The following is a 122,547-nucleotide window of genomic DNA, read 5'->3' as shown; positions in this document are numbered from 1 at the left end:
GAAACTCCCTCTCTGGGCCCTGTCCCACTTCCTTCCTTGCCCCTCTCTCTAGGATGCCCTTAAGGGACTTTGTCTAAGAAGAAATCCTGCTCCTGGGAGCACCCCATCATGCTAAGGGGTTAATGCTTCTAAGCCAGCAAGTGTACTTGAACAGGGGTCTTCCGGGGAGTCACAGCATCAACCCAACCTCCTGAGTCTAGCTCCTAAATATCCGTCCAATCCTTCCACTTCTTCCCATCGCCTCTGCCACTACCCTGGCTCAAGTCACCATCAGCTTGCTCCCCTCCAGCAACAGCCTCTTACTGATGGCCCTGCACCCACTCTGGGCCCCCAACCGACCCTCTCCCCCCGAGAAAGTTATTCCCCCACAGGGAGAGCAAACTCTTCAGAATGGAAATCCGATCCTTGCTTCTCCCAGCTTTAAAGCCCTCCGACAGCTCTCAGTCCTCCCAGGATGAAAACCCAGCACGGCCACCAGGCCTGCATGGTCTGGCTCTGCCCGCCTTTTGGGTCTCGCCTTGCACTGATACTCTGCTCTCCAGACAGACTCTCTTCCAGGTCCTTCTACACACCTGTTCCTCCCTTACGGCGCTGACAGCACATCTGCCTCCTGAGGGGACCCCAGGTTACACAGCCTCCTAACCTCACCTACTTCTCCTTCATGGACCACTTGTAATTTTATCTTCATTTGTGAGGTTATTTGATTAGTATCTGTCTCCCTCTCAGGCTGTAGGCTCTGAGGGGCAGGAACCATGTTTGCTGCCAGAAGACTCAGTCTGGATTCGGGGACTCAGCATCCTCCTGGCTGCCTGTCCCTGGCCACACGCCGGTACTGAATACTGAGTGCCCCCCTCACTGCTCACCAGTGTATTCCAGCCTCAGCATGTGGTAAGTGCTCTATTGTCTTCTTGGTGGAGCTGTCCTACCTCATCTGGAAATGCTTTTTCCCATCTTCACCCTCTTAGCCCCTCATTTGGCCTGGGGCTCCTGTTTCTGCTTTCTTGTGGGTACACTGTCCTCTATCTTCTCATAGACAGGCAGCCTGTCCAGGGCAGGGATGGAGGCCTCACCCTTACACCTCCCATTCTGCCTGGTGTATGCCTGGACAGGAGGGTGGTCAGTGACGAGGACCAGGAGAGTCAGTGAGGGAGGGAAGAGGAGGAGGAAAAGCCAGGTGTCTGTTGGAACAGTTTCGTTGTTAATGTCTAACCATATGCAGTGGTCAAACGAGTTATAGTTAGAGCTCCAGCATTGGATGGTATGTAGCCATACAAATAATATTTCCAAAATATATTTGATGACATAGGAAAATGCTAATGATTTCATGCTAAGTAAACAAGACTGGAACACCAAATGTCTAAGTAAATAAGACATTATGAAACGTTTAATTCTAGGATCTAATATCCAATTCTTTTATATATGTAAAAAAAGATTGGGAGGGTATATGCATATATTAGCTGTGATTTTTTTCTCGGTGGCAGGGTAACAGAGGATTTAGCATTTTTTCTATAGGCTTGCATTAATTTTCTGCAATGCATGGTTTTTGTAAGTAGCAATGTCAGGAAACACTACTACAAAGAACAGACGTCCCCGTGCTTGGGGTACCTGATGCCTCCTGCTTTGGATGAAGCTGCCTTTTATATGAGATGCTGTAAGGCTAGGCTGGAGCCCACTAATGGGGAGGGGGGTCCCCATGGCTCAGAGCAGCAGGGCCACCTGAGGGCTCTTCCCTGCTAGTTGGCCCTTTGGACCAGAGAACATTGGGCTGAGTCCATGAGGGTGAGTCTGCACTCGGTGACAGCACCCTGATTCTAGAGCTGCCTGTTGGATCATTCCTATCGATCTAGTTTGACTTTCAAGAGGCAAGATGTACTGATGTGTGAGAGGGCCGGCCCAGGTACCTGGACCATCTTAGTGAGTGCATATGTCGGCCAACAGCAGCCTCACTGACGTTAGCACACCACTTTACAGGTTACAGAGTGGTTTCCTTTCTGGTGGTCCCAAGATGAGTGAGACATCATCTCTTTTGATCCTAGAGAAATTCTGTGAAATAGAGAAGTCAAGAAATATTCTCCCTATCTTACTTAAGAGACATCAAACTTGGCGAGGTTGAGGGGCTCACCCGAAGTCATACTCCTGGTAGTGGCAGGGCTCCTAGGACTGTCTGACGCTAAGTCTAGGACACTCCATACTGCACCACACTGACCCTGCAGTCCCTCCAAGCCTTGGGCAAGGCAGCCTCAGTGACCACAACATGCTTGACCCATGCATGGTGGGCAGGGATGACCTCGTTAATAAGGTGAGTTTCAAGTAAAGATTTGAAGGAGATAAGGGAGTTGGTCATGAGGTATCTGTGGGAAGGGTGTTGCCGGCAGAAGAAACAGCCAGTGCAAAGGAACCTTGTGAGCAAACAAACCTGATAAAATCAAGGAAGAACGAAAGGGGCCTCACACTGGAGTGCAGCAAGCAGGGGGGAGATGAGAGCTGTGGGAGATGATGCCATAGAGGTGACAGCGCAGGGTGCTGGGGCAGATCCTGTGGACATGGCGGGCCGTTGTAAGGACTTGCCTTTTCCGCAAGGAAACGCACAGAATGCACAGCTGGGTTGGGTCTCTGCCTTCTTGGCACTCCCCCAGCACAAAGCATTCCCTCAATTAGTCTCACTTGTTCCCACAGGAGTTTTTAAGCTACACAAAGACAAACTCCATTGTCTAAGGCTCCTGTGTATTCATTATGGTGATTACAATTTTGTCTCTATTCGTTGAATGAGAGAAGGAAGGAAGAAATTTCTGTTTGGCTCTATTGCACAGAGGACATGACGGGTAGTGACACCCTCCCCTGCTCCAGGGAGCAATTAGATCTCGCAGCCTTGGGCCCCAGTCGGCTAGCTTCTACCATCTGCCTTTGGGAGGGGCTTTTCCACCCAGGGCCCAGCGTTTCAAGATGATCCAGGAAGTGTTTCTCATATGGCTTTGATGCTGGCAACAGCAATGGCTCTTCTCTGCCCTTATCTCTCAGAAGGGGTTGATTCAGGCTGAAGCACAGAAGGGAGATGGGGCCAACCTCCTGTCTTATAAGGAACCCATTAGTTCAATGAGCATTTATGGGCGCCTCACTTGGTGTCACTCAGTGCTAGGCGTGGGGGTACAGTGCGGCCAGGGCAGTGGCAGAGGCATGGCAAGAAGTGGAAGGATTGGATGGCTATTTAGGAGCTACACTCAAGAGGCTGGATACAACAGGGCGTGATGGGCCAGGGTAAGGTCTTTGGACATGATCCTGAAGTCGAGGGATTAAGAAGGGAGGGTATCATGGCTTTTGTATCTCAGAGAAACTAGAAGGATGCGGGGACAGAATAGGCGGCAAGACCAATAAAGAGATTGTTTCCATTTTACTGACGGTGAGAGGTGATGGAAGTCCATACCCACGGCGGGGAGTGGCTCACCGCATTTCCCAGGTGATGATGGACGGTGGGTATGCGGCATGGTGAAGGGGAAGCGCGGGGGATGTGGAGGCAGGCAGACTCAGGTCAAGTCCTGGCTCTTCTGACACTGGCGTGTGCCTGTAAGAAGTCACTCAAGTCTTCTGAGCTGCAGTTACTTCATCCATGAAATGGAAATAATTTTAATAGCACTGTCCTTATACATGGGGAAGGGGGCCTGCCTTGGACCCCATGCTTTAAAGAGCCCTGCTCTGGGCCTCCTCCAGGTAAGGTGCCCACTCATAGTCTATTCCTTCCCTTCTACTCTGGGCTCTAAGTATCCAGGACTCAGGAAGTTCCTGCCCAAATAGCCCATGTTTGGGCCCATGCAGGCCTCTTTCCTCATCTGTGGAGTGTGCGTGAAGGCTAGACTCTCAAGCTGGGGTGTCTCCTGCTGGCCTCACTCCCCCTGCTCCTCAGTGTTCCAGAAGTCCAAGGATGCGCAATTGGCACTTGCCTTTGAGGTTGTTATAAGGATATATTTGTCAAGGCAAGGGGAAAGAACAAACATTGTCTAACAGTTTGTTAACTTGGTTTATAACTCAGATACTTAGACACATGGCATGTGGGCCTCCATTTATGCATTTGCTTTGGACCTCTCAAATGTTAGGGGTGGGCCTGATTACAGGCCTGGCTTGTGGTTTGTTTAAGATCACTCTCCTCTCCATCCTGGCATCTCAGCATCTCCTGCAGAGTTGGCCCTTTTATCCTGTGGACACTTGTAAGAATCACCATCTAGAAGATGCTGCAGAGAATGTTTCCAGGCCCAGCACCAGCACATCCTAGTGACAACTTGGATGACAACCAGGGCCTCCTCAGGCATGTGTAATATTTGAAGGAAACCAGAAGTGATGCCACTAATGACAGTGGGGCAGCAGCCCTGATGGGCAGGGGAGAGCCTTCTAGATTCTTATATGCCTCATCTCATCCAAGGGGCCTGGCTCCTTTGAACAATGGAAAGAGCCCTGGATAGGTATGAGGAGATCCTGGTTCCAGTCCCGGCTCTGTTACTAATCAGACCTTTGTCAAATCACTTTCCCCCCGTTGGATGTTTTCCTCCCTACTGGAACAAGGGGTTCAAGCTCTGGCATCTTCTGACTCACAATTCCAGGATACTCTGCAGTCACTGAAGAGGATCTATCTTGGCGGGCAGTGGCAGGAGGGAGGACCAGAAACTGCAAAGTGGGAAGTTCTGGCAGATACTACAAGTCTGGGCCAGCAAGAGGTTGACACCAGCTAGATGGAGAGAAAGAGCAGGTGGGCTTTCTCTGAGGCTGGATGAGAGCTGGCAGGTGAGACACTCATGAACAAGGCCACACCCCCAAATTCTGGGGATAGCCTGCTTGTTCTCTGCCCTACTTTAAACTCGGGGGTGGGGGAAGGTGGTCCCAGACTGGAAGGCAGGATGAGGAAGCGTGGGGCCTGCAGTAGAACTCTGTGCCTATGGAAGCAAGGCCAGAGGTGCCCAATTGCTTCATGTACTCAACCGCGCCCCTAGTGGCCAAGCCAACAGCTGCAGCTAAGGAGTTTGTTCTTTTCATTTCCGCCAGCCAATCTCTGATGGTACTGGAGGCCAGAAGCGGGTGTCAGAAGGAGGAGTTGTTCCACACAGAGATAAAGTCGAACTTAATCATTCTATCACTGAGAAAACCCAGACCACAAGCACCAGCCTTGGAGGCAGGATCAAGACCAGGTCCCCAAAGATAATGGAGTGCTTGTCATCTGCCATGCAGTGCACTGGGGACAGATTCTGTGGGAAGCTGGTCTGTGGATCTCCCTATTCAGCTCCTTTCCAGGAATTCCACCCTGAGTATGGAACTCCCTAACTGGGGACAGAATCTCCCTTGTATTTATCTACTCTCCCAAAACCAACTCAAACCAACTGCCCCCCGAGATGTTAAAACGAATGGGATGCACACTTTCTCTCTCACCCCATCCTGCCCACCCAGGTGGGGAACAAGTATATTGTAGTGCACAGTTTGGGCTTCGGGGACCTTGGGTCTGTCACTTGCTGATGGGGTGCTTTGGGCAAATATCTAACCCTTTTGAGCCTCAGTTTCCTCATCTACACATCGAGTTAACAATATCTGCCACTATGGGTGGTTGTGAGGATTGGAATTAATGCCTATAAAATGCCTGACATAAGGTTTGGCACAGAGTAGGCATCCAATGAATGATGTTTCTTATCATGTCTGTGCACCAACTGATTCCTCGATGGTGCCCCACCTGAAAAGGGCCATGCCCGTTGCTCATTCTCGTCTAATGCACAGCATGAACAAATATTAAACAATCAAGCTGGTGAGATTCCTGAACATCTTAGCTGTCCTGTTCATCTTCTTTGAACATGAGGTAGCTCTGTTTGGAATCTGACACCAGGAAAACAGGGTGGAGCATGGAGCAGACAAACATACCCCGCGGTTCAGCCACAGTTTTCAGGCACAGACTCCAAGCACTTCCTGGCAGGGAGGCAGCAAGCCACTTCAGTAAGGTCAGCTGCCATTCTACTGACTAATGTCTTATGACCAGGACTGTTGCTGGTTCACAGAGAGAACTGGCAGCAGGCAGGGAGAGAAAAATAGATGCAGGCACACGGAGATAGACTGACTTACTGTGGTCAAGGAGGAGAGAAATCAAGGGACAGAGGACAGACTGATGAACACACAGAGAAACCACTTCTGGAGGACCCCCTGATGAATCACTTTCAGGTTAATGTTTCATGATCAGATCAAAATGTTCAGCAAAAGGAATCAGCCCTCCTTGGAAATGGTTGTTTGTGATGATGCTTATGAGAAGGAAAGAGAAAGGGAGAGAGAGACAGCGAGAGAAAAGGAGGAGGGAGAGAGAGAGAAAGAGAAAGAAGAAGAAGAGAAGGAGGAAGAGGAGGAGGAGGAAAGAAGGAAAAGAGAAGGGAAGGGAAATTTTCAGAATGGTGCTAAGGTCTGAATGCGTCCCCTCAAAATTCGTCTGTTGAAATCCTAACCCCCAAGGTGGTGGTATTAGGTGGTGGGGCCTTTGGGAGGTAATTAGGTCATGAGAATGGAGCCCTCATGAATGGGATTAGTGCCCTGATGAAGAGAACCCACGGAGCTTCCCCTCGGCTTCTGCCATGTGAGGACCATTGAGAGGGTACCCGCTATGAACCAGGAAGCGGGTTCTCACCAGATACTGAATTGGCCAACACCCTGATCTTGGACTTCCAGCCTCCAGAACTGTGAGAAGCAAATTTCTGTTGTTTATACGCCACTCAACCTGTGGTATTTTGTTAGAGCAGCTCAAAGGGACTAAGGCAGTGGGATACATTTCTTCCTCAGTGGCCTGGAGTCAGGAGCCTGCCTAAATGAACAGGATGCTGCCAGAATGAACTAATGGCCTGACTCTCCCTGGCCCCACTCAGGAAGGCCTTGGTCCCTGCAGGCCTGGGCTGAGAGTTCTGCAGCAGAGCCCTACCCGTGGTGCACCCCCACCTCAGAGCAGCCTCATCATGCCTTCTCTCTGTAAGACCCACTCTGTTCTCCCTGGACCTGAACTCAGCTTTTTGGGCCAGTTTATTTCTGTATCCTTGCAAGTCAGGGCTTATGGCACTGAGGCATAGGATGATCTTTGACATTTTCCAAGGGGGAAAAATGACCTGTTGGCAGTTGGGAGGCAGAGCACCTCAGAATGACTGGATAAAATCCTACCAGCCCGTGCCCACCCCACTCCCCATCGGCTCTTCATGCTCCTGAGTCCAGCCGTGCGAACAGATCAGGCCTGTGGGATCTCAGAGTCTACAAGACATCAGATGGAACCAAAAAGAAATCAGACAGAAGCAAGTTTAAAATAGTTAAGATTCAAACTCTAAAACATCATAGTCCTTCTGAAGTATGTCCTTACAAAAGATTTCTTGCCATCAGAAGAACCATTAGATTTTTAAAACCTGCTCACATACAAACATGCCCATGCAAATACATCCAGTACCCGCAGAATACTAGGCTCTGGGCTGGATACTTATATTTTTGTGATCTGACTTAAGCGTTAGAAGGGAGTAGAGAAATGTTTAGTAAATCTGGTCTGATGTACCTATATGCAGGTCCTAGAATACATGGATTCTCTAAGCTTTCCCTAGATGTATTGATTCTATCCCCCTAACCCGCCCTGCCGCACCCCCGCGCCCCGCTCCTCCCCCACTCCCGCTCCCGCTCCGTATCCACTCCTCTGACTTGAACTGGTGCCCTTCATCTATGCTTCCCTATCACCCAGGCAAACTGCCGCTCCAACAGTTCACCCTGAGGTCACTGATCTCTTGTCCATCTCTCCTAATAGATTCCAAGCCTTCAAGGTCAGGGATGGTGCCTTACTCATTCCATTCCCAGAAGTGTTCCCAGTGCCCAGCACAGGGCTGCAACATGGAGCGCACCTGATCAGTGATGCTCGTGTACGTGAACAAATGAATGAATGGGTGAGCGTGCGTTCTTATAAACCCTTGTGTGTAGTTCCCTCTGCTAAAGAAGGAAGGGGAGGGAAACAAGCTAAGCCAAGTGTGCCAGTGATGCAGGGATGGTGAGCCGAAGAGTCGAAAGAAAGATTTCTTGGACTCTCAAGGTCTGGCAGTGGTGCTCTTTTATTTAGAGAATAGTACGGAATAGCATGGGGACAGGACCCATGGGCAGTAAAGAGCTGCTGCATGGGGACAGGACCCATGGGCAGTCAGAGCTCCTGCTGCTGCTCTGAGTTGAGGGTTAGAGCTAAATTTATAAGGCACGGGTACGTGACTTCTTTTTACTGGAAAAGAGAAAAGATGAGGTAAAAAGTCATTAAATGGTTTCAGTGCAGATAGGGTCTGGTTATTGTGCGGTATAACTTTAGATACGAATCTGGTCATATAGATTGGCATGTAGGTGAGGATGCCCTGGGCTTCTCTCCCTGGGGCAGCCCTAATTCATACCATAAAAATCCACCAGGTCATATAGATCGGCATGTAGGCCAGGTCGCCTTGGGCTTCTCTACCTGGGGCAGCCTTAATCCACATCACCAGGAATGTTCTGGATGGGCAGCTGGCGATGGGGTGAGTGGTATGAGCACTGGGCCATTTGTCCTCTCCCATCCTAGCAACAAGCTCAATGGGCCTCCCTGAGTTCTCCTCACACGTAGTCAGGCCACCACTGGCCTCCCCAGCGCTGACTTACAGAAAGACAGGAAGGGGTCTCTCCCCTGTTTTTAATGGGTCTGTGTGATTTCTCCTCTTCTCTAAGAAGCTAAAAGAGGGTAGCAGATTATTCCATCCTCTTTTTCAGTAAATCAGCAAGGGGCGAATTTTGCTATGTCCTTTCTGCAGATGGAGAGGCTGAGGCTAGAGAGAGCTCACTTCCCAGCGTGCTCCCACAGCTCACATGCGAAGCTGGCTGCTAGCTGGGGACTTGTCACTCCCCTTCAGCCCTGAGCTCAGGAGCAAGACTCATCAAAATGTTTTCCATTCAGTAGTTATCACTTGGGAAAATTCCACAACTTGCCCCACCTTCCCCTAAGGCCCAGGCAGCTGAGGCGTTTGCACCTGGATGTCTGGAATGTGTGTGAGCCCAGCGGGGGCAGAGCTGGGGAAGAAGGGCCTCAGTGCATTTCTAGGCCTTGAATTCATTCCTGTCACGGGTGGTCCCTCCTGGTGGCTGAAGCAAGGGAGGGAGAATTCAGGGCCCCATTGGATTTAGGCCCTGTGTAGACTGGAAACTCTCTCGTGTGTGTTCTATTTGGGAGACTGTTTTGGGCTGGAGTATGGGGGCCAGGGCGGAGGCGAGGCCTGAAAGAAATGGGCCAAGTGGGAGGCTGCTGTGAGGCAAAGCAGTGGCAACCAGCCTCCTGGAGGCCTGAGAGGAGGCCAAGGCAGCCTGGGTCTTCTCACTGCTCACTCTGGGCCTGGCCCTGCCAAACCCCAGCCTATTTGCTCACCATAGAGCCCTTTTCCTGGGGTAGTCCAGAGACAAAGGTTTAGGGGCCTTCAGTTTTAGTTTTGGTCCCCTTTCTCTGCAGAGGTGGGAAATTTGAAGAAGAATAATGAAAAATCAAAAAGTTCAAAAAGAAGAGAAAAGAACATTCATTCATATTCCTTCCACCCATAGTTAACAATTATTAATATTTCAGCATATTAGCTTCTATACGGTATACTATATTATTTTTCCATACTGTATGCTATCTTAAAAAGTATACTAGTTGTAAGGAAAGTGATTCTTCTTTATAAAACATGAGGGCATTACAGGTGAGGCTAAGTCCCTCTGACCAGCCCCTGCCGCCTGCCCCTCCCCTGTACGACTTCTCTTTCCTCCTCCCAGAAAGAATCGTCACTATGAGTTTGGGGGACGTTTTCCTTATTCTTGGCTTTACTTTTATACACACGCGTATATAAAGCGCAAACACAAACACAGTTTCATTTTGTCTGTTTGTATTTTTTCCTAATGGTATAATCCTGTAAGTATTGCTACGCAACTTGCCTTTTTCCTCCTCAATAGGCATTTGATGTTGATACACGTGGATCTGAGCCACTTCACTGACCCACTCCCTTCCCCATGGACGCTTCCATCGTTCCTGTCACAGTGGTGCAGTACCATCCTCGTCTACCTGTGCATCTCCAGTGTACGTTCCTGCAGGTGACATTGTGGGTGACTGGGCCTTTTCCTTTTTGCTGGATAGTGACAGATTTCCCTCCATATTGCAGTATAAACATCTCCATCCCATCCAGTAGGACCGTTTACCCATTAGCCAAGCCAACTCCCGATATTGTCCGACTTTTTATGTGTGTGTGATGGAGGAGAATGATATCTCACAGTTACTTTTCGTTTCTCTGGTTACCACTGAGGATGAGTATATAATTTATTTTTTTCTATATGATTGCCCAAGTACTCCAGTATCATTTATTGATTCATTTATCCTTTTTCCACTGACTTAAAATTTTAACACAGTTTATTTTTGTATATGCACAGATCATTCTATTCAAGTCTATTGATCTAGTTGCCAATTCCTGAATCAATCAATAGCACACTGTTTTAATTACTATAGCTTTATAATATATTGGAACCTGTCTTAGTCATTTTGGGCTGCTGTAACAGAATACCATAGTCTGGGTGGCTCAAACAACAAATACTTATTTCTTACAGTTCTCGGGGCTGGGAGGTCCAAGATCAAAGTGCTCCACATCTGTCTGGTTTGCAGACAACCACCTTCTCGTTGTGTCCTCACGTGGAGGAGGGAGAAATCATCTCTCTGTGTTTCTTATTACAAGGGCACTAATCCCATTTGTGAGGGCTCCACCCTCAGGACTAATCGCCTCCCAAAGGCCCCATCTCCTAATACAATCACTTTGAGGATTAGGTTTCAACATATGAATCTTGGGGGGACACAAACATTTAGCCCATAACAGTGCAAATATAATTTTGCTAATCCTTATAGAAATTCTGTGAGAGTAAGAATTATTGCCTTTTTATACATGAGGAAACTGAAGCCCGGAGAGTTAGAATGATTTGTCCACGGCCTGTTTGACCCAGTACCCAAGGCCTAAAGGGGCTTCAAAGGGGTTCTGCCTGCTCTGGGTTCCCCAGGCCTGGCCCCCCTTTGGCATGACCTTAACCGACCGTGATGCACTGCAGATCACAACAGTGAGCCTCGTCCCCGAGCTCTTGTGAGGAGCGTTGGGGAGGTTGTGTCCTGCATCATGCAGCATCCCCTCTAAGAGGGCCCACCAGACAACTTGAGCACAGGATGTTCTTTTTTGTGACGTCAGCCTCAGAACAGGGCTTCTTGGAGCAGCTGGTTTGTTTTTCTCTTTTGGTTGCTGCCATTCTTGAGCTGTGCTGCTGTGCTCTTCACTCTGGCTTCTAGAAAACTCAGCCAAGTGTGTGTCCTCCTTAGTGAGTGGAGAGGACCTCACAGCAGGCTTTGGGCCTACTATCCTCATCCCCGGCTCCGTCTTACTTTTCTATTCTTATTCTCCCCTTTGACTCATTTTTCCCTATCCACTCTAAAAATGTTTTCTTTTGGTGTATTGTAGTTGTGTATCTTTTTGGTTAGACTGCAGTCCTTTTTGGAACAAGGTAACAAGGTGATCTATAAGTGAAAAGTTAAAGTCAAGTATTTCAGGTAGAGATGGGAGCTCTTCGGGGCCTGATCCCAGTGACTTAGGAGGTTCCAAGGGCTTCTGGGGGCCTTCTCCATCTCGTTGGGGAGAAGTCTCCTGATCCCAACCTCTGCAGCCACTGAGCTTCCTCAGCCGCAGCCCCAGCCCCGGCCTGTCTCTTCATGCTCCTGGGGCTTGGTCTGTGTTCCATTGAATGACCCAGCTGGGTCTCAGCTTCTGCTACTGCCCTGCTTGAGGCCAGGACCCTCCTGGGCACTCAGCCCTGAAAGAGCTTCCGCTGACTCAGCCACGACTCACCAGGCGTGGGCCCCAGCCGGCTGGGGTGGCCCCTCAGGGGACCGGAGGGCAGGGAGCCTAGAGTTGCCAGGCTGCAGACGTTGCTGACCTCTCTTTAAACCACTGAGAAAATCTGATTTGTGGCAGCTCAGCCTTCAGGATTTGAAGCTCCCAGAACATCTGCTCTCAACTCAAACCAGTCATTAGTGGGATTGTGGAATGGAAGTCTGGGAAGAATTTTCTAAGGGGCCAAGTGCTGGAGAGAAGAGAGGACTGGACTGTGGTCAGGAGACCTGGGATCCAGTCCTGGTGTTACTGCTCGCCAGCTTGCAGCCTTGACCAAATCGCCTTCCTTCTCTTAACCCTGTAAGACAGAGACAACAAGATCCAGATAAAGATTCCGTCAATCTTTCAATAACTGTGATGGAGCACCTCCACCTCCGATGTGCTAAGAGCTGTGCAAGGGGCTGGGGTACAGTGATGGACAAGAACAGTAAGGCCCCTTCTTGTGTGGCTTACCTGTGTGCTAGTGAGCGAAGAAGACAGGCCATAACAATGAAATAAACCGGCCAACAAGGTAAGTTCAGCTACTGATAAGTACCTCCAGAAAATAAAGCGAGATGACACAAGGGAGAATACTGGGGAGAGGGGAATTAAAAGCGGCCAGAGAAAGCCGTTGTCGAGGCCAATGATGCCTTGTACTGGGGTGACAGCGATGCAGGTGGAGATAAGTGGGCAGATTCTAGATCATGTTGGAGGTAGAGCTCCTAGGATTTGCTGATTGGGGGAAAGGGACTGAGACAATGACTGCTAGGCATTTTGGATTGAACAACAGAGTCGGTGATGGTGTTGATTCATTGAATCAAGGAAAAAGTGGGTTTGGGAGGGAAAATCAAGAGATTGATTGGTCTTGGACATGTTAATTCTGAGACCCTAAAGTTGACACAAAAGAGGGATGAGATGAAGGCAGTCAGGAACCCCATTTTGGAGCATGGTGCCGAGCTGTAGAGCAGATACGAAGGGCACACACATAGTGAAGGACCCAGAGGTGTAGTTGCAGGTTTCTAGGGCTCTTTACACCTCTCTCACCTGCCCTATCCCCTTTCAAGTGCCCTCACACTGCTCCGCTCCACCACCAGTGCCTCAAGTACCCCAGTGCTGGCCCCAAACTTCCCCTGCAGGTGGCTCTGGAGCTGTTACCACTTCTCAGCATGAAATCCACACCCGTTACATCCTGGGCTCACAGGCCTGGCTCCCAGTTAGCTGACAAATAGGAAATCAACTGAAGACTACCTTTCACTGAGGGATCAGTGACACTGGGCATCTTATTTTCTGACAGGTAGGGTGTTCTTCCCTCTTTTTATGGGAGTTGGGTGTGTAGGTCGTGTAGGGGCAAAGGAACAATGCCCCAATCCAAAGGCTTTATTGATGGAGTTGTTGGGCTGTTCAGATTGGGTCTGGCTTTGAGCAGTTCACAACCCTTTGAGGCCTTGGATCTTGGTGTGAGGAGCTCCCTGGGGCAGAGGCAGCCCTATTTTCCTGAGGGAGCTTTAGAAGACAAAGAGGATGCTGGCTCCTGGGAAACCGGTGCCCAAAGACCCTCATGGCAGCTGTTGCCTTTGCATCAGGAGTGAAAATTATAGGTTTGTGTTCTGGTGATTGCAGCCAGGGTCAGTGAACTCTAGGATAAAGAACCACCTTAGCAATTCTAGAGATGAGCTCCATTGTCTCCAAGTTGTCCTAAAATGATAGGGTCCCCAGTGAGCACCTGCTCCTTGCCCAATATGAGGTCCTTTCCCATATCAGCTCATTGTTAACGCCCACAGTCACTGTCTGGTAAATATTAGTATCTCCATTTGCAATTGAGGGGCAGGATGGCTGGTTATGGAGGGGCCTGGGGCTGTCGGCCAAGTTGGGATCTTTACCTCAGCCCCAGGACAGGACCTGGGATCTTTGCAGCGGACGGGTGTGCTCTGAACTTCCCTAGGGTCCAGCAGAGAACAGCTCATTCTCAGGGACTGAGATGGGACCCAGGGGCCAGCCCCACCCCAGTGCTGCCAAAGGAGGCCAGTTGGGAGTAGAGGATGCTGGTGTTAACCCATGGAGGGCGCGTCTGCTGCCTCGTTCTTTGGGCACTATCACCCCGAGTGACCTGCCTCTTTATCTCAGAGTACAAACAGGCCTCCTCTGTGTGGTGGGTAAAACATCCACCAGCAGCTCCAGCTTAGTGTCCTCAGCAGAAAGCATGGGTGCTGGAGCCAGACTTTCTGGGTATCCATCCTGGCTTAGCCTTTCACTAACCTGGTGACTTTAGACAAGTCACTTAACCTCTCAGGAAACAGCAAAAGAAACCATCTCATGGAGTTGCTTGAGAATTAAAGGAGATAATACCTATGAAGGGCTTAAAACAGGAGGCAGCCATAGTAAGATGCAGTCAAAGTTAGCTGTTGTTACTGTAATCCTTGTGGCAATCCCGGGAGGGGCTCTCGCGGGCCATGCTGACGTCCAAGACCACTCCATGGGCCAATCCCTGTTGTCAGAGAGGTGGGCTATTATGGCTGGTCAGGCCCTGGATCATCGTCCTCCCCTGTGACCAGGGAGCACATCTCTTAACAGAGGAAGGGGGATGGGAAATTTGGAGAGGCAGATAGAAAAAGCCAACAAAATAAAACAAAAACTAAAGCAAAACTAAAAACAACTACTTCCAAAATCTCCCTCAGATTGCCCCCAACTGTTTTGTGTACTGTCTGAGAGAGTGGCATCCTACTTCAATGGGTACCTCAGCAGCACCAAGCCTGTGGCTCTTCATAGTGGAGTGACATGGAACTCTGGACGAGCCTGCTCAGGCTGCCCTAACGAAAGACCACAGACTGGGTAGCTTAAACAACGGACATTTATTTTCTCAAGTTCTGGACGTTGGAAGTTCAAGATCAAGGTGTCAGTGGGGTTGGTTCCTTCTGAGGCCTCTCTTCTTGGTGTGCAGGTGGCTGCCTTCCCCTGTGTCCTCACGTGGCCTTTCTTCTGTGCATGTGCATGTCTCGTGTCCCTTTTGTGTGTCCAAATTTCCACGTCTTATGAGGACACCAGTCATATTGGACTAGGGCCCACCCTGAAAGCCTCACCTTAACTTGTTCCCCTCTTTAAAGACCCTGTCTCCAGTCACATTGTGAGATACGGGGCATTAGGGCTTCAACATATAAAGTTTGGGGGGACATGATTCAGCCACAGAATTCTGAGACGTACAGAACACAGAGACTTTAGGAGGACTTCAGAAGTCACCAGGTCCATTCCCTGCGTTTCGTAGGTGAAGCTGGGAGTCCTGCAGCCACTTTTCCAGAGTCCTAGAGCCGCTTTTCTGGAGTTACAGAATAAGTGAGCGCAGAGCTGTGGTCAGAGTCCCAGGGCTGCCCTGCTCAGCTGTGTGGCTTGGGGCAGTCACCGCCCTCTTCTGTAAGGAGCGGCTGAGGAGTCCTCTTGCACTGGGCTGGCTGTCAAGAAGTCCAAGTATGATCCCGCTCACAAACATGCTTCGTAAACAGCCAAGCCAGCACCCAGGGATGCCTCAGCGTTTGGACAGGCAGGGGAGGGTCGTGATAATAGAGGCTCTTGGTTTCTGAATGCGCTCCTTACTCAGAATGCAGAGAGGGAGTGGGCTTGCTGACTGTGCGCCAGCCCTCGTACAAAGGTTCACATTTATTCCTAACAACAGCTCTACTTCAGTCTAGAGGTTGCTACACTATTTTGCAAAGGAGAAACCTAAGAATCAGAGGACTTGAGTAACTTGCCCAAGGTCACATCTAGTGAGTGGTAGAGCCAACGCTAAGTTTTTCTGACGTAGCCCGTGCTCTTTCTGCTCTCCACCAGGTGGAGGCCAGGGATCTGGGGAAAGGCCTTAGCCAAGAATGGAACCTTTAAAAGCCAACATGCCCTCAGATTCCTGGCTGTATTCAGAAGTACATAGAGAGGTTTCCTGTGACATATGATATTTATCTGGGAGGCACTGGATACGACAAAAATGTGGATGAGGAATTAGGACTTAGGGGTTCCATATTGTGCTGAGTTACCCTGTGTAAACCTCTTTCCCTCTCTGGGCTTGAGTTTTCCTCAGGAGGAGGCTGGACTAGATAAGAAGTGGAAAACACAAAGGTGGCTTGAGTGAGGGAGACAGATCCAGCAAAAGCGATGGCCTCTCTGTCATTCGCTGTCACACTTGTGATAGAAGGATGGGGACAAGACAAATCTTGCCTTTCTGTTAGCCCAACTCTAGCAAATAAAGCAGCAATACAGCACAGGGATAAATGTCAACTGAAAGTCCTCGAGTGGTGGGAGACTGTGGCACGGCTCCAGCTGAGGAGCAGCCACCACCCGGCTCACCTGATCGTGACCCTGTGGGAATGCTGTCCTGAGGACTTTTCGAAATAAGACAGGAATATGGGATTTCAAATACTATCTCCTGGTTTCTAATTGCTGTCAACAAACTTTAAACCTAACATAAATGGGCTAATGCTGGATGGAAAGGGGAAAAAGAGAGACTTCTGTGGGTCTGTGTCCTGGGCTGACAATTGGAGATCTCTGGATTGGGCACATCTAAGGCCTGCTGCCTGAGAGTGTGGATGACCACCATAGAAAGCACCAGAATGGCATGGATTTGGGAATTTGGAAGTACATTTCCGAACACCAATTACAATGTGTGTGGGGTTTTTACCATTCTTTAAACAATTCTCTGAGACAAGCTGGGTGTCCAACAATTTGACTCAATTTTGACACTATCTGCCTGGAGATAGCATGAGATCCCATAGGTTAAGGGCTCGGTCCTACAAGCCTGTGCCCCACCCTCACTTCAGATCACAAGTCCAGGTTGTCACCTGTGCTTCTGACAGATGACCCATAGATCGGAGATTCCCATGACCCCCTCTTTGGGTTCCATTAATTTGCTACAGCAGCTCACAAAACTCAGAGAAACATTTTACTAACTAGACACTGGTTTATTATAAAAGGATATAACTCAGGAACAGCGAGATGGAAGAGAGCGTAGGACAAGGGCAAGGTATGGGGTAAGAGCTGGGAGCTCCCATGCCCTCCCAGGAGCCCCACTCTCCCAAATGTCTATGTGTTCACTGAACCCCATCCTTCTGAGTTTTTATGGAGGCTACATGACATAGGCATGACCAGTTAAATCATTGACTGTTGGTAATTTAACTCATTCTTTATCCCCTCTCCCCTCCCTGAAGTCAAGTGGGACTGAAAGTTTCAACCCTCTAAACACATGGTTGGTTCCCTTGGCAATCAGCCCTCATCCTTGGGTTACCCAGATGCTTTCCAAAAGTCACCTCATTAACACAACAAAAGACACCATTATTGCTCTCAGCACTTAGGAAATTCTAAGTATTTTAGGAGCTCTGTGTCAGAAAACTGGACAAAGACCAAATATATATTTCACAATAAATATCATATGAACATGTGAACATTTACCAGCCATCTTTACCCTGCTCTATTCCCCAAACAATCCCAACATTTAGGCTTGTTTTGTTCATCAATTAGGACCCCTTCTGCTGCATAACTGAAAACCCAACTTGGAAGGGAATTTATAGTTTCCTATAATTGGAAAGTCTAGAAGTAGGGCAGACTTCGGCATTAGTTTAATCCAGCAGGTCAACAACATCCCCAAGGACTAGTTCCTTTCCATTTCTCTGCTCTTCCATCTGCAGTGTTGGCTTCATCCTAAGTCTGCTCCTGTATGATCTTGGTAGCTATGAAGAGCTCCCAGGCCACACTGCAGAAACAGGGGACTTAGAATAGAAGTTTGAATCAAGCCCTCCTGTCTTATAAAATAAGTGAGAGCCATCTTATTTACCCTGGTTGGACCCACTTAGAGCAATTTCTACCCTTGAACCAATGACTACAGTCTCAGGGATGGGATGTGCTGATTGGTTCATGGGAGTAGGGTTGGGCCAGATTGCCTCAAACCACTTGAACTTGAGGGAGAGGAGAGCATCCCCAAAAGAAAATCTGAGTTTTATTAGAAGGAGGAGGGGGAGTGGATTTTAGCTAGGCAACCACAGATCCTATGACATTTTCCAACCCTCTCAGCTGCCCACTCCTGGTGGTCAGGCAAGGGTAGGAGTCCTCATCCCTGTCCCTTGGGTGTGAGGAAGGTACAAGGGCAAACTTTGCTCCAAACCCTTCTCGGTTCTCCCTAGCAAACGTCTTTGATGAGTTTCTTGCATGCACTCCACACCTCGCACACAATTCTTGCCTGAATCTGATGGGGGAGTCGGTCCAGACTACAGTTCAGATCCTAGGACATTCTAAGTGCTCAGAAAATTCTAAACAACCACATTGAGGCTGCTGCCCAACCCTGCCTTTGCATATTACTCCAAATTGGATTCTACCTCGTGTTTAGCTCTCTCCTTGGTAGCAGCGGGGGAGGGGCAGTTGGAGGGTTCCACGGGGACAATGCTAAGAAAATGAGGTACAAGTATGGTGCTGTTCCAAAGGTTTAACACTGACAAGTCAGCATAGTCTCTGGCTGAAAATCACCACTGCAGCTGTGCCAGTGTAGACAGGCCAAATGTTTAGTGCTCCCTACCTTCCCTGGGAGCCTTGGATCCTGCCTCACTGTCACTTGTTTCGTGTCCAGCCGACACGATTACAGTGATGTTGGTAAATGTCTACACGGCATTTGTGAGTCATTACAGTCATGGTGGTAAACTACATGGTATTCATGTGTCATTACAGTGGTGATGGTAAAGGTCTACACTACATTCATGTGTCAGGAACTGTTCTAAATGTCATTGAATCCTCACAAAACCCTGAGAGACAGGTATTATTATCATCCCCACTCTAAGGTAAGGAAACAGACCCCAGCTAGGTTGGGCAACTTGCCCAAGTCCTCAGGGCTGTTCTGCGGCAGGGCTTGACCCAGGCAGTCTTGCTCCAGACTCCAAGGTCTTAACCACTAAACTACTTCAGGGACACATGCGGACTCACTTGTAAGGACCCACATTTTTGGGGCTTCCGCCTTCAACTTAAAAGAAATGGCAATGAACATTTTCTGAGTGCCTTTTGAGAGCCAAGCACTTTACAGACCTGCTGTCTCAAGAATCTGAAGAGCTGGGTTTTGTTATCTTAGTTTTAGAGACAAGGAAGTTGAGGTGATTAGGTAACACAGCCAGAATCTCACAGCCAGTAAGCGGGATTATGAAAGTGGGATTTCAACTCTGAGCTGCGTGGTGGTAAAGCCCGCGCTCTTCCCACTGGTTCCAGCTGCTTCCCAGGCTCGCCACAGTCCCTTTGGGATGCTTCTCACCAGGGTTTTTGGCTCTGTGGGGCTTGATGGCTGAGTGGTAGTGAAAATCAATTTAGTAGGTCAAAACCAGCATTTAAAAAATGAAATAGAACTGAAATGAATAAAGCCCACAGAAGAAAGGAGAAGAGAGAGGGGTAAAACACAACAGAATGTATAAAAGGTGAGGATAGGTATTTTTTGGTGAAACTGTGCGTTAGTTATTCACATGTGTATACTGGGTTGTAATGTAAACTGTGGGTCACAATAAAAAAAATTGGAAGCCACTGCTCTGTGCTTTCCTGTCCTTTGTCTGCAAGCATCTCCTCTAGGGTCCAGGGCTTGTGATATCCACAACCTTAATGATAGGCCCTGTACGCTCTCTAGTTTTGAACTGAGCTATTCTGAGAAAACAAGTCCATTTCCTATTGGAGTTCCCAAGGATTAGAGAAAAGACTGCTAATTTCGTGAACGTTGGGATGGCTGCTAAGAATCACATTTTGTTGCTGCCTCTTCTGTTCAGTGTTCTGAGACTTTTCTCAGGACCACATTCCCAGAATCTCCCTTGGTTTCCGGGCAATATTCCACCTGTGAGTACAGAAGCTCAACTCTCCGTAATCTTGGTCATCTCCTTCTCTCTCTTGATTTTTTTTAAATCTAGTTTAGTGTGTATCAGGGTCATACCTGTATGTGGTTTAGAGACTCACAGAGGCTTGCTATGAAAAAACCGTGGGCTCCTTTGCCCCTGCCAACTACTGTTTTCTGCTCCCCAGAATGCACACTTTCAGCATTTTCAACTGATGATTGTGACATTTACCTCCATTTCACCAAATAACATGCTTAGATTGCCATTTCATGATATTTCAGTTTTAGACATGATCCTTTTACTTCTTACTATGAGATAAATTTAGCTCTTTTTCAGTCTCTCCAACATACTCTTCTTACCTCCCCATCTTTCCAGTATAGCTATATATTAATTTTTATTCGCTAAGTATTCAATGTTTCTGTTATGATTATACAAACTCTACCCACAGCTGAACCATATACTATACTATGCTTATTTTTTTCCAAACACAATATTAAGTTTTTCCTCGATGTAATTGACTTGATTTCTCATTTGCTTAATTATCTATGTGTTGGTCATTAATTCAATCCGCCAAAGTAGTTGTCCTTAGTTTTGTAAATCTCTTCTCAGTACATTCAAACACATCAGGCAATACGGTAATATTGCCTTAATGAAGAAATCCCCCGGGACACTGACCTGCTCCAAAATGTCCCACTTCACAGCTGTTTTCTTGAGATTTCTCTTCACCATCTTCTTGGGGATCTCTTTCACCTCTCTCATATTGGCTGCTCTGTTTCTTGGATCCCAGGTTTTTTTCTTCCTTGGTTTAGTTCTTCATTTTTATAGTGTACATCATTGAGTCTCTTCTTTAGAAAGGGGGCATGGAATCAATGTTTTGAGACTTTGCTTGCCCGAAAATGTCTTTATTGTACTCCCACTCCCAATTAATCGTTAGGCTCAAGATAGAATTCTAAGTTGGAAATAACATCCCCTTAGAATTTTGAAGACATTGTTCCATTATTTTCTGGCTTCCAGGGTTACTTTGAGTAATTCAAAACTATTTTGGTCATTGGTCCTCTGTTCCCTGTTTTCATTCTGGAAGCCTGTGGATATTCTCTTTGCTTCATTGTTCTGAAATCTGATGATGCAGTGCCTTGGGATAGGTTGGTTTTTATCCATTGTGCTAAACATTCAAGGGACCTTTTCAATCTGGAAACTTAACTCTTTCAACTCCAAGAAATTTTCCTAACTAGTGCTTTGATAATTTTGTTCTGTTTTCTCTTTTCTCTCTTTGTGGAATTTTTTGTTATTTAAAAGTTGGACCTTCTCTAATGGTTCTTTAATTATCCCTTCTGTTTCTGTCTGCTTTCTCTTTTTCTCTATTTCTTTGAGATTTCTTCCTTTTTATCTTTCAACCTTTCCATTTTTCTATTAATCCCTGAGGCTCCTTGTTCTTGTCGTTTCTGAATGTTTCTTCTTTTTTAAGCATCCTGTTTTTCTTGTTTCCTGGTTCAATATTATCTACTAACTCTGTAAGAATACCAATAATAGTCTTTGTGAAGCTGTCCTTTCCCTGCGCAGACTCTGTTTCCTCCGAACTTTTCCTTTTTCCTCCTGTGTGTTTTGTCTCTATCTGACATATCAGATGCTAAATGCTTACTTATTCTTGACTGGTCGTTCGTATTTCAGAGTGGTGCACTCAAAAGATTGTTTGACATTCTGAGCCCATGGGTGAGGATTGTCAACTGTTCTCACTGTAGGGTGATATGGCTTGGGCTGTGTCCATGGAAACGCTTAGCATTTTTAGACTCTGGGCTGGTCAGAGTCCCCAAAGTAGACTTTCCTACCCTCCTGCTTGAAGGCCTAAGGCCGGATGCCTATGTTTTGGATGCGTATTGGGGAGGAAGGCTGCGGTTGGCAGTTCTCAATCTTCAGTAGGCAAATTTTCACTTATTCCCTCTGACTTCAGGATGGGGGCTGTGTCCTCAATTGTGCCTGGAGTCTCCCAGTTCAGAGTCCCTCTGTTGTAACCTCAATAGACTCAACAGAGAACAAATCTCCAGTCTTCTGCTGGGGTGTGGAGGGGCAAAGGGCAAGGTGTGCTGAGTAGGGAGGAAAAGCAAGGGGGTGGAGTCTGACTGCTTCCTAAGTAAGCTTTCATCAATCATTTTGTTTTTAACACACCTTTTCCCTCATTTCTAATTCCTGAACCTTCAGGAGATTCTGTGATGAAAATGGGGTCTTCTCTTGTCCTTACTGAAATTGAGTCTTTATCGATTGGTCTAGCTAGAGGTTCATCAAACCATCTTTTGGTTTCATTGATTATCTCTTTTATTTGTTTGTTTGCCTTCTGTTTCATTGATTCCTATTCTGATCTTTACTATTTCCTCCCTTCTGCTTGTATTAGATTTGATTTGCTCTTCTGTTTCATTGATTTTACATATTTCTTTTCTTGTTTTCTAATCTTGGTATTTAAAACTATAAATTCCCCTCCAAGTACTACTTTTGCTGTTACCATACAATTTAATATGCTTTTTTAAATTTTGATTTACGTCAAGATATTTCCTAATTTCCCTTCTAACTCCTCATCTTTGAGGTTGTTTAGAGGTGTGTCGTTTAATTTCCACATATTTGGAGATTTATCAGATTTATTTCTATTATTGATTTCTAATGTAATATTCATCGTGGTTGGAGAATATACTTTGTGTGATTTTGTTCCTTTCACAGTAATCGAGACTTGTTTTACGGCCTAAGATAGGGTCTATCCTGGTCAATGTTCCATGCAGACTTGAAAAGAACGGGTATTCTGATGTTGCTACGTGGAGTGTTTATACACGTCAGTTAAATCAAATTAATTGACAGCATTCTTCAGTTCTTTATCCTTCCCGATTTTCTTTCTGCTTGTTCTATCAATTCCAGAGAGAGGAGTGTCAAAATCTTCAACTGTAATTGTTGGATTATAAATTTCACCTTTTAATTTCATCAATTTTTCTTCATATGTTTCAAGTTTTTTTCTTTTAGGTACATACACATTTATAATTTTTTCCATCTTCTAGCTTTATTGACCCTTTTGTTACTATGAAATCACCTTCTTTTCTCAGTAATATTTCCTGTCTTAAAGTCTATTTTGTCTGATGTTAATGTTGGCACTCCAGTTATATTTGTACCGTATGTATCATATATATTTTTCCTATCTTTTGCTTTCAACCTATTTGTTGGTCTAGCGTTAATGTCAATCTGAATTTAAAGTGCATCTTTTCTAGCCAATATAGAGTTGGATCTTGCTTTTTTTTCAGTCTGTCAATCTTTACCTTTTGATTGGAGTGTTTAATCTATTTATATTTATGTAATTATTTACGTTTGGATTTAGATCTACCATTTTACTATTTGTTTTCTACTTGTCTCATCTCTTTTTTGTTCTTCTGTTCCCCTTTATTGCCTGATTTTGTATTAAAAAACTATTTTTAGTATGCCATTTGAATTCCTCTTTACTTCTTTCCCTCAGCTTTATTTAGGTATAATTGACTACCAAAAATTGTATAGAGTTAAGTTGTACAAGTGATGACTTGATACATGTGTACGTTGTGAAATATTGACCACCAACAAGCCAATCAACATTTCCATCACTTCACATGTTTACCATTTCCTTCTTTTTCCCTTTTTGTGGTGAGAACACCCAAGATCTACCCTCTTAGCGAAATTAAAATACACAATATGATATTGTCCACTATAGTCACATTGCTGTACAGCTGTTCTTCAGAACTCATTCTTTTTGCATAACAGAAACTTTGTACCTCTTGACCACTATTTCTCCATTTCCCTCTTCCCCCAGCCCCTGGTACCATCGTTCTACTCTTTGTTCCTACGAATTTGAATATTTTAGATTTCACATATAAATTAGATCACCCAGTATTTGTTTTTCTGTATCTGGCTTGTTTCACTTAATGTAATATCATCCAGGTTCATCCATGTTGTCACAAATGGCAGGACTTTCTTCTTTTTAAACGCTGAATAATATTCTATTTTGTGTGTGTGTATATATACACATGCATATATATGTATAAATGTATACACATATATATTTTCTTTTCTTTATCAATTCATCTGTTTGATAAACACTTAGGTTGTTTCCATGTCATGGCTATTGTGAATCATGATGAAATGAACATGAGGGTGCAGATATCGCTTTGAGATACTGATTTCATTTCCTTTGGCTGTATACCCAGAAATGGGATTATAATGTAGTTTTATTTTTTATTTTTTGAGGAACCTCCAGACCATTTTCCATAATGGCCGTACCAGTTTACATTCTCACCAACAGTGTACAAAGATTCCCTTTTCTCCACATTCTTGCCAATACTTTTTATCTTTCTGATAATAGCCATTTAAAGAGGTATGAAGTGATATTTCATTGCTGTTTTGATTTGCATTTTCCTGATGAATATTGAAGTTGAGCATCTTTTCATATACCTATTGGCCATTTGTATGCCTTCTTTTGTGAAATGTCTATTCAGGTCTTTGCCCATTTTTCAATCGCTTTTCTCTTCTCTTGGTTTTTTTTTTTTTTTTGCGATTGAGTTGTACGAGTTCCTTACATATTTTGGATATTAGCACCTTATCAGACACATGGTTAAATATAAGATATGAAAGCATAAAACTACCAGAAAAAAACCATAGGGGATAAACTTCTGGGGTTTTTTTTGTTTTTTTTTTTGTTTTTGAGGAAGATTAACCCTGAGCTACCATCTGCCGCCAATCCTCCTCTTTTTGCTGAGGAAGACTGGCACTGAGCTGACTTCCATGCCCATCTTCCTCTACTTTATTTGTGGAACACCTGCCACATATAAAGTAGAGGAAAAATATTTTCTCCCATTCTACAGGTTGCTTTTTTGCTCCGTTGACTTTTTTCCTTTGCTGTACATAAGCTTTTTAGTTTGATGCAATCCCTTTTATCTATTTTTGCTTTTGTTACCTGAGCTTTTGGTGTTGTATCCAAAAATTCATTGTACAGATCATTGTCAAGAAGCTTGTCCCTGGGGCCGGCTTGGTGGCGCAGTGGTTAGGTTCACACATTCCGCTTTGGCGGCTTGAGGTTCACCAGTTCAGATCCCGGGTGCAGATCTATGTACCGCTTGTCAAGCCATGCTGTGGCAGGTATCCCACATATAAAATAGAGGAAGATGGGCACGGACATTAGCTCAGGGCCAGTCTTCCTCAGCAAAAAGAGGAGGACTGGTGGCAGAAGTTAGCTCAGGGCTAACCGTCCTCAAAAAAAAAAAAAGAAAAAAAACTTTTCCGTTATGGTTTCTTCTAGTAGTTTTATGCTTTCAGGCCTTACATTTAATTCTTTAATCCATTTTCAGTTGATTATTGTATATGGTATGAGATAAAGGTTCAATTTTGTTCTTCTGCATGTGAATATCCAGTTTTCCCAACACTGTTCTTTGAAAAGACTGTCCTTTCTCATTGCATGTTCTTGACATTCTTATTGAAGATCAGCTGACTGTAGATGCATAGATTTATTTCTGGGCTCTCTATTCTGTTCCATTTGTCTATACGTCTGTTTTTATGCCAATATTATACTGTTTTGATTCCTGTAGCTTTGTAATATATTTTGACATCAGGAAATGTAATGTCTCCTGCTTTGTTCTTCTTTCTCAAGATCGCTTTTGCTATTTGAGGTCTTTTGTGGTTCCATGTTAATTTTAGGATTTTTTTTCTGTTCCTGTAAAGAATGCCGTTGGGATTTTGATAGGGCTTGCATTGAATCTGTAGATCACTTTAGATAGTATGGACATTTTATAATATTAATTTTTCCAATCCATGAACACAGGATGTCTTTTCATTTATTTGTGTCATCTTTAATTTCCTTCGTTAATGTTTGTAATTTTCAGTGTACAAGTCTTTCATTTCTTTGGTTACATCTATCCCTGAGTATTTCATTCTTTTTGTTGCAATTACGGATGGGATTGTTTTCTTAAGTTCCTTTTCAGATAGTTTGTTGTTTGCATATAGAAATGTGGTTGATTTTTCTATGTCGATTTTGTATCCTGCAGCTTTACCGCATTTGTTTATTAGCTCTCACAGTTTTTTGGTGTGGAGTCTTTGGGGTTTTCTATGGATATGATCATGTCATCTGCAAAGATAATTTTACTTCTTTCTTTCCAATTTTATGCCTTTATTTCTTTTTCTTGTCTACTTGCTCTGGCTAGGACTTCCAGTACTATGTTGAAAAGAAGGGGTGAAGCTGAACATCCTTACTTTGTACCAGATCTTAGAGGGAAAGCTTTCAGTTTTCTGCATTGATTATGTCAGCTGTGAGCTTTTCATATCTGGCCTTTCTTGTGTCAAAGTAAGTTCCTATTTTGTTGAGAGCTTTAATCATGAATGGATGTTGAACTTTGTCAAATGCGTTTTCTCTGTCTATTGAGATGATCATGTGGTGTTTTTCTTTCATTTTGTCGATGTGTTGTGTCAATCATTGATTGATTTGCGTATGTTGAACCATCCTTGTATCCCAGGGATAAGTCTCAGGTGTATGATCCTTTTAATGTGCTCTTGAATCCAGTTTGGTGGTATTGTATTGAGGATTTTTATGTCTGTATTCTTCAGGGATATTGGTCTGTAGTTTCTTTTCTTGTAGCGTCTTGTCTGGTGATATCAAGGTAATGTTGGCCTCATAAAATGAGTTTAGAAGTGTTCTCTCTTCTATTTTCTTGAAGCATTTAAGAAAGATTTGTGTTAATTCTTCTTTGAATGTTTGGTAGAATTCACCTGTGAAGCCATCTGGTCCTGGGCTTTTCTTTCTTGGAAAATTACTAATTCGATTTCCTTAGTTAGTGGTAGTCTGTTTAGGCTTTCTCTTTCTTGTTGATTCAGTTTTGGTGATTTGATTGTTTCTAGGAACTTATCCATTTCTTGTAGGTTATCCAGTTTGTTGGTATATAATTGTTCATTGTAGTCTCATGATGTTTTTTCATTTCTGAGGCATCCTTTGTAATGTCTTCTCTTTCATTTCTGGTTTGATTTATTTGAATCTTCTTTTTTCTTAATGTAGCTAGGGATTTGTCAATTCTGTTTGTTGTTTCAGAAAACTAGCTCTTAGTTTTGTTGATTTTTTCTGTTGTTTTTATTTTCTATTTGATTTATTTCTGCTCTAATCTTCATCATTTCCTTCCTTCTGCTAACTTTGAGCATATTTTTCTTTTTCTAATTCCTTGAGATGTAAAGTCAAGTTATTTGAGATCTTTCTTCTTTTTTAATGTAGGCATTTATCATTATAAACTTCCTGCTTAGTACTGCTTTTGCTGTGTCCCATGGGTTTTGATACGTTGTGTGTTCATTTTCACTTGTCTTGAGATACTTTTTAAATTCTCTTTCAGTTTCCTCTTTCACCCAATGTTGTTCAAGAATGCATTGTTTAGTTTTCACTTACTTGTGAATTTTCCAGTTTTCTCACTGTTACTGATTTCTAGTTTCATTCCATTGTGGTCAGAAAAGATGCTTGGATGATCTTCTTAAATTTTTTAAGACTCATTTTGTGATCTATCATGGAAAATGTGTGTGTGTGTTGGAGAAGCTATTGGGTGAAAGTTCCATATATGTCTGTTAGATCCATTTGGTCTATAGTGTTTTTCAAGTCAGCTGTTTCTTTATTGATTTTCTGTCAGGATAGTCTATCCACTTTTGTCAGTGAAGTATTGAAGTCCCTTACTATTACTGTGTTGCTGTCAATTTCTGCCTTCAGATCTGTCAATGTTTGTTTTATGTATTTAAGTGCTCTGATGTTGGTTGCATATGTATATTTATAATTGTTATATCTTCCTGCTGAATTGATCCTTTTATCATTATATGTTATCCTTCTTTGTCTCTAGAGAGAGTTTTAGAATTAAGGTCTATTTTGTCTGATATAAATATAACAACTCCTGCTTTCTTTTGATTACCATTTGCATGAAATATCTTTTCCTATTCCTTCACTTTCAGCCTATGTGTGTCTTTAAATCCAACATATGTCTCTTGTAGGCCACATATCATTGCATTTTGTTTTTTTATCTATCCAGCCACTCTATGCCTTTTAATTGCTGAGTTTAATCTGTTTACTTTTAAGGTAATTATTGATGAGGACTTACTATTGCTATTTTGTTGATTATTTTTTGTCTGTTCTACAGTTGTTTTGTTCCTCTCTTCTTCTCTTACTGTCTTCCTTTGTCATTTGATGATTTTTTGTAGTGATTTGCTTTGTTTCTTTTCTCTTTATTTTTCATATGTATATTATAGATTTTTTTCTTTGTGGTTAGTTCAAGGCTTGCATAAAATATTTGGTAGTTATAACCTTCTATTTTAAGTTGATAACAACTTAACTTCAATTCCATACAAAAACACTACACTTTTACTCCCCTCCCACACACACTTGGTGTTTTTGCAGTCAGAGTTCCCTTCTTTTTATATTGCATATTCATTCATAAATTTTTAACTTTTAACTTTTATATTATGGTTAAAAGTAATTTATGCACCGCCAATGTAGTGTTATGTTAATCTGTATGTGGCTATGTTTTTACCTTCATCAGTAAGATTTATGCTTTCATGTGCTTTCTGTTGCTGTTTAGCGTGTTTTGTTTCGATCTGAAGAACTCCCTTGAGCATTCTTGTGAGGCATGTCTAGTGGCGACGGATTGTTTCAGTTTTTGTTTGTCTGGGAAAAACTTTCTCTTGCCTACAGTTTTGGGGTTTTTTTTAAAGATTTTATTTTTTTTTTTTCCTTTTTCTCCCCAAAGCCCCCTGGTACATAGTTGTATATATTCTTCGTTGTGGGTCCTTCCAGTTGTGGCACGTGGGACGCCACCTCAGCGTGGCCTGATGAGCAGTGCCATGTCCACGCCTAGGATCCAAACCAATGAAACACTGGGCCGCCTGCAGCAGAGTGCGCGAACCCAACCACTCGGCCACGGGGCCAGCCCCTCTTGCCTACCCTTTTAATGAACAATTTTGCTGGTTATAGTATTTCTGGTTGGCAGATTTTTCTTTCAGTATCCTAAACATATTGTCCCACTGTCTTCTGGATGTAAGGTTTCTGCTGTGAAATTCACTGATAGCTTTATTCACTGATATGTCTTTATATATGATGCTTATTTTTCTCTTTCTGCTTTCAAAATTCTGTTTGCCCTTGACTCTTGACAATTTGATTATAACATGTCTTGATGTCAACTTTTTTAGGGACATTTGAGCTTCATGAATCTGGATGTCCTTTTTCCTCCCAAGATTTGGGAAGTTTTCAGCCATTATTTTTTTAAATAAGTTCTTTCTCTCTCTCTCTCCTCCTTCCAGAAACCCCATAATGTATATATTGGTTTATTTGATGCTATTCCATAAGTCCTGTAAGCTTTCTTCACTCTTTTTCTTTCTTTTTTCTCCTCTAACTGGATAATTTCAAATCATCAAGTCTTTGAGTTTATAGATTCTTTCTTCTGCTTGATCAAGTCTGCTGTTGAAGCTCTCTATTGCATTTTTTAATTTTATTCATTGCATTCTTCAGCTGTTTGGTTCTTTTTAATGATTTCTATCTCTTTGTTAAACCTCTCATTTTATTTGTATATTGTTTTCCTGATTTCACTGAGTTGTCTATTTGTGTTCTCTTGTAGCTTGCTAAGCTTTTTAAAATCAATTATTTTCAATTCTTTGACTGGCAATTCATAGATCTCCATTTCTGTGGGGTCAGTTATTGGAATATTTTTTTGTTCCTTTGGTGGTATCATGTTTCCTTAATGTTTTATTTTCTATGTAGTCTTGTGTTGATGTCTGCACATTTGAGAGAGCAGTAACCTCCACAAGACTTTACAAACTGGCTTTGGATGGGAGAAGAGCTTCACCTAGAGATGGATTCTAGGGCACTGGCTTGGTGAGGTGTTGTTGCTCCAGCTCTGGGGGACACAGTTTCAACTCCAGCTCTGAAGAGGGCACAATGGCATGGTCTCTGTGCATCTCCATCAGCTGAAGTCAGCATCACCGAAGATTGCGGAGGTCCTTGGTGGCTAAGACTGTGGGTGTTCACAGTGTCAGTGAGGGCTGTTGGAGTCCTTGTCAGCAAAAGCTGTTGGGTCCTTCTGTTCTCTTTATTCCCCACAGGGGGATGTCAAGGCCAAGAAGGTCCCTCTTGCTTCTGGGTTTGGCATGCAGGTGTGCTCACAACAGTGGTGGCACCAGTGTCTGAGATGCAGTGGAGTGGTTATAGGGCCAGGTCTGATGAGCAGGCATATGCAGGGCAACTGTAGTTCCAGGGTCTGGGGTGCAGGAATACTTGCTGTGGCAATGGCACTGGTGTCCAAGGTGTAGGCACATGTGGAGTGACTGTGACTCTGGGATCCAGGAAACAGGTATGCTTGCTGTGGCAGTGGTGCCAGGGTCTGAGGCATGAGTGTACAGAGAACAGCTGCTGAGCTAGGGTCCAGGGCATTCATGCAATTGTTAATGTGGGGAAAAGAGTGGGGGCATGGCAGCTCCGGCTCTGGGGGAGTGCAGTGGCGGCTCCTTCTCAGGGTAGGGAGCACAGCATTGGTTCCCTGGGGTTGAAGGGGACATCTCGGTGGCTTCTTCTCTAGGAAGGCACAGCAGCATGGACTCCAGGCAGCTCCGTCAGCTGGGGTCAGTATCAGCAAATACTGTGGGAGTCTTCAGTGTGAAAACTTTGGATGTCCACAGCAGTGGCAAGGGTTGCTGGGGTCCATCTGATCTTCCTTTGCCCCATGGGAATTGTCGGGAGGTCATACCAAGGTAATCCCTCTCGGCAGTGAGCTGTGCTGGACTGAGGGACGGGGTGAGCCAGGTAAGATACTTCCTGTGGTTTTCTTTGCAGCCATCCTCTGGTTTTGGGCTCCAGTAAGTTGCTGCAAGTTCTTCATTGTATTCCAGAGCCCTCCCAGCGCTATTTTCATCTGTTTGTAGTTCTTTATTCATTACTGTTGTTGTTTTTTTGTGGAAGGGACTCCTATTGTGCTAACTTGCTGAGATCACCTCTCTCCTTTACTTTTTAACTAAATTTCTTTGAGTTTTTTCCTTAGGGTCTGCTCTAGGGATTACCATGTGCATCTTCAATTTATCACAATCTGCTTTAAATTGATATTGATTTTTGGTGAAAAAAAGAAACTTTGCACTGATATAGCTCCATTTCTCATGCTCCCTCCTCTGTGCTATTAACGTCATATATATTTATATATGTTATAAACCCACACTATGATGTTATAATTTCTGCTTTGAACAGAAAACACATAGGTGTTTTTAAAAAGTTAAGAGAATAAAAGATGATATATGTTTATATTATAATATATATTGCTTTATTTACCTACTTGCTTGCCGTTCTCAGTGATTTTTATTCCTTTTTGTGAACTGGTAACTGTCTGGTATCATTTTCTTTCAACCAGAAGGACTTCCTTTAGTTTTTCCTGTAGTGTAAGGCAGATAGAGATAAATTCTCTCAGCTTTGTTTATCTGAAAAAGTATTTTTTTCACCTTCATTTTTGAAGGATAATTTTATTGGATAGTGAATTCTTAGGTGACAGTTCTTTTTTTCCTCTAGCACTTTAAATATGTCACTCCACTGCCTTCCAGCCATTGTTCGTTTTTGATAAGAAGTCAAACATTAATTGTATTATTGTTACCATAAATGCAATTCATCATTTTTTCTCTTGCTGTGCAAGATCATCGGTTTTCTTTGGTTTTCAGTGTTTTGACCATGACGTCTAGGTGTGATTCTCTTTGTGTTTATGTTATGTTGGGTTCATTCAGTTTCTTGGCTATCCTAATCCCTTTGGGCTGTTATAACAAAATACCATACAGTGAGTGGCTTATGAAGAACAGGAATTTATTTCCCACTCTTCTGAATTCTGGGAATCCCAGATCGAGGTGCCAGCAGATTTGGTGTCTGGTGAGGACCCGCTTCATACATGGCCATCTTTTCACTGAAAACTCTCAAGGTAGAAGGGAAGAAGCAGCTCTCTCAGGCCTGTTTTATAAGGACACTAATTCTCTTTCTTTTTCAGATAAATAAAACTGAGAGAATTTGTTTCTATACACCTTACATGAGGTTCCACTTTTATGTCCTAATCGTATCCCAAAGGCTCCACCTCCTAATACCATGACATTGGGCATTAGATTTCACCATGTGAATTTTAGGGGGATGCAAATATTCAGGCCATAATATTGATTCTTTAAGTCAATGTCATTTACTAACTTTGGGGAGTTTTCAGCTATTTTTTCTTCAAATAATTTTTCTGTGCCTTTTTATCTTTCCTCTCCTTTTCGGACACCTATTACATTTATATTTGAACACTTTACATTGTCTGGCAGGTCTCTAAGGCTCTGTTCATTTTTCTTAATTCTTTCAGCTCTCTTTCTTCAGATTTGATAACTTTTATTGCTCTATCTTCAAATTCACTGCTTCTTTTTTCTGCCATCTCAGATCTGCTGTTGAGCACATCTAGTGAATTTTCAATATTATTTCTTGTAGTTTTCAGCTCTAAGAATTCCATTTGATCCTTTTTTATAATTTCCATTTCTCTGTTGATACTCTCTTTTTATTGATTCATTGTTAGCACAAATTCCTTTAATTCTTTGAGCATATTTTCCTTTAATTCCTAGAACATAACTATAGCAGCTGTTTTGAAATCTTTGCTAAATCCAACATCTGGGCCCATTTGGAATCAGAGTCTATTGATTTGTGTGTGTGTGTGGTCATGGTTTCATTTTTATTTGCATATCCAGGAATTTCTAGTTGAAAATTGGACTTTGAATCATGAAGTTGGTGTCCTCCATGGTGTGCAGCCACAGATATCACTGTGCAGTTTTTTTTGTTTTGGTTTGGTTTTTTGTTTGGTTTTGTTTTTTTGCCAAGGGAAGATCAGGCAATTATTTGGACAGAGTTTATGTTCAGACACCTCGAACCTGTAAACCTTCCACCTTCTGCTGCCCAAGCTGTGTGTGGTTGGAGGAACAAATTCCCGTCTACAGTAAGTTCTCAATCTGCCCTGGCTTTCACTTTTTGCTGCACTCTCTCCGGTCTCCCTGACTCATGCATATTTTAGCAGTCAGTCAGGGATGCATGGGAAGTTTATTATCTCAGGCCTTTCATGGGTCTCTTACCTCCAGGATTTCTCCCATTACATTTCTGGGTGATCTTCTGCCCACTCTGAACAGAGGTTACAACTTCAAGCTGGTAAAGCTGCAGCTTTTCACTTCTTGTCTGATTCCATGACTTTAACCCATAAAACTGCAGATTTTCACCTCCCCATCCCAGACGGAATCTGTCACTTCCGGCTGGTAAAGCTGCTGGTCTTCACTATCAGCCCTCAAACCATGCCCCCCCATTCCCACTGGTAAAGCTGTGACTCTTATCACCCAAGCTAAGGGGTGGAGGTGGGGGGATGTAGACCCTCCAAGCAAGAAGAGCACAGACTCATGGCCATTCGGAGGCAGTAGCAGTTTTTCAAGATTAAACACTTAATTTGTTGTCTGCCTTTGGTCATCTTTTGAGTCCCCTGAAATAGTTGGTTTTGACAATTTTGTCTAGTTTTGTACTTTTTTTCTTCAGAGGGAAATTTCCCATCTTCTCATGCCACCATTCCCGAAGTGAGTTTTGAACTGGATTATTTTAATGTTTCTTCCACTTAAGCAATCCTATTGCCCACAGATTTTGATCTTGATCGGAAATGTGCTGGTGTCAGGAGGCTGATGTCGACAAATGGAAGGAGAGCTCCAAATTTTGCATGTCACCTCAAATGTGCAAAAATAAAAGGGGCAGCCAGTGAGGCTGAACAGTGAACTGGGCACTTCAGCGCTGGGGTCTGGTCTCGGTGCAGCCCTGAGGGCCCTGGCTGAGCTTCTCTGACACAAGTGTCTGAAAAGGACACCCCTGGCCTCACCTCACACGTCTGGCTGCTTCTCATCTTCTCCCCTGGGTCCTTCCCCCACCTCCGCTCCGCCTTTCTCATGGATTCTATGACTCTGTGAAGGTGAAAATGGCTGAACTTAACTTTCACTTCTGCTCAGACATCTGAAACCCAAGAGCAAGGTCATTTCCTTGTTCTTTTCTGAGTAACTGCTGGAAGCCATTTTTGTTTTTGTTTTTTCGACCCCTGTCTGTTGCAGGCGGACAGAGAGGTGACGTTTTTTTCCAGACCACACAAAGGCCAGCTTACCCTGAACCTCCCCTCCTTGCAAACTCTCATGTCCCCTCTCACTCCAACCTTGAATGGGTGAGTCAGAGGAAAATGGACTTTCTCCCTAGGAAAGATTTCCTGTTCCTGACTATATTCTCTATAGCCTCAGGTCCAAGAATATAAAAGTTGTTCAAAAGTCACTTATGTGGTCCCCACTGATAAAGGCATTAGACGTAATTCAGACAGCATCACTGGATCCTTGTTCAGTAAAAGCTTCAACCTAAGCATCTGCCTCTGAGATTCTGTAGGATTCTTAGTCACAAATCATGGTCAAAGCCGTCTCCTTGGTAACTTCCCCCAATGACCCCTGATGGAGTTATTGCTCCTGCCTCTGTTCCCGTATTGTGCCTTGTTGAGGCTTACATGGCTGCACTGACGGTACCCTGCACCCCATTATAATTGTCTGTCTACCAGACCCCTTCGCATGACCCTCAAAGGAGGGTCACGCCTATTTCTATCTCCACCCCCAGCCTCTTGTGCCTGCTTACTACACAGCAAACATTCCCAAAAGTTTGTTGTGTTAGTTGAACTGAAATAACAAGAAAATAATCTCATCTCAAATAAGTAACTTTTTACATCGTAAGTTTAAGGAATTTGGGATTTTTTTCAACTTGTGTTTAATGCTTAGATCCAACTCTCAGGGGTCAGGAGTTGTATATAATAATAAATTAATAATAGGTATGATTCACTGAGCACAGCTGGTTCTGAACAGGGTTCTGGGCCCTTTGCCACCAAGGATAGAAGACAACCAAGCAATTTTAAAGATAAGATTTGGGACTTAGATTAGACATATTCACACCAGCTACCAGTTATTTGACATTCCTATGTGCTAAATACTGTAATAGATACTTTTTGTACGTTAATCCACTTATTCTCACAGAAACCTTTTGGGGAAATGAAGCACATAGTTTCCAAGGAGACTTGGATCCCGAGAACTCTATGTTGCTGCTGCTGTTGCCATGAACATCTGGGGAAAAGCTCAGGAACTGACAGCAAATTATTGTCTTAGTCCTAAAATCTGAGGAAAGAAACTCCATGAGGAAACTGAGATTCTGGACTGTGGTCCCAGGCTAGGAGCAGAAGAGGCCTGTCTGAATTCCAGCCCTCCCAAGGTTCCCAGACCTAAAGGCAGGTGAGGAGCCCACCCAGTGGCTCCCTTTGATCAATGGATCAGAAAGCAGGTGACCAGTGGCTCATCATGTCTGGGTGGACCAATAAGTCTCCCGGGGTCATCTTAGCAACCTTCTTGGTCCTGTTGGTCCCTTGGCTGGTGTAGTGCAGGACAGCATCTCACTGCTCCAGATGTTAGGGTCCTCTCCTCATCTCCTCTATCGTTCTCTGTTCTTCTGAGTTTTCATAGCCAAGTAAAGTAGCACCATTAAAGAAGCTCTGAGATCAGAAGCAACAGTGGGCTAGAGTGCCTTAAAAAAACAACAGGAAATTAGTATTCATTTATTGAAAGCCAATTCTGTGCCTGTCCCTCATGCTCATTCTGTCATTTGCACTCATAGGATTTTATGGGCTAGGTATTATCAGCACTATTTGGAAGACAAAACAAAACTAGCAAGGCTGAGGGAATGGCTGCCCTGGCTCCCGCAGACAGCACAAGGTGGCAGAGCCCAAGCTCTTTCGTATGTTGCAGACAGATGCTGCCAGGCAGAGCGAAATACCTTGCAGAGTTAGCCTGGAGGTTTACTAACCCTGCCAGGCTCAGTACAAGAAAAACACCGCCTGTGTTGTTAAACCAAAACCCCATGAGAAAACTTTCTGGTGGCAGAGGGGCATTACGACTAACGTGGCCGGGGATGGGAGAAAAACCAACTGCTCAGAGCCCTTCCTTAGGGGCTTTTCTGGGGCAGCGGTGCCCACTGGACCCAGTGAGCCCGTGGAAACTTTTTGAAGTGCTTGGCTGGAGGGGCGGGGCTCCTTGGGGGCGGCTGGTGAGGCTCTGATCACAAACCGGGGAACCTGCCACCTCTGCCTGGTGCTTGCTGTCGGCAGGAAGCCACGAGCTATGGGAACTGATTGAGACGACTGGGATGGGCTTTTTCTTTAGGTTACATCAGAAGTTGCTGGTTATAGCTAGAAGGCCACCTCACCACAGGTGTGCTGGGATTTGAAGAACTATGGTGAAAAGCCACTGAGGATTGCCAAGGTAAGACTTTGCATCTTCCACCTTCTTGACCATCTCATTTCCTTAAACTGTGCCAACAGTGCTCTGAGGCCTGTAGTTGGGAGAGCGGGCAGGAACATCGCCGTGGATGGGATAGACGGAGAGAGAAGACAATATGATCTGAGCCACAGCTGTGCATAGATTGTCCTGTTGTTTGTTTTGTTTCTATTTTAGAGAGATTTTTGGTGTATAAAAGTTCATCCATCCAGGGTAGACTCTGCTTCTTGGACTTTCTCAGCTGGAAAAGGCAGTGAATGTGCCACAGAGAAAAGACAGGAGAAGGCTGTGCGGTGGGGAGATGGGTGGGTACACACGTGGCAGCTGTGGGGATCCAGTCAAGTTCCTCAGCCTCTCCATAAGCTGGGGTACTGACGTCTGTGGTGCAGAGCTGGTGGAGCTGGCAGGGATGGATGAGGAGTGACTGGTTCAAGCTCAATGATTCGGTGTTGCTTTTGTTTTATTTTGTGTGTTTTTGGACAAGTGTTTTCATTTTTCAGACGTTTGGGGGTGGGGTGACGGAATAGATTTAACGATGATCTTTTTGTCTAAGAGCTCTATTTTGGCCACCTTTGAAAAGGAAAGAACAGTTGATCATATATTTTGAGAAGATTTTTTTGAATTCTAGGGTTTTGACAACTTTCTAGTCATTTTCTAATTGTGCACTGCTTTCGTCCTCAACTGTCCACATTACCAAGGAACTAAAGGATTGTTATCATGCTGCTTCCATAGTTATAGGGAAGAATTCCGCGTGATACACATAGACGCTCCTCCCTCCTGGAAGGGAGCTTTGCCTCCCACCCCCTCACCTCGAGTGAGGAGCGGCCTTAGGCTAGTGTACGGAAAGGGAGAAATGGTGAGTCCACAGTGGAGAATCCCAGCGGGCTCCACCTGCAGCAGGCGACCAGGTCGACTCCTGGAGGGGTAAGTCATGCAGGATTGTGCAACTTCATTAGTGTGCGAAGAGGAAAGCCCTTCACCTCAGCGCTAGTCTCCCCCCAACCCATAACCCAGGCTAGTCACCAGACAAACGCAAACTGAGGGACAGTCTGCAGAATATGCAAAGCGAGGAAAGATGGGGAAACTATCACACATCAGAGGAGAGTAAGGAAACACGACAACTAAATCCAGAATTCACGCCCTGGACTGGATTGGATCCTAGAACAACAACCAAAAAAAGTCGTTAGTGAAAAATAGGTGAAATCTAAATGAAGTCTAGAGTTTATCATCATTGTACAAACATGATTTTCTCAGTTCTGGCAAATGCACCATATTAGGTAAGGTTAACGTTAGGGGAAGGTGAGGGAGGGGATATGGAAAGTCTGTATACTATCTGCATAATTTTCCTGTAAACCTAAAGTTATTCCAAAATAAAGAGCTAAAAAAATTATACTCATCCTACCTTACAGCAGAAGTGGTCAAAATCTGAGTGTGCTTGGGACAGCTAGCATCCATGACCCAGTGGTCCCCACCCTCTCTGAACAATCTGGAACATAGCAGGTCTTTTGCATTTTTTACCATTCTCTCTCTCAACCCCCACCTTATCCCCCAGCTTATAGAGAAGCTCTATATTTCTCTCTGCTCATGGTATTTCTCATCATTCGTTTATTTTTTCACTCAGCATGCACTTTCTGAGCCCTTACTCTGTGTCAGGGCATTTAAGGCTAAGTACCCCGCCCTCTGTCTGCCCAGCAGAGCTCACTGTGCTGGTTCAGGATCTTGGGCCTCAAGGGCATGCCCAGCTACCCAAACCTGACCCCTCCCCGGTCAGGAAGCAGAGGGCCAAGAATGGAGGCAAGTGAGGACCCAGACCCTGCCTGGAATAACCAGATGGAATCTGCCGTCCTCTGGACTCAACCATCCCCAATCGGCCAGGCAGCCGGCCAAGCAGCTGTGAGCTGTGCCGGAAAATACTTTCCTGTGAGTGAAGCTGCGGCCTGAGGGATGCAGAGTGGGACTCCAGCTCCTGCTTGAGTAACCACCTTGCCAGGAGCCCACTCTGTTACGCTAGAATCTACAGCCAGAGGAGGCCACCAGGGGCCAGCATCCTTGCTTGGGAGGTATAGGTGGCAGGAGAAGCTTGATACCCACCCCCCACCCCCACCACACACCCCACAGGCCCCGAAAAGCAGGTGTGCTTGTTCAAGGGTGATGTCTCAGCCAGATTAGAGAAACGCTCAGAAGCAGGTGAGAAAGAAGAAAGAATTATGAAGCCGTAGGAAGACAGTTCTTTGATAAACATCACACTGTTTAGATGAAGATCAAAACTAAAGAGCAGCGATTATCACTGGGCCTAATGTACCTTCCTGTCACATCTCCTGCTCCCCCCCTCTGCCGGCCCTCACGCTTTGACTACTCCAGCCATGCACTGCTCCTGGAAGGCACCAGGCCCTGCTCCTGCCAGTCCCTCTTGCCAGGATCCCTTCCCCACTGTCTCGTCTAGGCAAATCCCCCTTGTTCTAATTCTCAGGACCAGTGCTAATGTCTTCTCTTCTGTCACCAGTGCCCAAATCCCCCCCCGCCCCCCCGTCCCCATGATCCTCCAGCACGTGTTCAGGGCTATTTGCTTGCAGGTCTGCTGCCCCTCTGGACCCGAGCTCCTTCAGGACAGGGACCAGGCCCTCCCTCCCTTCCCCTCTGGGTCCCAGCACCCGGAATAGTGCCTGGAACAGGGTGGGTACCCTAAGAAATGGCTCTTGAGTAAAAGAAAGAAGGACAAATTCTTGAATGCAAGTGAAGATTAAGACATGAGGAAGAAAGCTCGAGGAAGGAAAAGCATGTAAGATTTAGAGATCACCCTTAGCCACAATGAGCTCCAGTGCCATCACCACACTGGGGTTTTAACAGGGTTCCTTGTAGAAGGAAATGGGTGTCACTAGGTCTCTGGTATGTTCTGCTCCCTACAAGGTGGTGTGGGCCAGGGGACAGTGCTGGGCCTTGGGGCCAGCCAGTTCTGCACTAGGACCTGGCTCTGCCACTTGCCAGCTGGGGGAAGGTGAGCAGATGCCCGAGCTCTCTGTAAAATGGGAACAGGTGCACACAGCTCCAAGCACAGATGTTAGAACTAAATTGAACAAGACGATGGGAGCATGGATCCTGAGGTGTAGAAGAGGCTCTGCCGTGGCCCCTGCTGCCCCTGGGTGACCCCTACTCCCCATGGGCCACTGTGTGGCTCACGGGTGCTCCCTCACCGAAAGGCTGATGCTTCCAAGACCATGTGGTGGAAGGAAGTTCTCTTGGGTGCCTCGTCATCCCCTCTCTCTGCTGGCTTCTTTACACATCTCCTGGGCTGCTGGGCCAGGACCAGGGTGAGGCAAGTGAGGCACCAGGGGTGCAAAATTTAAGGAGGCCCTCACTCTCAGGTTTGCTTAAGTGCAGGGAGTGTTTGTGTACGTTCGGGTAGTGTCTGCAAGGGTATGAGGTATGAGATGATCTTGTGCTGAACAGATTAAGTCAGGAGTTCTGATCTCCGAAACCACGGGCCCCTGAGGAGTTTCATGGGGCCTATGAGCTCCCTGAGCTTGTATGCAAGCTTTTGTGGACATATGCACTCTCCTGCAAAGAGCATTTATGGCTTTCATCGGATTCCCAAAGGATCTGCCAAGCCCCAAATATTTGGAATCACCAGATCTAATTTTTAATAAGAATAATTTAATTTTATCTCTCAGCGTGTTGTGGATATGAGGATGTGGAAAGAACCTGGACATAGGAGTAAAGCAGCTTCTGTGGCTGAGAGCTCCCGTGGCATGGAGGTTGGACACCTGGCCTTGTGGACCAGAGGGCCTGAGTTCAAGGTTGCGTCCTGCCACTTCCTGGCTGTGCCACCTTGGGCAGCTCACCAAATGTCTTCATGAAACAGCAAGTGTTTGACCTCACTCTGTCCTGGCAGCCTCACCTACCTGAGGTAGATTACTTCTACCCCAAGTCTCATGGCTTTATTTGTTGATAATAGCACATTGCAGGGGCAGAAGAATTAAACCCCCAAGCCCTAATTCTTAGGTGAGTTGAAACTGAAGAGTACACAATATTTCCGTCTAGATTCCACTCAGTTCTCCGTGAAAAGGCGCATTTCACATTGTAGCTTCTTGGACTTATTTTTATGCACAATATTTATTTTGAAATCTTGAAAAGGGAGAGCGTGATTTTATGTTTCTCAAAAGAGGAAATGAGTTTAATAAGATGGAAAAATGTGAATCTAGATATTTTCGGTCTTCTTTTGTATCACGCGAGTCGGTGTGAAAGCTGCGTGTCTGGACCTCGGTGCTGGACGTGTCCAGGAGTCTCATCCCTGAATCAGGCGAGGGCACGCTCTCTCCGCGAGAGCACGCCTTCCAGGGCCCCTGCTGCCCTGGACTCCAGGACCCTTAGAGCCAAATTTGCATCTATTCATCCGCAGCTGGGCAGCCCCATCTCATGGTCTGTATTTCTGTGTACCAGCTGTACCCTCAAAATTTGCTTTGCTGCCCTCACTTACCCTTTGGTCTGATTTCTTTGTCTATTTTTCTCTCCTATTGTTTCATATTTATCTTTACAAGTGGCCTCAAATCTTTTTGGAAACACCAGGAAATGAACAAATAAACAAAAACAGGACAGCATTTTTGAAAGAGCTTGATGCGTGGTGTGGGTGCCCAGTAAGAATTTGTTCCCTTTCTGTGTACAAAACATAGAATTCCTTATTATTATTATTTTTTACCAAGGGGGCCAATTTATGGTGAAAGATTCAGCTGTGAGTCTGTTGCAGTTATATAAAATAGCCTAAGTTTCAACTATTTTTACAGATATTTTATGTTGTATTTTTACAAAGATTATATATAATTATTTCATATAAAGATTCCTTTTATCCCTGCCATTTCTATAGTACAATAGGATTTTTTAAATAAGTAAATAAATAATAAATTTATTTTTTTAAAGTATTTCACTTGAAGATAGGGTCAAAAGTAATAAACCCAGGGGCCAGCCCCATGCCTTAGAGGTTAAGTTCAGCACACTCTGCTCCAGTGGCCCAGGTTCATGGGTTTGGATCCTGAGTGCAGACCTACACCACTCACCAGCCATGCAGTGGTGGCAACCCACATATAAAGTGGAGGAAGACTGGTACAGACATTAGCTCAGGGCTAATCTTCCTCAGCAAAAAAAAAGGTAGTAAACCCATTTCATGGTTTTATTTGGGTGGCTTTATGGGAAAGGCTGAACTCTCCTTTTCCTACACATTAACATGGAAAAGCACTCTTCTGCATTTTGTGGTATCTGTCAGCCTGTCTGAGGTTCTTCCTGGCACCCGTCAGTGCAGTGGGGGAAGTGTTAGGTTAAGATAGATAAGTATCTTCTCAATGAAATCAGGGATGTGCTGGTAAATGTTTCACAACCAGCTCTCCAAGAAATAAATGTACACATATATACATATGTAAGTTTATTATAGAGTTTACTGGTTTAAAGGATACGTAACACATAATTTACAAATAATAACAAAGTATACGATGTCCAGTATTATAAATTCCATATAGCCAATTGATTCTCCATAGAATGCTTTTGCTGACTTTTGCCAAACTCTTGTATCCGTAGTCAAGCTAGGGTTGCAATCTATGCACAAGCGTGGTATTGGCATGAATGTTCGTTGATACTTTCATTTATGTTAAGAAGTAAGACCAAAGTGAGACAACAAGGACATGTTGGCACTGCACTCATTAGTCAGTGGTGTGACCAATTCTTTGCTAAATTGGATAACAGTTTTTAATTACTCAAGAAAAAGTTTCCTCAATTTTTTGGGTGCTATTTACAGCTGCAAGCAGGACACATTTTTAAGTTTAACCTACATTATCAACATTTTCCCCATCACTGTGTTAAGTCTGGAAAATCCACAAAACAGATCAACCCCAGCTTTGTAGCACTTGCCTATTCCTGTGGTGTATATACTCCCACCCCAGCCACTGTCAAGCTGCCGACACGACTGGCTGAACGTGAGGCTGGGGAAAGACCCGCAGCAGCGCACCATTACATAGTGTTTCCACCACGTGCGTGGAATTGATGTAAGTAACCTCAAGAGCAGAGATGATAGGAAAATGTAGGGAAGTAACCAGGAAGTGACGTTTTGAGTGTTTATTCCCTTTGTTTTCAATATAATTCATTTAATTTTATTTTATATAATTTAATGTTAATTTTATATGATTTAATTTTGAATAATGATGTGCTTAGAAAATGGCTCACAAAATTCCCCCCAATTTAACAACTGGCTCTTACAAATTGGGACAAGCCCCCCCTGGTGCACTGCTAAGAGCCGGAATATTTCAATGCCAATCTGCAGATCAACATCCTGTCTGTATCTGGCTTTGCTGAGCAGGGATAAGTGGAGAATAACCTGCCTCCTGGGCTTCCCTGAGTCCTGAGTCTGGCAGAAGAGGCCCAGGTACCCAGGTGGTCCTGCTGTGTGTTCGGTGGCAGGAAAGATTGGGGGATACACGGCCCTGGATAGAGACCTTCTTCCTACTGTCGCAGGGACCCTGCACCAGTTGCTGAGCTGGCAACCTAACTCTTGGAGACCATGGACTTTTGATGAGTTTCATGGAGGCTCTGAGATCCCTGAACTTACATGCAATCTTTTGCAGAAAGAACATTTATGGCTTTGGTCAGATGCCATCAAATGAGGGAGGTCTGGGGCGCTGGCATGGGAAGGATTGGCCTCTGATTTACCCCTGAGGGCAGAAGGTGGCTTTTCCTTGCGCTCCTGGGTCAATGTGGGCTGCTCTTCCTGCTCCAAGAACCACGCAGGGCAGCCCTCACCTGGGAGGCCTTTGCCCCCCGTGTCAGCTGAGGAACGAGGCGGAGATGTTTCCTCGAGTGGACCAGGGCTCAGTGCAGTACAGAGCGCTCCTGTTGGCAACTGTCTGAGGCTGATTGGCAGGGAGATCTGCTCGCTTTTCTCTTGACAAGCAGGCCCAGTGGTCCTATCACAGGTGCAGGGGAGGGAAGGGGGTCACTGGGTCCATGTTTCTGCAGGGGCCTCGCCTCAGTGACAGGGGCCAACTCCCACGCTCCCCTCCTGGTCAAATGAATCTCCCCAGGCTCCTTCACTCCACATTGTCACCAAGACAAGTGCCCTCTGAGGACTAGCAAAGGGGAAGCGAAAATAATACCCCCAGAGGGGCTCCTAGCTCAGAGGTCAGGGGACAGTCCCAGTGACTGATGTCTGCCTCGCAGCTGGGGTCCTGGCCCTTAGGAAGATCTCATTTGCTTGCATAATAGTTTTCTCACAGAAAGGTCACACTCCTTTGTGGCATAGAAAAAAGGGTTTGAAACCTTTCTCCATGAGGCCCCTTGATGAGGGTGAGCATGGATTGCATGGGTGCCCGCAGCATTCATTGCATGCGTGCAAAATGACTCTGCAGCATTAGTCTCAGTGCTCCGAGCCTTCTGTATTAAAGCAGGTTCCCCTGATGGCTGCCTGCGCACAGAGCCGCTCTCTGACGACGCGCCTTCTGCCCTCCTCCCCAGACCCCTCCTCTCATTTAGCTGTGTGCTGTCGAAACTGCCATGGAGAGACTGCCCGTATGTAAGAAAATGGACATCTCCATGTTTGGTCTTTCTTTTCCTATTGATTGAAAACTCGTTGACAACTGAGTGAAGAAAAAAGCATAAAAAAGAATGGGGGCGAAATATGGGCCTTAAGGAGCTGGTTTTGTCCACATGTATACAGCAGTCCCCCGTACCCACAGGGGATACATTTCAAGACCCCCAGCGGATATCTGAAACTGAGGATAGTACTGAACCCATTATATACTATGTTTTGTCCTATACATACGTATCTATGATAAAGTTTAATTTATAAATTAGGCACAGTAAGAGGTTAACAACAATAATAAAATAGAACAATGACAACAACATACTGTAATAAAAGTTCTGTGAATGTGGGCTTGCTCTCTCCCAAAGCATCTTGTTGCACTGTGCACGCCCTTCTTCTTGTGGTGATGTGAGGTGACACAGCGCCTGCCCGCTGAGATGCAGTGAGGTGATGGCCACGTGGCATCGCAGGTGGAGCAGAGCAGAGCAGCACAAGATTTCATTATGCTATCAGAACAGCGTGCAATTTCAAATTTATGTATCGTTTATTTCTGGAATTTTCTCTTTAATATTTTTTGGACCATGGTTGGCCGTGATTAGCTGAAACCGCAGAAAGTGAAACCATGAATAAGGGACAGGGGGCGGGGGGGGGCGCTACTGTAATGTTGTCATAAGTTTTATATCTAAGATCTTTTATGACTCTTCATGGTTAAATACTTTTAGTTCATTGCAGGTGGGAGTGGCTGCGAGCCAGTCTCCACCGAGCAGGTGGTCAAAAAGTGTTTCCGACGTGGGTCTTCGTGTTCGAGGTCGGTCTGAGTGACTGACAAGTGCGCCCCTACCTCCCACCCCATGAGATTACCTGAGAAAGGAGCACTTGGAGTTTGAGCCCTGGGTATCTCCGAGCTCTCTGGCATGCGAGGTTTGGAGTGAGGCCTCCATCTTGGACTTTGTTTTAAGGATTTTGTAACTAGAAAGACAAAAAAGAGGACATCTCTACAGGCAAGGGGGTTATTGATAGAGGATAAGCTCACACACACACACACACACATGGACACACACAGACATAAGCGCACACAGAAACATACGTGCACAGACACACAGGTTCATAATACACATGGATATACAGACACACACATATATTCACCAAAAACAGCAACAGGGGCCAGCCTGGTGGCATAACGGTTAAGTTCACGTGCTTTGCCACGGTGGCCCGGGGTTTGCAGGTTTGGATCCCAGGTGTGGACCTAGCACTGCTCAGCAAGCCATGTTGTGGCGGAATCACACATACAAAAAAATAGAGGAAGATTGGCACAGATGTTAGCTCAGGGCCAATCTTCCTCACCAAAAAACAACAACAACAACAAAACCACTCACCACAACAAACACCATTGCAACAAAAGTGAATGAAGAAATTCTACCCCATAAGGAGATTCCCACACCTCATCCGTTTTGTAAAAATCTAGTCACTGGAGCACCATCCTCCCCAAAGTTCTCATTCTTTGTACTTTCTATCGTGCAAAGTTTTTTGATGTCAAATGGTAAGAAATCTCTGTCTTCTACTCTGAGCAGGTCTTGAGAAGGCAGAGAGCACCCAACCCCTATTCCACTCGGCACAGAGCTCAGCCTGGTGTGATGGTCCCCACGAGGGCGGGGGGAGGGGGGACAGAGTCAGAGGAGGGGCCACAGAGCAGTGGACGAGGGAGAGGGAGGAGGTGCCAGGTCTGCCCCTCTCCCCGGGGTTGGCATCCCTTTCCGGCCTCTGCATGGAAGAGGTGGGTATGAAACCTTTGGGGTCCCTTCCTGTCCTTGACCTCCTGCCAAGGGAGACTAACTCCCCTGGCATCCCCGGGAGAAGGCTTGTTCCCTGCAGAAGAAACCTGAATTGGGGAAGCAGGAGCCTTAGCAAAGGCCAGGGGACAGCTGGAACGCTCACAGGTGTCCCTGTGTGAGGGCAATGCTGGGATAGCATCTGTCCCCTCCTCTCTCAAATGTGTCCCCAGCTCCCCATCACTTTGATCCAAGTCCTCCCTACCTGTAGACTAGACGATTGCTGCTTCCTCCGAGCTCGTGTCTCCGCCGTCAGCTTCTTCCACTCTAATCCATCCTGCACGTGGCTGGCAACACCTTTCTAAAGCTCAGCTGTGGCCCTGTCATGCTCTGGGTACGATCTCTGTTGACTCCTCGGTGCCTGAGAACAGAGCCCAGGCCTCCCGAGACCAGACAGTCTGGGTCTCCTCTCCCAGCTTCTCTCCTGGCGTCCTTCTCCAGGCATGCCAGGCCCAGTGGTCCTGTCCTCGAGGATGCCCTGGTGCCCATCACATCTCAGAGCTTTTGCCGAGCCCTCCTTTCTGTCTGAAGTGTCCATCTCCCTTAGGAGAGCTCCTGTGTATACCTGAACATCCAGTCCTAAAGTCTCAGCCTCCGTGAGGCTTCATGGCCCTTCCTCTCCACCCTGACCCAGGCACCACCAGGTCTAATGGCTTCTTCCCCTGGGCCCAGCAAGGAGCTGGAGCAGAAAGGGCCTTGGGTTTTGTTCCAGGTGGACACAGCTCTCCATCCCAGTTCCCCATTTAGAGAACCTGGTTGTATTGCCAGTCCCCAGAGAGCAGCGTTCTTTGCATGAGGTCACACAATTAGTGACCAGTCTGGCCCTTGGGCTGGAGGTCCACACTCCTCCCTTCAGTCTGTCTGGCCACACCACGGGGTTCCTCTCTAAGGTGTCCTTGAAACTGCCTTGAAGCTCTCCCATGTCCCACATGCAAACCGAAGGGGAGGACAACGCGGTGCTGAATTTGTCTCCTTGCTGTATTCCCTTTTACCTTCCCAAGGTCACACAGCCCGGGGACACTCAGAAACACGTATTTGGCTCATTTATCATCCCTGCTCCAAAAGAATGTGCTGTTTGCAGGAAGAATGATGCTAAGGGGAATCTTTGAAGTTGTTGACATGACACCAGCTTCATAGAAGGTAGAGTGGGTTGAGCAAGTTAATTACAAAGGCGTTCCTACCTCTGGAAGAGGGTCTGCCAGGCTCAGGGAGGTCATGACAGAGCAGGTCTATGTGGGGTGAGGATGAATCTCAGTGCACACTGTGTGCAAAAATAGAACACCTGGTCTGAGCATCTTAGTTTCTGCTGGGTGGTGGAAAATAACCCCAGTGAGCTCGGAACTCTCTCCCTTTCTCCAGGGTTTGGTCCAAGTTCTGGGGGGGCTCATGGGGCTCAGGACTTTGGGGGTGGCCCATCTGGTCTTCATTATCAATCTGCTGCTAAGATGTCTCGTTCCAGCCTCTGACCCAGGTCAAGCCTTCTCTCAGGACTTCTGTGCCACATCACAGGCTGCAGGAATCATGCAGCACTCCCTTGGGGCCACCCTGGGCTGCAGGCTCTTGATGAGACCACCTGAGCCCCCGTCTACCCAGACTGACTCACAGCATTTCTCCCAGTCAGTCCACGTCATCTAGTCTAAGCCAAGCAAGTTCTCTTGTTTCTACTTTCTGCTTCCCTGTGGCAATGGCTTGAATGTGGGTGAGGAGCAAAATGGTAAACCAGTAGAAGAAAGAACATCCATTAATATCTCAAAAAACACATGTCTGCTCCACCTGCTGACAGAAGCAGAGTCTAAGCAACATTGGGCTTGTTGCTTTAATATTTTTTCTAACATAGAGTACCAATGTGAACTTTGTTTATGAACTGTGTCGACAAAGTTGGGGAGCTGTGTAAGCAGCCGTGGAATGGGAAGAGTGAAGGGGGAAGGGGTTTGAGGCAGGATTAGGGAGGAAGGACAGCTTGACAACTAGTTCATGTTGAGGGAAGGATGGACACAAGGATTTTGAAAGAAGAAAGCAGAATGTTCCACTTTCCTACCTACAATAGACCCTGCCCCCCGGAATGAGCCCAGATCTGGTGGGTCTGACCTGGACCACCGGGAGAATGTCAAAACGCGGGTGGGCACTAATGTATCCTGCAGGGCCTGGGGGCCTGTCACTGCCTCTGAAGAGGGCAGGCTGCTCTGATTGGAAGTGAAGACATCACCCCAGCTGCTGAGAGCTGTCAGAGGAAAGGAAGTCAATGCTCTTAAGGAACTTTAACAGGACAAGAGCCTAGTGACCCCAGTAAAGATAAAAGGTCCAGCTAAGGAGGCCAGCAAGTGCTTGGGATCCAGGAGTGGCTAATCAGAGAATTCCAGTGGATGGACTTGGGCTTGGGGGATAAAAGCATCCACGTGGAGATAAAGCTGAGAGGGTGCCGAAGATCAACCAGACATAGGGGTGCAGGTGGCTTTAGCAAGTCAGGATGGTGACCTCAAATTGGGACAAGAGGAGGAGCCTGAAACCAGAAGAGCTTGGAAGAGAGTGCCCAAGAGTGCCAGCCCATGCCAAGCTAGTTCTGTTCCCAAGACTGCATATCTACAACTGGGCGCTGGCCTTGCCCTCTTGACTGGATGACTTCCTCTCTCTGGACTTCAGGTTCCAACTCTGCCAAACAAGGGTGTGGACTAAACGGCCTCTGGGTATTCCTTCCAGTCAATCCTTTGTTGGGTCTATTTGGCAGGTAATGCATTCTGGTCAAATGTGGAAGAGCTGCCAGTCCTTGAGTGCCAAGAAATGTGCCAAGTGCTTTGTGCACATGAGCTCAATTAATCCCCACAACAGCCCTGATGTCATCAGGAACCTGCCAAGGGCCCCGGGCTGGAAGGCCAGAGCCCAGGTGCAGACTCAGATCTGCGTGACTCCAAAACCAGTGCTCTTAACTCTCCTGTAGTCAGTCTACCAACTGTCTACTGTGTACACTACAGTAAGGCAAGAGCAGCTTATCACCCACACCCAGGCGAGGGCTGAACACAGGCTGTGAAATTAAAGCTTGCAGAGCCACATGCAGCAACTGAGTGGAAATGGAGAGCCGAGGACGGGGGAACTCAGGGTGGTGCTCACATAGCATCTGGGAAACCTCTGCCTGAGGAAGCTTCTCTTCTGCTAGGAGGCACCTGGCACAAGCTTGCCTGAAGACATGGCCCTCCAGGGAGTGCCTCTCTTGTCCTGTGGGCTGGGTCAGTACCTGGCAACTTCCCTTGCCCTTTCTTGGTGATCATCACCCCTGCCTATCCACCAGGTCAAGCCTCCTTGCTGCACCTTTCGTTCCTCCATTGCTCCCTACATCTGTCTGCCCTTCGGGATCACTCCTCTCCCAGAATTCCCCCTGCCTTATAGTGTTGGAATTGTCAGCGGTCAGTTGTTATTCATTGTGACATGTGGTCAGCCAGACTCGTGCAAGGCCCCGAGGGCTCAGAAATGAGTCTGTTAAATTGCACAAGTACACCCATCCTTCCCACCCCAGTCTGTGTGTGATGGGGCTGTCACTGAGGTCTTGCCATGTGGTTTGGGGCCATCGGACGAGGGAGCCACTCATTTCTCTGGGGCCAGAAGAGCCTTGACGGAGGAGCTTCAGGAGGAGGGGTTTCACAGGGCTCGGGGAGCCCTGCCCTTGGCTGAGCGCTTCGGGAAGGAGACGCCCCCAGAGCAGAGTGCCACCGATTGCTGCTCCCACTGCTGTATCCCCCGGCTCAGCCGCAGATGAGAGGGAGGCAGTTAGGAGCCGGGCCTTGAGGTCTGAGCTGTGCTGCAGTGGGCACTGCTTTTTGTCAGGAGGCTCTGTGCTAAGGACTAGTGCACTGACCGTGACCCTTAAGAAGGTCAAGTAGCCCCCTGATTGCTGAAGCCGCAGCCCCGCTGGCATGTTGCACTGGAGGAAGCTTTTCGGTAATTTTCTCTTCGTGGCTGTTGTGAGAGTAGCTAACCTCTCAGCACACGTGGGGACCCTGTGGGGACCCCGTGTCTCCAGCATCAGCAGATGGCAGCGGGAAGCCTGGCCAGGCCCCACGCTTGGGCGGGGAGGGACTCTAATGCTGTCCCGCTAGAAATAAGTCATTTACCCTTGAGAAGTCATTTACTTCTGCTCTGTGCTCGGCCTACTTGTGGATGGTGTGAACCTAAAAATCGGAGGCTCACATAGATTTAGACATAAAATCTCTCACGCTGCTTGCTTGAAGCAGTCTCCCCATCAGCCCAGACTTGGATGCAGGGCCTGCTGGGGACCAGGGCAGACGCTGGGAGTGATGGATGCACTCTCACTGCTCTTTCAGCCGCAGGCTTGCGTTCAGCGCTTGTCCGGGTCTGCAGGAACCCTGACCCGGGCTGCGACGTCCGCCGGCCTTCTCAGCCTGCACAGGAGGGAAATTACAGAAAGAGCTGGTTGCTTAGAAGCGGGAGAGGCCCCCAGCCATTTGGAAGGACATGCTCATTTTGTACAGATTTGTCATTTATTTCCTTTCTTTAAAACTGTAAAAATTATGTAATACCAAAAAAAAATTGAAAACAGATATGAGCCATCAATAATTCCACCTACCTCACATTTCTACCCAAGAGCTACTTGTCTTGGTTCAGAGGATGCAGATTTTCATCACTGGAATCATAAGGTACAGAGCACTCTGGGGTCTGCTTTTTTTCTTCATAACATAAGCATCTTTCCATGGTTACATCTTCACAATGGTCATTTTTGAGGCTGCATAATATTTCATTGTGTTAACTCTATTTCACCATTTCAACCGGACATCTAGTTTGTGCCTTCTTTTTTTTTTTAACATTATAGAGAGCTATGATTAAAAACAAAATAACACGCCGCTTGCAAAGCCATTCAGAAGTACATCACGCAGCTGAAGGCTGTTCTTCCCTATTCCCTCCAAGGAACGACAATTACATAGGGAGACAAAAGGCTCATTTTGGGGGTGGAGTGGGGTGGACTTCAAATGCATTTTAAGCCATGGTGACAGTGGCCTGAGGTTTGCATCCTCTCTCATCTAGCTCCCTTGTTGTCAGCGGCTATATTTGCCGGCCAGAGTTACTGATGTGGTCTTTGGCCAGAGAACAGATTTTCCTCCTTGTGAAATGTAGTGACTCATAAGGAAACAAAACCCAAGGCTTTGGCCTCATTTGTCCCATAGTCTAAACCAAGGTTCTTAATCAGAGGTCCAAGAATTGTTGTAGGGGCTTGGAGGGGAGGGTTCCTGAATCTGGGCACCAAATTTGACGTGTATGTGCATAAGCATATTTATGGGGGATAGTGTTGTGGCCCACAGGAGGTTGTGGCCTCAAAAAGCAACTGATCTCTCTCTCTTTCTCCTATCCACTTCCCCTCACTCCTTCTGGGAATCTGAGATTTAAATGAAAGAATCCTAAAGATCTGTGTCTACACATAGACGTCCAGTCATGGGGTGGGGAACGTATTATCCCCATTTTAAGAATGAAGAAACTGAGGCTCAGAAGTACTTCTCAGGGCGCACAGCCAGCATGTGGGGAACCCTGGACTGAACCCAGGTCTGTTTCGCTGCCAAGTCTGTGTGCGCGTACCCTTTATACTAAAGTGCCTTATGGTTAAGAGAGTTGCCTCTATTTTTACTTCTTTAACCAAAGCTAATTGCTAACGTGTTAAAGTAAGGGATTCTGCCATGATTATGGTCATCCATGGTTCTTAACTGAAGGAAATGCTTTGGCATTTGTTTAAAGCCTTGCATTTCCCTCCAGGGAGTCAGGCTGACACAGGAATATTTGTGGTTGGTTAATCGTTCTTTCCTGCTACAAGCATGAACCACAGGAGGTAAGCTGTGTTTATCAAACTGAAATGTTGTCACTCAAGGCTTATGGAGCCAAATAAACTTTGAAATTAAAGAGACCAAGCCTGACAGTTCAACCCAATGGGTGGGAGACTTCAGCCCATGATTTCCTGAAGAATTTTGTGTACTTTTGAATGGATGTTTTTGTTAACAACAAACTATTTGGCACCAGTAAGCGACTTTGGCTTCCCAAATGTTTTTGCTTTCCTTTCTCTCTTAGTAATCCCATCCTGAATCTCTCTAAACTCAAGTGCATAGCTGGAGGTGAAGAAGATGGGGCATAATTCGATTTCATGTCTCCTTGCTTCCTCTGGGAATCTCTGCTAAGTTAACCACTTATTATTACTCAAAATTGGTAGCCCTTCAAGGGGAAAGAATTCCTGAAATATGAGAAATAATCATGCAATAAAAGAGAGTAAACTGTAATTTTATCTTGGGCACCTTAGATGAAATACAACGTTAAACGTTAGATCCATGTGCCTTCTTGGCCCCAAAGTGTTGACTGATGATCAAAAATCAGTATATAAAATAACTCTGGCTTTGGTATAAATGACGTCTTTCTGCCATTGTCCTGGTAAATTAAACTGTTTACTCTTTTCGGCAGTGGGGTATTGGGGGGAGGTGGATAATTAGGCATTTTCTTATGTTTGGGTTTTCCCTGACGGATTGATTGATTGATTGATTGATTGATTCAAAAGAAGAGGAAGATTTACTACATAGCTGATATGTTCCCAATGCTGAGATGGGCCCTGAAGATACAAAAATTGAAATAAAAAATAGCCGCTTCAGTTGAGGCACTCACGAGGAGTCTGCTTGAGAAGGCAGACGTTAAACAAATGGCCCAACACACTGTGACTGGTGCTGTGGGCACAGAGGAGGGGTGAGTCAATAGATCCAGGGCGCCCCAAAAGGCTCCCTGAGCTGACGATACCTGGACTGTGTCTTGAATGAAGACTAGTTCGTCAATCAGACCCAGGGAATGGCACCCGAGAAAATCCTGTTGGGTGTTTCTTTAGCTCTTTTCTGGAACTTATTATCATTTATTAACATAGTCTAATCAATATCATCATTAACATGGAAAAATTCTCGTTCTAAACACTGCTCTGAAATCAGCTGACGACATGTCAGTTATCTGACAGGGATGTAGATGGTCTGGAAGACGAATGGTTCTGCACTTCTGGGTTTATAATTTTGTTCTTCGTTATATGGCACTTTATAGTTTACAAATTACTTAAATGACATCCTTTGACCCTTTGGGCAAGCAGGAAATATATTCCTAACCCCATTTTATAGACAAGGCAATTGAGACTCAGAGAAATTTAAAAATCTTGCCCCAAATCACACAGACTTCTAAGTAAATAAGTATAATCGTCTCTTGCTGTTTTGGGGTCACTACTATAATATATTATTGTGCCATGCTATAATAATAAAAACTGACATGTATTGAATATTTACTACATATTAGGGCACTGTTCTAAGTACTTTATATGTTTTATCTTGTTTAACATAAAATCATTCAGGAACTTGCTTAATAAAAGCATTTTTGGCTTTTTTTGCCCTTGCTTCTTATAGTTGAGTCCAGATTATTCGCTTTCAAGGTTTTATGGGCAGCATAGCATAATTGCTTTTCTTAAAGATTATTAATCATTCATTAATTAATTTAATTATTAATTAATTGATAAAGGGTGAAGCGAGATTCTCTCAAAATTTTTTGCCCTTGATAGAATTATTTTCTCATTCTTTATCACAATTTACCCAGTCCCTCACCTGCACGCCCACCACCTGGATTGGCCACTGGTGTTGAAGGTCAGCAGAGCTGCCTGCGTCCCAGGGCACGTCCACACCCTGGGCCTGGCTGTGGCTGCTGATGACACAGTGTGGTTGGCTCAGGAACCGGGACCCTGAATCTCAAAGAGAGTGTCAATAGGCTGGGAGGTGGAGATGACAAAGGCAGGGGAATGGAGCTGAAAGCTGCAGAAATGAAGACTGGTGATTCATGGACTGTGATGAAGGCAGAGAGGGAGCTGAGAGGGCAAGAGAAACCAGAGAATTGTTCCTTCCCTGACCTTTGAAAATAACACAGCCCCTGTGCCCCCATCCCAGACACTTCACTGTCCTGCTCGCCACCTGACACTATTCATTTACTAACTTGTGTAGTAGGTCTTACCTGGCTGGAAGGTAAGCCCCATGAGGATAGGCCTCTGTTTTGTCCGTGGAGGTAATTCTAGTGCCTCTAGGAAAAGTGCACAAATATTTTTGAATGAACGGATGGATGGCGCCCCTTCTAACATGGTGTCCATCCTCATTTCTGTTGCAGTAATTGGATGTGTCATCAAATTTGGTCCTTGCAACAGCTCTGAGAGGTTTTGGAGGGGAGGGTACTGAGCTCCAGGGTTATCAAACGATGTGTCAGGATGAAGATCCCACCCCCTCATTTTAGTCCATTGCCTTTTTCACTTCACCTCATGGCCCAGAACAATTGTTAGCGCTTTTGCCAGGATCACAGGAAGAGTCGGGACTTTAAATCACGACGAATGCATTTAAGTTATAGCTCTGCCTCTTCTTAGCTGAGCTCCCCTCTTCCCATCTGGGAGCCACTGTGAGGCGCTCACGGCATCTCATGTGCAGCACTGTAGGGAAGTTACAGACCAGGTGCTAATGGTAGCTGCTTTGTTAGACACGCACCCCATACTTTCACTTTCAATAGATTCCCCTCCAAAACTGTCAGAGAGAAAAAATGTCTCCCGTTGGGCATACTTGTAGGGCAGTTCGTAGCCACTTCTCCTCCCCACGGAGGAGAGCTAGTGTGCACTCCCGAAGGCCCAGCAGCATGGAGTGCTTTTCCCTGTCACTTCTGCAGAGCAGGCCTGAGATGTCCAGACCCTGTTCAAGCCCTCAAAAGGCTTCCAATGAGCCTCTTAGCTTCCTGAGGTTACGAAGGGTTTATATTATATTTATGAAATCTTCAAGTCTGAGACATCTGGACCACATCCATCCTTGTTCCTTCCTTCCTTCTTTCCTTCCTTCCTTCCCTCTCGAGTGGTGCAGTCTCAGGCAAGTCACTTCACCTCTTTGCTCTGTCTCGAGGGCCTTGGGTGGATAACCTCCACGTGGCCCCCAGCCCTAACATTTGGTGGGCTCACGATTCCACTGCAGGTTCATGGAGGCGCAGAGGAACAGCAGTGTCTAGGTGGTAACCTGAACTCTGCTCAGAGCCGCCAAGAATGCCCATGGAACAGGGACATGCTCCAGCCCCTGCGTTCTCATTGCCCAAAGGAGCCCATGGCAGTAACACGGAATACTACTACTTTCTAGTTCTGAATGCAGACACCCCACAGCAGGGGGTCAGGGGTGCAGGCCGAAGATTCTAATTCTTCCGGGGAGATTGAGGAGTGTCTCTTTCGCCTCCACAGACAGCCCCTCCCATGTCTGAAGGTCATCGTCAGCTTGTTGTTGGCATCTCACCATTTCCTCTCACTTCCGCCATTTCCACCCAGAACCCCCTCGGCCCACTACCTCTCCCCATCCTTCCTGCAGTGGTCTTCTACCTAGTGACCCTGCTTCCGGGCTCGCACCCGCAATCCTCTCCACACAACAGCTACAGTAATCTTTTCAGAAGGTAAGTGAGGCCTGCTAAAACCAACCCATAATTTAACATTGTGTTTTGAAAAAAAGCCCAGCTCCTTCACCTGCCTTCCTTCTTCGATCTCAGCTCCTCCCGCCTCCCTGCTCGCTCTGCTCCAAGCACACTGACCCTCCTGCTCCTAGAATGTGCCAAGTGCATGCCCTCCTTGGGGCCTTCCCTCCTGCTGTTCCCCCTGCCCTTCCAGACCTGCAGAGCTGCCTCCTTGTCATTCAGACTCCAGCTTTAAAGTCTCACTGCCTGGGAGAGGTCTTTCCCGGTCATCCGAATACCCCAGTGCCTCTGCGGTAATTCTCTCACACCGTCCTCTGCTTTCTTCACAGCACTCACCCCTTCTGGAAACCCTTGGCCATTTGCTTTGCTTATTTGCTCTCCTCCAGCTTCCCCTTCACTGGCAGGTGAGCTGCAGAGGGGGAACCTGATCTGTCCCGTTCCCCGCTGCATGCCCAGCACCCACCCACAGCCTGGCCCAGGGTCTGTGCTCAAAGGCACATATGAGGGGAGAATGAGCTCCTCACAGGGAGGAATGAGACTGTTCTGGACTGTCCAGGGTGCTAGAGGACCACACTGCGTCAGCTGGGACTCGCTCTCACATGCAGCTGCCGAGAGCCCACACTGTCACAGCCTTTCTGGAAGCAAGTTGACAGTTTGGATCAGGAATTCTGAAACAGTTCCATGATATTGGCCCTAAGCAGTTTTCCTTCTGAGAGCCTAAACAAAGGAGGAAAAAGTCTGAAATGCAGGTAGCAATTTATACACAAGTATTAGATAAAGCTACGAGTGTATGTGTGTGTATGCATATGGTAGGGGGAAATTTTTGAATTATGTTTATTATAAGTCTGAATGACATGGAAAAGGCCTATGATGTAGTATTAAGTGATGAGAGGAATACTAAAGAGAACACATGGAGTAACAACAGCTAATGTGTATTTAGAGGCTATCTGTGCCGGGGACCATGCCAAGGGCTCTGCGTACACTTCCTAATTCTCTCAACAACCCCTCGAGGCAATTATTACTATTTTACTGACTGGGAAAAATGAGACTTCAAGAGGTCAAGGAAGTTGACGAATGTGGTGTAGTTTATAAATCATAAAGTCAGGATTTCAATTCACTCCAAAGACCATTTTAAACGAGGCTCCAGACTGATTTCAGCTTTGTAAAACTTTTTTAAATGTTCATATTCTGCCCCCAAAAAAGACTAAGAAGAAATACACCAAAATATTAACAGAGGTTGCCGCTGGATGTTGGGATCATGGGCAGTCTTCTTCTTTATAACCTCCTATATTTAATTTTTTTTCCATATGAGCACATATTATTTTCACACAAAGTTGTGAGTTTTATTAAAAATAAGTTGTCACACACAAAACTATAGATAAATTTGGCTTATTGATGTAGAAGCAAAAATTTTTTTAAAAAAAGCAGTTTGAGTCAAACATGGTAGTTAATATATTGTAACTAAGTAGGGTTTATTCCATCATAAAAGAATTCAAATTAAGAAAAATATTAGTGCAATTTGTCACATCAGAAACTCAAAGTAGAAATGTAATTGTTGACTGTCCTGATAGGTAGTTTAAAAGACATTCAACAGAATACAACATTTTTATGAAAGCTTCTTGTAACCTAGGAAAAAGGAGACTTTCCAGATATCTATCAAAACCAAGAGCCAGTTCAAAATAAGCCAGACATGCCTGCTAACACTGATATTATTTGACTTAGTTTTAGAAATTTTAGCCAGTATAATGTAACAAGAAGAATTCGTAAAACTTCTACATATTTAAGGAAAAGACATAACAGATGATATATTTGTCTTCCTGGGAAATCTAAGACAAGTAACTGAAAAACTATTAGAACTAATAAAATAACTCAAATATACAACACACAATAGCTTTCTTTTTCCAATAATAACATTTGCAAACCAATTTTCCAAAAGCAATAAATGGATCTAAGTGCAATACCAACTAAAATTAAAGTAGTTATTTTTAACTCGTCAAAATTATTCTTAAATTATGTTAGAAAAATGAGTGAGAGAGAATAAGAAAGAAAGTCTTGAAAAGAAGACATTAAACTGTGTTATTAAACTGGAGTAATTAATATATGTGGTTCTATCTGGGAACAATTAGAGAATTGAGAAATAGGCCCATGAATATGTGGGAATTCAGTACGTCATAAGCGAGGCATCTCAAATCAGTGAGAAAGATGAGTTTTTAGAAAAATTTTATTATATAATATTTGATTTGTCAATTCAATAAATATTTCTCTTTATTCTAGAGGTATTTGACACTTTTTTCAATAGGTTTTAAATTTTGCCTTTGACCTTTAAGTCTTTAATCCATTTGGATTGGATAATTGAGAGTGATTGTGAGGTTAGGGTACAGTCTCGTGTTTTTTCCATGTGGAAAACCAGTTGTCCCAGCATCATGTGTGGAATGGCATCATTTCCCTGGTGATCTTCAGGGTCTCTCCTAGAATGTTCCATTTTCCATGTGTGAGGGTCTGTTTCAGTACCCCCCATGCCATTCCCTGTTCTATCTGTGCATTCCTTTGCCAACTCCACTCATAATTGCTACAGCTTTTAATAAATGTCGGGATCTCGTAGGGGTCTCCCCTCTATCTTATTTTTTTCTTCAGGGATATCTTTTCTGTTCTTAGGCCTTTGCTCATCCGTAAAAATTTAGAACCAGCTTATAAAATTCCTCAAAAATACCCCTTGGAATATTGATTGAAAGCACATTTGGTTTTTGAATGATGCGAGGAAAATATGCATCTTTAAGACGTGAGTCCTAATCATGATCAGTGTGCTTCTCCTTTTGTGTAGCTACTTCTTTTATGTCTTTCAGTAAAGTTCATATCTTCATACAAGTTCACACATTTTTGTAGGATATATTTCTAGGCAATTTTATTTTTAGTTGGTATTAGAAATGAGTACTTTTTTAAAAAAACTACATTTTTCTAAATGGTCAAAGGATATGAATAGGCCATACACAGAGGGAAAAACCCATACAACCAATAAACATCTCAAAAGTGATCAAGGAAAAATAAATTAAAACAAAAAGATTCCATTTATCGCTCATCCAATTAGTGAAAAGTAATGTCTGATAACACCAGATCTGGCGAGGATATGGGGAAAATGAGAACTCTTAGGTATTGCGGTGGGAGTATAAATTGGTAACTTTGGACCATTTTGGGAATTGGTAACAGAGCTGAAGGAGCTCGCGCCACTGCCCTGTAGGTCCACAAACTAAAGTAAAGCTGCGTGGTTCAGAGAGATTCTCACATATGGGCACAAGGACACGTGCTCATCACGGTGCAGTTTGTCACTGTGAAAAAGGGGAGACAGTTGCTCCTAAGTAAAAAATGAATAGATGGATAAACAAAATGAGGTTGAATAACTTAATGGAATAGGATAAAACAAAAAAACAGAAGAACTAGAGATTTATGTAGCAAAATGAACAAATCTCGAAAACACAATTTCTGGTAAAAACAACGTGCAAATTGCAAAAAGATTACTTGCATTATAAAGACATTTTTGCAAAATATACAAAGCAAAAGTACATATTTCTTGTGGCTGCTTATACATATGTCATAAATGTACAAAATCATACATGGTAATAATGCCCACTAACTTCAAAATAATGATCACTTTGGGAAACAAAAAGAGGAAAAAACACTGATCAAGATTTAGTTTTTTCTGTGACATAAAAAGGGAGAGAGGAAGGAAGAGAAAGAGAACTGAGTGTGACAAAATAGTAATATCTGTTTGATATGAGTGCTGTTACATTAATATCTGTGCTTTTTATACATATATTCATAATTAACAGTGAAAAAAGTTTTAAACTAGTTGTATATTTCTATAATCTTGGGGTGAGGAAGATATTTCTAAGTGTGAACACAAGGCAAAGATGGGTAAGAAAGATTAATAAATTGGCTAGATAGAGATGATAACCTTTTGTGCACGATAAATACCATAAACAAAATTAGTAAGCAAAAGATAAATGGAGAAAAATATTTATGACATATATGACAAATTAATGTATAAATTAAATATATCTGTCATATAACGAGGTCCTATGTATCAGTAAGAAAATGATAAACACCTCAAACTGAAAATGAGTAGACGACATGCACCATCAATTCATCACTTGAGAAACACAAGCGGTTGATAAATACACAATAAATATTAATAGAAAATGAAATTAAAACTATGTTGTTTATCACTTTTCATTTAGCAGATTGACAAAGATTTTTTTAAAACTTGATAAAAGTCATTGATGAGGACCAGGGAAATGCGCTTCTTCATCACTGTGAGAATGTAAATCAGTGTGACCTTCGTAGAAATCAATTTAGCATCAGAGATCAAGATCCTTGACTTAGTAATTCCGCTTATAAAAATATAGCTTTAAAAATATTGGACCAACAACTAAAATACATATTTTACAAGGAAGTTTATTACAAGTTCTTGAAAATAACATGTTTGTCCAATAGTGGTTAAATAAATTAATGTTAAGTCTGTACAATAGCATGCAGTTAATAATACTGGTTCCAAAATTGTATTTACTTATACACGGTTTATACTGTACTGTTTTCTGGAATAACCACATTAGGACACTGTATAATACTTTGGCCCCATTTTTTAAAGTGTATATGCAGATATAAAACTCTGGAAATTCATCACCGAAGTGTTCATAGTGTTTCTCCATGTGTGGTGAGATTCCAAACAATTTTTATTTTTTTCTTTGCGTATATCTAAATTTTCTGATTTTCAACATGCGTGTATTTCTTGCTTAACAAAAAATTAGGTTAAAAAGTAAGAGAGAACTTTTTAAATAAGTTAACTTAGTAAGTATAGAAAGAATAATGCCCTTTATTAGAGACAGTGAGGGGAAACATGTCCTCACATACTCATGTCCTCATGCTGTGTGAAATGCCTCAAGAACAATTTGGCAAAATGCATCGGAAGACTTACCCATGTTATGCTCCTGGGCCCAGCAATTCCACTTCTGGATTGATGGGCCACGGGGACAAGGGTAAAGTACATGAGCAAAGGACATCTTTGCAGCATTATTTCTGATACTAAAAAGCTGGGAACAGCTTGGATGTGTAACAAAAGGAATGGGTAAATAAGTGTGGTACAGCCTTGCGATAAAATGCCCTGCGGCCTTCCGTGTGATGCTGCAGGCAAACAGGTAATGACAGGACAGGAGGGCCATGCCACTCTCTTTTAAAAGCAGGTCACAAGACAGGATGTAGATAAGGATCCCAGTTGTGCTTTTTAAAAACTGGCAATGGAAAATTACATACCAGAGTGTCAACAGTGGTTATCTCTGGGTGATGGTTGTAGGTAATTTTTATCTTCCTCTCTACTTTCTGAATTTCCTGTAACAAAAGCAAATTACTTATGTAAAGAGGAAAGTATATTTAATGTGTTTCTTGAGAGGAGGCCGAGGCCTCCAAGCACGGCCTGAACACACAAAGGAGAGAACTCTGTCACCCCATTCATCCTTTCTAATGTTGCTCAGGGGCACACGTTCCCATATTTTTTTAGGTAATTTTCTACAATTACCTTAAAAAATTTTCTTTTTTTAAACTTCACGTTTGAAAATGGTATTTAAGGGTATTACGTATTTAAGTGTATTGCCTTGTGTTTAATCCAAATTGCACAGAAGTGTGTAAAGTAAAAATCTTAAGTCCTCTAGTCCATTCGCTTGCAAATTTCATTCTCCAGAAGCGGCCCTGGAAGCAGCTTCATTTATACTAAGGGCTTCCAGACGTTTTCTTTTGATTTGCAAATATATTTATACACTCCTTTCTTTTCTTTTCTTTTCTTTTTTTAAAAGATTGGCACCTGAGCTAACAACTGTTGCCAATCTTCTTTTTTCCTGCTTTTTTCTTCCCAAATTCCCCCCAGTACATAGTTGTATATTTTAGCTGTGAATCCTTCTAGTTGTGGCATGTGGGATGCCGCCTCAACATGGCCTAATGAGCGGTGCCATGTCCGCGCCCAGGATCCGAACCGTGGGCCGCCGAAGCAGAGCGTGTGAACTTAACCACTCGGCCACGGGGCCGGCCCCCCCTTTTTTTTCTTTTACGCAACAAGGATCATATTATACAAGCTTTCTGCAATTTACTCTTTCTACTTAATGGTAATATATTCCAGACTTTTTTCTTTGTCGGTTCAGATCACTTTTATTCTTTTACTAATTTGTTTATCCACCCATTCATTTACTGAGTTAGATTTTATTGTTATATAAGTTAAGAAGATCTGATATACGTATACAATAGAATACTACTCAACCATAAGCAAACATGAAATCTTGCCATTTGCAACAACGTGGATGGACCTTGAGGGTATTATGCTAAGTGAAATAAATCAGACAGAGAAAGACAAATACCATGTGATTTCACTCATGTGTAAACGATAAAAACAACAACAATGAAGAAACACATAGACACAGAGAATACATTGGTGGTTACCAGAAGGGAAGGGGGTGGGAGAAGGGCGAAAGAGGTAAAGGGGCATACGTGAACAGTGATGGATGGAAACTAGACTTTGGGTGGTGAAATGTAGTCTACACAGAAATCACAATATAATAATGTACACCTGAAATTGATATAATGTTATAAACCAATGTTACTTCAATCAAAAATTAATTTAAAAAATTATCTGTAGAGGCTGGCCCAGTGGCATAGTGTCTAAGTTCCCATGCTCCGCATTGGCAGCCTGGATTCTTGGGTTTGGATCCTGGGCGTAGACCTACACACCACTCATCAAGCCATGCTGTGGCAGTGTCCCACATACAAAATAGAGCAGGATTGGCACAGATGTTAGGTCAGTGACAATCTTCCCCAAGCACAGTGAGAGTTTGGCAACAGATGGTAGCTCAGGGACAATTTCCTCACCTGCCCCCCCAAAAAAAGTTATCTATGAATATTTTTTTTAAATGTGGGCAGCCCCAAAGGGTCTAAACTGAAAAATAAAAGTTTCTCTCCCCTGCCACCCCCTGAGCCCCTCTTCTAGAAGCAAGCAATGGTAATAGTTTTTGTTTTTAAGTCTCCTTTTTGTTACCTTTACAATCTTGATAAATACCTTTGTTTTAGATACATCTCTGGGCTAATTATACTGATTTCCACTATGAACCTCCACCACCATCAAAATGTAGAATATTTCCATCACTCCCAAAGGTTTCCTTAAGCCCTTTATATTCAATCCCCTCACCTTATCCGCCAGTTGCTGGGAACCACTGACCTGCTTTCTGTTACTATGGTTTTGCCTTATCCAGAATTTCATATCTATGGAATTGTACAATATGTATTCTTTGCGTGTAGCTCCTTTCTCTTAGCACAATGCTCTTGAGATTCACCCATGTTGTTGTACATATCAGTAGTCTGTTACAACCACAATTCTTTTATCCATTCATCAGTCAATGGCTGTTTTGGTTGTTTCCAGTTGGGAGCTAAGATGAGTAAAGCTGCTAAGAATATATGTGTACATATGTGTACATATGTGTCTTTTTGTGGCCATATGTTCTCATTTCTCTTTGATAAATAACTAGAAATGAAATCTCTGGGTCATAGGATGAGAAGCTCCCAAATTGTTTCCCAAAGTTTCTGTTCCATTTCAGCTCACCATCAACATTACATTATATGAGAGTTGCAGTTTCTCCATAGCCTTGTCAACATTTGGTATCATCAGTCTTTTAATTTTAGCCTTTTCTAGTGTCTGTGGAGGGCTATCTCATGATGACTTCAGTTGCCATTTCCGTGACACAGGCTCATCTCATGCATTTGCCTTTTCCCAGGGATCATAGTCCTGTACTGCCAGTTGTCCAATATCTGGAAATGGTTTTCTGTCCAATTTTCTGGTTGTTTTGGTGAGTAGGGCATTTCCCGTAGAGTTGAATACTCAAAAATGGAGGATGAAATCTTTTAAAAGGTAGGCAACATATTCTTGGTGAATTTTCTGAATTCTTGTGTATTCAAAACCGTCCTTCCCCTGAAACTGGATTGATCATTTTACTAGCTATGGAATTCTATGTTTGAAATACTACCCACTAGGAACTTTTAAAACATGGCTTCATCTCTAACATCAAATCTAATGATCATTTAATGAACATTCCCTTGTTGGAAAACTTTTTTTCTATAGGAAATTTTAGGATTTCTTATGTATTCTTGGAACTCTGAAATTTTATTAAATATGTTTATATTTTTTAAAAATCTGTTCTGGTATTAGAGACTTTCGGTTTTAAGACTTACTTTTTTAATTCTTGGAAAATTTTTATATTATTTAAAATATTGGGGGTTTTTTTCTATGGTCCTTATTTTCTTTTTCTGGTATGCTCATTGTATGGACTGTTAACTCTTAGTGCTATTTTCCTAATGATTATCTCTTAATTCCTCTTATATGAAGTGATCATATATTAGCTTTTTTAATTACTGGATTTTTTTTTAAGAGCAGACTTAGGTTTACAGAAAGATGAATGGAAAGTACAGAGACTTGGGGCCAGCCCGGTAGCATAGTGGTTGGGTTAGTGTGCTCTGCTTCAGCAGCCCAGGGTTCGCCGGTTCAGATCCCAGGCAGGGACCTATGCACCACGTATCAAGCCATGCTGTAGCAGGTGTCCTACATATAAAATAGAGGAAGATGGGCACAGATGTTAGCTCAGAGCCAATCTTCCTCAGCAAAAAGAGGAGAGTTGGCAGCGGATGTTAGCTCAGGGCTAATCTTCCTCAAAAAAAAAAGTACAGACAGTTCACTCTCCCCATTTTCCCTTATTATTAGCATCCTGCCTTAGTGTGATACATTTGTTACACTTGATGACCCAACATTGATACACTATTATTATCTAAAGTCTATAGTTTTCATTAGGGTCCACTCTTGGTGTCGTGCTTCTATGGGTTTTGACAAATGTATAATGTGTATGCATCATTATAATATCATACATAACAGTTTCACTGCCCTAAAAATGCTCTGTACTCCACCTATTCATCCCTCCCTTCTGCTCCTGAACCTCTGGCCACCACTGATCTTTTTACTATCTCCATAGTTTTGCCTTTTCAAGAATCTTACAGTTGGAATCATACAGTATGTAGCCCTTCAGATTGAGTTCTTTCACTTGGTAATATACATTCAAGATTCCTCCATGTCTTTTCACGGCTTGAGAGCTCATTTCTTTTTAGTGCTGAATATTCCATTGTCTGGATGTTTGTTTATCCATTTACCTACTGACGGACATCTTGGTTGCTTTCAAGTTTGGGCAATTATGAATAAATCTGTTATAAACATGCATGTGCAGGTTTTTCTGTGGACAAACGTTTTTAATTCCCTTGAGTAAATACCAAAGAGTTTGCTTGCTGGATCATATGGTAAGAGTGTCTTTAGCTTTCTAAGAAACTGCCAATCTGTCTTCCAAAGTGGCTGTACCACCTGCATTCCTGCCAGCAATGAATGAGAGCTCCTCTTGCTCCACATCCTTGCCAGCATTTAGTGTTGCGAGTGTTCTGGATTTTACCCATTCATTAGGCATACATTAGGTGTGTAGTGGTATCTCATTGTTGTTTTAACTTGCAATCCCCTAACAGCATATGATGTTGAACATCCTTTCATAAGCTTTTTTATCATCTGCATATCTTTTTTGGTGAGGTGTCTGTTCAGATATTTTGCCCATTTTTAAATTGGATTGTTTTCTTATTGTTGAGTTTTCAGAGTTCTTTGGGTACTTTGAATACTAGTTCTTTATCAAGTATGTTTTGCAAATATTTTCTTCCAGAATGTGCCTTGTCATTTCATTCTCTGAACAGTGTCTTTCACAGAGCAGAAACTGTTCATTTTAATGAAACCCAACTTATCAATTTTTTCTTTCATGGATTGTGCTATTGGTATTGTATCTAAAAATCCGGTGCCTCTTCAGAGGGCTTCAGGTCAAACCAACAGATTTTTCCTGTGAATCATCTTCAAGAAAAGGGGCCACCTCTGGCTTTCCTGGCAATAACGGACCTTCAGTTTATCCTTCTGAAGGAGCGGGGACTCGGCACAGAATTCACTTTAAATGGGACTGAAGGAGTTCCCTTTTATTTGTGAAAAGGGAGTAATTGTATTCTTCATGGTGACTTTTTAAACTGTTTGGCTCACTTCCTGTTAGTTTGGATAAAAGTAATAGTTTTCTGCCTGGTGTCAAGGAGGACAGAAGCATCTCATTTCATCAGTGTGATATGTAGAACGTCCACCCTCTAAATGGACATCGTTGCCATTAAGTTCCTTCTGAGCTTTACGGAAAGACTTAAAGAGATCTTTACAGAGGCTGGCCCCATGGCCTAGTGGTCAAGTTTGCATGCTCCACTTCGGCAGCTGGGGGTTTTGCCAGTTCGTATCCTGTGCACGGACATAGCACTGCTCATCAGGTCATGCTGAGGCAGCATCCCACATAGAAGAACCAGAAGGACCTACAACTAGAATATACAACTATGTACTAGGGGTCTTTGGGGAGAAGAAGCAAGAAAAAAGAAGAAGAAGATTGGCAACAGATGTTAGCTCAGGGCCAATCTTTAAAAAAGAACATTGTGATGAAATTCAGACTTCAAGAGCCAGGGAGACCATTCGTTCAGTTGACTAAAATACATGGTGACTCCCATTTCAAAGTCTCTTAAGTTTTATGCTTAAAGACAACTTAAGTAGTTGATCAAAAAAGTTGTATTATTTCACCCTAAATTAAGTTGGGGAAAATGTGTGTTCATTTTCTACTTATTCAGAAACTGCAAAAAAGGAAAAAGTTGATATGAAAGAATCCCTTTTCCTTCTTTGGTGTACATAGTTCCATTTTTTTTGTTTCATTTAAATTATATCCATATCCATCAGTCTGTTTTGGACTCCTCTGTTAGCATTAAAGATGGAAATAAAAACATTAATTTGAACCAGAAAAAAAGTCATCACCAAACTCAAGATCAACTAGATTTTCTCCTATATTATCTTCCAGGAGTTTTATAGTTTTGAGTTTTACAGTTAGGTCTAAGATCCACTTTTAGTAAATTTTTGTGAAAAGTGTAAGGTCTGTGTATAGATTCTTTTTTTTTTTTTTTTTGGCATGTAGATGTCCAGCTGTTCCAGCACTGTTTGTTGAAGAGACAATACTTTCTTCACTGAACTGCCTTCGCTCCTTTGTCAAAGATTGGTTAACTGTATTTGTGGGGATCTATTTCCGGGCTCTCTGTTCTGTTGCATGGATCTCTTTGTCTCTTCTTGCACTAATACCACAACGTCTTGATCACTGTAGCTTTAGAGTAAGTCATAAAGCCAAGTAGTGTCAGTCTTCTGACTTTGTACTTCTTTAATTTTTCATTGGCTGTCCTGGGTCTTTTGCCTCTCTAAATAAATTTTAGGACTGGTTCCTCAATGTCCACAAAATAGCTGCTGAAATTTTGATTTAGATTGCTTTGAATCTGTAGATCAAGTTGGGAAGAACTGACATCTTAATAATGTTGAGTCTTCCTATCAACGTACATGAAATATCTCTCAATTTAGGGTTTTTAAAATTTCTTTCATCAGAGTTTTGCAGATTTCCTCATATAGATCGTGTACATATTTTGTGCAATTTGTACCTTAGTATTTCATTTGTTTGGTACTAATGCCAATCATACTGTGTTTTAAATTCCAATTGTTTATTGTCAGTATATAAGAAAGCAATTGAGTTCTGTATATTAACCTTTTATCCTGCAACCCTGCTATAACCACTTATTAGTTACAGGAGGATTTTCTGTTGATTCTCTGGGATTTTCTATGTAGACAATCATGTCATCTGTGAACAAAGATGGTTTTATTTCTTCCTTCCCATTCTGTATACGTTTTGTTTCCTTTTCTTGTTTTTTTTTTGCATTAGCTAAGACTTCCAGTACGTTGATTAGGAGAGGTAACAGCGAACATCCTTGCCTGCTCCTGATATTATATTTCAGTCTTTTTATCCTATTTCCTAGGGTATTTCTTGACTTTATATTCCAGATCATGAGCTTGAACTTCAGCTACATCCACCTTATCATTTTTCAATCACACTTTTAATTTACAAGAATTCCTTTTGTTCTACTTATTTATTTATTTTTATTGAGGTAACGGTAGTTTATAACATTATGTAAATTTCAACTGTACATCATTATGTTTCGATTTCTGTGTAGAATATGTCCTGTTCACCACCAAAGACTAACACCATCCATCGCTGTGCACGTGTGCTTATCGCCCCTTTCACCCTCCTTCCCCATACAAGAACTCCCTTTTTTCTGATTATTCTTTTTTCGCATCAACCCGTTCCTTTTACATTTATATAATATCCCGTAGTATTTCTCTGAGGACACTAATTAGAGGTTTTATTAAAAGTTATTTTCTGCTCTCTATCTCTGCTTCCTCCTGAATTATTCTGTTTGTTTATCTTTCATCCTGTTTTTCATATTGCTCATTTTCTTCTGATTCTTATGACACGTGCTTGACAGTTTGTATTCATAGCTAGAGGACTACACTGTTCTGTATTGATAGCTGCTATAGATTTCCTCTGCAGTTGTGCAGACTGTTTCCCCACAGGCCCCTTCCCTGAGTGGAAGGACAGACTGTGCTCTTTTTTTTTTCTTTTTTGAGGAAGATTAGCCCTTAGCTAACTTCTGATGCCAATCCTCCTCCTTTCACTGCGGAAGACTGGCCCTGAGCCAACATCCATTTCCATCCTCCTCCACCTTATATGTGGGATGCATGCCACAACATGGCTTGACAAGCGGTGCATAGGTCTGGACCCAGGATCTGAACTGGCGAACCCTGGGCTGCTGAGGTGGAACATGCGAACTTAACTGCGGCGCCACCGGGCTGGCTCCCAGACCGTGCATCTTGTGTAAGACGTGTGGGCTCTTCTGAAGGTGTGAGAAAGAGGTCAGAAGGTAACAAGATTGGCTTTCTAAAAAAGCAAAACAGAGTGCATAATGCTACTTGTAGTGCCTGCCACCAATAGTCTTGTTCGCTGCCATGATTGTCCACGGTGCTCGTGATAGTAGCTGTGCCCAGATTTGTACAGATGGTGGCTGCACTGGCGCTTCTAAGTCTTTTCCAGACAAAATTACTACTTTTAAAAAACATAAACTATATGCCGGCCTGTTATATACACTATCTTTATTTCTTATAACAATTATGCAAGGTAAGCATTCTATTTCCGTCATGCAGATGAGGAAACAGAGGTTGGAGTGAATAAATCACATTATCTTTGTCGAACAGCTATTAAGCAGCACAGCCAAGATTCAGCCCATTTCTGTGAGCTCCCAAAGGCAAGAGGCACTGTCTCCATCGCACCTATGTGTGTAATGGATGCACTCTCACACGCCGCTGTTGAGTCCAACCTCTCTGCTATGGGGCCTCACTGTGGTTTTTTGAGCCTCAATTGCAAGCTTTTCTGCTCTTATTTTAATTGAACTTGTTAGTTGAGGGAGTTTTTTTCTTTAATCCTGACTCTACTAGTTTCCCCTCATTTTAAATCTTCTGAAATTCTAACCAGCAAGATTTTTTATGTTCACGTACAAATTGCTGATAAAATATTGACTAAGAGAGGTTGAAGGCAGAGCCCTAAAGCACACAGCACGGGGCTTCCTCCATGTGAGGTTATTCTATTGTTTCGCACCACGCGGTAAGGTGGCTCACTTAGATGAGCTTGCCTGAACCTGGGATAAAAAAACTGGTCCAGAATGAGAATTCCAGCAGTAATTATAAATAAATGAATCACCTGAAAATCTCCAAGACCTTCATCCTATTCTAAAATCCTGCTATAATCCATTTTTACTTATTTATCACTTAGACATAATTTTCTGATCAGTTTCACATTCTTCACAGATGTCATCCCCAGGGTTTTATTTTCATCACCCCACATACTTTGGAACAGAGTGGAATCAGCCAGACTTTGAAGCCAGATAGAATTGGTTTTTAAATATCAGTCTGTGACTCAGGTATGGTCTTGAGCAAGTCCTTAAACCTGACTGAGCCTCAGTTTCTTCATCTGTAAAATGGGAAGGAATATGTCTGCTGTCAGGGCTAGAAAAGAACATAGCGTAGCATCTGGTCTCAAGTAGGAAGGAGTACTAGGCGCTGAGCTAGCAATCATTAGTGTTTATGTTTTCACGTGATAGGAGGCAAATCCTACAACAAAGGGTTTTATAAGGTAATCTTAAATCTCTGTGTCCCTAGCTGGACATCCTTGTCTCTAGATCCCCTCAAGAATCACAGTTAACTGAATGACGTCAGGGGCCTAAGACCTTTTTTTTCCTGTCTTTAACCTTTTACAGCTTCGTGTTTGAAAGCATAAAGTAGAGCCAGCTTTTTCCATCCAAATGGTCCCCAGGCCCCTCAAACCTGGCAGAGGTGCTTCTCTGCACCGGCCTCCCCTTGTTTACAAATTCTGTCTCTCAGCTGTGCTTAGTAAACATTGGAGAGGTGGCTCAAAAGGACTGGATTTCTTTTTAAAGAAATTCAAGTCGTGAACAGATGTGTTATCTGGGAAGACAGCTGTGAGCCTGAGTGTGAGAGAACAAGGCTTTGAGGTCGAAGATGTGACTGAAATCCCGGTTCCTCACTTCAGTTTCTTCACCTCTCTGTCCTCAGTGTTCTCTCCGAGGATGAGGATGCTGATGACGACGCTGTCTAGTTCACAGGGTCATTTTGAGGCTCCCTAGCTGCAGTGTGTGAAAATGTTTTGTGAATTGACAAGTATCAGAGAGGTACTCCTTGTTATTATAGAAAGGGAAGTTACTTCCCCTGTGTCAAAAAAGTATGCAGGAGGGCTGGCCTGGTGGCTGAGCCGTTCAGTTCACGCACTCCGCTTCGGTGGCCCGAGGTTCGCCAGTTCGGATCCTGGGCGCAGACCTATGCACCGCTTATCAAGCCATGCTGTGGCAGATGTCCCACATATAAAGTAGAGGAAGATGGGCACAGATGTCAGCTCAGGACTAATCTTCTTCGAAAATAAATTTAAAAATAAATAATGAAGGAAAGAAAACAAAACCATGCAGAAATATGTTAATATGTAAGGAGTGTGTGAATGGAGGACAGAAAAAATTCATTTCATTTAAAGACAAGAGAATCCCTAGCAGGGAAACTCAAGCATTATTTATGAGGGACTCACATGAAGAAACACTCAATGTCTGCAGGACTGTCTTTTAATCCTTTTTACAAGTTATACTTCAGAAGCGCAGCCAAATAAAAGAAACGGACTTCGTGAAGTGGGGTTGGTGAACCCGTCTGCATCAGCATCATCGAGGGCACTTGTTACAAATGCAGATCTTGGGGTCCCACCCCGGACCTCAGAACTGCTGGGGCTGGGCCTCAGGGATCTGCAGATCTCGGCTGGTTATTATGCAAACTGAGATTTGAGAGCTGTTAGAAACTGAAAAGCAGATTAAGGTCCATAGACCCATCAATACAAAATACATTTCAGTAGCATGTTTTAATTATCACTGTTGTGGGGTTTTAAAACCATACATATATATTTATATGATGTCTCCCAATAAAGTAATTTTATTCCCAGGCTAGTAATTATCGCAAGAATTTAAATATCAACACGGTGCCGCTTTTCTGCATAATTGCCTCACAACTTTCAAGCTTCTCCGTGTCAGCAGAATCAAATGTAGGTGATTCAGTAAACAAGTGTCTGTTTTTCACTGAACACAGCTTCACCGGAATGCTGTCTTCCTTTCTCAAGTTTTGCTCCACTCCCTCAAACTTTTTACCCCCTGAAAATCTTTTCCGTCCACTTTACCATTGCGGGAGTGACTTTCCACTGCGGATATATTTTCACTTTACAAAACTGAAAAAGCAACATGTGTGTCTCCTCCTCACTGTGCCTAAGCTGGCAGCCACTCTGACCAAAGGCACACACAAGTCACAAGTCGTCACCGCTGCTCAGCCCTTGGTGGGGGGTGGCCACAGGTACACAGCGGCCCTCACGCACTTAGCCAGGAATTACAACTCTTTATCAGGTCCTATGCTAGTCCTGGGCGGATATTCTACTGGTATTTAAAAGTATCACAAAAGGCACAAACTGTGGTTTCTTGAATAATTTTATCATACGCTCTACAATCCAGCCAGTGGAAAAACTCAGTTTTCTGAACAAGGTTCCTGTCTCTATGTCTTAGGGAAAGCGCTATTCCTCTATATCCAAACACTTTTCAACCCTGGGGGAATCACACACGGCACTTTTTGTTTTGTTCTCTCATTCTCATCCTTTACTCTCTCTCAACTCCCAACTAACAAATGTGGGAGCAATGATGGAAGGAGAGCATCAGTATTTAGTAACCCCTAATGAAACCATGTTGATGAGGAGGTTTCCAACAGAGTGATCAGACCAGCATCACCTGAACCTAGATCTATCTTAGCATCACTAGAGTGATGCAGCCAGACAGCGTGAGCCTCCTGATATTATGTGACAAGCAGCACGTGTCACTCCAATAAGGCCTCCCTACTGGGAAAAGGTGAACCTGAATCTAACGGAGTCTATAGAGTTAACTCCATGTGCGAGAACCAGGGAGATGGAGGCACAAGTTATGAGCCATCACAAAGAAGCAAACTGCAGAATGCAGAGCATTCTATAGCATCACCAACCTGATTTTCACAAATCGATGGCATAAAACAAACCAAAGTCGGGGGCAGGGGCACCACCAGTAAAAGGGATTTAAGAGACATAACAATCCTATGTAATGTCTAAAGCTTGTTTGAATCCTGAATAGGACAAACCAACAGTAAGAAGCCATTTTTGAGACAACTGGGGAAATTTGATTATGGGTTGGATGTTAGATAACACCGTGGAATTATTGCTAATTTTCTTAGGTGTGACAATGACATTGGGGTTCTGTGAGAAAATGTCGCCATATTTTAGAGATGCACACAAAAGATGTGGAGGTGGCATAGTGTGTTTTAAGACATTTGTCTCATTCCATTTCAATTTCAATCCTTTATTTATAAAACGATTTGTCTTAAAATACTTCAATCAAGAAAATAATTTTTAAAGGAAATTGCTGAATCTGAGTGATGAATTTTTAGGTGTTCATTACACTCTTCATCTTTTTATATTTTGAAAATTTTCATTAAAAATAGTTTTAATCTAAAAAATTATGTGTGAACCATTGTTTAAGATCCAGCTAGTGTTTTCTCCCAGGTGGAAGTGATTTATTCTTGCTGAGCTCACAAAACCTCTCTTTCATATGTAATCCTGCCTACCTTGAACTGTCATGATTTGGGTATACGTCTCACCTCTTCGTCGTACCATGAGGGCAGACCCCTTCCTTGTTTCATCTCTGTCTTTGCTATGCCTGACACAGTCCATGGTTGACAGTGACTGAAAGAGCACAGCCAACACTGTGACTATTTCACGTTCACAAGCGGAGACATCAATATGGGGGCAAATGTGACGTGGTCTCATTCAAGTGAGTTATCCTGAAGTCGGTACTCTAAAAATGGGTTTCTATTCAAGTTCTTTGGCCTCTTCTTTAATTCAGAGTCATAGGCCCATGGCTATACTTTTCTCATCCAGGAATTGGTCACAGCATTAGTGGATTCGTAGGGGCAGGATTTGGAATGCCTGGATGTTGGCAGATGTTCGTGAGGGAAGAGGGAACTCACCAATGAGAAGCTGGCATCTCATCATGGCCGCCAACACCCAGGATGAACCCCGGCTTTGCCGATAAGCTCACCTGTTCCACCTCCTTGCTGCCCGCCCATGTCTGGCAGATCAAGTCAGAAAGGCAAGGTTTCAGCTGATAACATGGCGAGGTTTCCGGATCACAGATTAGGAAGCAGTGAGAACTGCATGTCAGGCCAGCCCCACAGCTTACTAGCTGCTTGACTTGGGGGATTGCTTCTTGTCTCAAGTCTGTTTCCTCTGTAGAGAGAAGGTAATACTGCCTACCTCAGACTGTTAATAAAGGAATTATTATTATTTGCATATATGGAATAATAGTAAAATATTTATTAAACACTTACCAAGGGCCATGCACTGTTCTAAGATGTGCTAATAGCATGTAATAATTAATTTAATCCTTACAACATTTGGAGTTAGAAAGCGTTATTATCCCGAGTCTAAGAGACAGAAATGTTAATAAGCAACTTACCCGAGGACACACAGGGAGAAAATAGTGAAACTAGGATTCAGACCTCAGCATCCTTTTCTATGGTGCTATGTGGACTCTCTCAAACAGGACAGTGTCCGTAGGGTCTGGCTCAGTGTCCAGCACATGGGAAATACTTAACACATGATGATGCCTGCTATTACAAACCGTAAACCAGAGTCGAACTGATTTTTCTGTCAAGAAGCCATACGCATTCCAGGGTTGACTTCATACCTGACGTCTTTTTCAACCAAATCATCCCCTGCCTCTGAAATGACATGTTTGGGCTTCTGGAGCAGCCAGAGGAGGTGGAGGGACTCAGAGCCATCGACGCTTCTTGAGCCACACAGCAGCCCGCCATCCACATTGGCCTTTGCCTCCCCACCCACCACCACCAAACGCCGTTGCTCCCAACACCAGGCCCTCAGCCTCAAAGGAAAGGTAGGAAATCCCACCGGATCCCAGGGCCACCTTGAGCATCGTCAAGCTCTAGGGAGGGAAGGTGTCACCCAAGCTCCCCTAGTCATCCTCTAGCTAATATTTATTTAGCACTCTGCATGCTCTCATTTCTCTCTCACCCTCATTTTGTTTGGTTCTCATGACAACCATGTAGATTATGTACAGTCTGTTGGTCCTTGGTCTCTATAAAACCTGCATATTTGCTCATTATGTGTCAATATCCCAAAACATTTTCTATATGTTGAATTTGGACTTGAGCATGTCAGCTGGTGAAGGAACATTCCTGACCATCACGGGGGCTGCCCTCCGCCTGCTCGCAGCTCCATCTTGGCAGGACAACCATTTCATCTGGGTAGTAGTGTTTGCACAATTGTTCTAATATTTCTGTGCATTTTTCCCAAATTTTACACGAATAGTCAAACAGTCATTGAAGTTATGCCCATAATCCTGGATAAGCGCATAATTAAAAGGCATCTGTGAAAGACTGAAAAGAGATTGTGAAGATTTGCCAAATAGGCAAGACGGAATTGAATTTTTCATAACGCAGTTTAATTCTGCAGAAACAGAACTGCCCCTCTCCTCAAAAGAGGAAAGTTGTTTGAGCATTTTTTCAGCATTCATCTTGCAGCATGCTTTTTCAGGAAACCTTTACGCAGGAAACCAGGAATGGTTTCATACCTCCCCATTTTATAAATAAGGAAACTGAGACTCAGAAAGATTAAGTGCTTTGCCCAAGTTCAAGTTCACACAGCCAATAGGTAGCTTGTCGAATCAGGGTTCCTTGAACCTCTCACTCCTCCCGCTGGACCAGGAAGGAGGGGCCAGGCTGTCTGAGTCTCTGCCTGAAATTCCAGAGTGACACCCAGCCCCCAGACCTCTGTTCCAGCGGCTCCCCTGGAGGTTTCTCCTCTGGATGGGCAGGCTGTGGAGGCAGGTGGCCCCAGCCCCTACAAAGAAAGACAGGGTATCTGAACCTGCACCCGAACTGTGGGCCAAGACGGATGGAGCCCCAGGCAGGACCACCCATGCACCTGCTTTGGGCACTTAGGTCAGGGCAGGATTGGGGCAGAAAACACCCTCCAGCTCCTGGCTCTGCCACCTGCAGTGTGACCTTAGCAAGCCACCTCACTGCTCTGTGGTCAACTGTAAAGTGAGGATAATTGTAACCAACCTGTCGATGCTATCATGAATACCAAATAAATCACATATGTCAAGTGCTTTTCAACCTGTGCAATGCTGGACCAGTGTAAATAGAGGCTTTCTAGTTTCTCTATTTTTAGTTGCTGCCTCCACCACATCCCCTCCCAGGCTGAGGCTGCTTCAGGCTTTGAGCATCTCCCCCGGGGCAAACATTGACCTCTCGGCTCTGGTCAAAGTCTGTGTGGGGTCTAATCCATTCCCAATAAACAAACAGAAGTCCCTCCCCCACCTTCTCCTCCTCTTGCTAGCCCCGCCCAGTACACACACACACACACACACACACACACACACAGACACATACACACATAAGCATATGGGTGCATGTGCTTGCTCTCTCTCTCTCTCACACACGTACATACACACACATACACATAGACACATAAGCATATGGGTACATGTGCTTGCGTGCTCTCTCTCTCTCTCTCTCACACACACACACACACACACACACACACTCACTCACTCACACTCAAACTCACACCGTTCTCCCATCCACCCTTCCCCACTGGAAAGGAGGCCAGTGTCGTCTTGGTGCAGCAGAGCCGCGGGAGCCGCCCAGGGCACGCACTTGTTGCACTGTGCTTTTGCACGGACTTCTGCATTTCCTGGCTCCACCCAGCCTGAAACTGCAAAAATATCACAGCAGGTGGCAGCCCCCTGAGCACCAGCCGCTGCTCTGGTGGTCACATGGCCTCCTGAGTAACTCTACTCTCCAGTCAGAGCCCTTGGGGTGGAGGGACCCATAGAGAACCTATGTTTTTATAACACCCATGGAAAATCATCTGTATACACGCACACTGCTAAGGAGTCTGAGGACAAAGAAGTGTAAGTAGTGGGTGATTTAATTTTAGGAACTTTACTTTCTGTCAAGTTATTGAAATGTTTAATTATGTTGTTTAAGTTGACGTAACTGTTTGCCCAGGAAGTTTAAAATTGATGCAATATGGCCAACCAGATAGGGCTGGTCATTTGGGCAGGCACAGAAGCAGATGTCAAGTGGGAAAATTCTAGAAGCTGCTGCCTGCTGACTCTTCATTGAGCCATGAGGCTGGGAGAGGTCAGGAAAGGCCTGAGACTCAGGCAGCTCTGGCTGACCACTCAGTTTCTAGAACGAGAGCAGGCCCTATGCCCTCTCTGTTGCCGGGCAAGTCATTCACATTCTCTTTCTGGTTTTCTGCTTGTACCAATAATATATGCTTACTGTGAAAGAATTCGAGGAATATATAAAATTATAAGGAAGAAGGTAAAAGTCACATGAAGTCCTATGACCTGAGAGAAACGATATTAACATTTTAGGGAATTTCTTTTGGGGGTACTGCTTTGCATGAACACCACCCACACACAATATTTTTAATTTGCTTTTGTTTATTTTTCACCTTCCACCTCTCTTTTCTGTCTCTCTTCCCCCACCAATAACAAAGTAAACAACTTGGTCTCCACCCTCCCCAACCTCTCTCCATGGAAATTCACATGCATGTGCCTACGTGGGGGTTTCCTTTCTCATTCTTTGGTGTTTCCAAATATAGGATGGCCTCATGCTCTTCTTTGCTTCTTGCTTTTCTCACCTAATGGCATGTTGTAGAAATTCCTCTTAGCCTCGTGGCAAACATCTAACGCGTTCTTTGTAATAGCTTCGTATTTTAGAGAATTTTAAAGTGCAGCTTTACTCAACAATTCCCCAATCGGTGGGCAGTTACAAACTTTCATTTTGTTTTGTTTTTTGTTGCTACAACTATTGCTGCAATAAACATTTTTATCTCTCTCAAATTCCTATATAATGATGTTTTATTACTCCGTGAGAGTCCCAGAAGTGGGATTGTAAATCAAAAGGTATGTGTATTTTTAAATTTTAATAGAACTTGAAAGATTGCTTTCTAAAAGATTGGTCATATTTCTATTTTATTTGTTCAATAAGTATTTATTAAGCACTTACTCCGTGCCAGACACTGTTTTATCAATTTGGGTTCAACGATGAATAAAATGAAGATCCCAGTCCTTATAGGGCTTTCATCCTAGAAATGGAGTGGGGAAGAGCAGATGAAATAATAACTATAATAAATGCTTTTGCACCAGAGTGTGAACATGCAATTTTCCCTGGCTTTACTATCAACAATTGGTATATCATTCCTTTTCTTTTCTCCCAATCTTATCGATGTAATGTGATGCTTTATCTTAATTTGCATTTTCCAATTTGCAAGTAAATTTAATATTTTTCACATGTTTATTTAGCTATTTGGATTTGTGTTGGATGATTTGCTTATTTATTACTCATTTTTCTATCAAGTGGTTGCATGCTAGACCCATACTTCTTGTCAATTTTCATGAACTCTGTGTATATTATAAATAGGCTTTTATCTGCTGTATGCTTTGAAATCCTTTCTCCCAATCTAGTGCTTGTCTGTTGAATTCATGATGGTTTCTTTTACCATGAAATACCTTTAATGTTTATGAATTTGTCTTTTTAGCCTCTCTTAGCTTCTGGCTATTCTATCTTTGTTAATTGTTATCTCCAAACTCTGGGTCATTTGTATAGTCTCCTTAATCCTTTTCCAATTAATTTTTTAAAATATTTTTTAATATACTTAGAATTTATTTTTTAATATGATGTAAGGTAGAGTTCTAATTTTTCTGGGAAAAATATCTTCTGCTAGATAGATAGCCATTTTCCCAATACCATTTATTAAAATAAACCATCAGTTCTCCACTGAATTAAAATGCCAACTTTTTCATATACATAGTTCCCAAATGTAGCGGAATCTATTTGCATGCTTATCATTCTGCTCCATTGATTACGTGTCTATTCCTATTCCAATTTCATGCTGTTTTGATTGCAGTCTTGTTTTTCATAATTTTAAAGATGAGTTAAAACTTTACTCAGATAATTTTATCTAATAAAAATTGTAATTATTATTGAAAGCACACAATTTGTATTAGGAACAAGAAAGAAGTATAATCAAGAAAGAGAAGAGATTAAAATAATTACAAGACAGTAAAATGTAAAACTTTCCCGCAACAAATTGGAAAACATAGAGTAAATCAAAGATCTCCTGTAAACCATATAAATCACCAAAATGGCGTAAGGAGGAGGAAAAAATGGGGACAGACCAATTCCACTAGAAGAAATTGGAAATGTCCTTAAAGATCGACTATTTAAAAGGGACCAAGGAACAGATCTCTTACGGCTGAGTTCTATCTAGTCTTTAAAGAAGAAATAGTCCCAATGTTATTAAACTATTCAAGAACATGGGAAAAAAGAAGGGAAGCCCCCTGGTATGTGCTATGAAGCCGGCATCATCTCAATGCTACCACCTCATAGACAAATTCCACTTAGGAATGTAGATTCTCACTCTAAATAAAATATTAACAAATAGGATCCATCCATGTAACAAAAAAGACTAACACACTGTAACCCAATAGCTTTTATTCCAGAATGCAAGGATGGCCCGACAGCAGAAAATTTATCAACATAGTACGTCAACAAATTAAAGAAGAAAAATTATTATATTAATAGATAGTAAATAGGCACCTGATAAAATTCAGTAGCCATTCTTAATACAAAACTGTAATCCTTTATCCAAAATTCTTATACCCCAAAATCGCTGAAAACTGAAATGTTAGCCTGTAACTTTGGCATTATGATTCATTTGATGCTAAAGTTGATCTGAACTGACATAAAGAAACTACTTAAATACAAAAAGTATTGTTCTTTACAAATGTGAAGTATTACATGTTCTGTATGCAAGACATATTCAAAAAAAATACTTGTGGATTATTTGTTACTCTGTCATATTCAAAATTATTATAGTCTTTTCTTTTTTTCAAAGTGAGTTTAAGGAGAAATAATATGAGGCATGTACTTTCAACTCTCTGGAAGAAAAGCATTACTGTGCCTCACTGAATCTAAGACACCACTGCGGGGAAGGCCAGCATTTATTTTATGTAGCACTAAAAGAAAAAAAGATGCTGCTAATTACTCTATGAATCATCATCAAATGTAAGACACATCCCAGTCTCAGAGATATTGAAATGCGAAAAAAGATACATCTTAGAATCGATGAAATACAGTGCATACATCCAAAGGCGATCAGGAACTCTCCACCAGCCCCACGGATCATCAGACGAGTGCAGGAACTCAAGCCCTTTCTTCTAAACGTGTGCCTCTTGGGGATGGGCCAGGTGTGAGGTATGTGGGGTGGTCTTCGGTCAGGGTTGTCTCTGCACTGGTTAGTTGTTTAACCATGAACCAGCCATTCAATGTCTCAAACCTCAGTCCTGGGCAGTGATGATACCTACTTAGACTTCTTTAGAGAGCTGAAAGGATGATACGAGATAGGGTTTGTGAAACTCTTAGTCAAGAGGAAGCCCTCTCTAAATAGCTGCCCTGTGGAATGATGGTGGTGGTGATGGTGGCCGTGGTCTCCAGGGTCTTTCCCACATCTGTCATCCCAAAATTCAGTACCCAAGAAAAATCTTGACCATATTTCTCTCCCCTCTAAAGACTCCCCAATATTCCTGGGAAGCTGCACTTGGCCTTAGATGCCTGTACTATCTTGTGCCCTAAATTTATAGCATCTTACCCGCAAGTCTGAGCTGGAACAAACCCCGGAATGTTCTAGCATGGGCCGAGAGAGGAAATGTGACTTTCCCAAGTGACGCACCCAGTGACTAAATGAAGACTAAAACCCAGATACATTGGTCAGACTTTTTGTAGAACACCATGTGGCCTCACTGCCAGGGCTCCTGTCTCCAGGCGACTGGGAGCCACCCCACCAGTTTCTGGTGGTTTCCTTAGGCCAGATGATCTCTTTCTCTCCTATACCCAGTCATTTCTTCATTCTGGGCTGCCTCTTCCTACTCTGGGAAAAAAGATGGATACAAGCTTAGCCCGTCCAACCCCCTTCTGACTTTGTGTTCTGACTTTGACCTTCACTGCCCCCCACTTCCACCCCACCTTTCTAATCGGCTGCCCGGAAGGGGTTTGGGGGAGCTCTTCTGCACAGAAGCTCTGAAGACCTACTCACATCGCCAGTCTGCTGTGTGCTCTCCGACAGGATGGGAGTGGTGAGCAGCAAAAAGCAGGTGAAAGAGAAGGAGAAGGGCCAGTGGAGCCCTGTGAAGGTCAGCACCCAGAGCAAAGATCCCCCACCGCTGCCGCCCCTGGTGAGTGAGCTGTCCCCAGCTGGAGAGGGACGGGGAGGGGAAAAGCACAGAGCACGTGTGGCTCCCTGGGGGCTGCTGCTTGTCTCCAGCCAGCCTCAGCACCATCTCTAGATAATTCCTGGCTCCGACAAATAAGCCCCCTCTCCCTGCCCTCAACTCACGTCGGTATGGAAGTATAGTTCAATGTTTAGCAGCCAGATGGCCGGGATCAAACAGCTTATGTTCCTCTGAGACTTGGGGTTCAGACCTGCTCTCCTTTTGTGAGCTTCATCCACGTCGATGCATAGCTCACTGACTCCCACAGTTGTGTAGGATTTCACGGCATGGCTGTGCCGCAGTTTGTCTATTCTTCTGTCATTGGTCATAAGGGTGATTTCCATGCTGTGACAATTTTTATGGATTCTTGTTAATTTTGTTGGGAGCATTCTTGTACATGTTTCCCGATACACATATGCAAAGGTTTCTCTACAGAGTGTACACTTAGGAATATATTTGCTGAGTCTTAGGGAAATATGCTTTTTAAATAATTTTTCTTGAGAACAAATACTCTTTTGCAAATTCATCTTTTAATAGCAGAGCCAGGATTGTAACCTGGGGGACCTGGCATTCCCTGCATGGCACAGCTGCCTTTTACAAAGGTGGGGCATCCCCACATAGCCCTTCTCCAACTGTGTGTGTGGGCAGGGCAAAGACGGCAGGTGGGCCTGGAGTTGTGCGAGGTGGCGCTGGTACCCGGGGAGTTGCAGCGGCATGTGTAGAATCTCCCTGCGCGACACCTGTGCCCACAGAGCAGCTGCCCTCGGACATCCTGCTGGTCCTGCCCCAGCCTCTGGGTGCGGAACTAACACAGTGCATGTGTTTCTGCTCCAGGTCGTGTTTAACCACCTGCCTCCTGCACCTCCTGACACACACCCAGGCCAAGGTAAGAAAGGGCTGTTTTGGAAACTGAGGCTCCATGGCCCTCTACCCCAGGCCCCGACTTTGTGCAGTTAGAACAGGGGCTCAGTCAGGAGCAGCTCCCTGGAGAAGTCGGGGTGCGGGCCCGATAGGGCAGGAGAGGAGAAGGTTAGGGGTGCTGAGTGAGGAGCAGCGAGGCGTGTGGCCCAGCTCTGTCCCAGGCTTCACCTGCCATCGGGGGCCTCTCCCGGAACCAAGCACCAGCTCCCTTAGTGTCCCTGAGCCTGGGTGGGATTTTAGAAAAAAATGACTTTACATACTATAAATGAGCACCAAAAGGCAAGAGTTACCGTAAATACAGATAGCATCATGAAACCCAGGCTTTCAAAGATTCTAACCGCCAACCTCAAAGGGCAGGACCGGTGGCTCTGCGTCTTCCCTCCAGCCCTCAGTCTGTTCCGTGTAGGAGCACTATCTGATCTCCCTCTTTCCCAGCCCACTTTCAAAAGTCTCCCTGCCACCGTCTAACCACCCGCGCCACCCTCCCTCGCCCCAGCCTCCATTTTACTCTGATGGGCAGGACTGTGGAGGTGACAGAACAAATGACCTTGGCCTTCCTGGGTTGGGGGCTGACCTTGAGGGGGACCCACAGGATGGCAGCCTTATTCAGAACTGGCTTACAGGAGAGCAGAATCTCCGCCTTTTAATCCCCCAGCATCCTCATAACCCACTTCCCCACAGCACCCAGGAAGGTGTGCCTCGGCCAGCCAGGGCCTCAGTCATTAATTCACTCACACAGTACACATTGAGCAAATGGGACCCAGCGCCTGGCTCCATCCAAGGACTGGGGAAGATGCAAATAGTGAGATGTGGCTCCTCCCTTGAAAGAGCTCAGTCTTTCACACTCATGAGCAAAGTGCTGGAAGCAGTTTAGTGACCTCACCTGGTGTTCCATATCCTGCTGGGGATCACTATTAGTTACCATCAGGGGTGGTCCTTCACTTCCTGCCAGGGGGGGTTCACATTTCCAGGAAGAAAGCCCAGGGGAAGGAAATAAACTATCTTCACACCAGAATCAGAAACGAACGGGGCCACTGTCATCTATTCTAATCCCCTCTTCCTGCCAAGGGGAGGTGACCAGCTCAAGGTCACGCCATGCATTAGTGACAGAGCTGAATGAATCATCTACACCGGGGCAACCGAAGTGGTCTCTAGGTAATTTTTTTCTGGGTTGGTCTTGGCTCTCCCGAGCTGTGCAAAAAAGCCCTCATCACTAGCAGCGATCATTTGAAAGACGATATGCCAAGCTCAGGAGCCCTCTCTCCACCTCCGTTCCAGGGACCACCAGCAACTCGGGGTACTGCCAGCCAGAAGCACTGTGATGGGCCCTGGGCACTGTTACAGGTCAAAGTTATAGCTGCCATGTTTCAAGACCTCTAGCCACTTTGGAATAGAGGCAGGAAGGTGCAGGTGGGGAAGGAGAGAAAAGGAGAAGCTCGTGCGCCTCCGAGGTGATGAGGAATCAGCCAACACTGGTTCCCAAACTTGGGTCTGCAGCCATCAAGTCCATGCAGCCAATCTCCCTAGATCTTCAGGCTATCAATTCCCTTACACAATAGCCCTGTCCAGGCCTTAGGGCTTCTACGTGGGGTCTTGAAGGGAAGACAAGATGGGCTCTGAGGGGCAGCCAGTCCCTGTTCCTGGCAGCAGATAGGGAGGTCAGTCTGCCAGACAGGAATTTCCTCTTCCGCACTGGTGAGTGAGATGGCTCACTATGGCTTCTCCTCCGTCCCTGCCCCTTCCTGACCCTCTTAGTACCCAGAAGACGGCTCGTAGCACAGACTTATTCCAGCCCCTACTACCACTATAGTGGGCCGAGCAGTGGCCATCTCTTCCTTGTTCACTCTAGAGGAGCATTTCGTGGTGGCCCTGTATGACTACACAGCAGGGAACGACCGGGACCTGCAGATGCTGAAGGGGGAGAAGCTGCAGATCCTGAAGGAGTAAGTTTCTGGAATGCCATCCGTGGTCAGAGGTCTCTACGGCTCCCTGTCACAGCAGGACTCCCACCCATCCGTCCATCTACCTCGGCCCACCCCCACCATGCCCTCCATAGCTCCCTCCAGAATATCTTCTCCCTTGCCCTGCCCCCCAGCCTAGTCACCCAGCATTTTCTTAAACTTGACCCAATCATCTTCCTTCACCTATCTTCCCAAACTCTTTCTGGTGAGGTGGTTCCCATTCACTACCTCCTGCTCCACTGTCAGAATCCTACCGTTTCTTCAAAACCCACCTCTAATGTCCTCTCCTCCATGTAGCCCTCCTGACACTCACATCACTTGACCAACTGCTCCATCACAGCTTGTATTGGAGTCACTTGTGTCCTTGTTTGTCTCCCTTGCCAGATAAGATCTTGCATGGGATTCTACTCATGAAATCAGCTTTTGTTTATTTCCAGTGTTCCTTCTCAGAAACTCCTCCAAAGTCTGCTCTCTCTCAAACCTCTGGCTTGTCCTGTGGAGCCCCAAGGGCCTGCTTTTGTTCTGGAAGTTTTGCAATGGGCTTGAGCCAAAAGTATGAAAGCCCTGACCTGTTGACCGTGGGTGGGCTTCCCGGTTCCTCTTTCGTCAACAGCCATCCTCATGTTTTTGTCTTTCCTGTCCGGTCCCAACTCACACATTGAATTCTAAATGAGTCCCATTAATCAAGAGGAAAGCTACTCACTAGAAGACAGGGCCCTCGTGGGTTGATCAGGCCGTCTGGACAAACTCTTCCCCCGGAGGCTGTGTCATCTCCCTCCCTCCCCTGGACCAGGAGAACCCTGGGCCTGTCAGATGCTCGGTGACTGAGAAATAACCCAGAGAGCCCCCGCATCACTGAGCACCTTGCACAAGCTCCCTCTCATCTGCCAGACTGTCTGCCTCCATGAACCCTCTGCCTCCCACAGATGAGATCATGTGGCAGAGGGCTGTGAGCCGCCCAGAGAGAGGCCCATAAAGGCCACTATCCCATCTTTATTTTTCCCTTCTCCATCTTAGAGCTGGAGACTGGTGGCTGGCCAAGTCTCTCGTCACAGGAAGAGAAGGCTACGTGCCCAGCAACTTCGTGGCCCGAGTAGAGACTGTGGAAGTGGAAAAGTAGGTAGATGAACGGAAGGACCCTCAGAACAGAGGCGAGCTCGCTGCTTATGCTGGGTGGGCTGCTGTGCAGGGCGGAGCCAGAAAGTGGGTAAAAAGGGTGCCCGTGTGAGGCCAGCACGGAGGGAGCAGAGAAGGGGCAGGGAATTGCAACTGCTGGGAAAGGCTTATCCACCGTCCCAGACAACTGAGGAGGTCGCTGCTCCGTGCTCACCTCACTCTTCCCATCTGTGAACTGAGAGCCATCCCTTTCATGGCTTACCTGGATAGAAACACCCCCAAACCCCATATGACCTTGCGAGCTTACAGTGAGGCCCTATGATCAGCTTCCCCTCCTCTAGTGCCCCCAGTGGGCAGGACCCAGGGGCTTGGACCTGGGACCTCGCGGGCACTCACAAGACGGTGGTCTCCTTCAGAAGTGGCTTACAGGAGAGCAGCACCCCGGCATCCTCATAACCCACTTCCACACAGCACCAGGAAGGTCTGCCTTGGCCAGGCAGGGCTTCAGTCATTAACACACTCACACAGTGTGCATTGAGCACAAGGTACCCAGAGCCAGGCTCTGCCAAGGACTGGGGAAGATGTAAACTGAGTAAGACGTGGCTCTTCCCCTGAAAGAGCTCAGAGTCTGTCAAACCCACGAGCAAAGTGCTGGAACCAGGTTAGCGACCTCACCTGGTGTCCTTCATCCAGCGATGATCGCCCTTGGGAGGGTTCCTTGTCTGGCGCTCCCAGCTCTGTGCCTTTCCCTGGAACAGCATGTGGACCATGGGGCACTTCCACACTGACCAGCCAGGATCAAGGGGAACATGGTGGGAATCTGCCCTCTGAGCGTCTCAGCAATTGGTCTAATTCGGAAACCTGACCCCCAGGAGGCTGTACTTTAAGGGAAGGTGGTTGGGTGCATTTTCCCAGAGCAAAATTAACAAAGGGCACCCAAATAATATTCTTGTTTCATTCCAAAAAAACAGTAAGTCCATCCGCTGGTGGGAAGTGGGAATAAGGAAGCATAGGGGCCGAGGGGCGTTTCATTCATTGGGAAGCGAGGACCGTTTGCTCAGGGTTGAGTTGGGCACCGGAACGAGATATTTTATTTCTTGGAAGGAGGTATATAGCTCAGGAGGGAGGTTTGGGTAAGAATAATCCGAAGAGCCTGGCCACTCTCTGAAGTCTGCCTGCCTTTGCCCTTTTCCAGGTGGTTCTTTAGATCAATTAGCCGGAAAGATGCTGAGAGGCAGCTGCTGGCCCCAGTCAATAAGGTGGGCTCCTTTCTGATTAGAGAGAGCGAAACCAGCAAAGGTAAGCATGGGCGGCCTGACCTCCCTCCCTCCTGAGGCCTCGCTTCTGGGGGTGGAGTGGGAGGGGAACGCCAGCGAGGAGAACCTGGCAGCTTCCTGGCCCAGGCCTCCCTCCCAATTAAGGCCGGACCTGGACGGCCTGGCTAGTGCCCAGACGTTGGGGTTGAGGCTGTAGGCGCAAACAGTTGTCCCAAGGCCCAGGCTGGAAATGTGCCCAGGGCACAGGTAGGAGAGGCCGTTGGAGAGCTGCTGCTGTCCAGGGCTGGCTACGCATCCTCTCTAGGATAGCAGGAGCCCTGAGGCTGGCAGGGTCAGAAGAGGGGGTGTGACCAGAGCCACATTTTAGAATCAAAGGATTTGGGAGCTGAAAGAATCATTAGAGATAATCTCAGCCAGAGCCTGTGAGCTCGGACCCTTACAAGAGCCTGGAAGCTAACAGAAGTCTGGGGGATGGCCTGTGGCTGGATATAAAAGAAGCGGTGCCAGCTATGGAGAAGTAGGGGCCTCACAGATTCAAACCCACCAACTGAGCAAAACATTTCTGCTGCCACCCCCAGGCCACTGGGGTTTCTGTTTCTCTTTTATTTAGTTTTCTCTTCTTTCCTTCTTAAACTTCTTTGTGTTATAAAATCTAAAACACATATAAAATTGCATAAATTATAAATGTGCATAATTATAAATATAGAGTAATAATAAGTAAACACCTGTGCAATCACAAGAGAGAGCATTCCAGATGTCCAGAGCCCCTCCCACTCCTCCACCTGTGCCCCACTCTGATTCAATCTCCCCACCCCCCAGAGAGGTCACCGCCATCCTGACTTTAGGGAAATCCTTTCTTGTTTTTCTTTATAGTTTTACCAGCACGTTTTGTCTGTTTCTCAGCTTTATACAAATGGAATCATACTATTGTTATTTTTCGTGGGTCTTGTTCCTTTCACTCAACATTGTTGGTGAGATTCTGCATTGGTTTGCTAGGCCTGCTGTAACAAAATGCCACAGACCAGAGGGCCTTAAAGAACAGAAATGGATTTTCTCACATTTTAGGGGTTAGAAGTCTGACATCAAGGTGTCGGCAGGGTTGGTTTCTCCAGAGGCCTCTCTCCTTGGCTTGTAGACGGCCGTCTTCCTCCTGTGTCCTCACATGGTCTTCCCTCTGTGTGTCTGTGTCCTCATCTCTTTTTCTTATAAGGACACAGTCAGGTTGGACTGGGAACCACCCCCACGACCTCACTTTAACGTAATCACCTCTTTAAAGCCCCTATCTCCAAATATAGTCACATTGTGATAGACTGAGGGTTAGGACTTCAACACGGGAATTTGGAGGGGAGGGGAACACAAGTCAGCCCATAACAGATTCGCTCATGTTGTCGAGTACGGCAACAGTCTGTTCAGTTTCATTGCTATCCAGAACCCAGGATATGAATATACTGAAGCTATCAATAAGCCATTTCTCCATTCTAATCTTGGTGGACATGGGAATGTTTGAACTGCTACAAACCCTATTATATACATGTCCTGGTACACATTTGCCACTAGTCTTCCATCTTTGACATACTGGGCCAATACCCCCATTTGAAAGATGAGGAAACTGAGCCCCTGAGGGAAGAAGTGAGTCATATGAGGCCAACAGTGAACAAATGTCAGAGCCCATATCAGCTAAGAGGCTCCAAATACCTTCATAAGCCCTAAAGTGTGTCAGGCTGGCCTAACCTGGGGTGATGGAGGGGAGTTTCCCAAGCAGTGTGGAGAAAGCCCTTGCTTATCAGGACACTGTACATAGGGACCTGTTATATCCTTGTGGCCAATTTTTAACTAGAGAGGAGGTAGTGACAGTGACATCAGAGGAGGAGAAGGAGAGAGGGCGACTGGACTGTGACTTTGGTTCCCTGTGGTTGAGACAATGAGAATGGCCGGGTTTTGCCTGGTAAGATCACCCCTCTGGGCTTGTGCCTCAGCTCCATTCACGGCTGGGGGACTGCAGAGAGCGGAAACAGCAGAGCAGCAGAAGCAGGACAGAGAGCTGCTTATAACACACTGTGGGGCTCAGGGGAGACCCTTGGCCTCACGGCCCCTCAGAGGGGCAAGGCCAGGCTGGGGAGGCAGAGGGGTGCATAGATAAGTTGGGGAGCTCTGTGCAGAATTTCCTGAAATGCACCAATGGATGCATTAAATTATATATATATACACATATTGGGATATTGCCATTATTCCATTTTAACAGCAGATTACCTATGTCCAAGACACAATGTGGGAATCACTGATGACAACAGTTTTCTTGTTGTACTTCTGAAGTACAGAGAATCATATAACGGAACCTCTCATACCCAACACCCAGCTTCAACAATGATCAACTCAGCCAATCTTGTTTCATGTATATCCCTACCCACTCCTATTATTTTGAAGCAAATCCCAGATATCATGTCATTTCACCCCAGAAATGATGTTTTAATCATCACCTATTGCTAAGGTGCCCTCTGGATGGAAAGGGACCCCCGACCTCAGTGGGGAGGAGGTAGGGGTTCTCTAGGGGTGGAGGTGTCTCCTCCTGTCCTTGCCCACCCTGGGAAGCTAGTCCGAGCTGGGAATTGGCCAGATGGAGGTGGGGCTGCAGGACTGTCATCATCATCACCCCCTCACATATATGTATACACAGTATCCACACCTGCACACGTGATCCTCTGAACTCAAAAGAAAGACCCCTTGGTCTGCAGCTGGAAGCCACGGCCAGTGGACACAAGACAGGCAAGGAAAGGTGCCCTCCGAAGCAGGCGGAGCGAGCTCTAGCCCCATGTGGCCTCCAGAACATCCTTGAATGTCTAAGCCTCAGTTTGTTGGCATCTATGTGACAGCTGACTAGTTTCATAGTTGAAGGCAGGTGGTCCCTCCGGTGTTAAGAAATCTCCATCTCTGGGAGCCCAGCCCTGTGTGCGCAGTAGGGCAGCGGATCCAGGTTTTGTGAACCTGAAGCAGATAAGATTTGGAGGTCCCCTTTAAGAAGAATACCAAATTGTAAGAAGATATCAAGGATAGGCTGTTAGTTGAGCCCCGGCAAGTGAGGGACCCTAAATCTTGAGATTCCGCAGCAGTGCTGCGTGGAGAACAGGGTCTCCCTGGCTTATTGCAAGGCACCCTACGCAGGGTACAGCCAAGGAAATAGGGAGAAAAGCCCTTCTCCTCACTACAGTGGTGCGAGGATGAATGAACTCCCTAGAGCCACTCTCTGGTTCCTTAGATACTGGAGCACAGGGGCACCTACTTGGGGCGAGGCGGGGAAGCCTGCAGCTGGGGCTGTGGCTGCGGAAGGCGCGCCAGCTGGGTGCATGGCCTCTCAGGATCCTTTTGCAATTGGGTCATGAGAGAGGCACAGTGGCTAAGGGAGATAGGAGGAGAAAAGAGGGGTAAGATGGGGTGACGGTCTGACAGGAGAGGAAAGATGCCTGAAGACAAACAGCACGAGGAAAATCAAGCTTCCACATCCAGAAAAAGAGGTGCGAGCCTGACACCTGGTGGGGGAGGATGGTTCTGCTCCCGGTAGGCACAGCCTCAGGGAGGACCCCGGAGCCCCCAAGCCTGCGGCTGTATTAGCGGGCTGACCTAGGGCAAGCGACATCTCCATTCTGGGCCTCAGCTTCCTCATCTTTCAAAAACAAGTCGGGGCATGGTACCCAGAGAGCTGGACAGAGGCGTTTTATAAAAACATCAAGTTTATAGATAGAAGTTTCTCAGCTGGAAACTCTTGTCTGCTAAATTGCTCTTAACCCTTAGCATCTGCTACCGCTTGTCTGCAGATATTAACATAGATGACAAAATACATATATGTGTGCATGAAATGGAACAGAACCCCTGGGAAATGGCTTATGATGTTCTCCTCCAGGGACAGGAGTGCTTGAGGTTGCAATTAGCTATTGCCTGTGGGTAGGTCCAGCCTTTCAGCCAGAATGACGAATGGAGTGACCAGGTTCCGAGTGGGGGGACAGTGAGACTGCTAAGAGGACGTCCAGCTGCTCCAGAGTTCTGGGATTCCCTGGCTGAGTTTCGGTAGATCTGGGGAAGAACATCAAGGACCGAGTCAGATGGAGCTGATAGAGAAGGCTTCCAGGAGGCTTGAGGTTGAGATGAAGGAAAAGGTAACTTACGATGGAAGTGGTCAAAATAGCAGAATTTGGGGAACGTTTTGCAAGGCATTGAAATGAAGCCCAAATCCACTCCTGATTTTCCCTCTGTTTGCCTCACTTCTCCTGCCTGTGTCTCTATGAACCTCTAGGTACCCTCTCCCTGTCTGTGAAGGATGTGACCGCCCAAGGGGAGGTGATCAAACACTATAAGATCCGTTCCCTGGACGAAGGAGGCTACTATATCACCCCCCGCATCACCTTCCCCACTCTCCAGGCGCTGGTGCAGCACTATTCTAGTAAGAGGGGTGTCCAAGGAGGGTGGGCTCTTGGGCCAGAGGAACCCTTGTATCTCTCTATTGCTGAGATCTCAAGATTGTGTGAATCGTTGCTGCCGTCTTGCAGGGGGAAGCGGGGGAATTATCCAAAGGCTAGACCTAAGGAGTTGACAATTGTCAACATAACGATTCAAAGTCTGTGTCCCTGGTCCCCTCCACTGGCTCGGCATGTGACCACTTGGAGAGGAACAAGTATTTTCAGTCTTAGAGAGAGCAGATTAATGATAGCATGCCTTGCTTTATGCAAAACAAATGCAAAGAGCTGAGTGTGTGTGTAGTGTATGTGTGCACTCGCACATATGCATTTGGGGCTGGGAGTGAGCCTGGCAAGAAGGGGAGGGGGCACAGCGGGGCATTATTGCAGCTCCCAAGGGAGAGAGGCGAGTCTAGCTGCTCTGGTAACCTCCAGCCCCATCTCTTCTTCCCTAATGCAGAGAAAGGGGATGGTTTATGCCAGAGGCTGACCCAACCCTCTGTGAGCCTGGCTCCTCAGAACCCCTGGGCCCAGGATGAATGGGAAATCCCCCGGCAGTCTCTCAAGTTGGTCAGGAAACTCGGGTCTGGACAGTTTGGCGAAGTCTGGATGGGTGAGTATGAGGCATGCTGGGAGCCCCTCTCTCCCTGCCCTGCGTCCTGGAGCACAGAAGCTCAGGATCTGCACAGTGCCTCATGCTTCCCCATAAAGGCTAGTGAGGGAGAAGGGACAGAGGCTATTCACTCATTTTACAGATGAGGTAGTGGAGACACAGAAGATTGAAGTGACTTGCCCGCTGTTGTTATGACATCATGGTGGTGGAAAGGAATAGAATCCAGCTCTCCCCACCCTTATTCGGTTCTCTCCTTCGTTCTTGCCCAGTGCTGGCTTTGCCACTGACTCAGGTGTGATCTTGAACATCTTGCTAATTTTCCTTAGCTTTGGCTCACCAGATGGAAACAGTATGGTGAGTGATGAACCAGGAGCTCCAGGAGCCTGATGACAGACCAAGGCCACTGCTTGCAGCTGTGTGACTCTGCCTAAGTCACTTAACTTCCCTGTCCTTCCCTTTCAATTGCAGTTGGTGACCACTCCCCTGCTTACCAGGCACTATCAGAATAGAAGATGGTGCTTCATTTTATCCCTGGAATGATCCATGTCTCTGTGGCATGAGTTCAAGGTGGCATCCTGCTGCCTCCCGAATCCCCGGGGCCCAGGGCTGATACCTGAGGTCCCTGCTCAGCTCCCCTGAGAAGGATGAGTCTGAGTTATTGTTCGTTTTTTACCCTTCAGTGTGAATGGGGGGGCCTAATGGAGCCAGGGGAGAGTGTGGAGGCACAGGTGCTTAAGGACTGGGAAGAGAACATCACAGGGCGAAGAAAGGAGGGTAAGAGGCCCCCGAGCACCTCTGCCTCTTCTACCATTATGCCACGGGCTGTGATGCTCATTTCCATACTGAAGCTGCCATGTAGGGATAGGAGGCAGGCTATATGAAGGACAAAGGGATGCAACCCAGCCCCCGAATGTGGGGGCAAGGAGGTGAAATGGACCCTTCCCAGCTGCCTGAGGCTCCGGGCTATCGGGTAGGCTGAGACAGGCTGGCATCCTGCAAGATAAGCAGGCATGTCCACCCCTCTCAGGAGCCGTCCATTGCAGCCCAGGGCCATTTCCTAGGCCCACCTACAGAATAGAGATTCTGGGATCCTAGAGGCTCCTGGAAGCTTATGTAGATTCTGGTTAAGAGATCACCTCCCACAGCCTCTGGGTCTTCCGAATGGCTTCTTCATTTTCTCCCCCTCACCCTGGGCTCAGGTTATTACAAAAACAACGTGAAAGTGGCCATCAAGACCTTGAAGGAGGGAACCATGTCTCCGGAGGCCTTCCTGGGCGAGGCCAACCTGATGAAAACTCTGCAGCATGAGAGGCTGGTCCGTCTCTACGCCGTGGTCACTAAGGAGCCCATCTACATTGTGACGGAGTACATGGCCAGAGGTGGTACCCTGCGCAGGGCTGGTCCCTCAGACAGAAGGGGGCGGGGGGGGGGTCCAGGTTTAGGGGGCTGAGGAAGCTCATCTGCTGCAGTGGGTTTGCCTGGCAGGGGGTCACTGAGCCGTGGGCTGGAGCCGTTAGCCGACATCCTGCAGATCTAGGGTGTTCCATGTGCACAGGGGGCAGGAGGGAAGGATGGTGAGAAACAAGACAGGTAGATGGCTCTTGTAGGGCTGTGTCTTCAGTTCAGGAGCATTGCAACCAACATTTTTGGAGTGCATCTTCTGTGTCCAGCACAGTTTGAGGGCCCCTGGGGAGGACAGAGCATTGCAAAGTCGAAAGAGCAGTAGGCTGGGCACCCAGAGATGGGGTCCAGTCCCAGTTCTCCCACTTACAAGCCACAGGACCTTTCACAGCCGTCTGAATATTTACAACATGGAGGAAAAGAGATGTTGGGCAAGGTGGCCTCTGAGGTCCATGGTGTGGTCTGGGGTCGGGCCTCAGCCTTTGACCTCCTCACTCTTCCTGTGACCCTGCTTCCTGCAGGATCCTAATGTGCCATACTAATTTAGTTCCTTAAAAGTCGCCATGAAGAGGGCCCCACCTTGAAGGGGGGCACAACGGCTCCCCTGCTCACCTCTTAGCCACACCTCATGTGAGTGTCCCTCCCAGCTCTTAGATGCCACGGAGGAGCTGCATTTGTCCCCTGCATCAAACCCTAGGGGATGAGTCCCTCCATTCTGGTACTTTCTTGCACCCTTGGTCCTCCGAGGCAGAGCAACAGAGGGTGAAGGGGCAAGAGGACACTCTGGAATGTCGTGCTGGAACAGCACTCAACTTAGCATCAGAGGAGCAGATCTGCTCCCCGCTCCCTGGCTGTGCGACCTCGGACCCTGGCTGAAACCTTACTTCCTCTGAACAGCTGGGAGCAGATTAGCTGCCTCCTGGGGTGCTGTGAGGACTGAGATGGGAATATCTGTAAAGCAGCAGGCTCTGCAGTTGGGGGTGGGGTTCTTCTCTGTGCACCAGAGAGCGCCACCTCCTCCCTGCCCCTAGGTGGGGAGCAGCCACACTTGGGAGAGGCTTGCCAGGCCAGGGTCCGGTCACTTTGCAGAAGTGCAGTTGCAACTTCTCTTTCCTTAGGATGCTTGCTGGATTTCTTGAAGACAGACGAAGGTAGCAAATTGTCCCTCCCACGACTGATCGACATGTCGGCCCAGGTTTGTGAGCTGCCAAGTGCACGGGGCTCGAGAGTACCCATGCCATCCTGCAGGCCCCGGCCCCCAGGCCCTCTCGTCCATGCCCTGCGGCTTACCAGAATCAACTATTTAGCAGTGGTATCTGTTAGATTTAGGCTGGGCTGTGAAGAACAGAAAACCCAAAGTAATAATGGCTTCACTGTGCAAACATCCAGAGGTGGGCAGTCTGGGGCCTGTAGGTGGGTCTGCCGCTCAGAGTCACAGGGCCCCAGGTTTCTGCCATTTGCAGGGTCTCTTAGCATGTCATCTTATTGACCAAGATGGCTCCTCACACTTTACCACCGTGTCCTCTTCTCAGCCAGCAGGAAGAAGTAAGGCGGGACGAAAGCCCACCTTCCCCTCTTTAGAGACCTGTCCCTGAAATCATCCACCACACTTGCTCTTACATCCCCACACCCTCAGCCATCATGTCACCTGACCACACCTAGCTGCAGGGGATCTTGGGAAATGTAGTCTTTCTTCTGAGCAGCCATGATGGCACTAGGTAGGTTCTATTACAGACTAAGAAGGAGACAGGATGGGGCAGGAAAACCAGAGGGTTCACACGAATTCCATTTAACACGTAGGCAAGTGCTCTGAGGCAACCTCATCTCTTCCTCAGATGGTGCCCACAAATGCCTTCTGGAGCAGGTGACTCACGAGACATCGTGAGGCGAAGAGCAAAATGGAGAGGAGGGAGCTTTCCTCCCCAGGGATTTGAGCTGAGGGCTCTAACTGGCAGGAAAACATGTCTGGTGGCCCCAAGAACACATATCTGTTAAAATTGGAACTCTCAGCAGAAAAGCTCTGGTTTGTGGTCAGCCTGTGAGACACAGGAACACACACACATCCGGCTGCAGAGAGGAAACCTCCCCACGCCCCGCACACCCCCTGCCCGCCTCGGCCAGCGTATCTGCTCTTAGTATCAGTGCAGGAACTCTGTCCTGACGACTTTTTTCCACTGAGGTGAGCACAGACCAGGCTGGCGAGGTGGTCTCGGAAAATTAACGCTGTGACTGGTTTCAAACCACCTGACAGTGATGAGCCTGCCCACTGCTTTTCTTCCTTGCTTTCTTTTCCCTCTCTCCCTCTTCTCTGTCTCTTATTCAATCTCTTGAGAAATCTTGGGTCACCCAGGAGCAAAGGATGTGAAAAATCACCTGAGTTTATATCTAGGTATTACGGTCGAGAATCTGAGGATTAGGAAACGGGAAAATCAGAACCTCCCAGGTGAACAGCTCTAAAGCACATGCTGATCAAGCTAACAACTCGCTGCATGCACACTCACACACCCACACACGACGCACACACTCTCAGCGTCCTTCTGGGAGCCCCTCGTCCTGCTCTCAGGATGAAATGCAAAGCTCCGCTCCAACCACAGCCCCATGTGCCCTACTCTGCAGCCACACTGCAGCTCTCCAATGTCCTGCACACCTAGGAGCCTTTGCCCGGCTGTCCCCTCTGCCTTGGACTCTCTTCTCACCTGGGAGAGTCCTAATCAACGTCCCTGACCCCAGACAAGCGTCATTTCTATTAAATTTTCCCTAGACAGGAAAGTGCTTGAGAGCACTTGGCCCGTGTGTCCTCATTAGCATCGTGTGCCGTAGGTTCTTCTTGAAAGCAGATCTAGGTCCTACTCAACATTTTTTTCCCTGTATTTCTAGTACTGCTTGCTACATATTTGTTAACAGGATGAGTACGGCTAAATGCTGTGCAGATATAAGATATTTGGTCTTCGGCTTTATAGTCCCCACAGTACCAGACCAATAAATGTATATTGATGGAATGACTTAGCGAAGGAGTAAATAAAATGAGTGAACGAGTGAATGGATTCATGAATTCACCAAAGGATGGAAACGTAAGGAGACGTAGCATCAGTTCCAGTCCTGGCTTCTTGCCGTAACAGGTCTGAGGAGGTAAACTGGCTTTCTATTCTCTGCCTCAGTTTCTTCATCCATTAACTGGGAGTGCAGCGAAGAAAGCCTGGGTTAGTTTTCTCTGCTAAAAGGCATGAGAACAGCACAAACAGCTATTCCTGGCCCAGAGCTGGTGATTGGGGACAGAAATGAGGTCTCCTCTTCTTTTACCGCCTCTGTTCCATGGGGATTCTGTGCACGCTCCCTGAGCACCCGCCACGCGGCCGTGCTGGCTTAGGCCCTTGGCCACATGTCTCATCTAAGGCTCCCCTCAACTCCGTGCCCTGGGGACCCCTTCCCTCATGCTCCTGGTCAGGACAGTGACCCCTCAGGGAGCTTGAACGACATGCCAGGGGCCAGGGCCGTCAATCCAGGGCTTCCTGCTCCAGGAGCAATGCTTCCAACTTGCCAAGGACGTGAAAGCCTTTCCTCCCCTCTTGAGAGACTTGCTTTTCTCCTGCCTTCCTTCTGCTGTCTTCCTCCCCTGGGACACTCGGAGGAGAGGAGGGGTGGGTGAGGGGAACAGGTGGCCCCGGCTCTGATGACAGTGTCTCTGCTTTTCTGGGCTCTTAGAGGACTCTATGGGGTTTAGAGCTTATTCAGGTGAGGAGCAGCTGAAGCATCTCTCCGCTCCACCCGAGAATCTGCTCCTTCCCCGGCAGCACCGCCCCACCCCCATGCACCTACCAAAAGAAACACAAAGCAAACCCGAGCCTTCCCTCCCGGCTGGGAGAGGAGGAAGCCTGTGTCCACAGCGGGCTGGCGGCAAGGGCTGGCAGGGCCTTCCTGTCCCGCATAGGGGCTGTGCAGGGCATGCTGGGCTGGCTCAATCCTTGTATGGAGGTCCCCGTGCTGTCCTTCACTGTGTGGTCTGTCCCTTCAGATTGCCGAAGGAATGGCGTATATCGAGCAAATGAATTCCATCCACCGCGACCTGAGGGCGGCCAACATCCTGGTTTCTGAGACCATGTGCTGCAAAATCGCTGACTTCGGCTTGGCCCGGATCATCGACAATGAATACACTGCCCAGGAGGGTGAGCAGAGCCCCCAACCACAAGGGAGACCATGGGCCTTACCTTCACCGACTCCCCAACCCCCTCGGACTTCCCCTTGTCACTACCTAGCAGAGCCGTGTGTGAAGAGATGGGGAGCTGTGTTATTTCCACAAATCTGGCCTCACCCGCTGCTCCATCAGCATTTGCCTAAATGTGCTCTGCAGAGCACTGGTGCCTCATGAGGAATGGCTTTGTGATGAAGTAGGTTTAGAGATACTGCATAGTCCATCCAGGCCCCCTTGGAGATTCCCAATGCACACCAGCACGTTAAAGGCACTGAGAAGTCCTGCAGCAAAGAAACAGTGTACAATTGACTTCACCTGGCATCTCCCAAACTAATTTGACCCCAAATACTTTTCCCACTTAGCTTCTGTTAACCTCCCAAGCTAGAGTTGCACAGAACAAACTTTGGAAAATACTGTTCTAACGCGTGAGCAGCAAAACGTTATACCTGAATTAGGGTTTCCACAGCGCTTCTGCTCTGCTTTACTTTGTTAGTATAACCGAGGTGGAAACCCTCTTCACAGGAGGATTGGAAGTGCACAGGTGCATTATCAAGCAACCTGGCAAGCAGTGTTAGCTGAGCCCAATAGTCCATTGATACAACCGAAGGATCAGTGCAGCCGGTTCCCTGACGGAACTCCAGGCTGGCTGGGGAGACCGAGAATGTCAGGCAAGGCAGGTCAGCAAGGGCTGAGCTTTACTCCCTCCGTCTGCCGAGCAGGGCTGCAGCCACCCTCAGGGCTTTGGGGGCAGCAGGGTCTGACTCCTTCCTCACTGTGACCCTAGGAGGTACAGAAGTCATGCATCATCATTTCCTTCTTGCAGGAAGGGTTTAACTGAGGCAGGGACAAGCGAGAGTGACTGCCCAGGCCATGGGTTCCTGTTATTAACCGAGGCCCCTGGGAGGTGGAAAGGACTCTTCTCCCCCAGATGGAAGCACATGCTGGTTGCCCAGGGAGCCCACTGGGCAAAGCCCCAGAAAGGGTGACGGGCGTGGTATTTGTGTCCATACTGTCCTTTCTTTTGTGCTGCAGACCCCCAGAGTCTGCACATGCCTGGTCTGGTGTCCTAGTGGGTCTTAGTGACTCCCTGGACACATCTCGCCAAGTCCTGCCAAGTAGGGAAAGGGGGTAGGGAGCTGGAAGCAGGGAGTAGGGGGTGTAGGGGCAGTCAGTCATGGCCTCACAAAGCTGCTCTGGACTTGTCTCACAGGGGCCAAGTTCCCCATCAAGTGGACTGCCCCCGAGGCCATCCATTTTGGAGTGTTCACTATCAAAGCAGATGTGTGGTCATTTGGAATCCTGCTGATGGAAATCGTCACTTATGGGCGTGTCCCCTACCCAGGTAGGTGGCTTCCTCCTGCAGTGGCTCTCAGGCTCCCTGCTGTCCTGAGATGGCTGTGGTGGCAGATATCCCATCCTCGGTGCCTGCGCTGCCTGCATAGTGGCAGAATGGAGCCCCCACGGTGGGGACAGAGAGCAGGCATGCCACTCTGGGGGCGGGGTGGTTCTACCTCCCCTCTCAACATTGCTCTTGGCAACAGGCTGTGTCCCCTTTACCCAGCAGAGATCAGTGAGCCCCCAAACCTCGAATTAAGAAAAGGTCCGGGTCTGAACTCAAGTTTACTCCCAACTGGTTTGTTCTCAGCTGAGGCCAGGCTGTCCCTCCCTTGGCCTTACACCTCGGGAGAGCCCCATCTGATGGTAATCTCCCCCCACCCCAACACACACACCGTGTCAGAAGGGGCTTGGGCAGTTTAGCGGTCTCTCTCCGCGGGCTGGTGCCTTTTCACGGAGCACCTGCCCAGTCAGGGATGCACGCCCCGCAGCCACAGGTAAGCGAGATCGAGTCCCATCCACGGAGGGACGGCCCCGCCCTAAGGCGAAAATCTGCAGCCTCGTTCACAGCCGATCACGGAGCAATGAAAAGCAAATCGCGGGGTGTTTGAAGGTGGCCCGGGCGGGCAGGGCGTCCGCCAGGGAGGAGACAGTGGTCCGTGCCTCCGGGATCTGCGCCCCTCAGCCGCGCCCTGCGTCCCTCCCCCCGCCCCAGGAATGAGCAACCCCGAGGTCGTGCGCAGCCTGGAGCGCGGCTACCGCATGCCGCGGCCCGACTCGTGCCCGCCGGAGCTGTACCGCGGCGTCATCGCCGAGTGCTGGCGCAGTCGGCCCGAGGAGCGGCCCACCTTCGACTTCCTGCAGTCGGTGCTGGGGGACTTCTACACGGCCACCGAGCGGCAGTACGAGCCGCAGCCCTAGGGCCCCTCGGGGACGCGCTCCGTCGCCCGGGGCTCAGCCGGCCAAGCCTCGCGGCCGGGGACGGCTCACTCCTGTGGCCCGACCTTAGAACCCACGAGGGATGTCCACCTCGCGGGTGTTGTTCCAGGCAGGGAGGGACAGGGACGCCCATTTCTCAGATGAGAAAACTAGAGATAGAGGCAGCCTGGCCGGTTGGTCACAGCACGGACCCCAGAGCGGATTCAATCGCAGTCCCACTCTTCTCTGCTGTGTACCCTTGGGCAAGTTACTTCGCCTCTCTGTGCCTCCGCTTCCTCATCTGTACGACAGGGAGGAGCCATCATAGTACTTACCTCGGATGTTTTTCATGAAGATTACATTAGTTAACCGGCGTAAGATGTTCAGAGTGTTCCAAATAAGAGACACTCTTAAGTGTTTGTCATCATATAAGGCTTCCCTATGCTGGCGCCAAAAGCGAGAGGTCGGCCGCAGGGGCCCGGGGTCCCGCGGCTCCCACCTGCGCGGGCCGCGTCCCCCGAGGCGGGCCTGGGTCCCCCGAGACGGGCCTGGGTCCCCCGAGACGGCCGCGCAGAGACGCTCTGGGCGGGGCCCCGACCTAGACTGCGCTCCAGCACTTTGGGACTCTACCGTAATAAAGTCACGAGATCTGAGTTTTCCGCGTCGTTACTGGTGACAAGGCTGGACATCGCATCCCTGACGTACGCGGTTGCCTGAGTGGCGCCGCCAGGGACTCGCGGATGGCACCGGGTTTCCCGGGGAGACCAAGCCCCCAGCCCCGGGGCACTGCGCAGACCTTTCCGGGGAGGCTCCAGCAGGGCCAGCAGGTGGCGCCCTGCCCTCAGACATCCTCGGCCTCGGGTCCGAGCCCGGGGGTCCTTCGCTCACCAGGCGCCTGAGCGGACCATGTTGGAGAGCCTGCTGGGCGCAGGTGCAGGCAGAGGGACAGCGTCCTGGGCGCCGTGTCCGGGGACCCGGCACACCAACAGTGAGCGGATGACCACGGGATGGTAACACCAAGGAATATTCGAGGCTCCCCATTCGTGGAGGCTCCCCATTTGTCATGTTTTTTGTTTTGTTTTGTTTATAATAGATTTTAAATTTTTGAGCAGTAAGGTTTACAGAAAAATAAGCGGAAGGTACAGAGAATCCCCGTTTACTCCTCACTCCTGCCCCCCCCATTTCCCCTATTATTAACATCTTGCAATAGTGCACATTTATTACAATTCATGAGCCACTGTGGACACATTATTGTTAACTGAAGCCCGTAGTTTACATTAGGATTCACCCTTTGTGTGATACATTCTGTGGGTTTGGACAAATGTGTAATGACGTGTGTCCACCATTACAATGTCGTGCAGAATAGTGTCAGTGCCCGAAAAATCCCCTGTGCTCCACCTGGCCATCCTTCCTTCCCTCTCTCTCAACCTCTGGCCACCAACTTGCCATGTTTTGACTCTGATCCTGTGATGACCCAAGGAGGTAGGAATATGACCACCCCATGAACCGAGGAAGAAACCGGGGCACAGAGGGCTTCCGTGGTGTTCCTGAGGTCTCCCTGCTCCTAAGGATGGGGATGGAGGAGTGGGCCCAGCAGAGCTGCCGGACTGTGGCAGCACGGAAAGGGGTCTGGGCTGGGAGAACCTCATAGAGGAGCGGTCTCTGCAGGGGAACCGAGATGACTGACAGAGAGGGACGCAGGTCTGTAGGCACTTGCTGTTTCCAGAGCACATTCAGTACTTCGGGCTCTCAGACAGCCGTGGGAGGGAGGGAGGCGTCGCCATTATTTTCATGCCTACATTCTTTTCCACGAATGAGGAAATCTGCAGATTGCAGATCCCCAGGCTTCTCCAGAAGCTCTTAACTGGCCAGTTCTGGACCTGGGCTTTGAGCTGGCTCCTTACCCCCAGACCCTTGCCGTAAGTGCTGCATGGGGAGCAGAGCTCTCTCAGGAGCAGGGGGTGTCTGCACAGGGAGGCTAGGCTGGCTCGCCGGTGGAACCTGGGGGTGCGGGGGGGTGGGGGCATGTGGTCAAGTTGGGGCTTGAGCAGATCTCCTCCCCACCCTGTGGTCCAGGATGCAGGGGTGGAGGGCCCCCTGGGCAGGGAACCGGGTCCATCCGGCGCAAGGAGCCTCCAGAGTGTTGCCTCTGACCTCCCCCAGGGCCTCAGGGCTCTTTGGAGGAGCTGGCTGCTGAGTGTCTCAGGCAAAAAACGCAGCTCAGCCGCCTCCCCCACTGCCCCGGGGTCTTAGTGCCCCCACCCCATGCCCCCAGTCTCCTCCCATCTCCTGGTCAGACCAGGTGCTGGAAGAAAGACATCTCCGGGAATTGGAGCTGCCTGGCTCAGAATCTGGGGTGAGGGGCACTGCTGGTGGGAACTAAGCTGGAAAACCCGTGCCAGGAAAAGCAGGCAGAGAGAAATCTGAGCCTGTGGGGCCCATGGCTGAGAAGGGCCCTGAGACCACCTGAGGGTGCCTGTGGAGGTGGGGCTGGGGAGGGAGCTGCTATCAGTAGGATGAGGAATGAGTGCCTCCTTCCGGCTCAGCCACCTGACTCCCGGCCTGGCCACCACCTCCCACCTCCCACAACCCCTCTGAGGTGGTTTCCAGGACTTGGGCCCTGGCTGCCCATGAGCTGCAAGACCTGGGCTGGCTCATCACTTCCCTGGACCCCACTGCCTTCCCGTAAAGATAAAGGGCTCACCCAGTGCTTCACCAACCTCACTATTCATGAAAATCACCTCTGCTCCTGGCTTTAAAACACAGGTTTGTAGACCTCTCCCTCTGAGATTCTGATCCAACAGGTCTAAGGCAGGATCTGGAAACTTCATCTTTTGTCAGCATCCTAAGTGATACTCGTGGTTCTCAACCCTGGATGCACATTGGAATCACGGTGGGATGGAAGTGGAGAGATGATGGGGTGGGAGCACGTTTAAAAATACCTGCACCAGGATTTCAGGTGGGCCCTGGAATTCAGCACATTGTAAATGTCCCCAGCCAGGACTGGGAACTCCTTGCCAGGCTCTGTGGGGTTCGGAAGTACCCTTCCCAGGAAGGCTGGCCGCAAGTCACCTGGGGGCCAGTCTGATACCCAGGTCCTGGAATTGCAGAACCAGCTCATGCCTGTAGCTTTGCCGGTTCTGACATGCAACTGACAACTGGGGGAATTAGAAAAGAAACCCACCAGACCCGGCGCACTCGGAGGAACATTGTCAGGCAAGGCAGGCACTTTCCCTCCTCCACCTCCAGCTCCCCCTGGAGGTTTCCCGGGGAAGGTGAGGCTGGAGCCAAAGCTTAACGGCCCCGTGAGTGAGACTTTTCCCCACGAAGAGGCGCACTTGCCTTAGCGGTGCCCAGAGCTGAGCGGGAGGGTCCTGCTGCCAGTAAAGTTTATAAAGGACAGGAGCCTTCCAGTTCCCAGCCAGAAAGCGAAGTGTGAGAGGACATGGAGACAGAGACGCAGCAAGACAGACAGATGTACAGAGACACACAGATATGCAGAGACACAGAGAGACACAGGGATAGAGACAGAGAAAAACAGAGACAGAGAGTATGAACGGGCAAAAGCAACATTTGTCTCCCAAGTGGGAGGGGAGGTTATTCAGGGCTGTGGAGGGCGTGTTCTCCTGACCAGAATCTGCCCGTGTGAGGATGCTGGAAAGGTGGTCCAGGCCTGAGACCCCTGGAGCTACAATTGCTGCCCCCTCACCCAGAACCCTGATGAGGCAGGCACCCAGCCTCGGACTCCAGTTGCCCGCCTGCCTGCGAGGGCGATTCTGCTGTCCCTTCGCTCTCCCTCCCCACAGCCAGAACACATTTGCAGTGTTACTCTAAAATGAGTAACAGCAAGATCTTTGGAGTCAGATAGACCTGGGTTCGAATTTAAGCAGTTCCTCTCCGGAATGTTTGACCTTGAACACTTTGCTTGACTTCTCTGAGCCTCAGTTTCTTCATCTGTAAAATGAGCATACTAATGACACCTACATGATAGGCTTGTTTCAAGGTTTAGAAAAAGAGTACATGTGAGGCGTTTCTCACAGCGCCTGTCTTACGGTGAATGCTCAGAAGTGTCAGCTCTTATTATTGTTATTACAGGCCCCAAAGAAAGGCCTTCAAAGACCCCGATCTCTAGCCTCCAACACTCATACCTGGGTTTCCCGTGTCCTCTGTGCTGTGTCTTCTGCTTGGGTTTCTAGTTGTCCGCTCAGCGTTTGTTCTGTATTTGTGGCTGTGAGTTTTCTTTGTCTACTTTCTTACTGCCTCCTCCCCGGGGGCAGAACTGCCAAAAGAACACATGGGGTTTGAAGTCAAGGACCCAGGTTCCCCCAGCACTTCTCAGCTGTGTGACCTTGGGTAAGTAACTCAAGTCCTCTGAGCCTCAATTTTCTCAGTTGCAACAGAGGAATTTGGGGGAGAGGCAATTCAACCCGTGACAAATAGTAACACCTAAACGTGATAATTATTTCTTCTTCTGTATCTTCCACTGTACCTGCCCAGTGCTAGGCACACGGCAGGGGTCAGTCCATTCTTGTTTCAAAAACAAGAAAACTTGATGTGAATAAACTTCCCATCTACAAATAAGAATGATGCAGAACTGAGCTGGAACACCAGTGGACCAGCTTTAAGCACACTTACGTGGGAAAATCCAGATTTACACAAAAGACAAAACTGTCTCTAATAATTTGTTTTATAAAAGGCCCTGCCACATAATCCTTCAGGTTCTTTAAAAGTAGTATTCAAGTTTCCCAGGGCTTCATGCTGTTGTTTTTTTTAAATTGTGGTAAAATATGCATAGCATAAAATTTACCATCTTAGGCACTTTTTTTTTTTTTTAAAGATTTTATTTTTTCCTTTTTCTCCCCAAAGCCCCCCGGTACATAGTTGTATATTCTTCGTTGTGGGTTCCTCTAGTTGTGGCATGTGGGACACTGCCTCAGCGTGGTCTGACGAGCAGTGCCATGTCCGCGACCAGGATTGCGAACCGACGAAACACTGGGCCGCCTGCAGCGGAGCGCGCAAACTTAACCACTCGGCCACGGGGCCAGCCCCCATCTTAGGCACTTTTTAAGTGTTCAGTAGTGTCAAGGACATTCACATTGTTGTGCAACCGTTACTACCATCCATGTGCAGGACTTTTTCATCTCCCCAAACTGAAGCTCTGGCCCATTAAACAGTTCCCTGGTGCCCTTTGCCCTCAGCCCCTGGCAACCCCCACCCTCCTTTCTGTCCCTGTGAATCTGACTACTCTGGGAACCTCATGTAAGTGGAATCGTACACTGTCCTTTGGTGACTGGCTTGTTTTACTTAGCACAATGTCTTCAAGGTTCATCTATGTTGTAACACGTGTCAGAATTTCCTTCCTTTTTAAGGCTGAATGATATTCCATTTTTTATTTTATATATCACGTTTCGTTTATCCATTCATCTGTCGATGGACATTTGGGATGTTCCCATCTTTTGGCTGTTGGGAATAATGCTGCCGTGAACATGGGTGTACAAATATCTCTTCAAGACCTGTTGCTGAATCATATAGTATTATAGTTTTACGTTTTTAGGGAGCTGCCATACTGTTTTCCAGAGCAACTGCACTATTTTACGTTCCCACCGACCGTGCACAAGGGCTCTGATTCCTCCACATGCTCGCCAACACCTGATGTCGCCTATGTTTTGGATAGTAGCCATCCTAATGAGTGTGAGGTATAGTGTCCTTTTAATAGTAATAACCCACATTTCTTCAACTTTGGGCCCAACAGGGCCACAGCCTTCTTTGAAATACCTTCAGGTGAGTCTAAGTTTCCAGGGTTTTTGTCCCGTCGGTGCTCATGACAACCCTCTCCTGATGGATGCCTCTGAAGTTCCGCTCTTTCCCACTGGACACTGGGGTAAGGGGCTTCATAGGCCTGGCTGAGAGGGCCCTGCTGGCTGGAGGTGCCTGGGGCGGGGGCAGAACTCCACCCTGGGCAGAAGCCTTTCCGTTTTCCCCCTGGGTGTGTATGCCCCGGCACTGCTCAGTGTGTCCTGGAACTTGCCCAAGACTCTCAAAAGATGTCACCAGGTGGGTCTGCGTCCTGGAGATCAGGTGCTCAGACCTCGGTCTCAAAATGTTCCCAAAGATTTCCTTGACACATAGCATCTCAGTCATCACAGGAAAGAATGGTGTCCACTTTGGAGCACTCGGCCGCAGAGGTGACAAAGAGAGAGAGCAGAAGGCAGCGGCCACTGTGACCCACAGGCAGATCAGAGACAGCAGCAGACCTCTGACATAGGCTTGTCGGCACCCCACGGCCAAGCTGAGCTCCTAAATTCTTCTGGGTTAAAGAAGAGCCAACCTTGATAGCATGTTTAGAATCCTAGAGGGCTGAACGGGACCTTCACGATCAGTCAGCATTCAGTGAGTATAAAGTGCCAACAACCACCCAGAGAGGTAGTCCCACGATCCTCATCTTACAGATGAGGAGACTGGGGCACAGAGAGGGTAATTGGCCCAAGGCCACACAGCCGGTAAGTGGTAGAGTGAGGACTCACCGTTCTTGATTATTCTTCCAGAGAGATTCTGGTCCAGATGTTTCAAACTGTGCTCCTCCGGGCCTTGGGCCTCTCCTGTGGGGTCTCAGGCGCAGGAAGCTCACAGTGGGATGGGGGTGGGACAGGAGAAGTCCCCACCTGCTTCAAACCCCAGTGGCCTCTCTCGCGTCTGTTTCACTTCTTCAGCTGCCTCACAAGGGTTATTTGAACAGAGTATGGCTTTAAAATTGTTTTGAAAATCAGTCCTCTAGTCTAATGCTCTCTCCACCCTCTCCACCTCACAAATGGGAAACTGAGGCCTGGATCAGGACCCACAGCCTCACAGAGTCCACACACCAGGCCCAGCCCTCCAGGCGCTTGGCCATGTCCTTTCTCTGTCCGCCCTGACTCACTTGGGTTTCCTAGTGATCAGATGTTAGTTTACTCCAGATTTTTCCAAAAATAGAAATCTTTATATTTATTTATATTTATATTAATCAGATTAGTTGATTCCCTGGAAAACCGCATTGCTTAACCATGCCAGAATAGCTATTTATTTAATGGAACAGACTGTAGAGATTTGAAAAGAGTTACTCGTAAGAACAGGGACATACAAAGGCACAGCACTCGACAGTTTACAAAGGGGTTTCCCCTGCTTTGTGTCACCTGGGTGCTCGTCCCAGCAACCTCTCAGATGTGTGGCCGACTTCATTTGTCTTCCTTCTGGACAGGAGGCAGGCAGAGATGCTGAGCCAGTTGCTCACATCGCATCACTAGAGAGGGGAAGGGGCCTGATGCCAATGCTCAGCTCCTGGCTCTGTGCCCAGCATGTGAGGGACCCAGCAAATGGCACTGAGATTAAAAGTGCTTTGAGAAGTGAGGAACAGGGTGGACACAACCCACACAGGGCCTGCTGAGTGGCCCTCATGGAGCAATCCTTTTAATAAGGTTAAGCAAACCATTCCACAAGAATGACAGGAAGGTTTGTGAATGCCGGGTGGAAAAGAAGCAAGGAAGAGAAACATCTGGTGCTGATGGGGGCCACCAGGCATCAGGGATTCTCGTACATGAGACAGTAACCGCAGTCCCTGGAGAGGTGAAGTGGCCAGAGTCCCCCGGGGTGAGGTCAGGGACACTGTTGATGATCCACAGAGTAACAACTCTGCCTGACGTCAGCCAAAGACCTAAAAATAGCCATCAGGGAATGTCCAGGAGATAACAGGGAAAAGCTACAATTTTGGGGGCAGAATGCTGGTATGCAGGGAAAATGTCTAACTGACATCTGTAGGGACTTTGTGACCTCTCAGGTCCTCGTTTGACCCCGAAGGGATACAGCGATGAGTTAGACAAGAACCTTCTCCCAAAGAGCCCTTGAATATGCCCTCACACGTGGGAGCGGCTCTCACCTCAGTGCTCACAATCCAGGATGCTGGGGGCAGGGCCACCTCCCTTTGTGAGGCACCAGGTACTGTGCTTCTGCTCCACACAGCTCCATTTGGCCCTCGTGGCCACCCTCAGTCGATTCTGTTACTAGTCCCATTTTGTGGATGAGAAACCCAAGGTGCTGAGTGGTGAGGTCACCTGCAAGCTCATACAGCTGGGACACAAACCCAGGTCAGTCTCCGTGCAGAGCCTCTGCCAGCCAGAGTTCCCTGGGAGAGGGAGGGAGCTAAGACTGAGGCTGCCGGCCACAGGGCAAGCTGGAGGCAGAGCTGCAGCTGCCGCGGGACTCCAGCGGGGACTTTGCCCACACCCCTCTGGCCTCTCCCTTTCCCAGTGCAGATGGTGTTGTGGAAGAACAGGCTTTGGAATCAGACTGTGTTCACTTCACCTCTAGGCTCTGCCTATTACTGGCTGTGGAATCCCTGGCAAGTCATTTAAACTCTCTGTGTGTCAGTTTCGTCATCTTTAAAACGGACGTGAGCATACCTAGCTCAGAGGAAAGCTGGGGACGAACTGAGATAATGTACGTAAGGCTTCAGGTACAGAGTTGTGCACCCGGTATGATGTCAATACACGCATGCTCTGCTCCCCTGTCGAGGCCTGAGCCAGACAGCCTCTTTCCTGGGGTCACCTGAGAGTCAGTGTGGGAGCTGGGCCTGTCCACTCCCATCCCATCCGCTTCTATTTCCAATCAGCAGCTTGGCCCCTGGGCCACCAGGTTGCTGTGGGCAGCAGAGACTGACAGGGGCTGATGGGAGCCAGTCCCAAGGGGTCTGAAGGCAGATTACTGAGGATGGATGAGGTGAACAGGGACTGCCGCCTGTGGGCTGAAAGCATCGCCTGGGAGGAAGCGGGCCAGGAGGGCAAGGGGGTCCCCTAATCTCGGCCTGAAGTCTTCTGGAAGGGTGAGGGTACCATCTGGGGGCATCTCTGTTGGAGCCTTTCCTTCTGTGCCAAGGTCACTCTGTGGCTCTTGGTTAAAATTAGCCTCCTGCTCATTGCTCTGGACTGAGTAGCCTTTCCCGTGAACCACCAGGACATGGCTTTGCACAGACAGTGGCTGGGTTGTGTGCTCTCTGCTTTCCAGAGAGCAAATAGAACACATGTTCTCCATCCTGGAGGCTGGACAAGAGGGTTGGGGCGTGTGCGTGTGAGTGTGCACACGTGCATGCATGGGTGGGCATGCCTGCACACACAGCTAACCAGACCAGGGCACCCAGGAGGAGACTGAATCATAGAATCTTGCGAGTTTTTCATCGTTGGCATTATTCCTTGATTGTGTTGTTTCTTCCTTGCCTCCCATGGGACGTCTGATGACATCAACATACTCGTTTCTAGCCCCTAGCATTAAACAGTAGGCCCACCCTGCCCCCGTGCCCCACACCTGAGATTAAGAAAAATGTGCAGTGCCTCCTGAATCCTGGGTTATCCACCAATATTTATTAAATGAGTGAGCAAATGACAAAGCAAAGCGAGGAATGGTTTGGCTAGACTGTCCCCTCTGTTGCGCTGGGCTGTGTGTTTTTCCTGTGTCCCCAGACCTTGGAACAGGGCCAGGAACATAGAAAGTGCTCAATGGATATTTGTTGCAAACATGAATGAATGAGGACAAGTCACTATTTTGCTCTTTTCCCACCTCCCATAGATCGTAATATATCAAGTCAAAGCAACATGCTCAATCAGGGCTTAGGCAAGGATGGTTTGAGCCACCTGGGAAAAGAGGGCTGAGACCAGGAAGTAAAGAGCACGGTGGTCAAGGCTCTGAGGACTTACCAACTGCTCAGCTGTGTGGCCTGCAATTCAGCCAACTCCTTGAGCCTGATTCCTTACTCGTCAAGTGCGTCCATTCATCAGAGGCCTTGCCTGGAGTGGACAAGAAGGTGCCTCTGCAGTCCCCTGCAGAAAGCCTGGCGTGCAACAGACATTCAATGGAAGCGTAACTGTTAATGCTTTTACTAGATTTCCTGGGGGAAATGTGGGTTAAACATCCAGAAGCATAGGATAAGATCCTACAGACAAGAACCTCATGAAGGACATGTGAACAAGTTAAGAGGAAGTGTCAGACGGGGAGAAAATATTTGCAGCACCTGTATAACAAAGGATTCCTGCAAAGAAAACTTAGGGAGTCCTTCCTGTTCCTAAACACCCAAACACAAATGGACAGATGGTAAGACGTGGGCACCGCACAGAAACAGAACTACAAACAGCTAATAAACCTGGGGAAAGGCGCCCAGCCACAGCAGTAAATGGAAAAATGCACATTAAATAGCAACACACTATTTTTTGTCATCAGAATGGCGAAATGGCAGTGCTACTCATATGTAACACTATTGGTGATGATGTGGTAAAATTTTTACTGTCATCAAGTGTTGATGGGAGTGTAATTTGATGAAGCCTTTTTGGGGAGCATTTTTGGCAGTACACCTCAAAGTCTGGGATGCATATAGTCAGTAATGGACCAATTGCACTTCCAGAATGTTATCCCACACTAAAACATGTCCTTGTTCTCAGAGATATGTGTACAATACCTTTCACAGCAACATGTTTGTTATAGCAAACAACAAACATTGAAAACAGCTTAAAAGTACAACAGTGGGAAAGATATAAGTAAATTATGGCACATTTGTCTTATGGACTACTATTCTGTCATCGAAATGAATGAGGCACTTCTATAGGTACTGACATGGAAGCATACCCAAGACGTGTCAAGTGGGGGGAAGGTGCAGGAAAACACATACAGCATGAATCTAAACATACGCGTGTGCGCGCACACACACACTTATGTATGTACATGTGCAGCAAAGGGACCCAAGTGATACCCACCAAAGAGAGCCTGTGTGACCTCTGGGCGTGGGGGGCAGGCGGCTAATGGGACAAAGGTCGATAAGGGAGGGCACTCACATTTTATGCTGTCTTTCCACATTGCTCGAGTCTTTTAGAATGAGAATGCATTAATGCATTTGGAGAAGAAAAAAGCCAGGCAGGGGTCAGTGATGGATTGCTGGGTGCAATTGTGCCTGGTGGCGGAGAATGGATGACGTGACCCCCAGGGTTGGGTCCCGCCCTGGGGCTCTAAGCGGCCTCCTGACTCAGGCCTCATCTACCACCCCCCAGTTCCAGCCCATTTCCTCTCCAGATAGTGCCGCCCACCAGGTTATCAGCGGCCTCCCAGCCCTGCGCCACGCCTTTAATGTGCCATCACCGAGCTTATCATCCTTGCACCGAGGGAGGCCGGTGGGAGGTTGGGGGACCACGCATCACAAGCTGTGGGGACTGGCGCTGGTCAGTGGTGACCTAGCCCCCTCCCTTCAGCCCAGGCAAGCATGCTAATGGAGTGGGGGTGGGGGGTAACTTCCTACCACCAGCATCTCCTCCCTTCAGTACTGTGACATCCGGTGACATTCTTCAGACTGCCCTCTCTTCCTATTGTAACAGTAATGGTGCCTAGCATTCATTGCATGCCTACTATGGGCCAGCCACTGGGCTAGGCAGGGGGCCTGTTCTTTTTTCTTCTTAATCTTTACACCATCCTAACAGGTACGTATTGGAGTGCCAGCATATATGTGGTAGGACCAGGATTTGGACCTGGGCTCCTGCATGGACTTCTGCCATGGAAAGCAGGGGGTCCCAGAGGACCTCATCAGCTCCATCCCTGGGTCTCCCAGGTGGCCCTCACCCCAGCGGTGACTCATTCTGCCGCCTTATGCTTGGCAGTGGGTGAGGGACCCTCTCCATTGGGAGTGGCTCACATAAATGCCGTTAAACTTGCACCCCACTCATTGAGAATTTGTGTCTCCTGCCTTTTTGAGGGAGTGGGTGGGGTGGAAAGAGCACTTCACGGGAACAAGGACCTGACAGGGCTTCATGGTACCACAGGCCTCTCTGAATCTCAGTTGTGCCACTTGCCAGCCCCACTTTTCTCATCTGTAAAATAGGTATAGTAAAAACACCTGTGGGAGTAAAGGAGGTGTCAATGTATGTCATGTCCTTGGGTGTCAAGTAAATGGGTGTCAGGAGCTGTGGTGTCATCATCTTCATCATCATTTGTGTCAATCTCTGCGCCTCATTTGTAAAATTAAGAGGAAAGTTTAGATGATCTTTTAGGTTTCTTCCAACACTATCTAGAATCCTGACTAGCCCAGGTGGGGTGTCCTTGGTACCCTCCTTGAGGAGCTGCGATTGGCCAAACAAGCGTCAGTGAGACTGCAGGGGACAGACTTCACCCCAGTGGGAGAGACAACTCACCAAGGCTTCCAAGAACCTCCAGAGACCTACAGAACGTGCCCACTGTGAATCTTCTACTCTTTGAAAGTAATTCACTGGCAGTTCCATCAGCCGACCTCGAGCAACGTCATATCCCTTGAGGTATCAGGACAGTCTTAGTTTTAAAATCTCCAAGGTTCCAACACACAGCTCCCATGAGTCAGGCTTGTCTCTGCCCCACTCGAAATAGTCGGCACGGCTGAACGGAAGGAGGATCCTATTGTATGGCATCTCAGAGAAGTGTGAGGGAGCCCAGGATTGGGGGAGCTTTGGAAAATTCTGGACGAAAGCCCTTCCTGAGTTTAGGGAGCAGGAACCTCTGATCTTTGGAGAAGCCACCTGGATTTTCAGAGACTTGGCACTTGCTCTAGCTCCATCCTTTCTTGCTTATGAAACTACAGCTCCCTCCCGGGTCCTCACGCCATTTGTGAGTGGAGGAAGCTGTTCCAGGCTTCAGCATAGAAAGGACCCTTAGACCCCTCAGAGTTCCCCTCATCTCTTCGACCTGGGCCCAATCTCTGTGTGGCTTCTGGCAAGTTACCTAAATTCTTTGTGCCTCAGTTTACTCGTGAAAATTGTAGTAGTTCCATCTTCTAGGATTGTTGAGAATACCGAGAGCAGGGCTGGCGCTTAGAACCCTCATCCAGCATCCCCCAGCTCTTGGAGATGACGACCAAGACTTAGAGGAACTGATTTGGGGAAATGTCACCAACTTGTTAGTTCTCCCAGAGACCCGTGTGACTCTGCTCCACTCCACCGGGATCCTTTCCCAGGTGGTTGAAAGTGCGGGGACCCCTCCCCAGGGGTCCAGAAAAAAAATCAAAGAGCAGTGGGCTATGGGAGAGTGGGGTGTCATGGAGGGATTGGTGTGTTGTGGAGGTGGTTGTAACCATGCAGTGGGTATCTCAAGGAAGGATGGGGCATGTTGGGGTGAGTGTGCCATAGTGTGGGGATGTGGGCTTTAGGGAGGGGCGGGTGGGTTGTGGGGGTGTGTCTGAAAGGGATATGACTAGAGTATAGGGCACCAATCTCCTCAACCCAGAGCCCCCACCAGCAGGTTCAAACACATTTGTGAGGCCTCTGGCAAACAACATCCAGGCAGGCTGGTCGAAGAGGTGGAGCAAAGGAGATGGATGGAGAGGCCAAAGCAGACACAAGTGGTAGCCACCAATGGCTTCAGGCTCCTGCAGGGTGTCCTCCAGCCATGGAGCTGGGGCGGGAGTGGTTGGTACCCAAGTGTCGATTCTGGGACATCCACCTTTGTGGAGACTCTTTCTGAGCTGAACATTGTTCTTGGTGACTCAGATTCACCCAACACACACTTAATGAGCACCAACTGAGTGCCTGGCTTGGAGCTAGATAATTCTCATGGACCATACACCATTTGGCTTAATGGTAAAAGAAAAAAAACCCTGCAGGAAGACACAGATGAAGAAACTAGCCTCAATGAAGGTGGGTGAATTGCCCAAAGTCACGTGGCTTTAGACTTCCAGTCTAGTACCCTTTAAACTATTCTGTAGTTGGAGAGGTTGGCAGGACTGGGACCCAGCTTCTCACAACACAGCTGGCTCTGGAGAACACCATGCCAGGAACAGTCAGCTGGTGAGAAAGGATTTGGAGTAAAGTATGATTTCAGAGTTCCAACCAGGGGCTTTTCAGCAAATTCTATTGGGTCAGTGTGACACTCTCAAGTATTAGGTTGGACCATATGAAACCGCCATTTTTGTTGGTGAAAAATATTTGAATATTAGCAATTTCTTATGGTTCAACCTAGTAGTATTTGGAGAAACCTTTTTAAAAAACTAGATGGAGACAGGAGGCTGGAGGAAATGACCCCTTTCTGGTCCAAGGATTCTATGATTTGTCCCTTGAGTTTAATTGCAACTGGGATCAGCCTTACTGGGACAATGGCTGAGACACAAGAGATGCTACAACTACCACTACCACCACCCCACCCAGAGGAGGGGACACATGGTCTTGGACAAGTTCCATTCCCCTTGGCTGGACGAGTGCTGACGCTAACGTGCTGTGGGTCGAGGGTGGCGTTCCATTGGGAGTGGAGCTGGGGTGGGAGTGGCACTGGGCGATCTACCCACTGACCCTGAAAGTGCTCAACCCTCTCCTCCCCCATCTGTCTGAGCTCCTTACGATCCACAAGGATTCCTGACCCCAGACTCTGATGGGAAGCCTTGTCGGGAATTCGAGTGGGCTTCTATCCAGGGGAGTAGAGTGAGGTAAGGGCTCTGAGGGGCTCTGGAGACCAACACACCTGGATTACAATCTCATTGCTGTCACTTCCCAGGTGGGGAGTGACCCCAGGCAAGGTATTAACCCTCTCTCTGCCACGTACATCTGTTTCCTCTGCTACAGACTCTGGATAATCACGGTACCTCCCTCAAGGGCTGCTGTGAGGATAAGTGGGGTGATGTGTGTGAAGCCTCGGTGGATGTTAGCCTGTGTTTGGATTACTGTCCATTCAAGCACCAGGCATTTATTACACTCTTGTGTGGAACCAGGACAGGTCCGGGGGCCTGAGGGACCCTCCCCTAGTTTCCCGCTTTGCTCCACCCCCATCCTTGTCTTGGTTGCATCGTTGGTGGTCCTGGGCCCACCGCAGGACTGTCTCCCTGTGATAACTGTGGGCTCACGGGGGTCAGTCTGGGGCCAGCAGCTGGTCAGGCATCCGCGATCTCTCCTCACCCCCTGCTGATGGGGGCTGTGTTGGAAGCTCGAGGCTCTCATCTCAGAGACAATGATGTAAACACTGAGATGGACACAACCGAGAAGGACACGACAGCATCCGCAGCAAATCTGCATGAGCCAGGAAGCACCTCTCCTTCTACCGGGAGCCGCAGGCCTGGGGCGGGGGCTCGATCCTGGCCGAGGATGGCAGCATCACAGCACAGGAGGGCCTGACCCAAGGACCCAGCATGCCACAGGTATGCACAAGGCATATGGTGCATATGGTGGGTTAAGGGATGTTCTCTGAGGCCTCCTTTCCCAGATTACTGCCCCTCTGGTTTACTTACTCCTGGTATTCCCCTAAATACTCCTTTGAATTCCATGGGGCCACTGTGAACTTCAGTCTCCTCTTCTGCAAATTGAGGATAATACCTCCTCTCTACTTAGCCTGGAATGGTTGTGAGCATTGCACTGTCTGGTGCCCAGCGCAGTGCCCAGGCACAGAAAAGCACTCAGTACTAGGCAGCACTTTCCCACTATGAATTCTGCCCGTTCCAAAAGTCCTTTCCCAAGATGCTAAGGCCCCTCGGATGGGCCACAGAGGCAGCCGGGTCTGTGGTACCTTCAGTGGAGAGAATGCTGTGATGCAGTTACAGGACTTTGAAGCTGAACAGCTCCTGCAGAGATGTGCGGCCCAGTAACATTCTCTACTTCCCGAAGGCTGCGGAGCTTGTGGTTCACTGGCTCAGGTCAGAGACCCACTCACAAGCTGTGTGGACCTCGAGCAGACCCTTAACCTCCCTGAGCCTCAGCATCCTGGTCCCAGCATGGGGATCACAGCAATGTCTGCTCCGCCAATCTCACATAAATGAGATGAGGGACAAGAAAACGCTTCATCAATTTAAAGTTCTCACGAGTTATTTGCATTGTTTTCAGAAGCTCAAGTAGCCAAGCGTTTCCGCAACTGAGCCCCGGGTCAGTCTCACCCGGCCTGACCCCCCTCCGTCCTCCCTTCCCTGTCCACAGAAGGGATGAGGTGACCAGTCTGGGCGTCTGGGCCACGCAGCCCCGGGGATGGAGCCAGCCTCCAACATGTGAGTCCTAACTCAATGCTAATCGATGATGCTCGAGGACCACTTACTGTGTGCCAGGCCCTCCACACGCCAGGCTCGTCAGCCCTCCTCCCAGCATCCCCACGGTCCAGATCCCTGACTTCCCTCTTCAGTCTTCCTGTGGGCAGCGCATGCCAGGTTGATCCTGCTACTTAATTCTGCCTACGACTTAATTACGAAGTGGGTCCTATTCTTAGTCCCATTTGATAGATGAGGAAACTGAGGACTAATTAGCAAAACAATCAGCTGTGATTGGACCACAGCTTGGGTCTTTCTGACACCAAAATTCTTGCCTTTCTTCCTACTACTCTTTCTAAATACTCTCACTACCTCCTTAGTCCTGTGGGTTAAGCCCCTATTCCATGCACATTTTCCAACTTCTTGTAATTCTAAAAATTGGACTCGTTCCTTCTTCCCCCTGTAAAATAATACCCTGTTTCCTTTTCAAGCCATTTTGGGTACGTCTTTTCCCCTAACAGGGAGCAGTCTTTTGGGCGAGGGCTGCTTTGGTTTTCTTCTGGACAATTGTGCCAGCCTCTGAGCTCCTGTGTCAGCCAGGCCCCAGGTGACCCAGATCAGAGTCGTGGCGTCCACAAAGACGCTCAACTCACAGCCGCTGGGGCAGCGCTCTGCCACCAAGGACGACGCCAGCGCGATTCCTAGCCTCTCCCTCCAATTCCCACACGAAGTCAATGATATCAAGGGCGACATCATGTCTATAACACCCCCCTGCTCTTCTACTTAACAGTCCCACAATCGATTAGTTGATTAATTAATTAACACATGAAAGAGAAGAAAAAGAGAGAGAGAGGAAAGGAAAGATTCTGACCCACTAGGTCTGAGGGAACCCAGAAATCCTAGAAATCACCCACATTCACTCAACATTTGCAAAGCGCCTGATTGTGAGTTCCCCGAGAGCAATGGCTTCCCTTCCCTGCTGTGTCCCTGGGCCTAGAACAGGGCTTGGCATATGGTAAGTGCTCAGCAAATAATTGTTAAGTGAATAAACTTGTAGTTCTTTGTGCCTGTCTTCCTGTGGCCATGTTTGTTCTGGGTCCTTTGGCTCGAGGGCTTTCTCCTCTCTCCCATCATCCCATCTGTTTTCCCAGTGTTCTTCAAACTGCTGCAGCCGGGCCCGCCCCCCACCTGGAACATTCCCCTGGACCAGACCCAGGATCCCAGGCCTGTTACCCCAGCCTCCAGCTGCTTGTGAGGGTTGTAGAGTCAGGAAATAATTGCCTAGTGATTAATTAATAAATTGAAATCTTTGGATGCTTAAAACACTTTGATTTTGATCTCCTCTCCTTGGTCAGGACCATTCATAAGAATCTCTGTTAAAAGATTTACATTTCCTCTCATTTCTTTTCCTCTGCACGTGTCTTAGAGGAAGCAGTAAAGAAGAGGTGGCAAGAGATGCCTGGATGGGAAAACGAGGGGTCTGGAAAATCCCCAACTAACAACGAGGACTCCCACAGCGAGTCTAGTGGGTTTGCAGACTGTAGTTTGTGGGAATTCTGGAACCAGGTGAGACTCAGCATTTCCATTCCACCAGCCTGTCTATCCACTTACAGAGTGGTCTCTATGGGAAGTCTCGCACCTGCCCTTCAGCTCACTTTCTTTCTCTGCTCATCCAGCCTCAGCCATGAGGAGGGGAGGTGGAGGTCCCCGAGGTCATTTCATGTTCTGCTCCAGATTTCCTTCCATAGGTCGCCTCTTCCCCTGAACTTGCAAGACCCACCTCAGATGAGTTCAGGATCTGCCATGGAGTCTCTTACCTTCTATTTCCCGCCTTTCAGATCTGCTGGAATAAGGCTGCAGCTACAAAACACTTCTGCAGTCAGGCAACTTTGCCTGGTGCGATTCGGGGGTGCTGCCTCCCCTCTCTTCTCCTCCTGGACGTGCTGCATGCCCACACCACGAAAGTAAAATTAAAGTTGGCTGTACCCATGTTCACAGCAGCATTAGACACAATAGCCAAAAGGTGGAAACAATGCGAGTGTCCATCAGTGGAAGAGTGGATAAACAAAATGTGGTCTATCCATACAACGGCTTATTATTCAGCCTTAAAAAGGAAGGAAATTCTGATACAGGCTACAGCATGGATGAACATTGAGGACATCACGCTACGTGAAATAAGCCAGTCACAAAAGGACAAATACCATGTGAGTCCACATATAGCCAAATTCAGAGAGACAGAAAGCAGAATAGGGATTTCTAGGGAAAGAGAGAATGGGGAATTAGTGTTTAAAGGGTACAGAGTTTCAGTTTGGAGAGAAGGAAAGTTCTAGAGATGGATGATGATGATGGTGCACAACACTATGAATGTACTTAAGGCGACCGAACTGCACACTTAGCAGTGGTTACGGCGGCAACTGTTTTGTTCTGTATATTTTACCACAACAAAAAAACTAAAAGAAAATTAAAGTTAGCACCTAACATGGCAAATAGTAGCCCTAAAAATGGTTTGTTGAACAAGCTATCTTTGTTTCAGAATTTGGGACAACCCTACAGATGCTTGGAGAGAGCCAGCCACCTTGCTCCCTGCTGCATCCCCTGGGCCTTAAGCAGTGCCTGGATGTGGCAGGCACTCAGTGAATATCTGGGGAATGAATGAATCGACAAGGCCATTGTGGAAATGCTGCTTGTCCTCAATCCTGCCTCCACCCACCATCTTCCCTTCCCCATCCTCGTGAGAGAGCAGTGGTCAACCAACTCAGTTGTGATGCCCCATGTGGAAGGGACCTTCAAGAGTTATTTTGTTTATGCTCCTTCCCTAGGAATAAATGTTCCAGGAAATCGATGTCCATGTTCTTAAAGGCTGCCAAAGAAGAGGTCTCTCCGATCCCCTTGGGTCTTGTTTTTAACGTTCTGTGATTGATGGGACATTCTTCCATGTCTTTTCTGCTCTGATTTAAACCTCCCACACCCACTCACCCAATTCTTTTCCCCTGAGAAATGTGAGAGGGAGCTCTGAGAGACAGGGGAGATGCCGCTCGGGGCTGAGGGAGGCGGGGAGTGGATAAGAATAGGACTCAGCCACCTCTTACATACTGTCAGCCCAGACAGGATGTTATGAGGATTAATGAGGCCTCTCCTGGAGCTAGAGATAGATTATATGCCCTCAGGAAGTCCCTTACCAAGTCTTGGAATTCTCAGAGTCCGTGAGGCGAAATGAGGATGGCTCTAAGGAGCCTAGGCTGTGGGAGCCGCCATTTTGGAGTCTCTCTCCGACAAGCGTGTTTCTAAGACGTGAAGGGTGGCCAGTTAGTGATTGCTGCGTTTCACTGAAAACCCAGAGAAATAATCATGCCGCCAAATGTGAACACATGACTCACAAATTAGGCAAATGAATTGTATCTGGTAAGAGGAAGAAGAAGGTCCCTGACTAAGAGAGTGCCCGGATTGAGAATATAAGGAAATGAAGAGGTGACCTTATCTCCCAACGTTCTGTCGCCTCATTTGAAGTTCCATCAGTTTTCCACAGATCTTAAAGATTACGAATAACTAGTATTATTTGTATAAGAAGACAGTAAGTGTCATGGATGCGTGGTTAATTAAATATATAAGGAGACTATATGTCACTATGGCCATGGTGACTTATTCCCACATGAGTGGTCGCACTGCTGTTTTCCAGTTAGTGTGCTTCATGAGAGAATTGATGAAGGAATTCTATCAGAGTTTCCCAAAGGGTGTTCCCCAGAGCCCTGTGTAATCACAGCCTCCTTGAGATAGTAACACATACTAGCATATTAAAAGATGTGAAAAATATTCAACAAAGAAGTCTGTTCTACCTTGCTTAATCTCTAGCATTCCTCTAAATTAGTTTTCTACAAAAACCTGTTTCCACCGATATCTATCATTCTGTGAAAATAGAATTTCTCAAAACACATTTAGGAAAAGGCTTAAGTATATCCTTCAAATACCTTTGACTCATCCCATGATTCCTTAAACAGTTGATGTTCATTCGTAAAGACTGGCCATAACGCCTGGGCGCTAGGAATGCAGAAATGCATGAGACGCAGTCCTTGTCCACCAGAAACTCACACCATGTAGGGGACGTTATGGGCAATTGGCCTAGTGGGGGCTGTGTAATTCCACAGAAGGATTGAATGGGAGTTGGAACGGAGGAAAGCATGGGGTGCTAGAGACGCACAGGAGAGAACACCTACCCCAGGTTAGGCAATCAGGGAGGGCTTCCCATTAGATGTGCTGCTTAACTGAGATTTGAAAGCAAGTAGAGGAAGTATCCAGGCTCGTATTGGGAGAAGGATGTCCTAGAAAGAAGGACAAGCTTATGAGGGACTCAGAAACATGAGCAAAAAGATCCTATACAGGGGATGGAAAGAGGCTTCTCTGTGACTAGAGAAAAGGATGTGCATAAAGGAACAGGGGGAGGAAAGTTCATGGAATCTACCATCTTAAGGAGTGTGCCTTCATCCCAAAGGCAGGGTGGCACCAGTGGAGGATCTAAGCAGGCGATGATGTCACACGTCATGATGTTGTGGGCACAAGAGGTTTAATTGCAATAGCACGAGGACAGCTCAGGAATAGCAGGTGCTGAAGAGACAACCCCAGCACAGGCGACGGGAGAGACTTCCGATAGGACCTACCCTTGTGGGCAAAAGCAGCATCCAGGCAAGCAGTTTTTATCAGAGAAGTCAACCATGGGATATCCCACAGCAGCCATCATTCTCTACGGAGTCAGCAGTGGAGGCCCCTGAGGCCTCTGGTGTGAGCCTGGGGGAGACGACTCCAATCCTGGGGGCGGGGAGGAGAGAGGAGTTGAGATACAAGAGTAATCCAGAGAAGCATTTTTTTGAAAGACTAAGCAGTGGTTAAGAGGTAAAAGGGGGTAGTGGGAATCGGGGTACAAGTGAGAACTTGGTTTCAAGGACAAAAATCAAAAGTTTTGGTGACACAGGAATAAGATCACAAGCTAAATATGAAAACCAGAGCTCCTCCTTAAAACTCTGGCAACTGGTGCCAGCCCTGTGGCCAAGCCGTTAAGTTCGCGTGCTGTGCTTCAGCAACCCAGGGTTTCGCAGGTTCAGATCCTGGGTACGGACCTGGCACCGCTCATCAAGCCATGCTGAGGTGGCGTCCCACACGCCACAACTAGAAGGACCCACAACCAGAATATACAACTACATACTAGGGGGCTTTGGGGAGAAGAAGGAAAAATTTTAAAAAACTCTGGCGACTGAGATCAAGGTTGGTTTCAGAGCTGGGAGTGAGGGTGGCGATTAAGCGGCCTTAGCTCTCAGCTAGAGGAGCTTCATGAAAGCTGGAGACCAGGCAGGTCCTGACAAGGTCTCGCCTACCCAGGGACTCACTCCAGAGAGCAACAGAACTGTGCTGGTCTAGTGCTGCCATCTGGCGGCAGGCAGTAAACACAGGGAGCCCCAGCTCTCCAGGCTGGCCATCTCCCATTTCTCTTTTGAATGAATTACATACACTCTGCCCTCATCTCTTTACAACGTTCTGTGGTTCTCTGTTCACTCCAGATCAGACATGTGCTCCCATATACACACCTCCTCTCTTAACCCCTGCGTCTCTCCCTGAGCTGTCGCCCAGTTCTCTCAGAGGAAAGCTCTGCTCTTTCTATTTCGCTTTCTCTTGTTCTGGTCTGCATTTTGTTTTGGGATGGGGGAGATTTTCTTAAATGACCCCAATCTTAATTGGTAAAAGGTAGCAAAGGATCTGTGTTGATGAGAGGCGAATGTATTAGGTTTGAAGCTAAGCACAATTTTAAAAACCAGAACGATGTCATCAATCTCCACAACACAGCACTCACGGGCCCTCAGGAGCCCCCCTCGGGTGAAGGCAAAAGTCTCCACCTGTCTCTCCACCTTCTTCTGCTTACACCTGTCTCTCCTGAACACCTAGCATCTGGGGAAGGAAAATGATTGCTTTATCAAATTTGTGATTTCGTTTATTTAAATTATCAGTTGGCAACATCATTCACTTCTCATTGCAAATATATGGCATTTTAGGCAATGGGTTTAAGTAGAGTTGGGAGCTGGAGGATTGGAAGTATTACAGTGTTTGCACAGGGACGTGTGTTAGTATTTCCAAAGGAGCCATCCGTGAGTAGGGGCCGCCGGTGCCATCACAGGAGGCTCCCCGGGAGTGCACACAAGTTAGGAAGCCAGAAGAATATTTGCAGGCACCAGCTCAGCTCAGCAGCTTGGACCTCAGGTTCCTAAACCTATGAAGGATGCTTCCTGCGCTACTGGTCCTGGGAGAGCAAGAGCAGGCAATCTCCTGGGTGCCAGTCTCTGCCTCTCTGTCTCTGTCTCTGTGTCTGTCACTGTCTCTCTCTCACACATACACACACACACACACATGCACGCACACACATTCTCACCTAAGACCTCTCCTTATTTGGGGATGAACGGTGGCCAGTGTTCTCCCACAAGCCAGGAGAGTTTCAAGCCCCCTTGGGGACACCTTGCTCCTCCATTTGTAGAGACCCCCCCAGAAAGCTGAGGGAGAGTGGCGAATTTCACTTGAGCAGAAACTCCTGGAAGGCCTTCCCCTCAGCAGGATTCCAGAGAGCTCACTCTTGCCCCAATGGAAGAAGTGGACCACGTGATGGCAGCCGATGGTAGCGGGCCAGGTTACAGGCAAACTCTATGGTCCTCTGATTCTTAAAACAGAGTATCAATGACATGAAGTTTCTCTTCTTGCCACTTTCTTTCTTGTTCCCTTTCTCTACCCTCCTTTCTCTCAGGATTCCCCATTCTTGTTCCGTGCCTGTTGATTGCAGAATGTCCACCTAGAATGGCCTCGGGGTTCTTGGAAGGGCATCTTGAACCTGCTTTTCTGCACAGCACTTTTCATAAGACTGAGAAAACATCGATTGTCCATATCAAAGACTGGGGGGGTGCCGATGGCGGTTGGGGGGCCTGGGCCCCCACGCTCACCCCGGTGTGGCCCGGCTCTGGTTCTCCTCAGCCCCGGCCTCTCCCTTCCCTGCGCCCAGGCCTCCTCCTCCGCGTCACTCCCTGCAGCTCTCCCGTCCCACAGGGTGGCTATCTGGCTGCCCATCAGCTGGACAAGCATTTGTCAGCTGTAATGGATGTACCACTCCCAGCCCTGACATGCTTTATGCATCCCAGGGGGGGCTTTGATCTCCTTGTCTGCATACATAAATGAGAGGATTACCGAGACATCCAGAACAGGGCACCAAAAATGTCTCTCGCTGAGGTGCTTTTGCCTCCAGCAGATAAGAGTAATAAGCTACAATCCAGGAGGCATTAGGGCCCTGAGCTTGAGGGTAACTTCACTCAGAGAGAAATGGCTCAGGGAGACTGACCTAGAAGGATCTCCCTGTCATGATTCCCGATATTGTTTATATCTGAGTGATGTGGATAAAGAAACCGGTCACTTCTGGCACCAAAGATTATAAGCAACTGTGGCTGACATTTGCCAAGGGTGCTTTGACTGACTCGATGGTGGCATATGGTTACTGTCAGGGATTTCTGGACTCAGGGGCTGGCGTAGGACACTGGGGTGAGGACTGGTATTTTTAGGACACTTGGAGTCCTCGGCAGAACTCAGGCCAGCTCTCCAGACTGTTACAAAGCCGCAATGTCACTCCTGCCTTGCTCCATCTCCTGAGAGAGAAAGGAAGAACAAAGAGAGTTTGGGGACCGTTGTCCTTACCATCTGTGTCCAGTGGACACAGACGTATCCATCTGACAGCCAGTGTTGGGGGGTGGGGGCTCTTGGAATGCACACCCAAAGTTTCAAGATGGCAGCGTAGGTGGGGTAACCAGCAGAGAGACTGGGAGGAAGGTAACCACCAGGGAGGTGGGAAGGGGCCTCATTAACCATCGGCCAGGTGAGAGGGGGCCTGATAAGTTGCTCAGGTGAGCAAACCACACCACTGATCCCCAGTCTCTGACCCCCAATTGTTGACAAAGGCTAATCCATCTACTGACGGGTTTATCATATGAGCCCATATGTTCTACGGACAGGTGAGTCATTGGCAAATAAGGCATACTCTTTCCTTCAGTGAACTCAAGATCTTGTCGTCATTTTCCTTGTAGTAAAATAACTGTATAGGCTTTCTGGGTTGGAAGATGCTGAAAGACCATCTAACCCAGCCTCATCTGGTGTTTGGGGACTTCCTACAATATCGCTTAGAAAGAATTATCTGCCCAAGCTTGAATACTTCTGGTGATGGGCATCTCACTACCATAAATCTTTGACACCTTTGATTATTGTAAAACTCTTCCTGTGTCAGACCAAAATTTGCTTTCCCATAGCATCTACCCCTTGGTCTCACTCCTTGTCTCTGGAGCCAAGTAGAACTGCTGTAACCTACCTCTCCACATCCTGTGTGGACTCGTCTCTAACCCACTGGCAGGTCATACTCCACACGTGTCCAATGGCAAAGGAAAATTAAGTAATGTCTAAGTCATGCGCCTCGCTGGATCCCAGGCCACCCACTA

At 46.7% G+C, this 122,547-nt stretch overlaps 1 protein-coding gene and 1 long non-coding RNA gene across 14 annotated transcripts; both read left to right on the top strand.

Moving 5' to 3' along the window:
- The first annotated feature begins 12,412 nt into the window (after positions 1-12,412).
- BLK (BLK proto-oncogene, Src family tyrosine kinase) lies at positions 12,413-98,738 on the top strand. 13 transcript variants are annotated; one of them, XM_070505092.1, is made up of 14 exons: positions 12,413-12,432; positions 35,969-36,067; positions 79,765-79,873; positions 80,744-80,795; positions 82,680-82,773; positions 83,809-83,907; positions 85,103-85,206; positions 89,470-89,616; positions 90,090-90,242; positions 91,442-91,621; positions 92,762-92,838; positions 95,656-95,806; positions 97,043-97,174; positions 97,659-98,738. In XM_070505092.1, exons 3-14 carry the CDS (start codon positions 79,766-79,768, stop codon positions 97,886-97,888), a joined length of 1,527 nt encoding a protein of 508 aa, XP_070361193.1. In that variant the 5' UTR covers positions 12,413-12,432; positions 35,969-36,067; position 79,765; the 3' UTR covers positions 97,889-98,738. The 13 variants fall into 13 exon arrangements, with proteins under 13 accessions (XP_070361193.1, XP_070361192.1, XP_014683336.1 ...); XM_070505091.1 differs by lacking the exon at positions 12,413-12,432 and adding an exon at positions 32,603-32,703; XM_070505095.1 differs by lacking the exons at positions 12,413-12,432; positions 35,969-36,067 and adding exons at positions 75,427-75,538; positions 78,538-78,896 and having other exon boundaries at positions 97,883-98,738.
- Positions 98,739-111,304: 12,566 nt separating this feature from the next.
- On the top strand, positions 111,305-117,798 carry LOC139044964 (uncharacterized). Its single transcript, XR_011502451.1, has 3 exons — positions 111,305-115,612; positions 115,885-116,250; positions 116,580-117,798. It is a non-coding gene; the product is annotated as an uncharacterized lncRNA (long non-coding RNA).
- The last annotated feature ends 4,749 nt before the right edge of the window (positions 117,799-122,547 follow it).

The sequence above is a fragment of the Equus asinus genome, chromosome 3 (genome assembly GCF_041296235.1).
Source record: "Equus asinus isolate D_3611 breed Donkey chromosome 3, EquAss-T2T_v2, whole genome shotgun sequence".
NCBI lineage: Eukaryota > Metazoa > Chordata > Mammalia > Perissodactyla > Equidae > Equus > Equus asinus.
The sequence above is the reverse complement of the archived record's forward strand: the minus strand, read 5'-3'. Positions and strand labels throughout refer to the sequence as shown.

What these genes read in the sequence shown, in the direction of transcription:
- BLK (XM_070505087.1), top strand. Translation starts at nt 54,732, where the DNA reads ATGTCTGAAGGTCATCGTCAGCTTGTTGTTGGCATCTCACCATTTCCT. An exon ending in CCCCACCGCTGCCGCCCCTG is followed by an intron (nt 79,874 to 80,743) that starts GTGAGTGAGCTG and finishes TTTCTGCTCCAG; the next exon opens with GTCGTGTTTAACCACCTGCC. An exon ending in GACGGAGTACATGGCCAGAG is followed by an intron (nt 91,622 to 92,761) that starts GTGGTACCCTGC and finishes CTCTTTCCTTAG; the next exon opens with GATGCTTGCTGGATTTCTTG.